The sequence below is a fragment of the Falco peregrinus genome, chromosome 4 (genome assembly GCF_023634155.1).
Source record: "Falco peregrinus isolate bFalPer1 chromosome 4, bFalPer1.pri, whole genome shotgun sequence".
Taxonomy (NCBI): domain Eukaryota; kingdom Metazoa; phylum Chordata; class Aves; order Falconiformes; family Falconidae; genus Falco; species Falco peregrinus.
The window spans coordinates 93,171,359-93,314,870 of NC_073724.1; the positions used below are offsets into that span (position 1 = coordinate 93,171,359).

The following is a 143,512-nucleotide window of genomic DNA, read 5'->3' on the forward strand; positions in this document are numbered from 1 at the left end:
ACAGGTGATAGTGATTTGGGTACTGATGTACTGCTGTCAACTGCAAGTGAGAGGACAGTGTTGGCCTTCCAAAGTAGGTTGCACTCAGTGAAGTGAAGGTTTTGGGGGACAGCTTTTAACCACATATTTCAGAAAGATGTTTGGCCCTAACCTAATGCAAGATAGCCTCCCTAAGTCAGAGATGAGGAGTCTCAGCACTAGACATTTCAGTCTGCTGGTCTGTTTCTGTTGTTGTAGATGGTCACATCACCTTGGGAATTCCAGAACTTCCTGGACTGTGGCATCTTCCGAGTAAGCATAGAGATTGAAGACCTTACTACAAATCTGTCTGGATGCATGGGGATGAGGGATAGTTCAAGTTGGAAAAAAAACAACAAAAGGTCATTCTGAGAGATAGAAGAGACTAGCTGCCACCATCACTTGGTATTTGTTTGTTGTGACTCTAAAACAGTGGAGAATGTGCAGGTAAATGGTGCAGCTGGGCAGTGCAGGATGCACTGTTGTTTGAAAAGGCAGCTGGAGAAAATAATTTGGAGCAGATCTGATGACACCACCATTACTGTGACTACTGATTCCAATAGGAGTGAAAACATCAGAGGTGTTCAAATGTGTTCAATGATTGCATTGACACGGTCTGATCTACAGCAGAGCAAACCACCTGCAGAGACAGGTCTTCGGAGGAATGTTTCTTTGCAGTGTAAGATTTGCACATCCAGGTTCTGTTTTCTATACTTCGACTGCACAATAAATCATTGTTCTTAGTTTGCTTAATAGTCTTGGTAACTACCAGTTGCTATGAAGTTACAGAATCATAGAAAAGGCTGGAAAAGACCTTTAAGATCATCAAGCACAACGGTTAACGCAGCACTGCCAGGTACCGGAACGCTGGTGCGCGGAACGCTTGGCGCAGCTTCCGGCCGCGCCGGCGGGACCAAGCGGGGGACGGACCGCTCTGCCGGACCGCGCCGCCTGCCGCGCCGCTCCCACGATGTGGAGCCGCGTCCGTGGCTGGGATGCGGCCGGCGGCCCCTGTCGCCTCGCCATGCGGCTGCTCGCCGGGCCAGCCAGCGGCCGGGAGGCGGCGGGGGCGGCGCGGCGGGAGGGGAGGCCTCACAGGTACCGTCGCCTCACGCAAATCCCTTCCCCGGTGGAGAGGGCGCGGCCTTTGGCGGGACGGGGCTCCCCGGGAAAGGCTGCTCCTGTGCGCCGCGGGTGGGGCCGGTCCAGGCCGGGGCGCCGCGGCCTGCGCCTCGGCAGCGGGTTGCCGCCATTTGCCTTCATGTTACACGGGGGGGGTTTTGTTTTAGCGACAGTCTCCCGTGACCGCGAGGCCTGCCCGGTGTCCGTGGTGCTGCGCTGTGCCCTGCCGCGGCCCGCCGCCCTGCCCGCCCCCGGGGTCTCGGGGTTTAAGCCCGCTTGGCGGCAGGCAGGCCAGGCCCGTCCTGCCGGGGCTGGGCCCTGGTGACACCCGCGGGCAGAGGGCATCGGGAGGGTGAGGCCAAGCCGAGGGGTGTGGGTTGTGTTTCTTGCGTGGCTCTCCTTGCAGTCCTTCTCATCTCTGGGCGCAGGGAAGGATGTGCAGCTGTGACCCGGGCGTCATTTTACCGCGTGTGTATCAGGAGAGCAGTACATGCCCAAAGCACTGGCTGAAAATAGCGTTTGGAAGTTCATTATTATTTTTACTATAAGCTTTTAACTACTTCTAATAAGTCTGTTGTACCTTTGCTTTTTTTATTTCAAAGCTCCTCGACGTTTTTGAACAAGTTCCAATACTGTGATAGCCTGATAAATAAAGCAGTTAGGTTTCTTTCGTGGATGTGTTTGCTTTCTAAGGATAGGCTTCTGAGCAGAAGAGAAACCTGATGGTAGGTGAGCTAACAGTAGTGCAAACTGCAGTGTGCCACTGGCTTTACATGTTTAGGACTTGCAGCCTTGCTGTGTTTTTCTGCAAGGAAAGATCTCTGAATGGATAAATAGTTTAAGGAGCATGCAGCTTGAATTAATGAAGAACGTGTTTGAAAAAGATCTGCTGTTTTACACTGAATGGTTCCCCACAGGATTCCTACCATCTTCTCAATAATGCAGATGAAGCTTTCCTTAAATTTTCCTGTTGCTTCTCAACATTGAAACTTAGGGTTAATGCTGACAATCTATTAAGTATGGAGTGACTGAGGCAGTAATGTGGTGCCTGCCTAGCAGATTTTTCTTTTTTAGCTGGAGGGGTGTGTGTGAGAGGGGAAAGTATATCAAGATTCCTTCAGATTTGTTGAAGTGTTTTAAGATCTACTGAAATGTTTTATTTTGAATCAAAACACATACTTAATTGTAAGGGTTTTTTCTTTATTTTAGTAACTTTAAGGTGATTTTTAAACAAAAAAAGTATTTGTGAATTTAAAGACTTAAACATTTCATTTTAGTATGTTAAAGAGTTTAGAATGTTTAAAATTCTTTGAATTTTACAGTAGTTTTTACAGAGTATTTGTTGTGTCTGTGTTGCAGTAATACCCTGAGCAGCTCCCTGCTGTCCCTGGCTTTGCATCCTCATTGGCACCATGGCAGTTTTAGCTTCGTTGTGTTAAACTAGTGATGTGTTAAACTAGGTAGAAGAGCTGTTCCAGAGGGAAGAATAACCAAAATAACTTTTTTGTTTGTTACTGGGTTGTCTTGCAGCAGGATCCATTTTCCCACATGGCTGCAGAAATGCTTGGGTGCTATATTGCAGGGCATAGGGTGGGGGAATGCGATCTGTAGTAGTGCTACAAGTGTAAAATGATGTGAAGCTGAATGTGTGGGTGCAGTCTTTTTTTCAGGCAGCTAGGAGTGATCTCTTTGCCTCATTTTAAGAGTTCTGTTGAGTTTTCTATAGTACTAATGAATTTAAGTATCAGCTACCAGTAGATTCAAACTCTGTCTGCTACCTAATGCAGAAATACTTGAGAAGTTTTAAGTTAGTAGATTAAACACTGTTTATTTACGGAGGAAATAAATTTATTTGATTTTTGTGATGACAAACCCATAAATGATAAGGCACCTAAATGCTGCCTTAGTCCTTCTCAAAAGTCAAAATGTGCATATTGGACATGTGCTTAACATACTCAGTTAGGCCTAGACAGTTGTAACTGATGGTGTTTTTGTAGACTTAAATAATAAAGCCTTGGACCCTATTTGTAGCTTCTGTTTTTTATTTATTTTTTTAAACTTCTAGCAAAATACAGAAACTCTTCAGCACAAGCAGCATACTTTCTACTGAGAAAGATAAATCTACTACTTCCAAAGACAGCAGCGCTGAAGTGCCATCAAAGAGTCAGGAAGGTACAGCAGAAACACCAAAGCAGAAGTTACTAGACATTATTGGTCATATGAAAGTAGAAGTGAGCTACAGGACAAAACTCCAACAGTTAAAAACACGTGAAATCAAAAAGCAAGCCACAAACAAGCTGGAAGGCCCGGACAGTGAAGGCGCTGTGCCTCGGAGAACTACAGAAGACATCCAGCGGTTAAGTATATATTTTTCTTAACTTGTTTTCTCCTTTCTTGCATATTTTTTTTTTTTTATGATCTGGGACAAAATAAAGCATCAAATGCTGTTTCCGAGTATGGAAAAGAATCTTGTAAGGATATATGGTGTACAGATATAGATTACAGTAAATCACAGGGGAGAATATGGACAAAAGATGTTGTAGGCTTTCTACTATGTGCGAACTTTCTGCACTGAGACTTTTGAAAGGTAACACTACCGTCTGCATGTATAAAGTGATTTGAATGTGAGGGGGGAAATACTGTTCAGGTAAAATACAATAAAACTGAGGAAAAAGGAAAAAAATAATGATTGTCAAGTCTTGCAAGTGGCTCTCCTCCATGGTGTGTTTATAATTTTTATAAACACGCAGATCTATACTGCCTGTGGTCTTCAAGCTTCATGTCTGAGGGGCTATGCAGTGGCATAGGGCTGCCATTTTCCCAGGTTTGAGAACACGAGCTTGTCAGTGTCAGTGAGATGGTTTGTGCAACATAGGGCAAACCTGGCCATCCCCTGGCCACCCCCATTTGGGATAATAGGTAACTGTAACTTCTGAGTTAAGACATAAAATGACAGTATAGAAATGACAACTGAAAAATATTAAGGCTTTTAATTTTTTCTATTTCCTTATCTGTTGTGTCTCTTACAGAGGCAAGCCTTTAAATCCAGAACTGGTGGAGGCTGTTTCTGCAGTTGCATCTTCCCTCCCACTCAACAAGAAACAGACGGAATCGGAACTACTTGCACAGCTAAGAAGACATGAAGAAACCACAGATAAACAGAAAAGGGGGGGAACTATTAACTTACGGTCTGTTTATTGAGTGTTATTTTCATTAGTGTTGAAATTCTGATTTTGCAATGTCATCATGAAGGTGACTGGGTTCTGTGTTGGAAAGATGGCCCTGAGAGATACATTTGGACAGCTTATCCTTGGAATTAGTGAATATTAGGAACATTATTAGTCTGGTTATACCAAACTCCCTAAATTTTGCCATCCTCATTATAAAATGGTTTTGCAGAAATGGAATTGTTTTCCTGCCCAGGATCATTACTTTTTTGGACAGGCTAGCATAATAACAGATACTTTTTTTTCCCCAAGCTTCCAAAATTCTCACATAATGGATGGATTTGTAGATGTTTCAGACGTTCTGTCTGGACTGGTGAATTTTCATGACAGCTCTGCAGAACTGAACAAGACTAGCTCTATTTATAGCCCCACCCTTCCTTTCAAAACTTTCCAGTCAACCCAAGAAACTCATCTCTTGGCTTAACTCAGTTTCCAATGTGGCTTTCAAAGAGATGAGAAACATTTGTGTGGAAACTGAAACAGTTGTGCATACTGCTTTTTGGATGATGGCTAGACACAGATTTTTTCATTCTCTTTGCTTATTTTCAGCTAGTATTTGGATAACTGCTCAGAAAATTAAGGCATTGAATCCAGGTGAAATGCTGAACTAAACAGAAAATTGGATCTTCAGCAAAATAGGAATGTGAAACCTTTATTTATGGCAGTTTGTGGTGTAAACTGCAAACTACTTATCTTAGTTTCAGTTTATTCTGTGAAACTGAATTTGTCCCAAACCAGGATTTAAGTTTGACCCATATGTTATTATTTGTAGATTGCTATGGGGATTGGTAAATGATCACCTTTATCAATGTACTGCAAACAGAACAGCCAGCAAGCTAATGATGTTTGTGGCTGATGTCTGCCTTTTAAGCAAGTGGAAACTTAAGAACGTGACAGATGCTTGCAAATAGGTTGAGTTGGGTGTTTGCAAAGATATACAGTGCTCAATGAATAACTGTTAAACAAAATGCATATTCTTCAGAGGTTGTGAAGGGAGGAGGAAGAAACTGCATTTCACTTTTGGCCTGTATTTGTCATTCTCTACTGAGAGTGCTAGTGGTGGTTGTGGAGGGCAGAATGACATGTGAGGTTTGTGCTATTTGAGGAGGAAGTATGGTTTTAGGTAGCATATGCAAGCATCTCCAAAGGCTGTATGTGCACTCTGTTTTCATGTCCTTTCAGCCTGAATATAGGAAATCTCAAGAACTTGACAGAAGCTTATCTCTCCACAGGCTCTTGGAGCTGAAATGAGTAGCCTTAAAGCTTAGAGGTCTGGCTGCTTTATGTAAAATTGATGTATTTCTGCATTTTGTGTGTGTGTGTGCAGTATTACCAAAAACTTAGAGATGCTTCCTAATGTAAGGAGAATAGATAAGGACTGTTTCATATAAAGCATGTGTTCATTAAGCTATTAATTTCCAGTGAGGTTGTTCCATCTCTGTCACTGGGGTTTTCAGAAGAGCAGAGTACACAAACATCTTGCAACTTAAACAAAATTAGAAGCTACTTAATAGCTGATAACATGTTGGATGACTGTACTGATACTGACTGAGCTAATATGTGCAGTGGCTAACCTCATATGCACCTGCATCTGTTCCTTAAGGTACGTCTGCTCTGAATATCGTTGGTCTGCCTACTGGCATTGAGGGCTCCCTGTCCTTGCCACCCATTGCATCTCCCCCTCCCCTGAAGCACTTACCCAGCTGTAACTGCTGTGGAAGAAAGAAGGTGTCTTAAGGAAGTTCTAGTCTAAGCAAAAAGGGTGTTTTTGTTGGGAGAGTTTAAATTCTTCAGACATTTAAAAGCACCTGCAGCTATATAGTGGCTCTCTATAGTTGATTGATGGGTTAAGATGTGCTATTACAATATTTTATAACATCTTTGTGGGTGAGTTACTATAGTTAGAAAAATGGTTAGAAACATCCATTTTCCTCAACCAAAATGAGCCTTTTTGGTTGGTTAGGAATGTCATGGCTGGCTTGCTATGCTTTGAGTTGGCAAGTTCTGTTCTCTGAGGCAGCTTTGTGAACTAGCTTGTTTCCCCTGGGAATATGCCTTCCCCAACACCCCCCCACCCCCCCCCCCCGCCCCCGCTCCATCTTTCCCCCACTATATGCTGAAAAGTTCTGTTTTCTTCCTTAATAGTTAGGAAACAGTTTGAAGCTCTTATCAGTAGATGAGTTTTCAGGAAAGATCAGCAGCTCCTGCTGATTTTCATGACTGAAAACTTGGTTAATAGTAACCTTTCACAGTCAGACTCTGAGATAAATGTGGTACTTTCAGCTTCTTGATAAGTGTTTAAAAATGTTGATTTTGAAGAGCCCAGCAGCCCTCAGACTTGCTTGGGCATGACTTTATATTCCAGAATTTCTCAGTCCACACAAGGCACTAAAATGCTTCTACTATATTAGAAACCAATTACTTTTATTCATACGTGATTATTTTGTATTGAATTTTTTTTGACAACAAGAGAATATGGGCAATTTAGCTTTAATTTTTTTCTATAAAGATTTTATATTCGATATACTGGCACATTTTAGAAGCCAGTATATATTCCTCCATTATTTAACACTATTTAAAAATGAGACCCCTTCACAAACAGTAGAGCCATATAATGCTCACCTGCAAAAGATTGGGATACTGCTATTGGGATTTATGATGTACAATACAATGTATGTTGTCCAGGTCTTTTGGTTTGTACCAATTTATTTTTTTCCCCAGGATTGTGGCATGACCTCCAGAGGTCACTGTTGTATGCAGTCGTCTCACTGCCTTGTTTTGTAGACAGTGCCAGGACAGTGTGTTCACTAGGAGAGGAAAATATTAACGATAGAGGAGTTTATTTTTCTCAGTGTGGGATGAAGTTTCACTCAGTGGAAATTACAACGGCACTGTACCAAAATAAAATCTGCAGCACTACAGGTTGAAATTTCAGCTCCTGTTTTGGGTAAAGAAGAAAAGTAATTCAGAGCTAAGGCTGAAGTACATCCAGAGCTCCTTGGGTGTCCATTTTTAGTATTATAATTATTAGTTACTAATCAGGAAAGAGAGAGAATATGTGGTTGTTACAAAAGCTCTACTGCTTCCCACCTCTGGAAGGCAGAAGTATCTAGGAACTTAGGTTTTTAACCTCGTGCTGGGACGTGAGGTAATGTCTAACCACTGTAGGTACACTGGGGTTGGAGAATGACTTCGTAATCTGATGTTTTTCATTACAAAAGGCATTTAAATCATCTTTGTAGTTTTATTTTTAGTTAATACAGGGGCACTTTCAATCTTGGGAGTGATGAATGTTGCTGCCAGAAATGTTCATATACCAATGACAGAGTGACATTAGGACTTCCCAGTGAGAAATAGGATACCATTGACTCTGTGTTCTGAGAGCTTGGTAGCATAGTCTGTCCAAATCTACTGTGTAAAACCACAAATAAATCAAGGTCAGCTGTGAGGAGAGCTTATCTGAGCAAGCCTGATCCCCCTGAAGCATGGGAACACTCCAGCCTTTTAGGTTGCAGCCAGGTCAAGCAGTTGGGCTGGGCTGTGTGTGGCTGACCTTAGGAATTATGTCCCCTTAACCCTCAGAAGTGTGTCAAGCCCAACACCAGCTCACTGATGCCAGTAGGCACTTCACAGGGTAAATTCTAGTGTAAGATACGCAACTAATCTGAGATTGTTTTTTCTTCAAGATTAAAATGAAATTATTTAAAACTTGTTCTCAGGTGCCTTTCTTTCAGAGTAGTACTTGAAGAGCTGTGCTATTCTTATTCTGCCATTTGAAACCACATCTAACACCAAAGATAAATCCTACTGTGTTGCTGTGGCAATTAAATTATAATTTTCCAGAAGTATTTCTTGTCAGTAAAATCTCTTTTGACTTAAATTGCCAAAACCATTGTTTGAATTTCATGCAGATTTTCATAAAATGGATATGCAGTGTTTTCAACCTGGCCTATTTGTATTTTTTGAGACGATATTCATGGTTAAAACTTGAGTGCTGCAATTTTGGAGGACTGCATGTTACTGGAAGCAGTTGGATGGAGAGGACAGCTGTGAGGAAGAACTACCAGCTTGGTCTTTAACAACCAACAGACTTATCGGTTAAGGGAGCTAACTGGCAGAGGCAGAAAAGCGGTGTGTTTTGCCCTTTGCATTCAGAATGAGTAGCATACAGTGCTGGAGGAGATCAGAGCGTTTGCTCTTTGCATATGATTTTGACTATAGAGTTACGAAGGAAGATTTGGCCTGTTAATGCTGTAATATGATTACACGATGCAACAGATTGCAGTGGATCAGGAAAGGTGACCTACTTATTAGGGTGGCATGATTGACCCATGTCAGCTGATATGTGAGGGCAAGCTTTCTTTTGGTCTGCAGCAGCACAGCTCTGTCCCTGGGCAGTGTTGGTCCGTGTCCAAAAAACTGGTGTGGTTTTTTTTTTTTACCTCCCTATTTCAGCATATTCCTTGTATCCAGAGAAATTCCTCATTTACTTAAGGGAAACATACCAGGTGCACTCAGTATTGGTATGCAGATATATGAAATTCTTTTAGTTGGGAACTAAATAATTTCAAAGACGACATCTACTGTTGATTTAGTAGGCTAGAATGGCACTTTTCATTCAATCTATATAGCATGTAACAGCTGAGGCATTTTAAATAAGACTTGAATGGTTGATGACTTAAAAGTTGAGTGTATGTTGTGGAGTAATATATAATTCTGATTCATACAAGCTTATGTAGCGTTTCTGGTTAAGACATATGACAAATGTCTTGATTTGTCAATTTTTAGCAAATTTTTTGAGTTTTTACATTCATGTTTTTAATTTCAGCAACGTTATTTCAGAAATGGCAATTAAAAGGCAGTCCCCAGCTCAGAGAGGTGTGACGCTATCTCGTCGCATTTCCTTGGAGTTCGATGAGGATGGTCAAGGAGTCAAGCCTGAAAGATTGTCACCTCAGTCTTCTGACTCTAGAAGGTACTTCTGTTACGTTCCCTTCCAATAGGAGTGTGCAATCAATTACTAATGGCTAATATTTTAAATGTAGTTGTACATTTTCATGTTACCGTGATACTTCAGAGCTTAAAGAAATTAGTTGTGTTTTTCAAGAAAAGTACTGCTCATGTTGAAATACGCTGTGAAAACACACTAATGTTAACTAGCTATTGAAATAATGTGCACTTTTTTAATATTAAATTTTAGATTATTAAAATACTAGGTGTTGAAACACAGTTGTATTTAAGTACTTAAATTATTCTGACTTACACAATACAATTTTATATCACAACTTTTTGGGAAATGGAGGTTTTGAAGGCTTACTTTCATGTAGTGGAAAACAGATAAATGCTCTACATTTAGAAAAGATTCATACATTCTGTTGGCGTTTTAAAGAGATTTTGAAGTTGTTTTGGTTTTTACCACCTTGTTGCAACTGATAAATCATTCTGTAATTGATTTTTCTATTGTCTGTGACTTTGTAATTGTCTATGGAATGAACGTAATTTACATGATTATTTCAGGGTACCTCTTAAATTTTATCTTGCTGCTGGTGTATGTGGCCATTCTACTACTTAATGAATTCAGGAGTGGTCTTAAATTTTTGGTTTACTCCTGTAAGTTATGCTTTCTTGCCTGCAGTCTTTTCATTTGCCCATGGCAACTCATCATCACATTTCTTCTCAGTATATCCTTTCTCTGGCAGTTCTGTTTTTAGTAGAATTATCTTCTCTAATCATTAATTTATTTTGCAAATAAATCCCCTTGTCTTTGTGTTTGTGGCTGGAATTTGAGGGATTCATTTGTGTTTAGATAGATAATACTGAAGACAAAATTTGGATAACTAAGAAAAAAAAAAGCATAAATTTATGGGTGAGTAGATGTACTATATTCTGCCCTCTTTGGCAGACACATCTATTTCGGTGTATCATAAACAGAACTGTGACTTCCCATAAGGAACAGGTTGGAACATATGCATTGAGCCATGTAGATAATGCAAAAACCTCAAAGCAGCAGTTTATAGCCAGTCATTAGAAGAATTTAACCAGCTTGCTGAAATGTTTCTGAGTAACTTCCTTGTTCTTGAGCTACCAAACTGTTAAGGTGTACTAGGGAAATATCTCTTGGGCATCTTCGATGTTATAAGGCCAGCGAGCAGTGTTTTCTTGATTCCTGATGCAGAGCTTGTAGAATGTGCAAGAGGGGCTTCCTGTGGTGGAAGTAGAAAGGAAGAAGTGGAACAAGGTTCTTGACCAAGCTGTCCTGACTTAGATGTTTCTGTCCCGGGGTTTTCATTCAGCTGGTTTGAGGAGTAAGGGAGCTGATGTCGTCATCAGCTGCTGAATAGCTCTATAGGTAGCTTTAATCTGGGGGTAATTGTCAGACAGAGTTGGTAGTCACATGAAAGTAATTTTGTTAATGCTGTGATTCTTGACTGACTGTGAGAAATACTTTATTTAAGATGTTGGATTAAAAGTTTTTCAAAGTTTGAGAGACTAGAAGTAATATGATGAAATCTGAACTGAAAACCTGAGGTATTACATGCTGGTACGGTGTATATTATTTTATATCTTTGCTGAAATTTTCATTTATTAACATACTGCAAAGTAAAGTGAATTTCACTTATGTTTGAGAACGTTTATTACATTTATGATATCTGTGAAGCTGTCTTGCCCTCTTTGTGTGATGAAAGTGCACTTGGGATATAACTTCAGGAACAGTACCTTAAAATATTTTTAAAAATCCCTTTAATGAGCAAACTGTCTCCAGTTTTAGTCCTGAGTTTCCTTCCACGTTCCTGAAAATCTAATGCATATACTTACCTATTGATAATATGAAAAGAATGGGTTAGGAAGAGTATCTAAGTTTAAATGGAGTTAGTAGATTTCAATGAAATGGGTGATGGTGCTTTATAGTAATTTGAACTAGTAATTTTAAAATAAATGTTCTTCCAAGTCATGCCTGTATCTGATGATATTGAGAGTTACACACAAATAGGAAAATATAATCCTAAACCAACATTTTTTTAGGGCTCTGTGCTGAAAGAGATCCAGGGTAGTTACATCAGTAAAATGTAATATGAAGAACAGGTATGCAGAAGTAGTTGTGGTTATCAGAAATCCACAGTAAACCCAGACAGGTGAAATTTTAAGGTCAGGAAGGGCAACTATTGCCAGAGTAGCAGTGAGTATGTAATATATAAAGTAGGAAATATTAGGATTTCAGTGGAAACCCAGAAGATTGTACGATTAAAAGAATCATTTGTTCTGAACTTCAATGTGTTGGAAAAACAATGCCTTTACTGTACTTTTTTCCTGTTTATAAGAAAATTTATTTTGATTACTTGTTGAACTCTTGGATTATTAAATTTTTTCGGTATACACTTACGCTGAAGATAAATATGATTAAGAATAGATGGTCAGAGTGAAATATTTTTATATTCAGAAGAGAGAGCATCAAGGTGATGCTGTTTAAAATATATCGTGCAGATATACTTTGAGTGTTTGCCATATGGCAGAGAAGGTAGCTGTGTACTCTTCCAAAAAGGCTATTTATGTCATAAAGCAGAAATTGTTTGATTTAGCTGGTGCCTTTTCTCTTCCTGAATTGTGCCATATTTTTAATGGGGGAAAAAATCTCCAAATCACCAGATTCACTTTTAAATTGCAACTTTGTAAAACTGTTCGAGTACTGTAGTTTGGTACTGTTTAGCTTTGTTCAGATTCCTAACTATTTCAGTTAAAAAATGACTGCAAACACAGTGTTTGATTTATGCTCATTCTTTCACATGGAAATGTTTTGGGAAGCTCTGTTACAGATGAATAATAAAGTCATGAACACTTTCTCTGGTTAAATGCCTGAGGATTTAGTGAGAGTCACTATCTCGTGTTTTTTTTTTTCTCCAGAGATGTGTTAGTTCATGAGAATATTTTGTGCTTTTGAATTTGTTATCTGGCAGTGTTGTGAAGCGTTGTGAAATGCTAAATATCATTTGTCTTTTTTGTTATAGAAGTCTCAAAGGAGGAAGAAGGCTTAATATATTCACTAAGGCTTCTACAGAACCAGAAAATGCACTGAAAACAGGTTAGTGGAAATTCAATAATGAAAAACCCAGTGAGGCCAAATTCTGAATTTTTAGAACATCAAGAGATTCATTTTTGTGGGTCAGACTTGTGACCTGTTAGCTTCCTGCTTTCAGACCTATGAAAAAGTGAATACTTTAATGTAACTCTGATTTTTACTAAGCAAAACTTCCATGTGGCATAGTAGATTTTCTGTACTAATCAGGACATTCTGTTACTGAACTTGAAGGGGTAAAACTGACTTTTTGTCACTGAGGCTTGTCTGTCTTCTGTGAGTGGAAAACTAGCCTGGAGAATGGGTATGTTGGCTCCAGTAGCTTATTTGGTCAAGTTGCAAACTTGCTGCATTCATCACAAGGCTGTGATCCCAGGGAAATGAGCTTGCTCTACAGGGGGCTAAGCATAAGCAAGGTAGAAAGAACCCAAGACTATGCATTCAGTTGCTTTGTAGCCTTCTCTTGTTTAGTGTTGTCTATGTAGCTTGAAAGATCCTGTAAGTGACTGACAAATGATGCCTTGTTTTACCTACTGTAAAGCTCTTCATGTATGTTTAGAAGCATAGAATGGTTTGACTTGGAAGGGACCTTTAAAGGACAGGTGGTCCAACGCTCCTGCAATAAGCAGGAACATCTTCAACTAGAACAGGTTGCTCAGAGCCCTGTCCAGCCTGACCTTAAATGTTTCCAGGGATGGGACATCTACAGCCTTTCTGGGCAGCCTGTTCCAGTGTTTCACCACCCTTGATCATAAAAAATTTCTTCCTTATCTAGTCTGAATCTGCCCTCTTTTAGTTTAAAACCATTACCCCTTGTCCTGTGACGACAGTCCCTACTAAAATGTCTGTTGTCATCTTTCTTATAAGCCCCTTTTAAGTATTGAAAGGCTGCAATAAGATCTCCCTTAAGCCTTCCGTTCTCCAGGCTGAACAACTCCAAATCTCTCAGCTTTTCCCCACAGGAGAGGTGTTCCATCCCTCTGATTATTTTTGTGGCCCTCCTCTGGACCTGATTCACAGGTCCATGTCTTTCCTGTGCTGAGGAACCCAGAGCTGGACACAGTACTGCAGGTGGGGGTCTCACCAGAGAGAGTGGAGGGGCAGAATTACCTCCCTTGACCTGCTGGCCACACTTCTTTCTATGAAGCCAGTTGGCCAGGGCTGCAAATTTACGTTGCTGGGCCATGTCCAGTTTTACATCCACCAACACCTGTAAGTCCCTCTCAGCAGGGCTGCTCTCAGTCCCTTCATCCCCCAGCCTGTATTGATACCAGGGGTTGCCCCAACCCATGTGCAGGATCTTGCACTTGACCTTGTTGAACCTCATGAGGTTCACACGGGCCCGCTTCTTGAGCTTGTCCGGATCCCTTTGGATGGCATCCTGTCCCTCAGGTGTGTCAACTGCACCATTCAGCTTGGTGTCATGTGCAAATATGTGAAGGATGCACTGAGTGCCACTGTCGGTGGTGTTGGTGAAGATACTAAACAGTACTGGTCCCAGTACAAACCCCTGAAGGATGCCACTCATCACTGATCTCCATCCAGATGTCGAGCTGTTGACCACTACTCTCTGGATGTGACCGTCCAGCCAATTCCTTATCCACCATGTACATATGCCGAAACCCATCTAAATTAAACCCCAAAAGCAACAGCAAAACATGTGTGATACCTGGCTATTCACTGAACGTCACAGCTCTGCAGGAGCAGTTGTAATGCCGTGTAAGGGGCATAGCTTTCGCACAGGAAGGCTTGGCTGTACTGCGAACGGGATTTTGGCTAAGAGCGTGTGAATATGGGCAAGTCATGTAAAAACTCCCTACTTCACTTTTCTTCCTGAACAATGAAATTGTGCATTCTTAGCACTGACCTTTAATATGCTGATTTCCCTAAGCTATTCTGAGGCCCTTTGGAGAAAAGACTTTATTTCAGTGTAGTGACTTAAAACTATGTATAAAACCAGCAGCTGCAGAAGAAATAGTATTCCTCTCTGATATCTCAGAAGATGACATGTATTTGTTTCCTTTTCAAGAGCAAGACTGTTAGTTTTTGCCAGTTTCTTGCTGAGTAGTTTTCTCCTTTTTTTACACTTGAAACTGCAGGGAGAAATTAGCGTGTTTACTGAGTTTCTTTAGTAAGATGTCAGTGCAATTTGCGTATTTTCAAGTATACTGCTGTGAGCTTTCTGGATGCAGCCACCTCTGTGGTGGACAATGAAGGTTGCTTATTAGAATGGAATTCAATTTACTGTTTTTAAGGTTGCCAGTTTCCTTAAAATTGGTCCATTTTACATAATGACTGATGAAGCATTTATTTTTAGCTATCTTGACAAATGTGATGTTCAAGTAACTGGCATTTGAGTTGAATCAGGTTTACTCAGGTAAGAGGGTGAGAATTTAACCTTTCTTTTTGGCACGAGCACAATACAGGCACAACGGCACTTAGTAGTCACCCTAGATAGAAAGTTGAGATACACTTTTTTTAATAAACGCAAAACTGTAATGTACACAAATTTTGTAAAAGAGCAAGTGGACTTACTGGATTTGTAATGAGATACTAAAAAGTAAGCTTCTTTCAGCTTTTTATGTGGTGTTTCCTTGTTTTATTCCAGGTAGCCTTGAGGAAATGCACAACATATTCTAAACCAGGAAGCTTCTTACTTGGCTTACTGACTAAGCCTGATGACAAAAAATTTTTTTGTGTTACTCTCAGGAAGTACCACTGTGATACTTGATTGATTTGCCTTCACTGTCTGGGCTTATATTAGTGGAGATAACGAGTTAAAGTATTGTTTATACATGACAGAAAATAAATTTCTGTGTTATGTATTGAGCATTTATTGTGAAATGTAAATGGGAAAGTAAACTGGCATCCTGAAAAAAATATTTTTAACTGTTAACATAAAAGATCAGTACCTGTTAAAAAACACCACTGTCATTTTATTTTGTTTCACAGAGGTGAAAATATAATGTTTATCACCTTTACTGTAAGCTTGAAAAATTAGTTTCTGCTCTGTTCTACTAGAAGATTTATTAGTAGCACATTATTAAAAGGTATTAAGATGTGGGTAATAATTTCATTCTGTTATGATTTCTTGTGTGGTCTTTTATCTGTATTTTATTCCTGCTTCCAGCCCTCAAATCAAGGTAGGCAGCTAGGGAATATAGTTTCAGCAATTTCCCTGCTAAGTAAGACCTAATTTGGAAAAGTGTCTTCTGATTTAACACAAAATGTGAAAATGCTTTTCAGTATGTAGAAATACTGTTTGCCCTTTCATTTTGGTTTTTTTCTTAAGGGAGGGAGGAGGTTTTTTCTTTATTTTTAATCCAGTGGAGTTGTAAGCCAGTGAGTTGAAGATGAAATTATAATATCTTGGTTTCAAATACTTAGACTTATTAGTAAAGTCTATTATTAGTAAAATAATAGCTGATTGGCCATGATCCACTTCAAATGGACTGTAGCATTTGTATTCAAGATCTCTGTTCCAAGGAGCTTAGGGTGAATTGGTAACAGGGGGAGACACGAAAATAAAGGGGAGCACAACTGTCATGAGGCAGCAGCCAAAGGCACTCCCAGTGGCTCCTCCCTGTCCTGTGGCAACAGCTTGTTCCCTTCACTTCAGCAGTGTGGTTCAGTCTGGGTTCATGACCAGTTCTCCTGGGTGGAGAGGCAAGAACTCCTTAAGAGTAACGCTGCTGCCAGATAAATCTTTTATTTTATTTTTTTTTTAATCAAAGTGTACTTACATGTATCAGGAAAGATGCGTCTTTAAAGGGACTGTTTGATTTTGGAAGAAGAATAGGAAATCAGGATTTCTCAAGCCCAAGAGACAAAAACTGGGACACTTATGAGTGGCGGGGAAGAAATTGCCATCATTTGGAGACTGAGTTGTTTCCCTGAAGGAGGAAAGTATAGTTTTGAAGTACCTGAAATCTCTTCTAGTAAGCAAGATTCCTTTGGCAGAGTGTACCAGTCAAGTTCAGAGTTTGTAGTATGTACGATTTGTGAAAGAGAAAAAGGAAAAAAAAGATTGTGGAAAAATTAAATTCCCGCTCTGTGTGAAAGGCTTAAAAATAAATTATCCCCTAGGAGTTCAGAATAGGTTTTCACCAGATATTTGAGAATTTAATGGACTTTCATGTCAACAAGAGGCTTCTCATTTGAGAAAGGTGATGCTGGCATCTAAGGCAGAAAAATTAGCACAGCTGAAAGTATTAGTCTCTGTAAAGGTTAAAGGACTTTGTTTTAGTTAGTGAGAAGTCTTTGGCATGCTGATAGATCTTTACAAAATTTCTTTTTTAGTATCTTCACCAACAATTTGGGATCTGGAATTTGCAAAGGAGATTGCAGCAGTAACTGCACAGCCTCCTCGAAATGGTTTTGAGGAGATGATCCAGTGGACAAAAGAAGGAATACTGTGGGAGTTCCCAATTGACAATGAAATTGGTACGTGCACTATTTTATTATTTGTCTCTTTGTATCTTTTCTGAGAATTAGAGCATATTATGACCTTTGACTCTCGTAACATCATGTTTCAGCTATGAGTCATGTATTTGATAGTAATAGCGTCCAAAATCAGAGATGCTTCAGATGAACTCATTCTGGCACTCTTCAGACAAGATTCTGCCAAAAAAGGGGAGAACTCCCTCCCCCCCCTCAGCCCTGATGCTTTCAGCACCAAAAGGCCATTCAGGTCTATTACATAATACCTTTTACTATGCAGCTTCTTTAAAGAAGCTTCTAGCAGAGGATAGGAAATCTTAAAACTGCCATGTGTGTTTTATAATGCTGATTCTGTTCTTTGGTGTGGCTCTCAGACCAAGCGGCTAGCAGGATCCTAATCAGCTATCTGCCAGTTCCATATCTGTGTTGGCTGAATGTTAAACAGTTGTTTGCTCCCTTTGTTCTATCTGTTTCATAAGAATAAGCAGTCAGTGTTCACTCACTCTGGGCATCTATCTTAACTAGACATCTTTGTGCATGCTATTTACTTTTATTACTGTTGGAAAAAAAAAAAAAGCAAGCATTTTGTGAAGTTAAGCCAGCAGAAAGGGAACGAATGTTAAGGAAGGGAAGAACAACTACACAAAGCAGGTGTACACTTTAGGGAAGGGAACTTCATAACTTCAGGGAGAGCTTGGCTGTGGGTTGGTGTGTTTTGGGGTTTTTTTTAAGACTTTAAAGACATCAAACAGGACTACTTTTAGAATGATTCAGTCAGTGAAAGCAGAACAGGTTAGTATCTGAAGCAGGGAGTCTTTGAAAATCTGTCCTATACCGAGCTGCAAATTGCATAATGTGGTTCATTGTTTCTTAATGTTTATTCTCATCCTGTATTGGCAGTTTTTTCACAGAATATAATCACTGCTCCCAGAATTGATCTGTTCTATCATGTAGAAATCCGAGTATACTCTAGTCATGTTTTTGCAAGCTGAAAACCATTGCGGCCAATGGTTTTTCTGTTGTTGTAATGTGGCTGGAATCTTGCTGTCTGGGGTTGTAAGTGGACCAGGCGTCTTTGGTGGCCAGTGGTTTTTCTGTTGAAGCAATGTAGCTGGAACAGTGCTGTCTGGGATGGGGTGGTGAATGGACAGCATTACATACATCTTTACATGTAATTAAACAAGAACCTTTATTGATTTGTCCACAAAGACTAGTCATGTGGAAAATTCCAGTGGAGTGTTCCAAAATCTATCACCTCTCAGGTTGAAATATCAAATCAGTAAATTCCATCCTGTCAAACTGCTGGCCACAGACTGTTAATCAGATCAGGTATGTCAAAGCACAGTTAAAAGCTTGCAAACCTCTCTCCAGTTATACCAACATAGTGTAATTGCAGTGGCTCTTCAAAAGAAAGATGCCCGTTCCTGCTATTAATTTGCAGTTTTGTAACAGTTGTCTCAATAGGAGGACATTACCTCAGCTTGTTCTGTATTAAGAAATGTGTGATTTTTCTTCTATGCCACAAGCACATGGCTTTAAAAACATAAGTGTAATGAAATTTACTGTTGAGGAAGGATGTATGCTCAACATTTAGTATTATGAAAGCCTTTAAAGTTTTAAATGAAATATGAAAAAGAAAGAAGACAGCTTGTAACTGTTTTCTTGTCTCCAGAGCATCTGCAGTGTTGTTGTTAGTGCTTTAACGAGGCACTGTGCTGTGCTTTGAGGCATCAGGGCAAGGTCATGATTTTTAAAACCTCTGGCCTTGGTGTGAACATCTGAAGGTGTGGCTGGAAGTGCTGGCTTGCTGCAGTGGCCAGTAGTGGTCTTGCCCCCCAACCCTGCTGTCCTGTTGTCTGCTCTTGCCTGCGTGTCCTTTCCCTTATCTGATGCAGTTGAAGTCACTGTTAGGCAGAAAACTACCTTTTTTTTTTCTCCGTCTCTCTGACCTCTGATTAATTTTTACCAGGTTAGCAAACCATCAGTATACCTTGCGTAACATCATTCTCACTCCTCCTTTCTGCTTGCCTCTTCTGCTTCTAGTAGCTTTAGTTTTGCTCCATGATTTGGCATGGCAAAAAGTTGGGAAAAACGTTGATTTTTTTCCCTTCTAAAAATTATTTCTGTGCATTTATATTTAAGACTCACATCCTGAGGAGCACAGTGGTTAGAAAGGACAGTGCAGATTCTTGATGATACATTGTTTTAGCACCTCATTCTGAGGAGTAAATGCTTCTGGTGGGCCAGAGACTGTTAGGGCAGAAGTGATAGGCTTAATGGAAGTCTCGGAAAAGTAATGCCTCAGTTGCCCCTTGTTGACTTTTGTAGGCAAACGTTCACCAAATCCTGTTTTGGCTGTTTTGCTAAGATGCTTTTCCCAACAGAGAAGCATTGAGTCGGTTTGCTAAGAGAGATGGCAAATGTTACACAGTCATTTTCGGGGGGGGATTGCTTTACTGTAAATTCTGGGTCTGTTCTAGGCACCTACTGTAAAAGCATTATTTATCTCATTCTAAAAATCCTAGAATCATATAATGGTTTGGGTTGGAAGGTACCTTTAAGAATCATCTAGTCCATGGGCGGGGACATCTTTCACTAGATCAGGATACTTGGTCATCTTTATAGCATGTCAGCAACACTCCCTACAGGAATGGACATCTGCGTTTGAGATGTCATCTTTAAGGCAACATTGGCCATGTCTTGGGAGGGTTAGTGTTTTAGCTAGAGAAATTCCCTAGACTTTCTGTTTTGCTGTATGTAGGGTATTGGAAATAGGATATTGAGAGTGGGTGACTTGGTGCTTTGAGGTCGATGAAGAAAATCCTCCCACCATGCATATTCTTTCAAACTAGGTTTCTGAGGACAGTGCAAGAGAGGCTAAGGGACAAGCTTGTTCTTCCCATGTAGGAAGTTACGGCTTGCTGGGGGTGAGGGGAATCATGCAAGCATATCTCATCTAATCAGTTCCCACCAGAAGTCCTGGCCTCTGATGCTTTGGGCAATTGTGGTCTCTTTTTGTGATGCATGCTTTACTTCTTTGAGGACTGAAATATGTGGTCTAACTGAAATGTTTGGGCTAACACTTCATCCCCAAACTATGTATGATAGTCTTTGACAAATGGGAGATCAAAATACACGGTGTAATATTTCCTTCTGACTTGTGTTTTTGTGAGGCTATAAATTTTTTCATTTCTCTTGGGTTAGAGATGAAATCGGTGAAATTATTAATTAGATGTAATCTCTCCTGATACCCTGTATCTGTCCCCAAAAGAAGAGCATCAAGAAGGCCAAATTTTACTGTCAGCATTATTCAGATTCTTTTGGTAGTGGGCTCATTTGGTATAGTTCTCCTGGATTTTTGTGACTAGCAAAAGTCTGGAAATCTGGAAAGGATGTTAGCTTGTGAAAGCAACCAGTAGCATCCAGGTACAGCAAGATTCCACCTTCCCTTGGTGGAGGAAAGTCAGTGTGGGTGACATGGTAATCTGTAAATGGACATTGGTCTCCAAGCACAGCAGAAATATACCTTCTGAAGCTGACGTGATTTTTTTTTTAAACTTTTAACATAAAGGAAAAAAGAGTTTCTGAAGAAGGAAACATGCTTGCTTTTTCAAGGACAAACATTTTCTCACATTTGTGGGAAAAATAAGCGTATTTCCCAGCCTGTTCAGATTTTGCAGTTCCTAAAGTTTAGAACAAGAAAGAAAGAACTTAGCGAATACAAGCTGAGAGACTTCTCCATCCCAGAGCTGTGCATCATTTCTTCTGAAACTGTAGAAGCTCTACACAGGAGGAAGCCTAGGACTGACATGGCTTAATTGCCTCGATTTTAATACTCCTGATTTAATGTTGTCAAATAATATACCCTAGCTCGTGTAGAGAAACATTTACACTTAGTCTACAGAGTAGACTTCCTGTTTTTGTTGTCTGGAAATACAATATACAGTATTGTTCTGTAATGATATATTTTTACTTAAAGGTGCAAATGTCATTTACAAAACTATAGCAGATCGGATAAATAAAATTTTTCACATATCCCTAACTGAAGAATAATCTTTCAATTGCAAATCCCAGCTTGCCTTGTTTTTTTTTATCTGAGAATTGGAAACTGCAAAAGCAGCCTCTTTTCTGCATGTAGGAATTTGTGTTCTGAGTCTCTTGCGTGCACTAGCATCATAACATGAACAGCAAAGAAAATCCACAGGGCAGAGATCAAAAACTTACCATAGGATCTGAGCTGTGCGTGATTATATGATCTATAATAATAATTCCTTGTCCCGTGTTCCTGTGGATGCTTTTAAATGCTTTTGAATCATCTTTTGTACTGGTTACAACTTAAAAGTAGCAACTGGTGAGATACACAACATTTTTATGTTGGCATACACTCCCAGATTCAGAAAGCATTGGAAAACTGCTTTTCTATGCCCATTTGATAGCAATAGGATGTTAAAACCATGACTTGGAATGAACATGCGAGTGTATGTTAGCTGTTCATATGACGTACTTTATGAGGTTGCCTCATTTGTTCAGGACTAGCTTGTGTTCTCTAATCCTCTGCAGAATTTAGGCAATCAAGTGTTTTCTTAAAGAATTTATGAAGAGAGTGTCCCCAGTCTAAAAGATGGTACCCATGGTAAATCAAAATTTTCACATACTTAACATTTTCTTTTTTTTTTAAGCAAGAATATTTATTTATTTTTTTTTATTACTCCCCCTGCTTCCACCCTGGCATCAGCTTTCAGCCAGGTTACCAGCCAGAAAGTTGATTTAAATATTAGATATTCTTATAAATGAGAGTACAAAACTGAAGTAATAGGGTAGTCAGGAGTATGATATGTGCTGACATTTTTTGTGTAGAGGGAGAAATTAATGTGTTAAAATTCTACAGTTTCTTCCACTTCTGTGTGGTTGGCTTAACTGTGCAAAAGAATTCAAGGGCACAGAACCATTAATTTCACAAATTTAAGATTATTTGCGAACTATATCCTTTTTTACTTTAAATTTGCTGTTATGATAATAACTGTCGTTTTCTTGGATCCCTTCTGTTAGGGATGGACGATGGTGCTGAATTTCATGAACATATCTTTCTGGAGAAACACCTCGAAGGTTTTCCTAAGCAAGGACCTATTCGTCACTTCATGGAGCTGGTCATTTGTGGGCTTTCAAAAAACCCATACCTCAGTGTTAAACAGAAGATTGAACATATTGAGTGGTTTCAGAAGTATTTTGAGGAAAAGAAGGAATTTCTTCAAGAGATTTGAGACTTGGGAAAGTGCTTAACCTTGAAATGAGGAATCATTGCATCAAAATTGATGATTTCTTACAATGGAAGTACTGTCAGTGCATAGTAATCATGTGACCTGAAAATTGTAGTTTAAATAATAAACTCAAAGGTCATACTTTCATGTGTGTATGTCCATGTATATGTGGATAATTTTTGACAACAAAAGAAGGAACTGAAAAGTATGGCTTCTGTAGAATGTACATTTAAAATTTAGTTTAACAAAATTGTCGTCTTTTAAATTTGAAACTAATCTTTTGACCATACAAAATACTAGGAGTAATGCCACTTCCTACACCCTTTACACTTGGTGTATATCTTGACAGGTTTGATCATCTTTCCCATTCTGGAAAACTTGAAATGCTTTTGTTTTTGAAAACTCCAGAAACAGCTGTAATGTTGAAGAGCTGTTACTGAGATATGAACAGTTCACTTTGCTAATTCATTAAATACAATGAATTTGGTATTGGTATTTGGATGGTGTTAATCCTTTCTTTCCTCCTTTCAGTAGTTATCTTCATTGGTTCATTTTAAAATATTTTGTAATGACTAAGTCCCTGGAATTGAATGCTTGTTTATCTGCTCAGTGAAGAGGTATTGTATTCATGAGATGTGTGCACAGCATAACACTGGTGAGTTACATAAAATAATATGGGAAGTCTCTCCTACCGTCCATACATCCATTCTGAAGCTTTTGACCAACTTCCCATTGGTATTTGTTGTTTGAAAATGGATCTCGTTGTCAAGTAATCCATGAAGTTGTGTGTTAGAGCAAGCAGTTTTATGATGAGGAAATGGCCTCAAATTGTGCTAGGGGAGGTTTAGATTGGATATTAGGAAAAATTTATTCACTGGAAGGGTGGTCAAGCATTGGAACAGGCTGCCCAGGGACACGGTGGAATTGCCATCCCTGGAAAGGTTCAAAAAATGTGTACATCTGGTGCTTAGGGACATGGTTTAGTGGTGGGCTTGGCAGTCCTGGGTTAACAGTTGAACTTGATATTAAAGGTCTTTTCCAACATAAATGATTCTATGATTACTGCAGTGTTTGGAGCTGAGGCCTTATCTCCTGCATCTGTAGGTCTAGACGGGGGTCTTGACATTGCTGGCAAGGAGAGTTGTCGGCTACAGATTGCTGTCGCATAATGCCATTGCTGTTTTGTGTTTGGTCCTCTGATGATGCTGGTGAAGTATCTATATTTTCTAGATGGTCCTTTATTCTAACTAAAGGCAAATGTTCTGTCGTATCTATTAAGCAATCGCAGTATATTTTACTTCAGTTACCTTTTGCTAAATTTTCATCCAGAGTTACTCACTCGTTCAGAATCCTGGATTAAGTCTCGCTGCCTAACTTTCCAGAGCATTTCCAGCCTCAGATTTTGTGTTCTTCCTTGTTCTCTCACATTTACTCCAACCTCTTTAACAGCTGTTGGCCCTATAAATATGATCCTATCTTTTTCTCTCATTTCCTCGTAACTGAGGCAGGAAGGGGAAAGTTACAGAATGAAGGTAAAACACTGGCTTCATATGCAAACTGATTTTTAAAATGAGAATTACAAGAAAGGAAAAGAAAATTAAAAGAGTTGGCTTTCTTCTGTGAGTTGGAATATTGTTGCTGTGTTCTGCTCATCTGCAGGATGTGGGTTTGCCTGTCTGGCAAAGGGCAGGACTCGGGCTGTGGAAAGGAAAAGCAGCTTTTTGACTTTCTAGCTGTAAGAACAGCAAGGTTCAAATGCAGAGATTTTCAGAGGCTTCCTGGCTTTGAAATGGCGCAAGTAAGAATTGTATCAAAGTATCTCCATTTAGTACTTGGATAGTTTTAATTTTTGGTTCAATGCCCAAATACGTTGTACTTCAAAGATACCATCTTCCCAAATTTCTACCAAACTATGATGCCTGCATTCTGCTGTATCTGAATGAGCCTTTTCTAAAACAAGGTACAGTGACTTTGAATTCACCACAGACTTTTAAGAAAAGTCTCCTCTGTGTATTTGCATCTGACCTCTGTTTCTATAAGAAAGGCAGGACACTCACAAGCTCGGCCCTTACTGGAGGAGGTTCGGGAGCATTAGCTGTGGATGACAGTACTGAATTTCCCAGCATTGGGAGAGAGGTGAATGTTATCATTTGAACAGATTCATTAGGAGGTCAGTACTTCGACAAGCTCTTAACAGAGTTGGTGCTTAGGATCTTTGGAAAGCTGTAGTAATTCCTACTTAGGTGCTTAAATATAGATTTGAGAGTTAATACTGGGCAACAAGATTTGATTGATCAGATGTAGCTGCACATATGTAAGGATGCTTACGGGGACTGCTCAAGGCACATTGAGAGCTGAAATGGCAGGGCTTTTGTGTGTGGGTTTTTGAGTTGTACACTTCCTGGCAGTCCAAAAGGAGGAGAGTTGCAGGAATGTAAAGCATTGCTTGCACGTTAGTCACTTAGAAGCATAAAAATTGCTCCTTTTCTTTTGCAGCTCAAAGGATAAAAGCTGTCAGCCATTGTTCAGGGAGGAGCTAGTGCTGCAGCTAGTGATTCCCATGTTGGAGTCATTCAGACTTTTCTTCTGAGGGTTGGTTTGTTCCCTCTTGTAACTGGTTGGGTGGTATTACATGTAACTTAATGGACTCAGCATTAGGATCTCTCCAAGGCAAAATAGTGTTTTTTATGCTCTGTGGTCTTGCATTTCCTTCTTCGTGCATAAAGCTGAGGTCTTGTTAAATGTGCTGCTAATGCTGTACCTCCATGACACCCGCTTTGGACAGTTGTCTGGCTTTGAGGGGGGCTGTTAATGCTGCCCTGAGAAGAGCAAAAAGATGGAGCTGACTGACCCGGGGCCATAACTGGGAGGGGGGGGTTGATGTTGTCCATGTGTGATTTTTTTTTTTTTTTTTTTTTATCTGGTGTGGATACAATGGGTACGTAGCAGGAGGAGAAGGTCTTGTTGAGTGGAGATGGCTGAGCTACTGCAAAGTTGCATGCAAAGGCATACAGACTCACTGTTGATGATGGTGGTAGCTGTTGGTAGCATTGTGAATGGTGGTCATGGCGTCCCCAGGTTGGCTGCTACACCATGAAGAAGTCCAGGCTCCTTTTTCCCTCCATTCCATCATAGCTGGGTAGTGTCTATTTCCACCCGCCTGGTGCTACCGCAGTGGTTCCAGAGGGTCTCTGGCCATCTCGGAGGAGACAGGCACTGGCACAGGTAGAAGACCTGGCAGAGGGCAGTGACAGAGTTGACAGAGCGAGGGAAGAAAGGGGAAAACGAAAGGGGCCCATATGGTTTCTAAAGGTGTAATGGAGAAGTTTAAGGCACAACATTGATTACCTGGCTGTCTGTGTCCCTGTAAATTCTTTATTTCTGTTTCCCAAGGGCTGGTCTTGCCCTGCCAATGGCCAAACTGATTATCACAGTTAAAAGCACTTGCCTACCACCTGGTTTGAACCCAGCTCCATGTCTCCCCTCTGCTAACTGGACAGGTCAGAAACTGGGCTGGAAAAAATCCAAACTTCTTGGGGGTGGTCCCTTGCCCAAGGGGAAGGATAGGAGCGAGTAGGGTGAAAACCCCATAAAGGACTGAATGATTTGTTGTGTTACACGCAGAGGACCTCAGTGAGGTGTAAATGCCAGCCTCTTGGGCTGGACATCTGATGGCACCCTTGGTCTTCTCAAACCTGTTTGATAGGAATGGTTTGCTAGAAATCAGCCTTGATGAAGCACTTTTTGCCCCGCTGTGGAGCAAGCGTGAGCATTTGCTCCCCAGTGTGGTATTAGGAAGAAGCTGGAGGAATGATTGTATGGTTTGGTTGCAAGATTATCTGTGCTGGGATTTCAACTCTTGGTTAACCCTACCAAGCAATTACACCGTGGCATTGATGTGGCCTGTGCCTAACAGAGGGGTGGTACTTGGAACATTTACCCGCGCACTGGAAGAAAGAGAACACTAGAAGAAAGACGGCAGCGGCTTAATTTAACCCTTCTGACCTGCAGAGGAGCTAAAACGAATGGGGTGAATAGGGAGGAAAATCTTGCATATTTCCGAACTGCAGGCAGTTTTTGCTTAAAGCATGTATTTTTAGATGAAGAGGAGCATTAAAGGAGTTCTGAAGTGCTACTCAAGTCCATTTTCTTTCAGTGCTTACAGAGACAGTAAAATTTCAGCATGAAAATAGCTTCTCATCGGAAGCTTGTGCTTTGATTAGAAGCCTGAAGCATCACGGCATTTATGCAAGAGGGGCCATGGTATTACTTTCAGTGAGGATTTAAAAGTAAATAGTCACATTTTAGTTGGGTTTGTGAAGATCACTTAGCAAAACGATCTTTGTGGACAGAGAATGATGGCTTCTGAGATTGCAGGACCTGGTTTTCACTGTGGACACACCTGAAGGTTCTGTGGCAAGTCTGGCTGCCACTGCAATGGTGTCTGGCAGGGCACAGTGAGGGTGTAAATCCCACCCCACCAAGTGGCTGCACCATTCTGGTCTCATGATCTCCACAAGATGTCAGTGTAGATTTATTTGATTAGATATAAAATCTTTATGCCATGTCCATCTGGTCCCGTCCCCCCTCCCCACCCCTACCGTTCCCCCTCTGGCTGATTAAATCCACAACTGTTCTAGAGCTGCACAATAGGTTTGATTGTGCTCTTGCGGTGTGTCACCCATGGAGGAGCCATGTGGTGGCCTGGGACCACCCCGCTGCTGTCCTGGGAGGTGTGCGAGTGACACCCTGAAATGGGAGCAGAGCTCCTGGTAAAAAAAGGCAATGCTTTGCTCATATCAAGGTGCCTTTACTCCCCTGGGGACAAGTTGTGTATGTGTATTATGCCATACTGCACTTGCGTAATAAAGTGCTCTATATTTTACTCGAAGAAAAGCTGGAAGCCTGAAGAAATACTGCAAGGGCCAGTCTAGGTGGCAGGAAAGATCTGAGGGCTATTGGGTCAAGTCATATACTGGAGAAGCTTAACGCTGGCACATGGCATCCACAGCTTGCTTTGTTTCTTTACGTACAAAGAGTAGTCTTGCAACGTGGAACAATGAGTTGTGACCCTGCAAAGAAACCAGGATGTAGCATCCAACCCAAGGGAGTTCCCCTTCACCTTTTAGCTCTTTTGCATAGCAGTCCCTGCCTGTCAGACAAACTTTTTAGTGCCTGTTGAGGTGAATTCAGATGGATGTCAGCAAGAGAGGAGTTTTTCCATGGAAGATTGTCTGAAGGGCTGGCAGTGGTGATGGGGAGGCTGGCCCAAACCCCCAGGTCTGGCCCCGTGAAGGAGGGAGCTTCCCCAGCCAGGCTGGGCTTCTCCGTGCCACTGAACTGCCCTGCCCTGGGCATTGCCGGGCTAGCTGATGCACCCCTGGGCTGCTAGCTCCTGTGGCTGCGGTGAGGAAAAGAGTCAGCGTGGCCAGCAGCAGTAGGGATGTTTCAGAGCCAGCTTCCCTCTCTCCTGCCTTGCATCTCCTGGTATTTATTCCTGTTTTCCCGATACAAGCCAAATGCAATGCAGACCCCCTGGCTCTCCGTGCGGCTGGGGCTGCACCGCCCCCCCCCCGACCCTGCGGTGCTGCTGGGCTGATGTGGGTGGCCCCACTCCCACCACCGTGCTCGAAAGCCACAGGAGCTGCAGCAGGATGATTCATTTATGGTCCCCGACGCTGCACCCTGTCACCCGCGAGGGAGGGGAGGGAGCGAAAGGTGACGGTATTTGTCAGCGGTGGCAGAAATAGCCACGTTTCACCGGGGAAGTGGGGAGGCAGGGAGGGAGGTCAAGACAAATGCAGTGCTCAGCCCCGTTTCCGGGCCTGCCTCAGCTGGGAGGGAAAAGCAGTGCCCAGTTTTCCTTATGGGCAAGGATTCGCCCACTGAAGTTTGTCTGAGAGGATCCTAGCAGTTCCCCAGTGTTTGCGTTGTGCCCGTCAGCTAGAGACAAGGATGGAAACTCTCTCTTCCCTTTGTGCGTTATGTACCAGCTCACCTGGGGGACAGCTGAGATGACTTCCAGCGGTCCAGGGGTTCCCGAGGAGGTATTTGTGTTTTCCTGCCCTCCATGCCACAGCAGCCACAGGGTTCCACTTGACTGGCAGCCACAGTGGAGAGTTATTCTTGGTTTTCTGCTGGCAGAGGGGTTTTGCCTGTTGAAGGGCCAGGACTCTGCCCCCATGCTTGCCACTGGCACAAGCCAGTGGCTGGAATGTGCTCCCGGGCTGCCTGGGACAGGGGATGCTCTGCAAAGCTGGGCAGTTTTCAAAGATAAGGAATAATCTTATCTTTAGAGCTGATTTTAAATAGAACAAATCCTGATGCTCAGCACGCTGCAGCCACGTTGGATAAGAGAAAAGGTGCAAACAAAACAGCTGCCCGGATTGAAGAGCAAAGCTGTGAGCTTGTTCCTCAGGTTAGTGATTACCCACTGAAATCAATGGGGTTGCTCAAGCAAATTACCATTTTGGATATAAGAAAACTTTATGGTGAACTCGCCCTAAGCCTCCCCGGTGAGGGGATGTTTGCTTAGTGCTTTCTGAGGGGAGAAATGGAACGGGAGGCGCATACCAACAGCTGCTCGTAAAAACCTCCCAGTCCCTTAGATCAGGGTTTATTCCATTACGTACATGTAGGATACAATATCTGTAACATAGCAGCAAATGTAAAATGGTTTTGTAAACCTGGATTTATAAGCCCACAAGCTATAAGACAGAAGGGGAAAGGAAAGGAAAAGAGGGAAAATAATACAAATAATACTTCAAGTTTAGCCACATTTTAAGCTGAAAATGAACATTTCAGCAGTGTTGCTCTCAATGTGATCAGTGGCTGTGTTTTGCTCAAAAAGGCTCTGTGATCACCGATTGTAAAACCCTGGGAAACATTGCTCTAATGAAATTATTGGAATTTACTTTCCCCCCCCTCCCCCCCCTTTTAAAAAGTGTCGTTTTAGGACAGCCACGAGATACACAGGCCTCAGTGTGGCAGTGCTCTATCGGGTTGTCAGTGATGCTGAGCGGCGGTATCCAGGCCCAGGTTGTGCCGGTATCCTGAGGGTGTAAATTTGAGTTTCCAATTGCCCCCAAATCGGAAGCAGCTGCCAGGCACGGGAAAGGTTGGTTGCCTGAATTCAGGGCTGCAGTCCCATTGATTCCTCTGTCATTGCAAGCCGTGTGATTTACTAACCAGAGTGGTGGAGAGGGATGAAGGCTGCCTAAAGCCACTCAAGGCACCCCTGCAGCCAGCATGGCTGCCCTGGGTCCTGTTGGGATGCAGCAGGGAGGAGAGGGGCTTCCTGGTGCTTTGCAGAGGCCAGCCATCCCACCTGCTAATAATTCTGCACTTCCCTCTCTCCCAGACCTGAAGCACCTCCTGCTCCTTTGTAGGCGCTTTCTGCAGATGTTTTAAAAGAGACTGACAAGCTTCCCTGCTGCGGGGGCCGCTCGGTTTCTGTCTTCCCCCTCCACAGAGAAAAAGACTCTCATCTGAGGGGTGTTTGCAAGCGTGAAAAATGTAGCTAAGGTTCTTTTTGCTATCTAACAATTATTAAAGATACGGTGAAGCAAGCTTGGCGGTCTTCCCAGGTGCCTGCCATGCCTCTCCTGCTTGCCCAGTGCTGCTGGTTGTCACTCACTTATGGGAGCCGTGGGGGCCTGACCCTGCGTGTTGGCTTCCACAGGAGCTTTGTTGTTACTGTTATTGCTCCCAGCATCAATCCCCCATGCGAGACAAGACCGGTGCCCTCATCTGGGATGTCAGGCTGGGGCCCCTCGCTGTTGGGTTCCTGCTGGAGGAGACTTTGTGGTTGTGCATCTGCCAAGGAGAGATGTTGGAGGGGATGTTCCTTCTTCCAGGCTGCATCGACTCCCCGGGTACATGCATTCCATATAGTATGTAGGTTTGGTTCGAGCCTAACTGCCACCCGAGGCAGTTTTTCTGCAGCGTGATGATAATAGGACTGACAAAAACTGTAGCTAAAACACCCAACCTAACATTTTGCTGCTGCGAACCAAGGAGCTGGGAATGGCCGCCTTTCCAAAGCTTCACCCTGTGCTAGTTGCGTGGTAGTTCATTTTCTGCATGGAAAAGTGATGGTAAAGAGGGGAGGAAAGCAGGCCTTGCACTTTTGAAGGGTCACATTTCAGTTTGGCAATAGGGAGCAAGTGAGGTGGGCTTGGGTCGGCCGATGCCTGGCCCGCAGCCCTGCTGTCCCCAAGCCACAGCATACCTGGCTACATGCCCACTGGCTCAGGGCTGTAGCTCCCGGGGTGCCTTGAGCCCCAGTTTTCTGAACATTTTTAAAAAAACACCTGGCTTTCTGTCTTGGCAGTGGCATTGTTTGGTGGTTGGAACGGGCTGTGCAAGGCTCGTTCTTCATTCTCCACAGTCACTGGCATAACTTGTCCTTTGTCTCTTCTTCTGCAGCACATCCCCCAAATGGGCGTTTAACCAGATGCCAGTGTAGGAAGCAGGCAGCTTTCACCTGCCTTATCACCACTGCTGAAGTATTTCAGCTGTACTGCAGTGTGGAGGGGATTCTGCATCCTTCTCTGAGCTGTCCCTGGGTCTCCTTCTGTTGCCAAAGCGCTGTGTCCTTAACAGGAGCAGGCTTGGGCATGGCCAAGGAGGCCAAAGCTGGAGCTAGTGCCTGGTCAGGGGGCTATGGGGGATGTCCCTGCTCCTCTCCAGGATCTCCAGTGCCTTGAGATCCAGCAGCATTGCTTCTGGACATCAGCCAGAGCTGAGGGGTAAGTGCTGCAGTTTTGCCTTTCACCCAGCCCCGGGAAAAGCACTGAGACCTGTTAATCAGACCTTCTCCTTCCTCCCACCACGTGGAAATGGGGAAGGAAAAACCGGCTCCCCTCCTCTCCTGGCCGGGATGGGAGAGAGAAGCTGTTATTTTACTTTCCATTGCCTCGTAGCTGGAAGGAGGAGGAGAAAAGAGGATGTGGAAAGGGAGAAAGGAGAGGTTTGAGGCATGGGGATCCCCATCAATGACCACACTGGGGTCTGCCGAAACCTGAAATGGGCATACAAGGTGAGCAGTCCGCGGTGTGGCACCCTCACCCTCAGAGCAAACCTTTACCGAGTTGTATGGTAACAGCATGGAGCAAACTGGGAAGGCAACCCAGAGAAAAATCTGTCACATCTGCGGTTGTGTCAGGGGCGTTGCTGGATGTTATTTGTAATATTTAATCATTATTTTTAGTTGTTCCAGTTCTTCCCAGACAGAGAAGGTCATTCAAGCCATTGCTCAGCAAAGAAAATGATGTTAAGCTGGTAAAAAAAGTGAACTCCTGTGGGTTTGGTTTTTTCTCCTTTTCATAATTTTGCCATTTTCACTTTGGCGGGTGCTGAGATTTCCTGCACGCCTCACCTGAATGAGGGCTGAGCGTGGCAGTTACAAAGATAAGGGCAGAGCAGCACAGAGATATGGAGGTGTCTGGGTTAAGGCTTGCCGAAAAAACCCAAAAAAACCCAAACCGACCAAAAAAAAAAAATGTCTTGGCCACAAGCACAAGGGGTATGTGCCAGTGTGGTGGGCGCTGGGCGAGGGGGAAGCTGGCAGAGGGAGTGCAGCCCCTGCCTGGCCCTGGCTGTTTCTGTGTGATGCCTGGAGTGGGTGGGAGCCTCTTGGAGAAGGGCAAACAGGCCTTCCACGCAGATGGGATGGGTCTATGCACCGGACAGCACATGCTGGTCCTGGAGAAGGTCACTGTGGCAGCAGGTCTGGAAGCAGCTCCGGGGTTATGGCTGTGGGTTGCCTTTGTGGTGTGTGGCAATGGTCAGGGGTGCTGAAAGAGCACCCCACGTGTCCAGCTGGTGTGTGGCTTGACGTTGCTGGCATCATGTACCTCAGTCAGAAGGAGCTGTTACTGCTGCAAGAGGAGGCAGAATCAGGTGTAAAATGTGATACATGGGAAGAACTTATAATCCTGTGGCAAGTTTCTCTTACTTTTTCTGCTCTTTATATACTTAAAAAAGAGAAGCTGAGAGGTTTGGGGCCTTCCACAAGCATTTATCTTGGGCTGCCAGCTCCAAACCTACCCTTCCTTGAGCACAAACTTCCTACTTTGCTGTGGGCTGGTGTAACAGTGTCGTGTGGGACGAGCAGTGCCTTCTCTGCCTCGGCAGTGTGATGCTACCCAGAAGTAAATGACTGCAGCAGCTGTCAAGTAACGAAAATTAAATGTGTGTGTTAACACACCTCTCCTCACTCAGATTCTCATAATTAGGCCAGATAGAGCAGCTACTAATTTGAATAGTTTCTGTGGCTCCCCTCAGACAGTCTTTGCAGCAGCAGTCCCTGATTTAATTGGGCTATGGAAAGACATTACCCTTTTCTGAACCATTTGCTAGACCTGCTCACCCCCACAAATACTGACACATGATTTTACTGCACAGAAGCCAAACATAACAAATCAACAAATAACTCATGGTATCTGATAATCCAGGTGACGTAGGTGAATAATTGCCTAGAAACTTACAGGAAGATGCTTGAGTGCTGGGTTTTTTTGGTGGTGTCAAACAAACTGTGAGTATCAGCTTGCATGGTTTGGCTTTTTGCAGGAATGGAGATAAAGATTTGAGTCCAGGACATCTAGGGCTAAGTCAGTTCAAAGGTTCCTGACAAGGGTTTGTCTCTGGGAAGAATGTGCTTCACACCCCATTAAAGTGGTCCTACGTGGAGATAGCTGTGGTGCACCAGGGTGCTTTTGCTGGTGTGTAAGGCTGTCCACACCATCCCATGCCACCCTAGAGCTCCTGAATCCCCTGTGTGAACAAGACCCATCATTCATGGATCATGAAGTCAAAGTGAGGCAATGTAACCTTCAAATCCGATATCATGTGCAGTGCAAGCCAGGCAGCTTATTAATTTCAACTAAGGCGTCTTTTTTTCAGAAAAACCAAGCAAACAAACATTTGGGACTTAATAATTTCCAGCAATAGAGAGTCCACAGCATCACTGGGTAAGTTGTTGCAGCGGTTAATTATGCAATGGAGTTACTGTAAACTCAAGTTATACCAGTGTGACTGAATACAAAATTTGGCCTAGTTACCCAAAAGGAGCAGCACTTTGAAGTCGCTGTATGTCTTTAAATAAAATTATTCTCCAGCAGAGGATGCAGAAATGCAAGACTTTTCCTCTAAAGCGTGCTCAGCAGTCAGTCGGTCTCCAGTGTACTACTGGAATATTAATACCAAATCCAAATTGCACCCATGTTTAAGACAGTTAATTGGACTTACTTACACATAAGTCTGTCTGTCATCGTTAGGGCTATATTGCTGCTGGCTCTGATAACATTTTTATCTGTTAACTTCCAAGCTGCTACGACTAACACCAGCTACTCATGAAATGAGTCAGCTAACTTTCCTTTTAACCGTTTGTTCTGCTCCCTGAAGGTGTTACAAATGTTGTGGTATGACAAGCTGGTCGACACTCATTCCTTTAGAGCTTATGTAGCAATTTTATTGTCACAATAGGCTTTCTAAAAAATGGGGTCAGAGTTTTGCAGCAGCTGGGAAGAAACATTTCCCACTTCAGTGCAAAGACCTGAGTGAAAACAGTCGTTTTGATTTATTAAAAAAAGCATCTTATGATGAAAATTGGCATTACAATATCCAGGTTTTTGCTCCCACAGGAACAATTCTTACAGGCTGTCTGAATTATCTAGAAATGGCCAAGGCAGACTTAAACTGGATTATAAGGAAATACCCTGCAAACCACTGCAACAAATCATTACTAATCACAATCAATTGGAGTGATTAAAGCTCTGAAATCTGTCCTGAAGTTGCATTAATGAATGAGAAACTGCACACAAGTGGCACTGCGTTTCTTCTTCCCAGCCAGCCGTTGTGCCTATCATCTCCCCTCTCACCCAGCAGGTCGGAAGATTTTTCCCTTGAGCTGATGTCCCGATAAATGGCTTTTTCATGCTGGGTGAAATTTTCATGGGAGGACTGGGGACATTTATCCCAGAGAAAGAAGCAACGCTGTAGCTTGTTACACCCTAGAAAGATGTTAACTCCTATAGACTAGTCACACCCTCACTCAGGTAAAACATTTTCAGACTAGCTAACTTATCTCTTCACGTGTAAAATGTCTGTGGTATTCGTCTTAACTTCCTGTGCCTAACTGCTGGTGCTATGGTTGCTATAGTATATGGCCAAGAAGCTACGCTTTCCCACCCCAGATGTGAACAGAGAGCTCCAGCATATATTTATCTTTTTTTGCATACTTCACAGAAAGATTTTGAAGCTTAAGAAGTCTCTGGGATTATGTTTGTTCAGTGTTTCAATAACCTCCTGTGAAAATACTCACAAAGGATTATTCTTCTTTCTGGTCCGCGATGATTTACGTACTCCTCCAACTCAATGTTTGTTTCATGCCGATTATAAGGGCCATAAAAACATTGCACTGAAGTGCATCATTTCCAGAGGCCACTTGCTCTCTTTGCTGGGAGAAAATGAGGAATCACACCCCAGAGGATGCTTTCTGGACAGAGGATGGAGCTTGCACTCCTCAGGCTGCACAACAAGGTGACAAAATGCAGCTGTGCCAGAAGTCCACTGTCACCAGCGCTGGCTGGGAGCAGAGTGCAATGGGTGCCCCCGGGTATGTTTGTGGCTGACAGCATCTGAGGAAGGCCCCATAAAGTCTAGTTCTCCTTAATCCATCTCCTCAGCAGCCCAGAAAGGCTGTTGTAGTTGGTGGGATGTGCGTGAATCTGAGCCTTAGAAAGATGGAACAGGATGATCCTTCCTCCGTGCTTACTGTACTGGTGTGAACTTGGTCTGCGTTACAGAAACCTTTTATAATGTCCCTGTGTTTTATCCTCATCCAAATCACCCAGAAGAAAAAAAAAAGTCCGAGATTATCCAGCGCCCACGTTTCCATGCCCCCTGGGAGACAGACGTGAATGTCCACCACCTGCTTCAGCTGGGAGCTAGAAGGTATGTCTACAGACATCAGTGCACGCGCCTGGGAGAGCAGCAGTGTAATTGCTGAGTGGTGAACAACATTTATCGTGTCCTGGGATCCTTCCCCATGTACACCCACTTTATGTACTGCTTTCCTGTTTAGAGGGGAGATTATCTCAGCCTGCAAACACTCCTGTAGCGAGTTAGCTTTGTGCAGCTCTCCTCCGTGTGGCAGAAGTGGTGGTGAGGATGCCCGATGTAAGGAAACCTGTGCACCACAGGACCTGTCCTCCGGGCTGCCCTGCTGCTGACTGCCCTTTTGAGGCCATCTCCTCCAGCTGCTGTGCTGCAGTAACCCATGTCCACACCGCGCCTGCGGCACTGAGAGCGCCGTCAGCTCTCGGTGGGTTTCGCAGCCACTGGAAGAGGCACTGCTGGGAAGAGATGTCAACTCCTGCTTTAGGGTGCTCCCATATCCCAGGACAGCACAGATATCCCTCAAAGGCTGGGAGAGGTGACCCAGATCCAGCGCATTGTATCTCCCCAAAGGGTGTTGCTGCGAAGCGGTGCTTGTTGATGCAAGTGCTTCTTAGTGACAGGAATGACGTAGGCGTGTTTTAATGAAGAGTGGCTTTAGCTTCACCACAAGTCCCTGTGTGGGAGGATTGCTTTGCCGTGGGGGGGCTCACCCCACTTCTCTGCACGGCCGCTGGCCCCAGGCGCTGGGGGATCACCCCTCTGGCTCTGGGCAAAAGTCACCTGAAATCTCTCCTTGCTGGTGGTGCTGGTTTTGGTGAAGGAGGTGATGAGCTGGGCTGATAATTGTGTCTTCACAGCAACAACAGATAAGCAAACATTTGAGGAGGAAGAACCTAGTGAGGGGAGAAAAAGAACCTGTATTTCTCATGGTATCAGGACACCAGTGCTTGGCTCACAGTTGGATGTGAGCTGTGGCTGTTTCAAGCCAAAATGTTCTAACACGGCAAAAGGGCCAACTGGTCTTGGGGGCTGATCACCTTCCCCCTTCTGTAGAAGCTAAAGGGCTGTTTCTCCAGTGTGTCTGCTCTGATTTAATACTCACCTGAAAGGAATCAGGAGTGCCTCTGCAAGCACCTAGTGCTTCTGTGAGCCTACGGTTCATCCCTACGCACATGGACGTGGTTCTGCATGAGCCAGTAACAGAGCATTTTCTGCTTCATTTTTTTTTCCATAGTCTTTGTAAGAATTCCCTGTTTTTACCTTCAGCCGTTACTTACTGAGTAAACGGATGCACTTGCAGGGATATTCATCCCTGGCGTTCATCCAGGTTACCTGGACAGCTGCCAGAGATCCTTCACGTTTGTTCTTACCTTTGTGAGCCCTTCTCCCGCAGCATAGCTTCTCTTGGAGAAACCTGGCATCTGACCCTAGCATTGCTCCTCCGTTTCTGTGAACAGTTTTGTGGTTTGCATGTTCGAGGCTGTGTTCTGCTTTTCTGTCTATCTAGTTCACAAATACTCACTGCTGAAATGATCCTCTAGCAGACCTGACTGCACGGTGCTGTGTCCAGCAAAAGCAGGTTTTTTGCTCTTCAAAACCTTTCCTGCTGCCTCTTAGTGCAGCATCACTTTGTGAATCAGTGTCTCACTTCTAATGGTGAAGAGCCCTATTCATAGTCAAGATGATATTTCTGGCACTGGACATAGCCATCTTATGAAAAGTCTCTCCTGCTCCTGTCTAATCTTTCACTTTTTAATTGTGCGGGTTGTGCATCAAAAACCTGCTTCAGTAGGTACTAGAAACCTTTGTCTGAAGACTCTTGCAAAAGTTTTGCTTCTTTTAAGTGAAACAAATCTTTGGAGAGCCACCACTGCTAGTGTGTGGTTCTTCCCATGCTTTAGATGGTCTTCAGTGCTGTTTTCTGTAAGTTCATTCTCAGTGCTTCTTGCCGGTGTCTCTGTGGACCCTCAGTTTTTATCCCCTTTCTGCACGCATTGCTTTAAAGTAGTTCTTTCTACCTTCATGAAAGGACAAAAACCCCCTCTTGCCGTGGTCAGTGCATTCCCGGGATGCTTTGATGGCCTGGAATCCCAGGTTGCTGCAGTGAGGTTCCTGCTCCGCTGGTCGCCCTGCCTCCCCATCGCTCTTTGCCCTGCCTCCACTTCTGATACGAAATCAGCGTTCTCTGCTGGTAGATAAGGTGAGCCCCGCGGCAAAGCAGCTAACGAAGATGAGTCTTTGTTATAATAACAGGTTAACAGACGAAGGGAGCGATTTGAGAGGGAGAAATCTACTTTACCCCACAGTAACAGTACTGGCTGACTGCATCTGCAGCTCTTCCAAACAAGAATATTCTGGTCTCCTAAAGGCCATTGGTAATTCTGACTATAATCCATGCAGGGGAATCAGACTTGAAGTCCTTGTCAATCTTCTCTCCCTTTCCACTGACACCAGCCCATTTTCAGGTCAACATATTCATTTATAAGTTGCTTTTAAGTCTACAACACTGACATGGCATTTCAAAGTAAATTCAATAGCAGAGGTTGAACAATGCTCACAGATTATTAATTTATGTAACTTCTATCAAAACAAAGGACAAAGATGCTTTTAAAGAATAGTCTTTTATTAATACCATCAATACTATTATTACGCAGTACTAGCAAACATATAATTTTACATTTAGCTGTGAATTTATTTTACAGAAAAGAAGATGGTTTGCACTTCCAGCTGAAGATCTGTTGTATATAGCATGGCTGCTGCCTTTGATTTCTTGTCTGGAGTGATGTGATTCACCTTTGTATAAATAAAATGTGCGCACTCTCAGTCTTCACTGCTGTTGGACACCTGTAAGTCATCTCCAAACTTAGCAATATGTGAAGGCTTTCCATGCAGAATTGGAGCGACGGCGCTAGCCAACACATTGTCTTCAAACACAGAATTTGCCTCAAAAGTATCAGCTGATATTTGATGTAAATTGGCTCAAGCATTTGACAGGCCTTAAAAAAAAAAAAAAAAAAAAAACCACAACAAAAAGGCAGCTGATTGACAACTGTGAAAGCAGATGCTTTTTTTTAATACTGCTTTGAGGGAGGGCTTGCTTGGTCAATGTCCTGTCAGTGGTGTGACTGTAAAGTTTGAGCCAGAGCCAAAGCTTACCAACTCTTTCGCTTGTTGGCATGCTTTGATGTCTAATTTTGCGAGGGCTGGGATTACCCTCAGAGATTGAGCACAGGCTGTTGAAGCAGCTCGCCTACCTCTAGCAGCCTGCAGGAAGGATGGGATTTGCACCCAGCTGTAGAGGTGCGAAGGTCTCCAGGTCAGCACCAGCTCCTCTGCGCTGTTCCCATCAAGTCAGAACAGAGGATGGCTCAGCTCTCCTGGCTTTCAGGCCAGGCTTTGGATAAATGAATTTTCTCTGCCTGGTTTTCTTCCTCAACTACAAATGGAGCTGAAGATGGTTGGCAGGGACCTAAACATTACGTTCTAGATGCCCAAGTCGTGGCAGGTGAATCTAACCCACACGCTGAACTGCTAAAGGAAGCCACACAGGCTCTCAAACGCCTGTCTCCCCAGAAGCCTTGGCCAGCACAAAAACGGTTCGAAAGCCGCTCTTCCAGCTTATGACTGGGAAGATTGCAGGTACTTTCCCCTTTGCCTGGAGATATTGTTAGAAGGCAGCAGAGGCCCGTTTTACCGCCATAACAAGTTAATTAACTCCATTTTCCCCCAACTAAGCTGAGCAAAGGTTTTGTGCAAGCCACATGTGCTATAGTGAGAAACAGGGCTTTTCTCCCTCGTTCTTGCTGTGCCCACAGTGATATGGCTAACAAATGCTGTTGTCTTCTCAAAAGGAAAATCATGCTTCTGAATTGTTTCCAACGGCCTGGGTTGCTCTTTTGGTTTCTAACTAAACTCGCTGCATTAGAAGAAATCCCTGTTGCGAATTGCCTGCTTCCCTCACCAAGCCCTTGTGAATCATCCACCAGGGAACAACACGGTGCCGCTACCGTGCTGAGCGCAGCAGCTGCCAGGCTGCTCTCCTCGTCTGCTGCAAGACGATGCCCAACATGAGCATTCAACAGCTTTCACAAGTTGTTCATGCGACTTTCAAAATTTTTGGCCTTTTTTCCCCCCTCCCTGTTGATTAAAACAAGTTATGCCACCAAGGTTTTGCAAAAGAGGTTTCCAGATACTTTTTGATAGCAGGGTTGCCGATGACAAGAAGTGTTAAAACCCTCTGCAAATCAGGAAACTTATTCTGCGGTGCAATCTGTGTAGGGAAAAGTTCACTTGCCACTTTTTGTGCTTGGCTCTGCCAGTGCAGATTCAACATCTCCCAGCTTCGATTCCCGTGAAGCACTCTCAAAATATTTGTCACAGACTGCTTTTGCTCAAAACTTACAGGAGCAGAGCAAGCTGTGCAACACAGCATGCCAGCATGCTTGTGAAAAATCCCTTCTGGATGCCTGTCACTGCTCTGCTTAGCATTTACCTTTGCACTTGCTATAGCCATTTTCTTGACCTTGCATTTGCCTCCATGGCACTTACCCACTTCCTTGCTCAGCTGCAGATCTCGTTGGCTGGCTCAGACATTGCTGCACACGCAGCAATCTGTCAGCTAGACAGTAACTCCACTGAGGAAGAGATGTGCTGATTTCATCTGACATTGGCACGTGAATTTGATGAAAATATCAGAGAAAGAATCCATTGACGCAGGTGTTTTTGTAGACCCATTTGCACGATTTCACAGACATTGCTCAAATAGATGGTTTTTCTGACCACCATAAGGAAACCTTGGGTTTGATCATGGAGGAAGAGTCACCACCCATGCTGTAACAGCGGTGTTTGGGATGAAGAGTTGTGTAATCCATGTGCCAGTGACCCACAGCTAATGTTTTGCATACCCTCCATCTGGCTGCTGAGCTACCCTGGCTGCTACTTTCACAGCACCAGCAACCGTTGAGTCTCCTTTGTCACCTGCAGCTGGATCAAGCTGAAAACCAAAGAGGGGATGAAAGAGATCTGGGTGACAGCTTCTGCAGGGACCTTCTGGGCTGTGTTGGGCCACAGGGTACTGTCATGTCCCTGGAGAAACAAGGATCGAGGGGAAGGATTATAATGCATGTTTGTAATGCTGCAAAACTGCAGGAGGACAAAGAGATATTCGTGAAGACCTGTCAGAAAAACAAATAAAACTGAGAGCTGTTCTGGTGAGTCAGAAATATTTGGCACTTTGCAAACTACAACACTTGATAACCACTCAGCTGCTGAGAAATTCAGTGTACTCAAGGGTAAGGTTTACAATCTCCCCTCTTAGCTACCAGATTTTGATAGCTTTTTAGGAAATTATGACATCTCTTTGGGCTTCTTTGCCCTTGTCGTCTCTCTTTGTTGTCTTCTCCTTTTCTTATCTTTCCCACCCTTCACAAAGACCTCCACAAGATGACAAAATACTGCCCTTTTAACTCTTTCTTCCTCTCCTCAAGCTGCCAGATGTTCAGCACTGGTTAAAATTGGTGCCCTGGAGGGATCTGAATAAGACAAGAAGTGTGAAACACAGTTGTTGTCCATCAGTCAGCCTCCAGGGTGACAAACCTGCAGGCTGCTGGTGACAAACCAAGTCATCTCCCAGCCTTGGGCTCCTGCCTCTGTAGCTTCCTTCTCCACAGCCTTGGGGCTCTGGAGAGGGTAAGCCATGCCCTTGCCTCTGTGCTTTTCAGCAGGCTGAGGCATAGAGCCTGCCTGCTTTGGGGAACTGACTTTGGATGGGTCACACGCTGCTGTGCTGCGTTTTGGGTGTTGCCCTGGAGGAGGCTGTACATCTGCTTCATGCCATAAGTGCCCCTCTGCTAACAGCGGGGAGTGTCACACAGGGTCAAACCGGTGCTGTATTTGCACTCCTGATGTAGTTCCAATATTGAAAACACCCAACTCATTAGATTCACATGATGGAGCAGCAAAGAAAGTGCCTATTTATGGAGGCTGAGGAGAAATCCACAGAGATGTGGGTTGCTGTTATTTGTCTGGATGGCACCTCCTGACATCACAAGTGGCTGGAAAGGCTTGTTCAGGAACAACGGAGAAGGCAGCTCTGCCTGGATGCCTTAAAGCCCTCATGCAATGCTTTCAGCATCTAGAATTGCATTTCTTGGGGTTTTTTTTACAGAAATCTTTTGCAGGAAGTTTGATGTACAGGGAGGGTAATGCTTTCTGAGTCTTGTTTGCAAAGTGATTTTTCAAGCACACCATAGAGATTTTACAAGAAGTAAAATGAGGTGTTTAAGTAGAAAATAGAAAAAAGCCATAAGAAAAGATTTCACTAAAAAAGAGTTATAGGTAGATATCAGCTGAAAGGAAACTCTGGCAGGTCTGGAAAAGGAACAAGCAGTCCTGCTTTTCTGCACTGAATTTCCCGTAATGTGAAAATGCAGTTTTGTAACAAAACTATAAAAGGCTCAAGTTTTTAACAAAGTCATATATGTTAGGGTTTTCTTTAAAATTTATTTTTGGCCCTGGTCCATTTTATTTTGACTGCCAAGTTCTTCTTCAAGAGTGTATCCAAACACTCAGTGGCCATCAGTGCTGGATCCTCCTGGCCAGAACGCTAGCAAGAAATGTTGAGGATACCTTGGCATTTATTCAGGTGGGTCAAGAAGAGAGCAGGTGGCTGCCTGGGACACCATTTCATCAAGAGCTGTCAGTCCCTGGCATCCCTGAGCCAGGGACTGAGTCGATGTGTTGTGCCCGGCTATTTGGAACGGAGCACCACTGGGTGAGGGCTCCTTTGCCAACTCCAGATCTCGTGTCTTTTTGCAGCACTGCCTGGCTTTGCTGGAAACACCTCAGGGAAGCACAGCCCAGGGGTGCTTGCTCTAGACTTGTGGTGCTGCAGGGCAACGTCAGCTGTGCACCAGGAAAAGAAATGCTGAATGGCTGATGCACGCAGAAAGTGAGGTGCAGGACCAGCTCTGCAGCACACGCTTGACCAGGTGAACTTTGCTGCGGTGTAGACTTTGGAAATGCAAAATTACTTCTGACTGCAACAGGGGCAGGAGCTCTGGATCTGTTCGCCCATTAAATCTCTGCAAGGTGCACTGTGGCGGGGATGTGAATGTGGCTGGAGTGAGCTCTCTGGGAGACACCCATGCAGACCTGCCCTGGACACCTGCGGAGGTCGCCTGTTGTCCCTTGAAGGCACAACTCTGGGATGACAGCCTTTCAGGTATTCGTGTGGATTCTTTGTTTTGCAAAAGCTCTGATTTAGGGTGCTTTGATACATGACCTCTTTCTTCATATAATGGACAAGTCTCATTTCTCGTTTCACGCTCGTTTTCCTCCTTTCTACTTTTTGCTTTCCTTTCTTGTTGTTTTTTCCCTTGTTGTGACTTCTTTTTGTGATTTTCTTATTTCCCCGCACCTTTTCTTCCTTTTTTTTTCTCTCCACTCACTCTTTCCCTTCTGCCCCTTCGTTGTGTTTCCCATTCCCCAGCAGCTCTGGCACCCATCAGAGAGGACAAGGCATCCCTGTGAGTCTGTGTCTCAATGAACCGATCCTCACCCCAGCAAAGTGGGGGTACCAGAGAGTCCAGCTGCTGGCTAAGATTCTGCTTTGGTTTTTGTTTGCTTGGGATTTTTTGTGTTTTGTTTTTTTTTTTTGTTGCAAGATGCTTCATCAGCCCGTGAGGTTGGTAGCCACAACTGGAGCAAAGAGTGAAAGTGGGTGGCTTTCGGGGAGCCACTGCTGATTTCTTTGCAGCAGCAGCATTTCTGTAACGTGTGGGTGGACAGATCCGACAGCCCCACCATTTACCCCTTCGCACCCAGGGCTTTTCTCTGCCTCGAGCCCCCTCCTGAATCTCGCCATTCCCCATCTCCTTCTTGGATACAAAGAGAAGCCACCAAGCTGCTGCCCGCCATGTGCCTTCCTATTACTGATCATGTGGCACAAGCTCGTCTGATCCTGGTTGGGGTTTGCTATTCGGGGCTTGGCAGATACGAATGTAAAATTGAAACTACTCGTTGCTCATTTTATCTGTTTTCAGGCCGGTACGTGGTGTGCCTCTGCCTTGAGGCAGAACCTGATGCTGGGACCTGGCTGGTTTCAGTTTCATCAGTATATTCTCCTCGCAGGCCAGGTGTAAGAAGGTTTGCATTTGCAGTGCTGGATCTCAAAGCATTTAAACTGTTAACTAACAGGGTTGCAGACACTTTTTATACCTATTTTACAGAAAGGTAAAAAAAAAAAAAAAAGCATGGAATTACTACTGTGTTTCGTGAGAAGAAGGAGAGTGTAGCTGCCTGGGGTGGTTGTCCTGCTGTGGACGTTTATACCGTGGAACAGTATTTGTATGCTACAGACCTTACCTGTTGAGCATCCGGCTTGAACACTGACTTCTGTAATGGATCAGTCACCAGCAGCACAGGAATATATGCATATATGTCAAAATACTGTGTTACTATTGTTGTCTAACCACGTTTGCATCTATATAAATCGAGCGTAAAATGCATATAATGATACCATGCATACGCATTTGTGCAGCATATACATAATGCACTCATTTGTATGCAAATACAGTTGTATATGTATATAAATATGCTTTTCAAGCATGACTTTAACAATGGAAAAAACCACTTTTTCTTAAAAGTAAGCTTCTGTTATGGCACAGCCTCCATGCTGATTCTGGCTATAAATTATTTTTCTCGTTGATGACAGGTAGCTATCAGTTTTCCAGTGAAACAAAGGAAAAGAAGATGAAATAGTTTTCAAGCATTGCATTGTACCATGCCATGAATTTTCCTTCCTACAGGCTGAAGAGAAACCACTGAATTATACTGTAACTGTCAAGCGTCCTGTTTTTAGTTTGTTGCTCAAACACAATAAAATTATTTAATATACAAAAGCTATCATGCGAAGCCAGTCAGTTTTTCCTCCAGCAATATATCAAGGAAAACAAGAAATGAGAAACGCACCTGAAAATGTTGAAACATTGACAGTAGGATGTGGGAGAATATTGTAATAGATCATATTTACGACAAAACAGAAACTCAACACCCTGAAAAACATACACACCACTTGAACTGTGTTTACTTCGAGGCACGTTGGCCTTTGCATAGGGGTGGGCCGGGTGATTCAGCTGAATCTGAAACCTGATAAACTCTTGCCTTCTGTTTTTACATCACAGCCAGTGATTGCACATGACACACTAAAAACAGATATCGCTACGTGGACACTACCTTTGGTATTTATCATATCAATCCTGGTAAGGATCATTTCTTGTGCATATTGTACTTCAGTCTTTCACTTACGGATGTCTATACGTGGGTGATGGGGGATGTATGTTTAAATGGGAGATCTTGAGCCTAGATTGTAAGAGTTGAGAGATGAGTTTGTGTCAAGTATTTTCTTCAGTTTGCCTTCTTTTTCTTTTTACAAAATGTGGCAGCAGACTGTTGTTCCCAGTAACACGGGATGCCTCATTTGAGCTTGTTCAGTGAATATGGTTTTGTCCAAATGCTAAGTAAGAGCCAGACTGAGCAGGAATTTGAGCTGCATTAATCGCACCAACCAGTGAAGTTGTATTATTATTTTTCTTGGCCTGGAAAAAACTTATGAATGCTTCTGACGTGAGCTCTTGCACAAGGAAATTTAAAATTAAATTCTGATTCCTTCAAATAGTGCAACTTGGAAATGGTTTCCATGAAACCTTGTTCTCAAATCTTAATTGTTTACATTTTTGCAGATGCTGAGAACAAATGAGGTATGAACAACATCAAGGGAAATTGTCCAAAAATACATAGTAAAAATTTTTACTAGCTATTTTTAATAAAAAAATATGTTTTAATATTAAATTCTTTCTTCATTTACGTAACTAAATATTTGTTGTGGTACTTCTTTCAAGCCAGGGTGGTCCAGCTTCAGCAGCCGCTAAGTCTGCAGTGACATCTTGGCAGCCCAACGCCCAGCAGCTCCATCTCCCAGTCTGGGGAGCACAACCCCACCGTCGCCCCTCTTGATGTCTCCCTTTTAACCTTTCTCCTGGCAGCAGCACCCACTGAGCCCTCCGGCTGCTCTCTGCCACCAAAGCTGCTGTAGACAAATTGGGGAAGGAGGAGGGCGTTGGCTGCAGGCTGTGGTTGTCCAGTTTGAAGACTTACTGCTGATTGCTGATGGTGAAGAAGAGGAGGAGGAGGAGGAGAAGGAGGAGGATGCAGCAGCTGCTGTGAGAGCCCCGGTCGCAGCAGCCCAGCTCCCTACAGCATGCAGTGAGGAGGTGAAGGAAACGGCACTTGGCTGCATTTGGGCAGCTCTCCCACCAGCATCCAAGGTTCTCCATCTCCTCTGAGAAGAAGGGGTGGGCTGCCTGGAGGCTTTCTGGAGGCCGGAGCTGCACCACTTTGTGCGAGGATCTGGCAGTTCTCGACTCTAAAAGATGTCCAGTGAGGTGGGCAGCCAGCATGGACACATGTGGCCCTGATTTCAGCTGTCCAGGTGTAAGTCCAGAAGGGCCTTCCTGCCTCTACGGGGAATGTTCAGGACTTTGTACTGTGTGTAGCGGGAGACAGACCTGAGACAAGGTAACTTCAAATCCCTCACCAGCAAGTACCCTGACAACACTTTGATGGCATGAATTTTGGTAAACCGAAGGACTGGGTCTTGGTAGGCTTGGCTTCTCTGCCCAGGCATCCTCTGTGAGGTCCTCTGCACATTATGTGGGTTCACGGTGGTCCAGTTCCCCCCCTGCAAAGCAGGACTGATCATTTTGCCTTTCTTTTGCCATCTCTCCACAGTGCCTGGCCAGCCTGTTAGCCTTGTGGTATGGCCTGTTTCTTACTGTTGAGCTCCGGAGGGCTGCAGCCCTGCTGGGGTGTATAGGTGCTAGCATACAGCGGGTAACAAGAAATATTATAAAAGTTTGTGCCAGGCAAGGCTGAGTGCCGCGTGTTTTGCTCAAGGAAGTGATCCCTTGAGATTATCGGCGTCCTGACTGTTACTTCTGGCTTGCACAGAGCCAGCGGACACTTCTGGAGCCCTGAAAATCCTGGGGATGCTATGGCATGGGAATTGGAGATTACACATTTTCCATGCGCTATAAAACAAGATGGGTGGGATCTGCTGGCCAGAAGGCAGCTGGCTGAAGGTAAGTGTGAATACTGGGAGCAAGAGCCTGGCATCCCCGTGGCTGGTCAGCTCCACCACCTGGGGTGGTAAATCACCCGTGGGAGGGATTTGATTCCCTCCATTAACCATGGAGTGACCGTAAATGTGACACCGGCCTCTCCCCGAGCCAGCCAGACCCTGACCTGCCAGGCGGGAGGCGAAGGGCGAGATGGAAGGAGAGCAGGGGAGCGGGGGCATTAGCACCACCTAATTGTGGTGAGGGATTAGCAGATCCTTAAATTCCCTCTGTGGTTCTGTGGTTGCTGGGGAGAGATGCGCACTCCCAGGAGTGAAGTTAAGCTCCTGCTCTGAAACGTGCTGTGGAGGGACTGCCTTTCTCCAGCGGCTGTGTAGAAGTCCCCAGCTGTTTGGGAGAGCTTCAGACACCCTGAACTCTCTTAGCTAGGCAGTGCCAATGCCCTGTGCACCCGGGACATGTTCAAACCCTGCCGTGTAGGGAAGCCCTCAGTTACCCTCGGCTGGGAGGGGATGTGACTGAGGTGCCATGCCACCGTTCTGAGACCCAGGCTCCTTGGAAACGTGGACTGCAGACAAAGTCAATGCCTTCTGAGGGATGTGGGAGAAAACTGAAGGTGCTGAACTCCCTCATCCTTCCTCAGAAAATAAGGTTTGCCCCAGCTCTTAATGATACCAGGTGCAAATTGGTATTTTATCGTTGCTTTTTGTTCTGTTAAAACCTTTGTACTCTCTCACCATGCACATATCTGTAAAAAAAAAAAGAGCTGTACATATACTACAAATGCTTTCAACTTCATGTAATCTCCTGCTTGATTTGATCAAAACCTCAGAAAGTGAATTATACAGACAGTAGTAAAAAGACAGTGCAGATCCTTTATTTTGGCTGCCTCAAACCCAGAATATGAATAGAAGCTCTGCTTTATTCCAGTGATGATAAAAGGCAATCTTCAGGTCTTTAATTTGAAAAAAAAAATAAAATAAAAATACAAGTCGATGCTAAGGATGATAGGAGATACTGCATTGTAGAGGAGTGGAAAATGGGAGCAGGAGTAGGAGTAGAGAAATAAAAAGGTGGAGTGTAGGAGGAGGGCCGTGGGAGTAGAAAATGAATTGTGGTGCATCCATCAGCATTTTGGCATCGTGGGAGATGAGATAAACTTAATGCTGTCATTTGTAGATGCAGTAAAATTTCTTGTACGGAGCCATTGCTGTGCTGAGCTGTTTTAGGAGGAGGAAGCCCCCCTCCAACAGCCAAATGGATGGTTTGTTCACTGCAGTGTGTCCTAAGCGTGGTCGACGGCGTTTGGGGTGCACTGGGAGAGCGGTGCAGGCGGGTTAGAGCCTGCAGCTCGTGTGACCCTCATACTGTGTATGGCATGCATGCCACTTCGTCGCTTTGACTCTAAAATTGGTTGATGTGAAAGGATTCCGCCCCCAAATACTTGATGGAGAGAGATCCTATGAGGAAAGCAGAGGATGATGTACATGTGGACTGGGACATTGCAGAAGGACTCACTCACTCAGGCGGTTCTGCCAAAGTCGGAGCAGACTGCCTGGATTACTCATCCCAGGAAAGTGCACGGCATCATCTCATCGGCCTTCATCCTTCCTCCAGGCCTCAGCAGACCTGGGCCCAGCCGAGAGCCTGCAATAGTCAAAATCCCCATGGCAGAGATAAGCGCTGCCTGTTGCGTTGTGAGTCACGGGGCCCCACTTGCCAAGCAAATGCAGCGTTTTGAAGGCTCTGGTTTAATCAGTCTCTACTTCCACGTCCTCACTCCTCCTGCAAACTGCTGTCTGTACCCACTGCTAAGTTTTAAGCTGCAAGAACATCAGTAACGCGGGGCATAAATGTGGCAGAGCCCTGCCAAGAAGGTGAGGTAAGCAACGGCAACACCACGTAGGGCCAAGAAAGGGCACTACAACCCTTATCCTGCAGAAAGAGCCGGGCTGAGTGATGAACACACCGGGGCTTCCTAAAATTCCCCAGCAGTTACTTTCTTTGAGGTCAGGGAATAACATCTCTACTTTTGACAAAATAAAAAAGCAAGGAGTGCAAGATTTTAAAAAAATCCTTAGAAGAAAGCCTGGGTAATAAATCCATTTCATTTAGCAGGATGGGTGCCAGTCTGGCTCTTAGGTTTTTTGTTGGTTTTTTCCCCCCCAGACACCAAGGAAAGAAAAAGAAAATGTTTCAGTGTTCTTGGGCATTTCTTTTGTTCTGGCTCCCATTTAAACACGTCAATTCGCTGTGCGTCCCTGGCTGCTTCTCACCATTATATAATCTCTGCTTCTTCAAGACGGGGCTCTTTCCCTTATTGCAGGGCAACTACTACCGAGTTGTGTAATGCTGCTGGATAAAGCTGTTCCAAGCTGAAATGTGGCATGCAAGTTATTAGGCTGGACTTGGACTATTTGCCTTTTTTTTTTTTTTTAAACTGGAAAAAAAAGGGGGTTTTCTAAAATGCATAGGCTAAACAATATAAATTTGTGGGTTAAATCTTTTAAAGAATTTAGAAAACATAGAAATGACTTAAAGGCAAAGCGACTCCGAAATCTGACAAGCAGCCAACCTATAATAAAGTATAATCACCTTTGGTGTTTGGGAAAATAAACATGACAAAACCAGTGCTTTAAAATTTGATCAGTTACTATGCACTTATGCATATGTTGGACTAACTATATGGTTAGGTGTCATCACATGTCTTAAAAAGTGTTTTCATAATAGACGTTATGTATATGTAGATGTATGATCTGTCACTAAATTATATGCTGTGGGCCTAAATCCAGTTTTATACTCTCTCTCCTTCATTATTGTTACTCATTTTCAGGAAATATTTTTATAGGAACAATGAACGTCATTTAAATAACATTACCGCTCTGTGCCTGGGTACAGAGGAGGGAAAAGTAACAGGTTTGCTGGCTCAAGGGTGACAGTTACCCAGCTCCAGCGGTTCTTTGATGGGCAACATCAAATGCCGTGGATGGCTGTGAATTCTGTGACTTACGAAGGCACGTCTAAAGAATGTTTTTTAAAAGCACTCCTCCTACTGAAAACAAAACAGATTTTCTAAGAAGTTGGGCTTGCCAGTTTGAACAAGGTGTCGAGTCGTGCCTCATCCCTGGGATCGTTTCCCTAGCTTAAGCAAACGTCTCCCTTGTAATTTTAAACGGAGTAACACTCCTGTGTTGCCTCGAACATACATCTCTTTGTATGTTTATGCGCTCGGGTGGCAGAGGTGGCGTGTTCTTTAACTGCCGCCTCTTTGGAAGGGGGGAATACAAGCCTTACTAAATTGTGTGGCCTTGGGGTTTGCCTGGAAAAATATAAGGTTTGTTTACTAGTCGACTTAAAATGAAATTATCCCGAGCTCCCGTGCCTGCCCACGGAATAAAGCACCAGCTCACGGTATGAAAACACGCTCAGCCAAAGGGGAGGTTTATCACTTCGGGAGGCGCAGCCACTTTCTGGCGAGGAGCCGGCTTGGGAGGCAGGGATGGAGGCAGGGAGGCTGTCGCAGCCGCCGGTGCCGTCCCCCCGGGCGCGGGGGCTGCCCGGTCCCCCCCGCGGCGGGCAGGCGGGCGGCAGCGCACAGAGCCGCCGCCGCCGGGCTCTGCTGGGAGCGGGGAGCCGCCCGCAGCCCCACCGTGCACGCTCTCCTAGCCGCCCCCTAACCCCAACCCAGGCGCCCGACGCCCCCCGGGTCGGCAGGCAGCGACCGGGGCGGAGATCCTCCTGGGGGCACGTTCCGTGGCGGTGCCCCGCAGCTCCCCTGCCCCGGCTGCTCCCCGCGCAGCCCGCGGCCGACGGGCGCTCACCCCCCGGCGAGGCGGGGGAGCTCCGGCCCCGCCCAGCCCCTCGGCGGCGCCGGGCCCGGGGCGGCGGGGGGCACGGCCGCCCGCCCGCCGCTGCTCGCCCTCCTCCGCCGCCGGAAAACAAAACCACCCAGAAACAGCACGGGGGCACCGGCACCCTCCTGCCAAACCGGCCCCGCGGCGGGAGGCGGGCGGGCGGCGCGGCGCTACCATTGGCGCGGCGCGGGCCGTCCCTCCCCGCCGGGAGGAGGAGGAGGAGGAGGAGGAGGAAGGCTGGAGGCGGGCCCGCGCGGGGCGGTCGCTCCAGTCGGTGCGCGCCGGGCGGCCGGGTCGCTGCCGTTGCTGCCGCCGCGGAGGGCAGGGAGCCGCCAGCCGGGTAGGGGCAGGGCGGCGGGGCCGGAGCCGCCAGGGGAGTTGGCGGCCGCGCCGTCGAGGCCGCGCCGGTCAGCGGCCGGAGCCTGCATGGGGCGGCGGCGCTGAGCCCAGCCGCCCCGCCGCCGCCGCCGCCGCGCTCCCGCCCCGGCCCCGCCATGGCCGAGGCACCTCAGCTGGTGGACATCGACCCCGACTTCGAGCCGCTGCCGCGGCCCCGCTCCTGCACCTGGCCCCTGCCGCGGCCGGAGTTCAACCCCCCCAGCTCGGCCACCTCCAGCCCGGCGCCGTCGTGCGGCGGGCAGCCCGAGGGGGCGGCCGGTGCCGCGGCCGGTGCCGGTGCCGCCGCCTCGGGAGCGCTCAGCGCCGACTTCATCAGCAACCTCAGCCTGCTGGAGGAGAGCGAGGACTTCGCGCCGCTGCCCCCCGCCGCCGCCCCCCCAGAGGCGGCCGCCTGCCGCTGCGGGGATTTCCCGGCGCCCGAGGCCGGCTGCCGCCTCCACCCGCCGGGACCGCCGCCGGTGCCGCCGGTGCCGCCGCCAGTGGCCGGTCTGTCGCCGGGCCCCGTGGCCGGGCAGCCCCGTAAGAGCAGCTCGTCGCGCCGCAACGCCTGGGGCAACCTGTCCTACGCGGACCTCATCACCAAGGCCATCGAGAGCTCCCCCGAGAAGCGGCTCACCCTCTCCCAGATCTACGAGTGGATGGTCAAGAGCGTCCCCTACTTCAAGGATAAGGGCGACAGCAACAGCTCGGCCGGTTGGAAGGTGAGGGGGGGGTGGCGGGGTCCCCCCGTCGGCCGGGGGTCCTGGGAGGCTCGGCTGCGGGCGCCGCACACGCTGCCGTCCGGGCCGGGAGCCGCGGTGCTGCGGGCGGCCGGGCCCGCTCCGTCCCCCGGGCTGCTCGCTGCCCGCCGCGCCGTCTGCAGCGCTCCAGCTCCCTGCCTTGTTTTCTTTTTTTTTTTTTTCTTCCTGGAAATTGTACTTTTTTTCACCCTTCCTCGGGGAAAAATCCTAAGGGAAAAAAGCGTTTTCGCCCTCCCCCCGGTGGGGCGCAGGAGGGGCCAGGGCGGCTCTCCGCCTCCCCCCCCCCCCCCCCCCCGCCCCGCCGAAAGGAAAAGTTCACGCCGTGTCACGGCGCCGTCCCCGGGAAAACGCGGCGAGAGCGCCGCCGCCTCCTGCGCCCCCCGGGGCGGCCGGCCGGGATCGGGGTCCAACACCCGCGTCGTGAGGGTGGCTGTCGGGCGCTGGTCCCCGAGGGCTTCCCAGCCCCGGGGCGGGTTGGGGCGGGGGCGTGCCGGCAGCCGGCGCGGCGGGGTTTGCCGTCGGGCGGCGGAGAGGGGACAGAAGCAAACAGGGATGGGGAAAGAGCGGGGGCAGGACAAGGGTTGCAGAAACGGCGTGTGTTTAATGAGTAAGCCGCTGTACTTGGCTCGATGGCTTGGTTAAACTTGGGTTGCGGGAGCGCCTTTCTGCTGCAAAGTGCTGGGACAGCGCTCCCTCCCGCAGCCGCAGCGGGGGCAGCGGCAGCCCGCAGGCGGCGGGGGCAGCGCCCAGCCCCGCGCAGGCTGGAGCCGAGCGCCCGGTGCCGCTCACAGCCGGAGCCAGGCCGTGGGGCCAGCTGCCGCGCCCCGCCCGGGGGGGGCTGCTCGCCGGCTCCCGGGGGGCCCCGTGGGCACCGGGTGGCCCTGGGCCCGGCGTCGCTTGGCGCGGGGCCGGGCGGCCGCGCTGGCTGTCGCCCAGCGTGGTGGGGACAGCGCGGGGCCCGTGGCCCCGTCGCCTCCGTGGCCCCGTCGGGTGGCGAACGCTTCGCTGTGCTGGGATCAAACGCTCCTCCTCGGCCTCCGGGAAGGTGTCACCCACCTGTGCCCCTGCTTGCGGCGGAGGCAGGGCGCCTGGCGCCGTGGCACTGTTGCGTGACAGCGTCGGCGGAATGAGCTTCGGCCGCCTGCGTGAGGCAGAGCCTGGCCGCCCCGCCGGGGGTCGGCGGTGGTAGGGGACTGTCACCCTGTCTGCGCTGCGTCTGACCGCGGTTCAGCGCCGGCCGACTGGGCTCCTCGCTTCGCTTTCTAATATCGGTGTTATTTGCCTTTCCCAAACAAGAAAGCGTCGTCAAACCCTGTGTTTATGTATTTTTAATCGCATCTAGTTAGGAATGTTTGTTACCTTTAAATGTTTGTAAATCTACTTCATTTATTTTTTGGAGGTAAGCGATGTCCTGGTAAGGAAATGCAGATCAATCTTGAACTCATTTTTAACCAAAGGCTTTTGAGGTTTTTTAAAGTAATTTGTTAGTTTTTATCATTGTGTTGGTCTGAAAAATTTAAAGGGTATTTGCCTGAAGACATCTTTCATTAAAACCTTTAATAGTGAAATAATTGATAGCTGACAACTTTTAAATACGGTAACTTGTCACTTGAAGATGCTGGTTCTTTTTTTTTTCCTCCAGTGATATGTTAGTCTCCTTGAAAAAAGCAAGATACATCAAGTGCTTTTTTCAGAATGAGTAGAAGTGACCTAAAAAACACAAACCAACCAAAGTAAAATCAAAGACCTCCCAAATTCAAGCAAGCAAAGAAGCTTTGCTAGCCGTGTGACTTACTAGGTGCTTCCTATTTTATTGCTGCTCTTCCTGTGGTGCTTCAGCAAATACAGAAGCCTCGCACACCTCCCTCTGACAGGCTGAGCTCTTCTGTGCCCACATACCTCCGTTATGACGGGGACAGCAGTTACCAATATGTTTTTTGGCTGTAGTACCCTCTGGTAGGGTGCAGTATGTACCCTGCCACTGCTGGCGGGTAAATACACGTGCTGTCCTACCATAGTTAATAGTTGCTGTGTTCTGCATCAGGCACATGTTGCCCAAATCCCTTCCTTTGGCTGCGTCACTGCCAGGCTGCTCAGAAAGTTACACGCTTACAGGTTTTACCGATTTAGCCAGGTAAGTGCAGTGTTCCTTAAACACACAAGTTTAGTTACTGGCAGCCACAGGGTGTCGATGCTATAACTGATCTGGTTGAGGCACGCAGCCCGTTTGCTCGCTCGTCAGCATTTCTCCATGGGTCGGCTTGAGCAGGGATCGTTTTTATTTTTCGATTTGGGAGCTGTTGGTTTGCTTGTGGTCTGGGGGCCGGGAAGCTGTCGTGGGTGCAGGTGGAGGGCTGGGAGCGCAGCCTGGAGTCAGCCACGGGCCCTGGCACAGGAGAAGCATCACTCCAGCGATGAGCACAGATGAGTGGTGGACTTTCCTGCCGACAGAGAGGGAGCGTGGGTTTGCCTTAGAGCCTGGTACCGACTTAGGGCTGGGAGCACATCGTGCGTGTGTGTTCTGCAGGCTGAGGAAGGAGGGGGTGTTGTTTTTTCCGCCCCCCCCCCCCCCCATCCCCTACCCCCCCCCCCACATCCACCCCCCCTTTAAACAGAGCTTCGAGACACTTCATCTTGGTGGAGTTTGCATGTTTGTAAGTGCAGCAAGGCACCTTTTTGAAACGATACACAAAATCTATGAAGTACACAAGGAATTAAAAAGAACGTGCACTTTCCGCATAGCGGCAAGGCTGTGTTTCTCACCCAGAAGATGAGGGCTGACTGCTCTAATGCTTGTGGGTATGTACTGCCTGGATCTAGTGTCTGATGCTGAGCTGCTTTTTAGTTTTTCACTGAATAAAGAAGTTCAGCGGTGTCAGCGTTATCTGTTAGGGGCTCAAAATAGCATCCAGGTTCTTCTGAATAAAAACATTCACATAAAAGAGGCTTTTTAAATAAGGGTAGAAGCCAAAGGTAGTAGCATGAAATTGTCAGTGGTGGCTTATTAAAGGAGGTAAAATTGTGCTCAGTTCTACATACAAAGTTTATTCCAGACTTTCTTAGCCCAAACTCTGCTTTATGAACAAAAGCCCTGTTGAACTCTAGGGGAGCAAAGTCCACATGACCCCCCAGGATGCAGCGGCTATCTTGAATGAGGCACTCGAGATACGCTTTGCCAGACCGGTCATGGTGTTGGTTGTGAACGGGTGCCGAGCGGCCAGCAGAGAAACTCAGCGAAAATGGAGTGACTCAGAGAAAGCTGAAGCAAGAACAAGATCTGTTTCAGAGATAACAAAGAAATCGTTGTGGAAGCTGCATGGAAGAACAAAACCTTTCTCCTAGTAGTAGTCAAGTGAAAGCAACATTTTCCCTTACCTGTGCTAGTGCGGGACATAGGGCTTAAGACAGTCTACAGTCCTCCAAGAGCTCTGCCACAGCTGTAGGTAACTCTTCCTTTACTCAAATCTGATAGCTTTTTGGCTAATCATCATGGATAAAATATAAAACATCTCCTGCAGTGCGCGTATTTCATGATGCCTCTGCTTTATGGCAAGATTGTTGAGATTTATCGTAAAGGAGCTACCAGTTAAGCTTCCTTGAATGGTCTCATCCCTTTAGCCTGCTTTTGAAAATGGGTCCAAATCAAACCCTGTGATTTTTCTTAAACAGAAAACAAAGAGTTTTGGTGGCACTTCTCTCGGGGTGGATGTGGTGTTTATTTTTCACAGTGGCAGGTGTTAAGGTCACAAGGGTATTTACACCTCCTCAGCTTCCAGTCTCAAGGAAACCTGATCCCTTGAATTTATTTGTTACCGTTGCCAAAGGAATGAGAATAGGTGATACCTAACTGCAGAAGGATGAATGGGTGTAAGCCTGAAGGCCTGAGGATGAAACGGGTGTGGGCAGGGTGCTTTGGGTGGCCTTCCCATAGGAATACTCTCTGGTCATGACTCTTACTCTGTAGTGGGTTGGTCTTCATGCAAAATAAATTCTGGGTTGTGGTGTCTTTGATTCAAAAGCTACATGTAGTATGACGTGTTTGAAAGACTGAGAAATTAAGATTAATCTTCACATAAGTTGTCCAAATTTTTTGATTTTACATCAGTGACCAGTTTAAATTGTGACAATTTATACAATTTATTTGAAGTGAAGTGAGTACATCTTTTGAGGTTTTTAGTGCACATTTTTTTCCTACATGGACACAGCACAGCTGAAGATTGCATTGAAGAATTGCTTTGTATTCCCTCAGTGCTGGTAACATACCTGTAGGCATTTACCTCTGTCGTTTTAGATGCTTCCCTAGGTGATTTGTGGACCCCCTAGCATCATGCATCGTGTCATACATACATACATCACACACGTGCATATGCATATGTAAGTATGTATGTTTGGTTTCCTATTTATGGATTATACCAAGTTAAATGCTATTGCAGTCATACCTTTTTATGTGTGACATTAGTAATAGACTCAACAGCTGGAAGCTCTGCTCTGCAGAGATGCCTGCTTTCAGCTGGGGCACACTTGGAGAAACAGCCGGAGCAGTTCCAGCCTCTGCCCACCCTGTGGTGAGCTTTGCTGTTTCATGGCTTGCGTACCTGCTTGCTGCCACTAGAAAGTCATTCGTAGCAGCCTTCGTTGTCTGTCTGTGATTTTTACCAGCTTGCGTTTTGCTTAGTTTCGGGCACGAAAGTTCAGTTGAACCTTTGCAGGTGCAAGGTGCTCTCCTCGCCTGTGCCCGAGTAACTCACAGCAAAGCTGTATCGCAATGCCAGCCCTTAATTCTTTGTTCCTTTTAAACTTATTTTTGCTTCTCCTTTTATGTTTGCCCTTTTGCCCTCAGCCCTTGCTTGAAGGAAAAAGCCCATTCTGACCTCAAACCTGTGCGTTGCTGCCCTGTTTTTGGGGTGGTGTGTGGGCTTCCCTGGCCCCGTCCGACAGGCAGGCTGTGGCCAGGAGGGATGCTCAAGATGCACCTGCTGCCAGTACCTTGTGCTGTCTGGTGCAACGTGTCCCAGCATTCATCAGTGGGTTCGAGCTTCCCACCAGGGCCTTGAAGTATGTGTTGGAAATACTCTTCATTTTCTTTGCCCGTTTCCTATTCGCTGTGACGTCTATTCAGTTACTCCTATGATTATAGGTAAGATTAAACACTGAAACTAAACACCTGAGTGGCTTTGTATGCTGATGTAATGAACTAAATTTTCCTGAAGTGGCTGACTTTAAAGAACTTCAATACAAAACTGAGGTAACTGCTGTCTTTGCCACCATATTCCTTATGACGGCCTCAGCCACTTCCTTAACATCTTGATTTTTGTATCACACAGTTTCACAAGTAGCCAGTGAAATTAGTGGTTTAGGGAATTGGGGCTTTTGCTGCCTGGGATGGAAGGGGGAAGCAGTGTGGTACAAGGCAATAAAGGTGTTTAGGTAAGGTATGTGAAGGGTTTGGGTTTTTTTTAGTACAATGATCAACAGTAAAATAGGCACAGTTTTTGGTGTTTTAGGTTTTTTGTAAGACTCCAGAAATTATGTACTTCTGAGATGTCTGTTTAGACTTTTTTTCTGTTTCCAAAGCATACTACTACCTAAATATATGCTCCTCTGTTTACACAACTGGTGAGTATTTTGTGAAATGAGTGCTTGGCTTTTGGAACAAAAATGCTGATACATTTTGTAGCCACAGATTTGTGAAATATGTAGGGCTGCGGCTACAGAGATTCAGCATTCAGCCCTTTCTGTTTTGGGAGAAAGTTTGCGTATGAAGCAAAGATTTCAAATGGCACGGGTTTTATAACCTTGAGTAATGAATACTGAAGTAAGACATAGTGAAGGCACTTGGTTAATAGTTTATTGTTTTCCTCTTTCAGAAATACATGAAAGATGGAGATATTTACTTAATTGTCAATTACCATGAAGAAGGAACTTCAGATTCACTGACACTGTCTGCAGATAGTCGTAGTTAAGCATATGGTAGTGCATACTAATATTTTAATGAATTTTGTAGCATTTTGTTTGTAAGTCTGGTTGCCAAGAAGGGTTTTAAATATTGGGGAAACATTTCTGTTCGCGGTGATGGGCTGTATTTCAGAAATGAAGTGCACTGGGAAGAGTCACGTTTTGAAGAGCAGCATCTCTGCTGCTCCATAAAGAGCTTCAGCATGAATTAAATCAATCTCCTGAGGACAAGCGCTATTCACATTTAGGTATTATTTCTAAATATACTTAGTAAAAGTTATTCACGTGTGTTCATCAGACAAAGGTACTTCTTTCCTGTACTGTAGTTTGTGATATGCAGATGTCTTAAGTTAGTTGTGCAGCAGCTGTATCGTGGGGTTTCTTGGTAGGTCTCCACTCCTAATGGAGGAGGTGGAGGAGTAAAAAGAACAAAGCCAGCTGCTTTTGCTGGATTGATGATTATCTGTTAAGAACTTCTTTAGACCTCGTGCTGGATTTCGATAGTGGATACTGATCTTTACCAGATCACTTAAAATAATACTTCAGGAGGCAAATGTATTTAGTTTTGAAGCACTTCTGCAGGAAATGCTAAAGGTTTAGCAATGCTTTGTTTTGTAGTACATGGGACCAGAAGTGGCTAGGTTTAAAAATGTAGCCACTGAAAACCTCCTGTGACTCTGCAAGCTGCTGCATCAGTCAGAGATGTGAAGTTTGCTGGAGGAGCAGAGGGCAGTGCTCCATTTGCTCAGACAACTTTCTGTTGTTAAAGGCATCTTGCATCGCTGCACGGTATCAATGACGCTATAGTTCTGTTTGAAAATACGTCTTATTCTAGAGCTAATTAAACTTAAAGGTACAAGTCTTCTCTTGTTCTAGTCTTAGAAACCTAATTTTTGGGAATGCTAGGAATCTATGCAGCTGGAAGCTCATTCAGTCCTGTCGCTGCTTCAAGCCAGTGCGCCAGGGATGGCTGTGATTGCATTTCTGAGCAGCCCATGTTTCCCCATGTGCTTCGCTGCTGTGTGCAGCCCAGGCTCGTGTTGGTGTGAGTGTGTGGGGCTCCTTTTTAATTTTGTCAAGGCTGTTCTTGTTGCCTAAGTCTAAGGGGTGTAAATTCTGGGGCCTGGCACGTACGTACTGGGTATGCGTGGGGCATGGTCTCTAAATAGTACATATTCAGATTTAAGTTTGGAGTGATAGCCAAAAAAAACGCTTGCAAACAGAGGTGCCCTTAACCCATAGTATTTGCTGAGTAAATTATATCTCCTAACCATGCTTTGTAATATGTAAGACCTCTTATTTAATTAACTTTTTTTTTTTAATATTTATTACTCAGAGGCCACTTCCTACCTGGTGTCCATGTTCTCCTGCACCAGGATGTGAAATGATGAAATATGCTGCTCTCTGCTTCTTGCATGTGGGTGCCTCCCTCTAAAAATGTTAGAGACACCCCTCTTTTAATTTAGTTAGTGCCAGAACGAAATTTTTACCATGCGCAGAAATCAGGAAATTAAAAACTTCTAACGAAACGAACAGTGTGTATACATGAAGGAGCCATACGTGTGAGCAGCCTTTGTGCTGTCCTTGGAAACTGTAGTTTTGGGGAAAGTTGAAGGTCCATAAAGGCAGAAGATGCGGGGCAAAAGGGGGGCCACTTGCTGGTGAGGCTGATCTGTGGCTGGGTACCTGAGCAGCTGGGGCAGTGCTGCCTTGCTCTGCTGTCCGTGTTGCAGAGCAGAAGGGTAGCAAGCGAGCAAAACCGCTGTATCTGGGAGGGCCCTACACCACTGATGGCCACCTGGAGCTGGTCTTGGCTCCCCGCGCTGGAGCTGGCGGTGTGTAGATGGGCAGCGGCTGCGATGAGCAGGCTGTGTCCCTGGCTGCCCTGCTGCCCTTCTTGCTGGCAGGTCCACCTGGGGAATCCCTGTTGTTGCTGATGGTCTCTGCTTTAATGCTGCAGTGATATGTGCCTCCTGGCATAGGCAGAACTTGTGGCTCTTTTGTCTATATGCTGACCTATTTAAATCTATACAATTTATCTCAAGTTTTATTTGTTTTCCTGTTTTGTTTTGGTTTTCCTCCTCTTATTTTTCTTTTTTGGCAGTTACCGCGAGCAGGCAGCAGAGGGTCTTTGATTTTGCTTTTATTGGGAAGGGGAGCTCCAGGGCGTTGGAATATGGACATATACTTTGCAGGAGAAAAACAAAGTGCAAAGTGCATGCTTTTTTCTCTTTCCTGAGTAAGTGCTATACGCATAGTTCAGAATATGGACCCAGTTGTCAGAATACTGTTGGCAGTGTCACTTGCAATGAGAAGGTAGCAACTTCTTCAGTTTTCTTATGCTTAACTCCAGAAACTGTGACGTGGGTGGAGTTTCACTTACCCGTCACTGACTTTTCAAACTACGCAGTTAGATAAGACTGAGGCAACTTGCTGTAAATGTGGTGACTTGTTAGACCGCATTTATTGTGCAAATGAGCTTACATCCTGCAAGATCAGCAGAAATGCTTAATGTTTGCCTCGATGGAAATTAATTAAAATTTGGCGACTGAAATTAAAGGAATGGGTTTGTTGTCCGTTGTGTTATATGAAGCAGCCTTTTGGTTCCCACAGTGGGAATTAGTGCAATTGCAAATGTGTTTTGGCATATGTGAGTTTCAAGTCCGAGCCATTGCTAAGTTCTGGCATCTGTAGCCTTCTCAGATTCAGACTAAACTTGTTTCACTTCTGCTGCTGCCCTTTAATACATGTTAAATGTATTTGAAGCTGCTAACAGGAGTAAGGATACCAACAATCCAAAAATACACTGTGGTGGTGGAGGCTGATTTGCTTGTAGCTTGCATTTGCTTAAAACTGATTCAAGTTAATATGCTAATTTGAATGTAGTTGTTAGAATAATAATAATAAAAAAGTACCTGTGCCATACGTATCTTGGATATATATCTGGATTTAAATTTTGATTGCCAAAAGCATACTTACAGACTGAGAGATCTTTAGTGTTTGCCCACTAAATTATATCTTACAGTGATGCTTTGCGGTACATAAAACCTCCTAATTAGATATTCAAAAAATGAAGATGCTGTTATTCAGAGATGCTTCATAGGAGGCCTCCGCAGTTCTCCCCTGTCAGGATGTGAAAGGATTATGGGCTCTGTGCTCCCGCTTGCTGTTAACGTGTTGATTTTTCTTTCCAAAAATACTCTCTTTTAAATGTGAAACTTCAAATTAAATGTAATTATTTGCAACCCCCACAACACCTTCTCCCAGAAAACCTGGCTCTTGAAGGCACTCTGGTGGTGCACTGAGGGAAGAGGGATTATTCCTGATGTTGTCCCCCCTCTGGAAATACGGAATTAGTAGGTATCATTTGTAATCGTTTGGTTAGTCCCCCTCTTCTTTCCTTGCCCCTTTGCACCGTCCCCAGCAGGACTGCCCTGTGCGGCTCCAGAGTGCCGCCAGGCCAGGTCCAGGGGCGGCTCCTGGCTGCCCTTCACAGCAGTCCCCTCAGATGCAAACATGGGAAGGCACGAAGAAGAGGTGGGGAGGTGTGAGCAGAAGGGTTTTGGGGGAAGCCTGGAGCCTGGCTTCTGCCCCTGCACTGGCAAGGTGCTGCTGTGCAGAGGTCCCTGGGTGTTAGAGCCGTGACCCGGCGCTGAGCCCGCTGAAGTGCCGCGGTCTGTTGGGCTGCTCTTGGGTACCTCTCTGTTTTCTGCTCGGGTGTGAAGAGGAGGTCAGGGAAGGGAATCGCATTTCCTCTCAGCAGTTACAGGGAGAAGTCTGTAGTGATTCACCACACAGGTTCCTCACGACTTACGGTACATCCCTTGGCCTCTCCGGAGGATGCCGTGCTGTGCTGTTACTCCTCAGTAAGGTCTTCCAATGTCTCTGGAGGTTCAGGTGAGGAAAGCAATGCTTGTGCTAAAATGAAAGATTCGTGATGTAAGTGTTCTAAGAGAAATGTTTATTGATTAGGTTCATTACTACTACTACTACTATTCTTTTTGTTTTTTAAATGAGCTTTGTGGTGATGTTAAGGTAGGTTAAGTTGACAGAGCCAGCTCTGGCCCAGGGTTTGCAGTTGCTGTTTGCCTGTCGCCGCTGCTCCGCTTGTCCTACTTCAGCCCTGCCTCTCTGAGCTGAGTTCTGCGCAGCTGACGGATCTGCAGCTCAAACCAGAAGCTGCTTGAAATTAAGGGTGAGGATACAGCCACACGTGTGATCTGATCAAATTATGTTACATAATGCAAACGTAAAGGAAAATGCACTACATATTTTTATCTAGCTAGATATATTTGGATCTTGATTAATATTTAGAAATCCATAGTGGAGGAAGCAAAACCAGAAGATGGTGTATTATTTTTTTTTAAGATGTGAAAACCCAGAGTGTGACTGCATGTTTAACTCAGAGCAGCTTCACTTTTTCATACTTGTTACAGTATCTTGGCCCTGCCATCCTTGGGATGGCATTAAATAGGCAGAGCTGGAAGGCACTTCTGCATTTTAAATGCAGGTGGCACCATGCTTGGAAACCTCAGAGACGGGTGGAGTGGGCTGAACCAGGAGCCTTCTCTTTCAGCTCAAGTTGAGGGATTAATTTTTTTTGCCTTACTTTCCCTTTTTCCTTGACAAATATACACAGCCTCCAAGTAAAACTGCGTGTCAGATCTTTACGGCTGAGGGTTTGCCTTTGCTACAAGAGCTGAGAGTCTCTCCCAACATTGTGTGAGCATATATATTCTAGCCGGTGGGGTACTGATGCTGGTCTAGGGTCTGGTCCCTGGTGGTGTTGGTTTATTGGGCCCTTATCCACAAATGTAGTAAGTCCAGTAAATGCCTTCTTGAAATAAAAAGGAGGACGGGAGTTTAAAGCAGTGTTTTAAAATGCAGCCTGTTGCAATTGATTTTGGGAAAATAAAAAGATGCTATCTTGATGCAGAGTTTTCCATGCTCGTTAGGAAACTTGAGTCACTCTTGAATAATCCAGTTTGTTCAGTCTTTGAAAACCTGATACTGCACTCTTGCCTATTTCTTCTTTACAGTTCTGTGGCAATGACATAGTAGTAGGTATTAAAAGGAGCAACCATAATCTTCTCTGCTTGCAGTCCAAGCCAACACTAGTCATTCCCTGATGCTATGAAGTCATCCGTTGCTTTGAGGTTTCTAACTAAGACTTTGCTCCAAATGTCTGCTCTGGGTGAGCAGTAGTGGCATTAGTGGGGGATTCCTGGTGCCCTCCCGCTGCCGCTGACCCCTCTTCAGACCATCGTCTTGTTGCTGAGGGGACCGGTTCTGCAAAGTCCACCCCATTCTTTGACAGTGATCCCTCCTTCCCCCTTCTGGAGCTCTGGAACAAAAATGAAGATGTAAATGGATTTGCAATGATTGCACAACCTGATTATGCAACGAGGCTGACGTGGTAGCGTATACATATGTAGAAGACGCCTTTTTGAAGAGGTGACATTAAGCGGAGTTTCACCACCTTCTCCCCAAAGATGAGGGCAACTGCATTTCTGGCTTCACCCCCTGGATGGTTAAGCTGCATATTAAAGTGCACCAAATACTCGGCTTCTGTTGACTGAGGATTATTGTCGATGGAGCAAAAAAATAAATTGGTTCCTGTGGACTGTTTATTTAGGAAGGAGTTTTTTAGCTTGAGGCCCAGAGTCCAGGTAATTAACATTACAGTAGTCAGTCTTGGGGCAGTGTCCCACACTGTAGTGAGTTTTTGTACTGTCAGCATCATCTGAGCCTTCTAAATGTGTGTTTTGTTTCTTTTTTTCAAATGAGTGGTGGAGTTTCAGTTAGAGGCAGTTCCTTGCAGCGGGGAGCCCCATTTTTTACTTCCTGCGGGTTTTAATTTCTCTAGAAGAAGATGCGCAGCACTGCCAACTCCTGTCTTTTGTGTGAAGGGGGATACTGATGGCATGGTGCTCTAACTGTGTTTTTGGAGTGGGCTGGTTTGCAAGGCTGCCTTGACACCGAATGAGACGGAGGCATTTGTTCCATTGCTTCGCTGGCGAGTTACCCTGTGTGTCACACGGGCTGGTGGGCAGCTCTGCCCTGGGAGCCTGGAGCAGGACCGCAGCTGAGCAGAGGTGGGATACCCCTCACCACATTCATTCACCCCCTCAGGGGTGTCTGCTGGCTACCTGTGTCCTCCGTGGAGCTGTGAGGGAGCTGTGGGGCTGCAGCTGGGGCTGGGGTTGGCTCCCACAGTGGGCGGTAGCAAGTAGCTTCTTGCAGATGTCTTGGAGGTAATTGCTGATGCCTTGGGGCAGAGAATAGGCTTCCTGAGGTCCCTTCTGTGTCTTCGACTCAGCGGATTCACATTCAGCTACTGGCCTTGTGGGAAGTTGTTCTCCCAGCTAAGATGTGCAGTGTCTAGAAACTTGACTCTATCCCATCTTGCCAGAAATGGCAGGTGGCGGTGTTAGTGTGATGTGCTGCGGCTCTTGGCCTGGCTTTGGCTGGTACTTTTTCACTTCTGTGTGGGAAAATAAACCTTTTTGTCCCTCAGTTGCTTCCCTTCTTGCTTCTGTATTAATTCCTGGTAGGTAGAACAAAGAAACTATGGTACCTTCACACATAATGCTTACTGCCGATTGAAAGAAGGATTCTGCAAACTAAGCAAGTAGACTGACCTGACAACTCCTCATGACAACTGCCTCGTTTAAGTTAACGTTCAGAATATTTTTATCCTAGTCTTCTCCTTAGAGGCTAATAGAGTGCTGCTAGAGTAATTTTCAGATGAATCATGCCATCTGCCATGCGTGCTTTGCTGTTTCAGCAGTAGGGGAGGAGAGGGAATATATATACATACAGTGGTCTGAAACAGTATGTTTGCATTCACTGTAATACTAATTTAAGTTTCAGAGCTGCTGCCTCCCCCTCCCCAGCAAGCATTTTATGTTTCTTGCTTTGGTTATTAGTTTAACATGCGGCTCCAGCACTGATACTGCTCCGTTGGATGATCAGTGCCAAACTTTGCAGAGACTCACAAGGCACAGGGCACGCTTGATCTGGCCCGCTAGTGAGTGGAAGCGGACCACTGCAAAGTCCTTTTTTGAAAACACAGTTCAAATGTTGACCTTTGGGACTGCCAAACTGAGCCAGCTGTTATTTGCACCCCCCCCCCCCCCCCCCCCTAAAAATATATATAAAAAAGTAATTAAAAAGTTGTAGACAAATGAAACTGGAGCAGGCAGTCTGGCAGTATAGAGGGAAAGGTCACTTGTGGAATGGGTTCTGTAGGGCTGATGTTCAAGACTTGCTCTTCCAGGAGCTTTCCTGAGCCAGGGGAGGAGTGTCCTCCAGCTGTCTTACGTATGGGAAAGAGCAAACTGGCATTTGAAACCAAAAATGCATAATCACAGTGGAGCGTTGGATGTGTCGTTTCCCATCTCGTGTTTTGTCCAGAAGCAATTATTTGGGAGGCCAGCCAATCTGTTAGTAAGGTTCATGGGTTTGGAGAGGGCTGGAATCATAATTTCAAGGAGTTTGTACTTCAACCCTATCCCATCTTTGAGAACAGGCTATGATATTAGATAGTGCTTTAATTATTACCAGGCAGAGTGAATTCTTCTGTTCTAATATATTAAAAATCTTCCCTTGCTGCCTGTCCAAAGGATCTAATTTTCTTATAAACTGATTTGGCTGGTGAACTGTTGTACGAGAAAGTACTAATAGATTTTGTGCTTTGTTCATGTCTTTAAGCTTTTTACAAGAATTTTATCTCACGTGCTTGGTTTTAGTGCCCTGACAAATCATATTTGAAGAAATTGAGAGCAGAATATTGAAGTGCGGAGCAATGAAAGTGTTTGCCTCCCTGTGCGTGCATTTCACCCGCGCCCCTCAAGGGAATGATATATTTGGTAAACTCCAGAATTACATGAGGTCAGTTGAAGGCCTGAGCAATAGCATGCTCTCTTTTTCACACAAGACAGATGATTTTTAAATGCCAGGAATTAAAAACAAAGATTGCTTGCCTATGGAGAGGAGTTGTTGCACCAGATATCGAGCTGACATGCAGGCAGATTTCTGCTACCCTTAGACGAGGGTTAGTTTATGCCCTGAAGCAAATGGGTTATTAACTCTTGTAATTTTATTTTAGCATGTTTAACAACAGATACTGTTGTTTATAAACCCCATTTAATCCCTTTTTAATCACTGCAAGTTATTTTCCAGTAGTTATCCTGCAGCCATGGGTTCCAATGGTTAGTTATTTACTGAGTAATACATAGCATTTGTCTGTCTGTGTATTTTTTTTAAGTCATTCTTTAATGCTTTGGATTGGAGTTTAGAAGCTAAAAGAAAAGGAGGAAAAAACCCAGACTTGCGCCTCTTCCTCCGTTGCTGCCTTCTCCTCCCTTTTCATTCCCCAACTCTTCAAATACCTGTCGCAGCCCCTTCTTTTTGCTGTTTACTCTTTGGGCTCCATCTGCTGCATCTTCATTTCTCTTCACTTTTTGCTGGCTGCTGCCGTTGCTGATGTGAAGCACCAGCGGGGTAATCCTAGTGGATATTTATTAGCTTGGGCTTTGCTCTGCACCTCAAGGCATTTATTGATAAATAAGGGCCTTGTATTATGGGATGTATAACGGGCCTTGTATTATGGGATGTATAACCACGAGCATGTGATTGCCCTCTGTGTTGGATTTGAGGATGTAGGAAACAGTGGTGGCATCAGTGGCGTCATGATGCTCTTAAAGGAGGCAGTGCTTTCTTAGAGCCAAGGGTACTGTGGGGGGAAGGCTGGCAAGCAGGAGGTTCTTTGTGCGTGAAATCAAAGCTGTCAACTTCAAAACTATATAGCTGAGAAGAAATACTTGAACTTTTAAAGAAGATTTTTAAATTTTAAAGAATCTTTTAAAGAAGAACTTTTAAAGAAGTATCTACTGGCTATCTGTGTCCTCCGTGGACCTGTGAGTGAGCTGGGGGGCTGGGGCTGGCTCCCTCGGCGGGTGGTATTACCAAGTAGCTTTGTGTTAGAACTCACTGCCTGTAATATAGCTCTGTGGTCACTTCTGCACTCCTTTCCATTTAGCATTCCTATGTGAAATCTGAGGTAAAAAACCCCCAAGAATCTAAATCTAACAGCAGTGTCTCGCTAAGTCATCTAGTTGGGGATGGAAATTAAATTTTGCTCTTTCCATCTCTATAATGGCTTCCCCTTTCAATCTTTTTTGAATGCAAGAGCATCATTGGCGGGTGTAGAGAATGGGCACCAGGGGAGGTGGAGGGCTGAGTAGCTCTCCCAAGTGAGAGGGAGATGGAAGCTGTTGGAGCTGGAGAGGTCAGTGGGAGGGGAGGAAAAGAATAATCCACCATAGTTTTTGGCATCATTGCTTGATCTTTTCCCCGTGTTTCCTATCTGCTCCTGGGGCGAGAGCTGGTATTTGCTGTTTTTTTCACTGCCAGCCAACTGCTGCACCACGCAGCACAGATACCCAAGAGACAAACTGGTGCTGTAGCCTGTCCTTTGGAAACCAGGCTAAAGCAAAAATGCACCAAATACCTTAATTTTCAAGTTACAATCCAAGTTGAGACAGAGATAAGAAATGTTTGTGCCAAAAATCACTTGCCAGGTTAGGTGTCTTTAGTGAGGCACATTGTGCAAAGGTAGGAGCAAATGATGCATGCACAAAATACTGCTCACACCAAGGTCTTCAAGCTTTTTACGTTAGCCCATCTGTGACCCAGGGGAGTGCTGTGGCTGTGGAGATTTCTTCTGAGGTAGAAGTTTCCAAGCTGCTCCAGTTGTTCTGCTGAACAACAGGGTTTAGTAACACACCAGCTGAATGTGCAGCTGTGGCTCAGGGAGGCGTTTCATTTTCGCGAGCCAGTTCTCGGGGCGGCATTGCTGCGGTGGCCCAGCAGCCGATGTCCCTGCCCGATAGCAGTGTGCAAGGCTGGGGATGCGGGCATGATGGGGGACTTTGCTGTGCTGTCCTCTAAACTTTTGGGATGACTAACTGTCTCTTTTCCTCGCTGGAGGTCAAGGAAACTGGGAATCAGAATTTTGCTCTTCCGGCCTGTGTATGTTTGGATACGTGTGGATGTCCCACCTGCTCAGAAAGAGGGGTGGAGAGCCTCAAGCCTTTGCAGGTTTGTTGCTCAGTTCTGACCACTGTGCTGGGACCTTTCAGCATCTTTCGAATATCTGCCCTCTCCATGCCAGCCGCTGGGATGCAATGCTGCCTTGCATGTGGGGTTAATTTTGTGCTGTCAAGTGTGTGTCTGAAATGGAGGTGCATATATATGGATATAAGCTGCTTTCTAACACAGCGTGAAAGATGAAGAACGAGAATGAGACAGCTATAACATTTATGTCTTTCTGAGTGTAGGAGCTTTGCCTCTTGGCTCTGATTAAGCCAGTGTTTAGGCCATGAACTTTTTTTTTCTTTTAACGCTGGGAGATGTGCTATTACAAGAGATTTTGCCATCGGGGCCGGATGGCAAAAAGCAAATACCTGACTGACTTGAAATAATTTGATTAGTCTGTCTTTTGCTGGGAGAATCCCTTGCTCAGGCCTATCCCAGGGATAAATGAATCATGCGGAGGAGAAATTGAAATTGCCAACCAAGGCTTTAAGTTTGTTGCTGTTAAGTGACTGTTAAATGAGCTTTGCTGTAGGAAATGTGCCTTTTCCTAGAAACATCTTTAACACAGTCTGAATTATACTGAAATATGAATTTCCCTTCCAAATTTAAGGGAAAAAGATAATCAGAGGGCAGAATACGCTTTTATTGTCAGAAGCTTCAGACTGGGTTTCCTGCTTGTGCTGCTGATTTGCTAAAGTACCGCTTAACACCGAGTTTTATTGCATGAGGAATAGAGATAGAGCAGCAAAACCTATCAGTACTGCCCTGCATATTCCCTCTCCCCATTAACACCTTTTTCCCTCTGCAGTGTAAATCTTGGGTTAATGTTCACATAGGTAGCACCAGTAAGAAAAGTTGACCTTGATTACCATTTAAAATTGGAGTTTTCATCTTGTGCTGGCAACCTAAAGATCATGTGTTTAACTGCTGATGGGAACCGGTCCCAGTGAGGTTCTGAGGTTCCTCTGTAGCGTCGAAGCTTCAAAGAAGGAAATAGAGGTTTCTTCTTTGTCCCTGACCAATTAGCTGGTGTGTAGACCACAGTCCTCTTCTGAACTCTGTATGACAGTTGCCTGAAGTTAGAAAGCCTAATAGTTGCCTTTAGTTAAGCCTAGTGGTTCATTCCTCTCTGTGCTTTGACTTTTGTGATTCAAAGTGCCTCTTGGTGTTGCAAGGAAAGCCCTTGGGTAACAGGAGAAGGGAAAGAAGACTGCTAGATATGAAGAGAGTTACGTAGTCCACTTTTAGCTTGGGAGGCTGGTCTGTTTGGGATTGGTAGTCAGTAAAGGACAGTAGGTTCCTGCCCTAACTGTTTGCAAGCAGAAACTTCATCAAGCATGGTGAATGACTCCCTAGAAAGGAGGCAGCCCTTGTGAACATCCCCAGAGGTCTTTTTTTTGGCTCAAATTGGTGCACCCATCAGTTTAGGGAAAAGGCCAAGGGACTGTTTCAAATGTTGACAAAATAACCTCATCAAATTCAAGGTTGTAGTGCTGAGTGTGTGAGGCTAAGATGGTATCTCAGACCACGTTGTTTCCAGCTCAAGTGAAGACTGTGTATTTTGGCTCCTTGGGGAACTGGCCGGATTTACCCTGTTGTGCTGATCTTGAGAGTTCAGGAACTTCCAGGTTTTTCTCTGTATTGGCTGTATTTTGGCAAACTGATTTGGAAACCAGGCTCTGGGCATCTTCTTGTCCATACCACAGTGGCCACTGAAGGACTAGGAAGAAGGTTCTCTAAGAAGGCTAAAAAAAGAAAGAATCTCCTAGTCTGTAGAGAAGTCACAGGCGTCACACGCAGTAGCAACAGTCTGTTCCTCCAAGGAGGTGGAAGGGTGACGGTCCTAACATGGGGTTTAACCAGTGCCTGACTGGGAATTCTTAACTCTGGTCTCTTGAAAGTCTGAGCAGAACCACACAATTCATGCATAGTATAGGTGTTTTTTTTCAGTCAAATAGTGTAACTTCCATCCATATGCAGTCGGAGAGGGTTCTCTCCCTTTTCCATTTTGTAAGCAGGAGCAGGGACACAGGGCAGTATGCTGCGCGTCCTGCTTGCGTATGATGAAATATGGTCTTGGAGCCAGAGGTGGCTGTGACGCCCGTCAGTCCTCAGGCTTGCCCACTCTCAGGACAGACCTAAGAAATATCTGAATTGCAAGTTGTTTTGTGCTTCCTAGAAAGTCTGCAAAGGCTGGATGATTTAGATACAGGGACAAAGGCTATAACATGCCGGTAACCTCAGCGGGTTGCAGAGAAATTTCCTCATATCTGGGAGCAGTAGGGTTTTGAAAATCAAAGCAAACAAATGTGTTTTGGTTGTGGTGTTTATAAGAAAAGGTGAGAGAGGAAATGAGAAGACTTTGAAATGTGAGTTAAATTGTGAGTGCCATGAGTTGTGTTTTTCTCTGTTTTTGCTTTGTAAATTACTGCTTTCTCTTGCTGAGGCTTAGTAAGGAAAGTTTTACTTTCTAAAGAGAAGATAAATTGTGTCATAAAAGAGAAGGAATGTCTTAAAGGTATGTAATCTGCTATGTAACGGAAGGATTTGTTATGGAGAAAACCTGCAAAAGTAAGACTGTATAGGTTTTTCCTATTTAAAAAAAGTCTTCACCTGGAAGCATGAACTCTTCAACAGCATTGTTAATACGGGTGAGAATTAAAGAAAAAGATACAGAATTAAATGAGTGTTGTAAACAAGCTGCAATTAATAAGGAAGGTAACTTGCTATGAATTGTATTTAAGAAAATGGCTATTCCCATGCAGAAAATTAAAATAATAAAGAGATTTAAAAGAAGGCCTTGTGCAATTCAAAGCTTGTGTGCTTTTTCCAAATTTGTTGTCCAGTATGAGGTATAATGTCTGTCTGCAAGTCTTGTCTTCAGACACATGTATGATTTTCCATGATCTTTGGGTCAGAGGGAAGAGCTTTTTTTGCTCTTACTGGTGTACGACAGGAAAGAGCAGACTTTTGCTTTCTGAAGCAGTGTTGTGCAATGTCATTGAACAGATCTGTTTGCATCACAAGCCAAAATGGAAATAAATAATAATTAAAAAAACAATCCATAAGCTTAAAATAACAATCCAGAAGCTTAAAATGAACTATTCTTCCTGCATTTTTAAGGGTTGAAATCCAGAGTGTGAAAGGGATTAAAAAATTCTGAATGTTTCTGTGGGATATTTATAAATCCCATTTTTTTACCATTCCAAATGCTGGGTGCTTGTGCTTCCCTGTAGTGTTGTCATCAAAATTGTTTTGATTTGTAATGCTTTTTGAAGTGTAGCCCTGATGTGAAATGTGGCCCCCAAATTATGGAAACTTTACTCAGTTTAGAAAAAACCTTTAATGAGTCACAAGGCAGTAATGAATCCAGCTTCTGTGCTCATCACTGTAATACTCATTATTATGGCTAACTGTCGTAAAACAACACCAAAAAAAAAAGAAAAAAAAGAAAAAAAAAAGAGAAGGTTCAGTTCAAGAGTTAAGTAGCCCTGCTTGGGATCTCCTGTTTTGCTCCTGGTGGGTAGCAACTTGCTGACAGGTCTAAGGTCTGTTGCGGACCTGGTGGTCTCCCTGAAGGACGTTGCTTAGGAGGGGCTGAAGGGTGCTGTGGAGTTTGGGGGCTGTGTACTGGGGGCTTGCAGTATTTGGGGGCTGCGAAATACAAAGGACTGAAGGTAGCTAAGTTGAAAAGGGGGTGCAGATCGTGGCGTTGGGGTTATGCCAATGGGAAGCTGTGTGGGACACAGCAGGTGTGGGGTGGGTAAATCTGCAGGAAGCCATGGCAAGGCTTGTTGTGCTTGCGTAGCTTTAGTGTGTCAACCTTCCACATGCCAGTATTTTCACTTATTTTGACATGTATTTTTATTGAGGACAGCTGACAGGAGCAACTGCAAGTAAAGGCAACCCTGACTGTATCAGGAAACTCCACAGAAGGTGGTTCCTTCTATAGCCTAGTTCCAGCCTATAGCCTAGGGCGGCCCCAGAGGAGCAGGGTTTCAGTGTCCTCGCTGGCGGTGGTGGGACAGCTGAGAAGGAGCATGGGGCAAAGGAGAGGACTGGCGCTGCGTGGGGGCTGGTGGTGGAACCTGGAGCTGAATCTGGGACCATGAGTCAAAGTCCCATGACTCCATTGCAAGACCATTAGTCCTTTCAAGTAGCTGCCAAGAATTAGGGCTGATGGATAGCACCAGAACAGAACTCAAATTATTTGGGGTTTTTCAGCTAGAAAGCAGCATGGGGTGGAAACCAACACTGCAGTGTGTTTCACAGGCAAACTTTGGCACCGTCAAACATGCACGGGAAGAAAAAATCTGGCTGGCTGCAATTGTAGCTCTTGAGTCCTGGCCACTGTTACCGAAAGGATCTTGAGGCTTTAAAGGTCATGATGAATATGAGTTACCAAAGCGTGCGTAAGAAGCTGCAGAAAGGATATGCAAGAAATAGAAATTGTTCATTTGTACATTTAAACTGTGGGTTTAAAAAGCTTGCAGTCAAGAGACACCACTTTAAAACACAACTTAGTACTTTTATCTGCATGTTTGGTACAGTATTAGACTTTTGGTCACAAATGACTTGGTAGTTATTGATTGCCGGTTTATTAGGAGTAGAACCTTGGGAATTAGCATTTGCTTTTCATACTCCAGTCTAAAGTACTAGTTTACAGTTTGTTATTCTACATACAATGCAGAAAAATGTCTGGGTTTTTTACTACAGCGAAATATTGGAGAAATTTCCTATTCTCAGTACGTGTTATTTTAATTCAAATAATTCTGCATTCTTTGTATGTCTATGTCAATTACTGTATGTGTCAAATATGCGGAGTCATGGAGCTTGCAATTCTTTCAGACAGATACTTCCCCTGGAAACACTCAGGGCTGTCTTTGTGATGTTCACCCCAGATTTTTCCTTTTGCAGTTTGGTCAAATACAGTCTATTTGTGTTTTCTGCTATTTCAGGTATTTTTATTTCTTTTTAAAAAATATATGCTACTTAGGACTTTTATATAAAATTTTCTTATGCGTTTCTCTATTCTACTTTTTTGCTTTATTATTCTGTTGTTTTAAGTGTTCTAGGTATGTAGGCCACTCAGTGTGTGCTTATAAAAATATATGCGCTCCAAATCTGAGCTTGAAATAGCCATCTTAATTGGTCTGTGCTTTTATTCTAAGTCCGTAAAATAATGGTGCTTATTTTCTTCTACTTGTTACAGTTCTTTTAGCTTGCAAATTGTGTAAGGACTGATTGCACCTTGCTTGCAATGCTCCTGCTATTATGTATTTCTGTGTTAGGTAAAGGATGAGTATTTTGGGGATGCTGGGGTTTCATCTGTCTCCTAATACTTTTCAGTGGGACATCTTGTGTGGTTTGTATGTAGCGTTTGGGTAGGCCTGCCAGAAGTAGGTCACTGTTTTCTTAGTGCAATGCATAAAGCAAGAGATAGCACCTTTACTCTAGAGTTCACAGCCAGAGGTCCCGAGTGTGCAAACGCACGACTGAGCGGTTGTGAGCATGTTGTGAGCACTGGAACCTGGTTAAAGACAGCTCCTGGGGAGCAAAAGTGCAGGGGAGGTGAGAGCCTAGACCTTTACCTCAGCTCAGGCAACCCGTTGTTTACAGGAGCAGAGTGGTGGAATCACTTTGGCAAAGAGGCTATTTGTCACAAATTTCATATTCTTTGGCAGTTTCTGCAGTATTTTTTCTTCTGTATTTTTTCCTAAGGTATTGTTTTTGCAGACCATATTGAAAACATGCTTCTTTTTCTTTTCTAATTTGATTGTAATAAGGGCTTTGTTAATCAAAAATAAGTGCACTAAGGCAGAATGACTTGGTTATTTTTACATTTTCCTGTTTAAAAAAAAAAAAAAGCCTCAGTAAGTGAGCCACAATGAGCCGTGATGTATTTCCTCCATCAGGATGGAAAATAAGCCATTTATTATTTCAGCTCTGACTCACAGTGAACCTGCTGACACTGAGACATTTTTATAATCATAAGGAACAGGTTAGGGCAGTAACTTGGACGCCAGGCTGGGGATTACCTACTTATTACAGTGTTTTACAACCTGGATGCTTTAGGTTTTCTGGCAGAATGTCCTAAACCTCACACCAAACACCATGTTGTTATTGTACAATTACTGCTTGCAGGTTTTGCTGTAGGTGGTGCCAGCTAGACAGATGCCTTCATTATAATTACTGTTTTTACTATATATAAAGATTTAATCCCTTTAATCCATGTAAATTTTACTGCTCTTGAAAGTGACACTAATAGTTATACTTCTTGCCCTTCCTCTTTTGTCTTACGTTGTTCCCAAACCGATCGGGGCTGGGCTGGCTCCATCCAGAAATGGGAGATTTCCGAGGAGAACCTGGGGTTCTGCAGGAAGCGGCGCTGATGACTCAGTAGACAGCGCTGGTGGTCATTGTACAGTCCCCTGACACAGTCTGCAAGAACAGCAGCTCTAACTCCAGTGTCCTGGCCAAACTCCAGCTGAATAATTACTTTCTGCCTGCCTCGAATTCCTCAGCAGCTTCAGCTGGAGCAGTTGAGCTTCGTTTTCCTTCTTATAAACAATCCCGTAGTGTTCAAGTGGAGTGGCTGCTTCATCACACCTTGGAGGTAACTGTGCTTTGATGTCAGGTGGGTGACTTCACCCTCGCACTTGTGTGTAGCCCGAGAAATGCTCTGGTGGATTTTTGGCTAAGTCCTGGCTTTCATTCTTTGCATTCGTGAAAGCATCTGTCCCATCATGTTTGGTGCTTGTATAAATAGCTTTAAAATATATGGCCCGGGAATAAAAATAACCAAAATTTGAGTGTTTGACTGGCTAAGCCAACTCCTAAAATGCTCCTTTTACTATGACATGTGTGATATCATCTTGCATTCTACTTTTTCAGTAACAGCCTGTGGATACTATCACATTTACTGATATATGAGGGCATCTTTGAAATTCATGGCCTATTGATAGATAATGTTGGAAGACGGCTGGGAAAGGAATACAGAGATCCTTATTAGTGAATGAGCTTAGACTCTTTCCACGTAGCTATTTAAGCATAGTAGGTGATGTCTTACTCTTTGATAAGCATCACAGTGGGCAACCTGTAACTGGATGTCTCTAGTCTACTCGAACCCACAGCTCTACATATGTAGTGAATCAGAGAAGTAGGAAGGTATGTCAGAAAGTTACGTCTACTTTGAGAGTGTCTTCAAAAATAAAGAGTGTAGCCAGTGCTCTGCTCTGGGCCATGGTGTTCAGACAGCCCCATTCCACCACGGTGGGAGGAAGGCTGGCTTGCTCGATGGGAGGGACCAGTCCTGCATGTGGATGGGTACTGTACCTCCTTCCACGCATGGGGGCTCTGCCAGTATTTTATGGCTTTTTCCTCTAACAGCAGAGACTTGATGTCTCTGAGAGAGGAGGTGGCTGGTGATTCAAGAGATTGGTGTTGTGGTTTAACCCCAGCCAGCAAATTAAGTACCACACAGCCGCTTGCTCACCCCCACCCCTGCCCCAGTGGGTTGGGGTGGAGAATTAGGAAAAAAGGTAATACTTGTGGGTTGAGATAAGAAAAAAATAATAATTGACATAAAAATGAATGTTATACAACGATGATGACGATGTAATGAGGAGGAGAGAGGAATAAAACCCAAAGAAAAAACTCAAGTGATGCACAACAGCGTTGCTCACCACCTGTTGACCGATGCCCAGCCAGTCCCCGAGCAGTGATCGGCAGCCCCCGGTCAACTCCCCCAGGTTATATACTGGGCATGCTGTTCTATGGTATGGACTGTCCCTTTGGCTAGTTCGGGTCAGCTGTCCTGGCTCTGCTCCCTCCCGGCTCCTGTGCACCTGCTCATGGGCAGAGCATGGGAAACTGAAAAGTCCTTCATTTAGGGTAAGCGCTACTTAGCAACAACTAAAACATCAGTTTGTTATCAACATTATTTTCATACTATATCCAAAACACAGCACTGTACCAGCTACTAGGAAGAAAATTAACTCTATCCCAGCTGAAACCAGGACAGTTGCTCTTTGCTTGTCAGTTGGTTTAATCTGGTATCTGGCTGATGTGTTCCCTGAGCTGCACAGCTGAAAGACTCTCGTGTCAACTTGATTTTTGTCAGTGTGTGACAAATGGAGTGTGATTCATATGTGCCCTTACACATTTAACACATGCAAAAGTTACTTGCAAGAGACAAACTGTGCATGGAAGAACTGGTTGACATGGCTGAAGATCTTAGTTGCTTGATTTTGTGTGTGGGCTCACACGCACAGAAACTTGAATTGCTTTCTTAAGAGGAAGATGGAGAAGTTAACCCCAGAGTTAGGCTTATGCTGTGATTTGCTGTTGAGTTCATCCGATGGAGACTGTATAATCTTTTGCTTGCCAGATATGGAGTACGTGTTTGAGTGCAAATACTAAATCAAGATTCAGTGAGATTTTCTGTGCATTTAAGAGCTACCTTTTTGTCATTTATTCTCCTGAAGAAGTTAGGCTTTGTATAATCTTTTCTTAAACTGCCCTTTAATTGCTTCATCCTGTCTCTTCTTGATGAGGAGACTACTCATGTCTTCTCGAAGACTGATACTTAACAGTGTTCTGTAGTTAATCATCAAATCCTATATTCAATACATACTTTACTGTTTTGTCTCTTCCCTCCCTGGGTGCTCAGAAAGTACACTAGTGTTGCAGCATTTCTGTCATCTCGCAATATTGGATATAGGCACTCTTGGATTTGATGGGAGTCAAAATAATTCGTTGCTTAACCAATGCAGATTGCCCACTTCACTGTGCATCAAAATTTGAGCACCGAAAAGACTGCTTGGTAGGTTTCCATAGTGAGTTCTGCTTGGTGTTTTGTTTTTAAATCATCTTTAGGGAGTATGTGGTAGTGAATATGTTGTCAAAATCTGGATGCAAGAAGGTATATGGATTAAAACTTAAGCAGGAAGGGTCTGATAGCTTCAGGCTGTTTGGAAATGGCAAACTTGAAGGTTCATCATAGCAGCCCAGGAACTTTCACTAGCTCTGTTGAAGCTCTGGTGTGTGTTAAGGGTGTGTGACAGCTGACTTTCTGAGAAAAAAAAAAATCTAATGGTGAACATGCAGTTTTCTTAATAAGTAAATGTTAATGTCAGGTTTCATAACTGGTATGTTAAGAGGCAGACAAAGTTACTGGTTGCCTTGCTTTCCTTTTTTTTTTTTTTTTTTTTCTTCTTTTTGGAGGCAGGGCAGCTTGGTGTATGAAGTCTGTCTTTTAAGATGCTTCTTCGTAATGCATAATTTCTGCATGTTTGCACGTAGGAGAAACTAAAGTATGTAACCAGTGTAGTTCTCCTTAAATTGTCCAAAGGTCCAAAATTTTACCTGGTTTTCTGTAGGCTTGTCAGCTCCCAGTGCTATGGATCTTCCAAGATGAAGGGGAGATACTGGATTCTAGGCTAAAAACCATATCTAATCTGAAAAATCTCAGTATAGGAAGAGATTGTACAAAATATGCAAGTTGAAAGGCAGTGTGGGCACAAGTGAGAATTTCTGTTATGAACCCTTCATTATTTATCATATGAATCTTGCTGGTAATCTGACGTTTACTTTAATGATTGAATCATTTGTTCATTTATTTATTTATTACCTGAACATGTCTTGAAGGGAAAACTGGAAGGCACAGGTTTTGAATGGACTTTGTGGTGCTTGCAGAACCAGAGTGAGCTTCTGGTAGCAGATTTGGAGCTAGAGTTGTAGTTAGTAGGTGCTTTCTTTGGGGTCATGTGGATGTGTAAGTAGGAAGAGCTGTCTGATTTAAATTTAGAGTAAGAAATTATCCTTGTGTGTGTATTAACAAAGAATGTATAAGTAGGTGTTCCTTGGGAGTTAACAAAGTGGCTTTTTAGTAAGGTGGTTGTGTTGTCAAATACTTTGGATTTTATCTGCTGTTGCTACTTAAGCTGTAGGACTGCATTGCTGGCTTGTCACCACAAATCCCTTCCTAGGCAAGCCACCTATCCAGCTAAGAGAATATTCTGCTTGATACGTTCCTTTAAACTTCAAAAGACTGATGCAAATAATTATTTATGCAATAGCAAAGATGTTACTGTACATGTTTTGGGAGAAAAAGTGTTGTGACAAAAATGAGAGTTGCAGGACTAAACTCTAGGTACTTAAATCCAGGTTAGTAAAGAAATGTGTAGGTGTTACATCTTCCCTTAGATGCACAGTGCTGGATAATGAGCAGATTAATAATCATAAAGCAGGAATGTGCTGACGATGTAACTCTACATGTGCTAAGCATCTTTCTACTACAGTTATTTCATATTATTAGCTTTAGACTTACTACGAAAGACTGGTTTAAGGCTAGGAATGAATTAAATTCTACCAGCCTCATATTCACTCAATTTGTCAAGCTAAATCTGTATTAAGCTCAAGTATGTGGGCCTTTCTCAAGCCATTTGCTTTATGATAAGAATTTTTGTTGAGAAACTGTAGCTGAGTATATGTGGTGGACTTGGCAGTGCTAGGTTATCAGTTGGACTTGATATGATCTTAAAGGTGCTTGCCAGCCTAAATGATTCTGTGATTCTGTATTTTACCATACATTTCTGGGGAAAACTTGGGAGCATTCATTAATAAAAATTTGAATTTTTTCTCTTAAGAACAAGTATATATAATTGGACCACTTCTGGATTTGTCCTACAGGGAGACTGAAAAAGTTCTGTGAGCAGTATTTTGGTAGAGTCTAATTATGGTAGTCATTCCAAATATTTAATAGGAAGGGTCTTTCTAAGAAGCATATTATTACATTAAAAAGACTAGAGTGAGAGCACAGAGCTCATAGTGCAGAGGAAACCCAAACTATAATGTGTCAGTAATGATAGTGTGATCTTTATTGCCCCTGGGTCACCACTCACCTCATTCCTTTGAGCCATTGCTTGCTCTGTGAACCCACCACTAAATATATCCAGCTAAGAAGCCTCTGCCCCGCAAGGTGATATCCATGGAAAAGCAGAGAAGGCAGGAAACAAGTCTTAAGCAGTTGTACTGTAGGAAGTATTTAGGTGTGGTTTTGAGTCTTCTTTCTTTCTGGGGCATGGAAAAAAATCCTTTTTTTAAAGTGTATCACCTGCACACAGTTCTTTTCTTGGGATGGAGAACATAGTTGCTTTGTGCAACTGTGCCCCATCCCCTTTTTTGATTTTAATCTTAAAAATGTTTTGTTCTTACTTGCTACAGCATTCCTGTTACCTTCCCTCTGTTATATAATACACACCCTGCAAAAGTTGCTCCCAGAAGGAGGTTCTGCATTGCAGCTAGTGGCTTTTTCTTTACATATATCGAGAAGTGGACCTTCTAATGATGTTTTCTACAGAGCTGGGGTGAAAACACCTCCCTGTGGCCTTGAACACTGGCCTTTGTGCAAGTCATGTGGGGACATAGGGGCATGCTGTGGCATGGGTGAAGCTGCGATGGCTGTGAGCGTTGTTTGAACCAGAGGCTGTGAGGACTGACCTGGTGCCCAGAGGGCTTATTTTGCTTCTCCTCCATACAGCCCTCTGCCGCATTGGGAGGAGCAGCCTGCATTTTCGTGGGAGGAAAGCCCTCTTCAGCAGCATCAGTCATCACTCCAGCTTTGTAAGACTGCAGTAAAAGGAGAAAGCCCTGCTCTCCTAGTGCTTTTGCCTCATCCCACTGCCTCCTTTCCCCAAGGCAAGGGAATCCCAGCATGGCGCTTCCTTCGCTGCCACAGTAGCCTGAAAGCTGCCTGACCATGATTAAGGATCACAGCAGGAAAAGGTGGAGGATCAATAGCTTTTGTAGAAGGAATGAGGCTTGGACAGGTGTGGTTAGTTGAGTCTGGGTTTGAGAAGATAGAGGATGGGCAAGCTGTGGTTGGAATGTGTATGAGGTAGCTGGATGGAGGATGTCATGCTGCAGGGAATGGAAAACACCTTGTCGGGGCTGTTTTCAGCTTCCCACTTACCAACCTGGTAATGCCACCAGATTCAATTTTGCCTGCGTTGTTGAGAAACCTTAAGCTGGTCCTAGGCAAGTATCAGTCACACGTACTTTGTCTTTGATGCCAGAACTGCTAATCGGATCAGGAAGTCTGGGTATGCTTTTTTCTACAGCAGTGTGTGGGCAGAATGCTGTGACTCCTGCTCCTGCGGGTGATTGAACTTGCCGGGTTTTAAGGCTTTGAGACTTTGACCTCTATCACATGCATCAGCATGAAAGTGGTGCCAGGCTAGAGCTTCTCAAAGAGGCATTTATGTGAGGAGGCCAAGTTCAAAACCACGCTTGGAGTCACTGGCTGCAGTAACATGCTAGAGGGGCTGTAAAATATAAGGGAAGCTGTTAGCAGAAGTATGAGAACATGCATGGCCAAAGCCCAGTGTTTCTGCTGTGAATGGCCTGGGCAAGTGGGAGTTTCCACTGAAATGGGTAGAGAAACAGAAGTGAAACTTGTATTTTTATTCGATTATATATAGGTAAAACAAATCAGAAACTCTGCTATGGCCAGCATGACAGCTTTTAGAGGGTTTTAAACTCATGTTTATCTTGGAATTTCAAAATGTATAAATAAATGGCATGAAGTTAGAAATGTGGAAAACAGGATAGACACATGACCAAGTGTTTATAAACATCTATCCTGTCCCACACAGCACAGTGTGTGATGTTGTTGTTTCTCCTCCAGCAGAAGGTAAGGGGGGAGAGAGCGCGGTCACCAGAAAGGAGTGAGCATAACTTGCTTTAGCACAATCTGAAATCCTTTCACAAGGATGTTTTTAATTTAGAGCACAGAGTACTCTGAATCATCTAAAATAAAAGTATTTATTTTTCAAAGATCCTTTTTAGTTCATTACTTATTGCACGATTTCAGTTGTAGTCGGTGTTTAATGGTTGGAGACTGCAGCAGCTCTCAAATGCACCCTGGTCCCTTGGAAGCTGCGCATCTGTGTTTTGACTTGGCAGATGCTTTTCTTTAAAGGACTAACTTGTTGCCACTGTTGGAAATAATCTTGGGAGCCAGAGAAGTCCTTCCTCTGCAGGAGGAGGTGGTGCTGAAATTTTTCCTGACTCCAGCGAGAGAGACACTCTAATTCCTTGCATGGTGCTAAAACGCAGCAGAGCAGAGCCTGCTGTGAGCTCTGCAGCAGCGCAGCGCCCAGCGGAGTGGACTTCTCTGAGTGCGAATCCTTGAGATCTTTTGTAAATGCAAATGTCCTGCAGCCCGTGCTGTACAGCAGCTTTACGTCACCGTGTACTTTGATTCCTTTGAAGTGGTGAAGAGCAAAATACACTTCTTCCAACTCTTCCCCCTGCCTCCTGAAACTTGTAGCCCCGAGAGGCTGATTGCCAGCCAGGGCAGGGTTCTGGTCTCAGCATGGTTTCCTGCGTGAACCTCTGCCCTCCCATCTCGGGGCACCATAACTCTGTGGCCAGGCTGTCAGAAGCTCTCTTCCTGCAATTGTTATCCCGACATCTCCCCTCCAGTTTGTTTTACAGCACAATGATAGCGAACACAAGGAGGAAGGAGTGGGGAGGAGCTCCGGTTGTAAAAGGATTTCTCCCCCCGAGTATTGCTGTCTGTCTGGGGAAAGCTGTGCCTGGCGTTCTCACCCCCTGGGGAAGGACTGATGTAGGGGGAGGAGGCAGGCGGTACCCCATGGCAGGGCATCTGTGAGGTGAAGCTGGTGAGACCTGGAGACATTTGACCCATCAGGTCTCATGTCAGATTTAAAACCAATTCATCTGGGTGTGCACTTATCACTGCCTGCCTGCAGGCTCTGTTTGCTACCAGGCCATTGCCAAATGATGTTTTAAAAGTGAATTTCAGAATATAAACGTGACCTTTGGTGGATTAGGCCTAAGATCCTTCTGCTCGAGTCTTTTCTCTGCCTGGGACCTGTTGTATTTGGAGTTCCAGATCAAGGCATGTATCTGTCCTGTGAAACACCTTCACATTCAAGCAAAGGCTTTGAATTTATTTTGTGGAAAGCATGTAATTGTAATTTAAAGTAGATGGAAAGCTGGAACACTGAATTTTCAAGTTAAACGTATCTTTATACATACTATGTTTTGATTTTCTTAGTTTGTCCTGTTAGGTTAAGTGAGTAGCAAATAATGCTGACGGTGTCATATTGGGCTCCTAAAGTATGATGTAGTATTACTGTCATTGTGCATAAAGTACTTGTTAAATTTTACAAGCTGAGAGTCTTTATCAAGAAGGCACTTGCTGCTGTTGAAGCTTTCAGTCATATTTCTTGTTAAGAAGAAGAAATGATGAAAATACTGAATAAAAAAGTTAATCCCATTGGCTATCTTAAAAAAAAAAAAAAAGCAGTAAAGGTCTCCAGTCTTTTAAAGTAACTTTTATTAGGACCATTATATTTTTCTTAGAAATGATGGCTTGTATATACTACCCCAAGTCCTAGAAGCAAGAAGGCAGAACAAGGCTGACTTGCATGTGCAGACATGTCTGCAAATAGCAGCGAGGACAGAGTTCACTCATCAGCTGTGAACAGGGCTTGTAAAGGCAAATTAAAATACTGTGGGTTACTTAAGTTAAAACTTCAGTTAAAGACAAAGCTGCAACAAATGTGATACACAAAAAGCAATTGAAAACACGTGTCAGGCAAAAATATTCTAGAATTTGTGTGTTGGTGTGAACCTTAAATGAAAGTAAGTTACCTGAGCCTGCCCCTTTGAAGGGAAAGACTTAGCTGTGCTGTATAGGGGTTGTTTTCTGCTCCTAGATTTAATGCACAGCCTGGGAGATCTGCTTTGAGTAATGCCTACGTAACTAACTTGGCTTTAGCAGTGTGGATGGAACAAAGATATCCCAAGACCCGATTTCATGCTTAATCCATTTCCTCTATTCACTTTTCACTTGGTTGTTAAGGATATAAGATATTCTGGAAACAAAAAAAAAAAATCATATTCATGGAATTGTAGGGAGGAAGAGGGATTTTCACTGGATCATGGGCTGTAAATAGGGGTACACTGTAAGTTTTGGAAGTAGAACTACCTGCAGTGCCAGAGCAATGTTCACATGCAGTGTTTTAAGAAAACTGTAGGAAACAAAGCTTCAGTGTGTGGTGCTGCTAATGAAGCTGCTAGCTGTTACGTCCAGAAAATGAATGCCCACTTTGATTTTTGCCTTTGAATTGTGGTTTTCTGATGCATAAAGAGGAAAACATCTTGAAGATAAACCAGTCCTCCATGAAAGTCACAATTCTTTCTCCGCACGGTGGGCAGTTGGTGCAGAGTAGATCCAATTTCTGTCTCCAGACCAATTATGGCTTGTAGGAAAAGGCTTAATGGGTAGGTAGGTGTAAGTGTATTTGGGAGGAAGACTGGTTCCCAGTGTAGTACATGTGTTACGTACCCTCCTCAGTCTCTTTTTGTAGCCTGGGCTGGTAGCTCTTTGGGTCACTGACTTGGTGAGCTTCTGTGCCTGGCACAGTGAGGCCCTTTCTGCTCAAGGTCTCTGGGTGCTACTGCAGTACAAATATTTAATGATAAAACATGCTTATCTCCCGCCAAAAATCTGGCAACATCCTTATCGAGATATTATTAAATTGTCAGTTCAACCATATGCCGAGCATTTTAGGCGAACAAATGTTCACGCTGGCTCTTGTGCAATACATGAAGACTTGGAGAGAGACAGGTGGCCGTGTTTACACCATTGAGTACTGCCCGGTTCCTTACAAACAAAAAGTTGCATTAAGTGACTCTTGCTTTATAGCAGATTAAAAATTTATGGGCTTGATACGCTTGAGACAATGTTAATTTGATTACACTTAAAATGTTAATTGTAGGTTGGTGGAACTTACATAGTTTGTGTATTAAAGATGTCTCTGCATTGCCCATGAAAAAGAAATAGGAGAAGTAGGTTTATCAGAACCTCCCCACAAAAAAAACCACCACCCTTGGCAATGTAAGTATGGTTTGAAGTTTAATAGTATTTTTTCTTTCAGAGTAATTAACAGAAGAAACCTTCATCTATAAATGTCATTAGTTCTAGTACTTGCCATTGATAAATGCTCAGGAAAATCCTGGTGCCTTTTTAGACACTGTTCCCTTTTTGTCTGCTCTCGCCAGATGACATCACTTATTATCACACCTTGGTTCTTGGAATACATGAGCTTTAAAATCCACCAAATAATTGTCAGCTCTTTCATTCTATCTTCACTTTGTCTCTTTTTTTAGGAGTGAGAAGTGGGGATGTTGTTCTGTCACTGTACTAGCATTTTTTCCCACACTTTTGTTCTTGGAAGGTAGCCTGTCTGGCAAAAAATCAAAATAGTCTGATTTTTGTGAAAATGCTTGGAATTTTCTTTCAGAAATCTGTAGTAATACTGCGCAGTCTTAGCTATGGTTAATCAAAATGATATATTTATTCATTTAAGTGTTGATTTTTGTTTTCTCTCCTATGGTCTTGCTTTAAAAATAAATTAATAAATTAGTCCTTGTGGAAGCTATCTACTATGACAGCGATTTGCGTTCCTTTCATTAAGAAATTTATTCTATTCTGGGGACCTGCTACAGCTTGTGGGATTTGATTCCCCTTCCCCTTTTTTTTTTTTCTTTCTTTTTTTTTTTTCTTCTCCCCAAGGATAGACTGCACCAAACTTCCGTAATGGTGAAGAGAGAAGATGGAGATGATATTCCTTCTTTCTTGTCTTTATTTATTGGTGGCATTTAAATACACTGGGAGATAATAAACTGAAAATGAATTACAATTTATACTGAACATTTTCTTCAGAAACAGAAATGCTTTCAGAATGCTTACTGCAAATTAATTTGAAGGTAGTTGCTGATCTGTCTTTATTGATGGATATTACTTTGTAATAATTCTACTTTTTCTACCTGTGTCATTTCTTTGGGAGAGAGAAGTTCACATGCAACCCCCCCCCCCCCTTTTGTAAGTATAAACATCAAGAACATTAATACTTGCAATCTTTCATGCTGTTTTAGGTGAACTTCCCTTACTCAAAGCACTATTGCTTTGCCAGTGTCTACATTATCTTTTTGACCTGTGTGTTACTGTCTCTGCAGTCGTTCTTTTGCTGGGATGAGAGCCCGTGACATAAAGCTGTCCTGCAGCTCCAAAGTACCAGGAACAATGTCCCCCAGCCCCCAGATGCCTGCTAACACCTTCCTTGCAAGCTGAAGCTAGAAGAGCTGGACACCCCCACCGGCAATGCAACTCTCCTCTCAGAGGAGCCTTGTGGCTGATGGGTGTCCCTTAGGACATAGAGGGAGCAAGGAGAGGCTTGCTGCTGTTTGGAGCAGAACTTCTCAGACACATGCCCATAGCTGTCTGGGCCTGTTAAGGGTGATCTAAACTTTATCCATGCACTAGCTGAAATACAGCTTGCAGTGACTGTGTCTGAATGCTGTTTTCTGAAGTAGAGAGATGGTAACATCTCCTCAACCCGTCTGCTTGTCAATTCATCCTGTGCTTTATGGAGAAGTAGTTGTTTGGTAACTGTATTCTACAGGGAAAGTCCATGGTCTCCCCGAAACCTGCTCCGGAGCAGCGTAAACCAAAGCTGTGCTGGGCCAGCTCTGTTTCAAGGGGTGGATAGAGTACATTGGAGTTGCAGTGACATAGTTTTGAAAGGCTCAAACAGTGATGAGTCAGTGTCCAAGATGGTTTGGGAACATGAGGCCCCTTGTAATTTTCCATTTAAGTATCTGAAAGACTTTAGGCTTTTCATAAAATACAGAGAGTCCGATTCCTTTGGAATTGCCATGGGCCAAGCTGTCAAAAGAGCACAGAGGCAGCATGGATCAAAGTGCTGTTTAAGATGGGATATGTGGCCATCCCTCCCATGGCAGTGCTAGAGTCTGCAGGGTGTCCAAGAACACCATCAGTGGAGACAGGCTAAGGGAGCGATCACAGAATCACAGGGCAGTTGCGGCAGGGAGGTACCTCTGGGAGATTGTCTAGTCCAGCCCCTTGCTCACAGCTGGATCTGCTAGGGCTGTGCTTGGGAGCAGGTCCAGTTGGGTTTTGAGTATCTCCAAGGGCACAGACTCCACAGCCTGCCTGGGCAACTTCTGCCGCTGTTTGACCACTGTCACAGTGTTGTGGTTTAACCCAGCAGGCAGCTAAACACCACACAGCTGGTCACTGGCTCTCCTCCCTTAGTGGGATGGGAAGAGTGTTGGGAAAGAAAAAGTAAAATTCATAGGTTGAGTAAAGGCAGTTTTAGTAGGACGCAAACGGAAGTGAAAATGATGATGATGATAATAATGATAATAATGAAGGAATTAGAAGGTACAAAACAAGCAATGTGCAATGCAATTGCTCACCACTTGCTGACCGATGCCCAGCCAGTTCCCGAGCAGCAGCCCCCGGGCAGCTCTGCCCCTGGTTTATATGCTGAGCATGGCACCGTATGGTATGGAATAGCCCTGGGGTCAGCTGGGGCCAGCTGTCCTGGCTGTGTCCCCTCCCAGCTTCTTGTGCCCCCCAGCTTACTTGCTGGTAGGGTGGGGTGAGGTGAGAAGCTGAAAAGTCTTTGACTTGTTGCTAAGTAGTGTTTGTACTAACTAAAACATCTAGTGCATTATTAAAATTATTCTCATCCTAAATCCAAGGCACAGCACTGTACCAGCTACTAGGAAGAAAAATAACTCTGTCTCAGCTGAAACCAAGACGTCTAAGGTGTTTTTTCTTAAAACAGGGAAATAGTGATCTACTAGGGAAAAGGGTAGATAGTGCCAGGGACCTGATGAGATGGTATTATGAAAGCAAATGACTGCTTTCAATTTTGCTAAAGGATCTGAAATACATTTCAAACAGATTTGAGATCATTGTTGAGAAGCCAGAAGCTGCTCTGTGTTTGCACGGCAGCTCTAATCATGGGGACAACACCATGCTCATGTCCATTCACAGTGTGGTTGCAAAGATGTCACCTCATATCCCTTACTGGGCCATGCTGCATCCTGCCTAACCACCTCCGCCCCCGTCCCCTCTCTATCTCATCAGATCTGAATGTCTCGTCTTCACTTTCAGGGCCTCATTTAACCTACTGTTTTTTTCCTTTCCACTTTTACTCACTCCTGTGATGTTCACGCCAGCTTCTAGTTTGCCTGCATTATCTGTCTCTACGGCCTACTTAATGCATCTGTACAAAACCTGTTTTGGTGGGCTCTTGTTGGAGAGAAACCTTCCACAAAACCGCTTCATTATCCTCATTCTAAAGCCTGTTTCAAGTCTTTGTAGTGTTTTAAAGACCTTGCTAGTAGGCTGGGCTTCTGGTTTGCTCCTGCTCCTCCCTTGCAGATGTATGTTCCCTCATCGATTCAGTGTTATGCTGCTCCTGTATCACTGGTTGTCTTGCTGTATTCTCCAACCTGAGGTGGTAACCCCCTGCCTGAGAAGCCACTGTTTTTCCCCCTCTGCAGAAGGCCCTGTGGAATGGGATGCAATCCCTGTGTTGACGGGATAATACATAACACAAGAAAATGATGGTAGGTCTCTATGAGGTAGAGACCTGACGTGTTACCCAGGTGGACCTGGATGAACAGCTCCCTTGTGTAGAAAGCCCTGTGGTCCAAAGGGTACAACCAGGTTTAAGAATTAAAGTGAAAACATGTAAAAGGGGACAATGGGAAAATGTTAAGAAGTCTTGTAAGGTGACCTCTGTTAGATGAAGAGGTCTGAACTCTTAAAAATGCTACAGCCTGACCTTGGTTTGGGTAGGAGGGGAACAGCTGTGAGGTGATGTGATCTCTGCAAAGCTGGTCTGCATCAGTTTGGGCAGGATTATTGAGGGAGATCAGCTGGGTGAAGGCCACAGAAAATAAAATAGAGCAAGGCTGGTTGCTGGGATTTTTAAAGTAACTCCACATGTCTGTACTCCAGCGTACTCTGTCCCTGGCTTTTGGGCAGTATGCTGCCCAAATCATCCTTGTGCTTGTGGTGGCATGGAGTTGCCTGTGGTTGGGCTGGAGGCAGGGAAGAGTAATGAAGTTGCTGATGGGTTGATGCAGTCCTGTTGGCCTTGGTGTCATGACCAGCTGAATTTGGGGACCATTGGTGTACCCTGTCTTGTCTGTGGTTGTGTTTGTAATGCAAAGCACCCACCACTTGGCAAGATTAGGTGGCTGTGAGTCCAGTGACTGCTGTAATAAAGTTTCTAGAAGATACTTCTCCCCCTTTCAAGAGGTGTAATATAGGTAACATCACCATATAAAGTGAGTGATCTTGTTGCATTAATATAAAAAAAGAAAATTTTCTTTCTTTGTTCTTGTAACGTGCCATCTATCTGTGGCCTAAAGCAGAACTTTGTTCTTGCTGTGATTGAGGTACTACAGAAGTAAATGACACTGAAGTCAAGAGAATCAATTTAAAAGTAAGGTCACCTTTATAGTTGGATGCAAAAAGATGTCTCATCGCAGTAAATCAGACTTTGGGATATGTTAGTAGTCATACACACAGAGCAACACTTACGTGTTGGCTTTGAATATCTGAGTTCTTTTTAAGGATTGCTCTGCATTACGAAGTAACTTCGTGCTTTATCATTAAGTGTAGTGTTACACTGGTGGCTCTAAAATGCTAATTTTAATGTACTTAGTATTATTAAAAGGTTGGAATTTCTGAGAAATATATTTGTTCTTGTTATTTTTTGTTCTTATTGCAGCGCCCAGATGCAAAATTAAGAAACTTGGTAGAAGGTGATTCTTTTGTTCTTACAAGTTAGATATGCAGGAGCTCACTTGCTCGTTTTTAGCTGCTCCATGGACAGGGGGTTTCAGGATGAGCATGAAGCTGCTGGTGTGCTCCTGCAGGTGGTAGTTGCATGCACGTGCATGTTTCAGGGATCTGTCCTCTGTCCCTGTCCCAAATAAAGTCATCTTCTGTTTACCAGTTTTTAACCTCATCCAGTTTTGCTGAACTTTGGCCCCAGTGGAGATAGGAAAGGGAGCAGTATGCAGTAAGGTCTTACCTGATCATGTTCCCATCTCTCCTGTTCAGCAGGAAACCTTATTCCCACTTCACTTGAAACCCAGAGCTTCTGAAACAGAGTTTGCGTTTCTATGGGGTCCAGCAGGACTGCAGACTTGAAATTTCATATTAGTTTGTCACTGAATGGCCCTTCCCATGCTTGTCTTCTGAAGAAAAAAATATTGGGTGGAGTTGAGCTGTTTGTTCATCGCTTGCCTTTGAGTCCCTGCGAGTTTTCTTGTGCTCATGTAGGTAGTTCCCTTATTCCTTATTTGAACTGTGCAAAGCTGCAGGTTTTGTTTTTCTCATTTAGCCTAAGTTTTCAAGAAAGAAAAGAGATCTTCAAAGAAAAAATATTTTTTTAACTGTGATAGAAAAAATGTGTTTGAAAAAAATTTGAATTGACATATAATACACCTTGTTGTGAGTAAGCAGGTGATGTAGTAGATCCAATGAACACTTAAGATACAGTAAGTATTTGTGGCAAAGAGCCAGTAATTTGTACGGTCATCTGCAGATTCTGTCTGGTGATTTGACCTGCTCAAAACAAAGTTACATTGGATGAACGTTAATTCATGCCTTTGTGTATGTGTGTGTGTGTGTGTATTTTTTTGAGAGAAATTTACTTATATGTGTTGAAGCAACAAAAAATTGCACATGACTATCCAAGGCGAATAGATGTATTTGGTCAAAATAAGATGAATATGATGGAGAACCAGTAAAGTGCTGGAAAGTGGTTGAGTTACTGGAGTCATCAGCTTGATGCATTATTGTTGACTGTTTGGGGGGCAGAAACTAAGTTTTTGTCTAATTGCTATTTAAATTAATTATATGTTGAGAATAGTGTATACTCTAGATGACTACTGTGGTAACATCAACAGCTTTGTGTTTTCTTGAAAACTCAGGATCGTAAGCTGGAAGTTTACACTATGCCAGAGAATGAATAAACTTCAGTGTGGCTTTGTAATTATTATAACAAAAAATACAGGTGTGTACTGTATCTTCTGCTGTTACAAGGTGTCGAGTTTGTTGTCTGTTCCTCTTTTCACATTCCTTTGGACTCTATTATGACCAAGCTTTTAGTTTGAGCCCTGATTTTTATGTCCTCTCTTAAGCTTAAAAAAATTAAATAATTTATTAACTTCATATATAGAGGGAAAAGTGGAGGGAAAGAAAGGAAAGGGGGGGCACTGTTTGCTTATGTGCACCAGACTGTAATGCTCTCTGACCATTAAATGTCATTATCCCATTCTTGTTTCACTTCTCCTTCCCCCATATCCATATTACATTTTTAAGTCTTTTATGCAAAATATGTCAAGCCAGTTATTTAATCATCTCAACGGAAAAGTTTGGTCTCGGTTGAGTGCTGAATTTCAAAAAATGTGTATTAGCTTTTTCATCTCAGGCTAGAACTGTTAATGAGTGCCTGTCTCCTACCAAACATCACCAGCTTTGCATAGCCTTTGTGAACAGTATTTAAATATATATATATATATGTGTGAAGCTGTCCATTGCCAAGGAAGGCAAGCTAACAGTGAAAGTGTTGTTGAAGGCTCTAGATTTTAGGGATTGGAAACATATTGACTAAATATGTCTTTTAAAACATTGTTTTGTTTCAAACTTGTTTCAAAATACCCTGGAATTCCCTATCAGGTCAGTAGCTGTTGACAGTAAAAACAAAGTAACACAGTAAACATGGTTGTCTGGCTGAGTAAGATTCTCAAAACCGAACAGAGCTGTGAAATTAGTGCATCCCAAACCCCAGGAATTAAGAACAAGGTCAGTACTGTCCAATGAACTTTGCTTCTGATTTCCCTTAAAAAGGGGGAGGAAGAGAAATAGCCAGTAGGTTTTAAATTTCTCCATCCCTGTTTATAAGTCTCAGACATCTGTTTCTGCCATGGTGCAGTCATGCTCCGGTGCTCCCCCCGCTAAAGCGTGACATGTCCCTGTGCCTCAGTTCGCGTGACACCTGCCCCGGTGCTTTGGGGAGGGTGAGTGTCTTTGAGGTTGTCCCAGTTGTGCCTCGGCAGGCTGAGAGACCTGACCAGCATCCCCACATCCCCAACGACAGGCAGAGATGTCCCTGGCCCTGCTTGATAGGATGGTCCCTCTCTTGCTGCAGCTCAGAGTCCCTGTAGATAGTGGCCATGCAGTTTTGGGGGTGCGCTGATGCTCAGGTTTGAGTCCATTGGCAGTAAAATGGCTGGTCACTCTGCAGTGTGCCATTTTCTGGGTTACACGGCCAGGACGTTGGACTTGGTGTGTTTCCCCAGTCTTGTGTATTTAGCTGAAGCTTAGACTTCAGAGGCTTGTGGTTAGCAAGTGTCTCATGTGTGGCGAGGGTGGGACCCTGGGGAAGGACTGCAGTGCCCTGCTAAGTGAGCATCCAGGTTTTGTTTGAATTTACCTCTTATTTTTGGAACCATGGGTGACTCATTCTTGGAACCCCGTTTTTCAGAAACCCATCTGCATGCAACGTTGCCAGGATTTCTGCTACAAATATTTTGTCATTTGCTCTTGAGACAATCTGTTGTTTCAGTCCTGGATGAAGTTCTGTAGTATGTTGCTTGAGACATCATGCAAAATATCTAAGTGGTGGTGTAATCTAGGTGAAAACACAAGGTTATACATATTTTTTTAAATAGAAAATTACTTGGTTTTATCAATGAACAAAACCTATAAAATATTTTATAGAAAACCCCCAAGATTCTAGTGTGCCTATTCCTTCCATATCTGATTGCATCAGTTGAGTTAAAAGTCAGCCACCTTTTCTTTTCCAAGGAATATTGTGGACTTCTCACATTTGGTGCTCATTTTGCTCCATCCTTTCTCACCAATTTCACATGCTCAGAGCATTCGTTGTGCCTGGAAGCCCATTTGTTTCAATTTTATTTTTTTTCCTCTGGAGACAGGTCATTCTTTTCACTAGTACCTCCCTTGGTGGTACAAAATCCTGCCTTTGCTAGACAGTGATATAGCAGAAGAGTTGCTGAGAACTTTTAGAAGTTGGAGGTTTGAAAACAAGGCTCAATCTTTACTTCTGAATGACAATTCTTACTCTTTATCAGACTTGTGTGATGCTCGACAAATCTTTGTTTCCCCTGTATGTGTGCGTACAGAGACGGATGGTAGTTCAGTGTGTTGTTTTAATAACAAATGGCAGTATGCTACAAATAAATTTATTAGGGAAATACTGAATACTCAGAGTCTTACAACCAACAGTGTTGGGTTGTTAGTGTTGGCCTTTCCAGTGTTGCCAACAGTGTTACCTTCTCTTGTGTGATCACTTAAGGGGCACAGGAAGATGCTGTAGGGTGGTTGCTCATGATAACACTGTGAGTAGCAAGGGGTAACTGCTGAAATTCTGTTTACTGGGATGATTATTTTTTTTAAAAAAAAACTTCTCAGTCTTCAGGTGTTTGTATTATCCTTGTCTTTTTCTTCCAGCCCCAAAGAATAAAATGAAAAAGTCCGCTGATAAGGAAGATGTCAGGAAAACTGTTTTTTGTCACCAAGTGGGAAAGGGGAATAAATGCACTTGCCATGGTTGATACTGGAGTGTATATGTTTACCTGTTCTCGTGGCTCTCCTATTTAATTGGCAGTCTCTGAAAAGTTAATTGCCCAACCTAGCAAATGGCTTAAGATTTCAAATGAATGGAAAAAAATTCTCAGTCTTCCAAAATAGCCTCCTGGAGGTGAATCTCATGGAACCTGCAGACAGAAAGGTCCAAAACCTCAGGAAGCAGCTCCAAGACGCTATGGAAGAAAACTTAATTAAGAGTTAGGTCAGCTTTATGTGTTTGGGAAAGCTGTTACAGATGAGGTTTCTAACCGTAAAGAGAACTCCAAAACTGGAGCATGAGTCGAGTGGTTGCCAGGTTTATTTTGGCAGAAGCAGCATTGGAGGTGGTAGCTGATGCTCAAGGTGTGCTAAGAAAAGCTCCTTTCTGCAGTGAGTGGCTTTGAGTTTGAGGAAGCTTCGCGTACTCACAAAATTCACGTAAGGTCCTTACGAATACTGCTCATTTTGCACTTGCCCCTCTTCCCGTTCCTATAGCTGGGCCTAGGAGCAGGCAAGCAGTGCTCTTTCCTTGGCCACTGCCAGGCAGTTCTTTCTCTTGGTGCTTCACTAATGCTTGTTTTGCTCTCTGGATACCATGCGCCTGGCAAGCTTTCAAGCGCTGGTAGCTCCTCTGTGCAAGAGAGGTGGGCAGGTCTGACAGCACGTAGCTTTGCTGGCGTACTTAACTTTCACTTGTCTTCTCCCTGCAAAATAAATAAATAATTGACGCGTGAAGGGGAAAAGCGTGGGAGGAAAAATGTCAGGAAATTCAAAGGTGAAGCTATTTCCTCCCTCAGTAATATTTTTCTTCTGTGTGTTGTTTCTTCTCTTCAAACAATGGGGTGAGTTTAATCCATTCTTGACCATCAGCCTTGCCATTGTTTATTCATAAATCCTTTCATGTGTGTGACGGACCTCAGGAAAAACCCACACTTCCATTATGAGCCCTCTGGGCAGGCTCTGTGTAGTACGGTGCCAGTACAGCAGGGCTCCAGTCCTTTTTTGGGGTCCCTGAGTGCCAGTGAGTTAGTATTAATGGTGAAGCATATGATGTGCATGATTTAAAGGTGTAGGCTGTGAAATTTGATAAATCTGGTAAAGCTTATTTAAAAAAAACAAACAGATAAATATTCCAGATACTCAGAACAAAGATTTCTGATGTTAATTACTTTAGCGTAATGGTGTTTAACTTTTTCTGTGTGTTCATGTGTATGCACACACTTGCATTTGGGGAAGGGGTGTTTTGCTGAAACAGGTGAAAGTTAGTTCTGTAGTATAAAACAGGAAGCAGATGGGTGCTAATTAAAGCCCTGTTGATGATAAAAGGGTGACTGAGCTTTTGAAGCAGCTGCTTTCCTAATTTTATATATAGCTGGTATGTACTTTATATAAGAGCCGGCCTCCCCACACTTCATTGTTTTCACGAAGCCGGAGGAAATGCGTGTGCATGTGCGTGCGTGCTGCCACGGCTGAGGGATGGCACTTGCAACACTTGCTGTTTGCTTCCTTCTGTGCGCTAGAGAAAATGGTGTTTTCTGAGTGTCTGACAAAGGTGCCAGGCACCTTTTCCTCTCCCTTCTCTTCTCCCTCTGTCTTTCCATGTGCCAGTAGGCACAGGGGCTGGCGGGAGCGCCTGTTGGCAGTAGTGCTGTAGATAAGGCAGGGCAGCTTACTGCCTGTTGCAGGTCTTTATGTCTTGACTCACTGGGGAGAGCAGCATCTGGGAGAGAAAGTTAACTCTTTGCAGCTATTTGTTTTTTCTCTGCTAGATTTCCGCAAAGTGCTTAACAACCACTTTGTTGACCAAACCTTTTGGTCAACAACCAAAATACCGGTGAGGGTGTCAGCCTTCTCTGTGTTTGACCTGTGATCATCATTATGGTCTTTAATCTTCACAAGTGCTCTTTATATGTCCTTTACTATCTTTTCTCTTATCTTGGGGCTCATAGGATGGATAATAAATTAATCTTCAAAAAAAAACCCCAAAACCCCAAAAAACCCCAAAAAGATTCAAGCATATTGTATCAAAATGCAGGCAAAGGAAAAATAGCACCAGGTCTTCATACAGCAGAAGTAGCAAAGTTAATTGTAGTATTTTGATGCCCTCCATAGAAAATGAGTGTTTGACAGAGAAGTGATAAGTTTCTGTTGACCTGAGTAGCCTAAGTTTTATCCATGTATTGAATTCTTGTAACCTGCTTACTGGCAGCTTTTGCTGCTGGGAATTGGTGTGGGTGAATTGGTTTCTTCATTGGGGAAAGTGCCAGTGTTCAGTCCCGGTGTTGGGGATGTCATCATTCCAGAAGAAGTAAACTTGGTGTGGGCAGGAGGAGAAAGAGGAGGAGGAAAATTTTGTCAGCAATGAGCACGAGTCCAGTTACATGCAGATTCAGGGGATGGCAGCTGTGGTGTGGAAGAGTAGCTTCTCTATGGGGAAACTCTGGCATTGGCCACATTTCTTAATGAGCAGTGCTTGGAAATCAGGATTGTATTCAGCTGAAGCTCTCGTAGGGATGCTCTCTGGGTGTCTATTTGAAGAAGCAGCCTTTCTATTTTGAAGCTGCTGCTGAGGCTGCAGGTTCCTGAATTCATTTGAAGCAGAAACTGCTTGAGTGGCAGCCTCTGCTGCTACCACCCTGTAAGCCCACGACTCCCTCCGAGGAGCCAGAAAACCCAAAATGTTCAGGGAAGCGTTGCCTGGTTTAGTGGCTGACATTCCTTCCCTCAGTGTCGCCGAGTGACTGGTATCTACTGTGGCTTATCAAGCAGCTATGATGAAACTGCTGTACAGTATGAGCCATGGTCTTTAAATATTTCTCTGTTAATACTGTTAGTGGGGGTTATTCCCCCATGTCTTTTCACTCTTGTGGGAAGATGACCACAAACTGGCAGAGCTTCCTAACCTGGACTTTGCTTTTCTTTGTTCCCTTCATGTGAGGGGCTGACCAGTCTTTCTGTAAGGATGATCTCAAAAGCCTCTTGCCCCTCATAGCAGGAATGAGAGGAGGCAGCTGACAAGTCCACCTCTTTCCCTGTCCCTTGCTAACATTGCTGATGTTTTGTGGATGTCCCCTTTGAAACTGTGCACTTCGCTACTGCATCTCTCCCTGGCTTCTGGCATCTGAAAGGAGAACCACCAGGTCCCAAAATGCATGGAAGAATGGCAATGTTGTCTTCTCCATTGGACAGTATGTCTCTTGGAGGCTTTTCTTACTCTGAAGTCATCTGGGTTGTCTGCATTTCTGGTTGCGGGCTCAGGGAGTTGTGCTGTATCACTACAACCAAAGCTATTTGCTGGAGTCTACCAGGTGCCAGAACCTGGTCTGGGAGAGCTTTCCTTCATGCACAGACTGCAGGGTTATGAATTCTCCTCTGCAGTATCGGTGTCTCAAATGTTCTTGGCTTTATGGCCCTGCGGTGTTTGTCAAGAAGCTGTTGCTGTTTGAGTGTACTTTGACATCGTACTTGAGTTAATCTCCTTTGGCCTTATCCTTTAAATCAGCCTTTTAACAAAGTCTGGGGGCTGGGTTTAATCTTAGGTGGTTCTTGCTCTTTTTCTAGAGTCAGCAACTTAAAACTGTCTATTTTCTTCTTGTGATGCAGGTGTATTTAAGCCAGGATTACAGGAAAGCCTGTGCAATCAGAGGGAGGACATTTGACTGCCACTACCTTCCCTAGCTGCCTTCTGAAGGATTTTAAAAGTATTTTTAAGGCCCCAAGAGTTTATGGGCTTTAAGCTGAGAAGAGCTACAGTAGAAAGGATCTTAACTTGCGAATAGACTTGATTAAAAAAAATAAAAATCTATGTGGTTAAGGCTATTTGAGAAGTGGGCAGCCTCTGCGGCAATGTAGAGGAGTCGTGCAAGCTGCTGCAAAAGTTGCAGCGGGCCCTTAGCTGTGCCAGGAAACAATTGCCTTGTCACTGCTGCTGTCTGGCAAGTTCTTTCTTAGGGTAAAAGGCCTTTAAGCCTGCTTTAAATGTGTTTCTGTGGCTTTTATTAGCCAGCTATACTGCGTAGAAATCACTGCAGCTGTGGGATTGTACAAATCACAGACTCCTCTATGGTTCTCCAGTGTGTATCTTAATGCTTTGATTGGTCACACTCAGTCTTGAATGTTTTCACATTTGAATACTTAACAGAAACATAGATGGAAATAGGTGAGAATTGCTAAAAAAATCTTTTTCCTGTTTAAAATACCAATTAATTTATTTTTAAGAGCTGTAGAGCATAGCGATTTGTATTTTTGTTGTCAAAATTGCTCAGCTGCTACTCTCCCTGGAAAGTCAGTCAAATGTGTTGGATGTATATGTGTGTGGGGGATGGCTGCTGTTCTTAGGCAAATGAGCAAGATAATTTTGAGCTTCCTTATCAGATGCCCTAGAGATGGCTGGTGTTGAAGGAAGTAGGCAGCAGTGGAGGAGTGAATGAGGGGTCCTTGAATAATTGACGGAAGAGGAAGAAGGAGGATTGAGCCCATGGTAGTTTTGCCAGTTTCCATTATTTGATCCTGATGTGTGCAATGTGTTAAGTGGTAGGTCCTGAACTCAGCTGATACCTTGAGAATTTCATTAAAAGGTGTGTCTAAGGGCGTACTAGACTTTGTTAAAACAGTAATTGGTGCCTAGATACCTTCAAGGTATGAGGTCCAGATCCTTCAGTCATTGCTTCAAAGCTGAGTTTTGGAAGTACCTTTTTTACAAAGCCAGTCTTGGAAGAAATGTTCTTCTTTCCTTCAGCTCTTTCCTAGGTAAATGAGAAAGATGTAGTTAAATCAGAGCAGTTGTTAATTGTAGTCCTTTTAAGAGATACAGACTTGATCTTGCGGCAAACAACAACTAGCTTGTAAATGTTGAGGTCAAGACTCTGCCCTCTGAGCAGATAATTATTGTGTTGTTATCTTCTCTAATTTTATTACTTTTATTATGGGGGGAAATAGGGAGTAAGGGAAGAGGAAAGGATGGAGAAAGGGTAGGTAGGTAAGCTTTCCTATTTTTATTTAAGGCCAAGCACTGTGAAGTAGACATATTCAATAGGCTTCAGTGTAAAAGCAGATAAACTGGAATTATTTATGTTTACTCTCAACTTCTACCACTGCTTTCTTCAAGCTTCAGATACCAACTTTATCAGACAGAGGCTCCATTACAATATTGCTCTGTTGGAGAGGGTCCTTTGTTGCTTTGTCAAGCTGGCATACTTTGATTTAAAATAAAGTAGATAATGGTGATGCCTGTGTCAAGCCTGGCATACATACAACTGGTGGTGGGAGATAAAGGGAAGAAGCATTAATGCACACAGTCTTATCTTTAGGAAAACTGTTTTTTCCCCAAACTATTATTGCCCAGTTGCCAATAATTTGGCTTAGCCCAATCCCCAATTGTTATGTTTTAGGGGCTGACATAGCAACTTGGGAAGTTTACAGCTTGAAAAGTTCCATGAGCTCTTCTGATTTACAGACGATCTTCTCTTTCATGCATGTCTCCTTGTACTTCTATTTAGTTACACACTTGAAATTTGGGGATGGGGGAGGGAGTTCTGTTGTTGCTGTTTTGCCAGAAACGTTCTGCAGGTAAGTTGGTAAGTGTGTTCTGCCTCCAAAAGAAGGTTATTTTTGGATGGCTGTAGCACACTGAGGTTTGCTTGGGTAGACTGTAGATGTCTGTGGGGAGAGAGAGTTACCTTGCCAAGCAAGATAACTTTATTTTTGGGTCAGAAGTCTGTATTTTCCTAGAAAATGAGATCTTTCAAAGTTCATTTTAGGGGGATCCAAAATAAGACTTCTTCAGCTGTGGTCATTCATTCTATCTTTTGCCTTTTTTGAGTTGTTTTTTGGAGGCTGTGCGCTTGGAGGACTTGAGGCATGAATATGACGTTATGTCAAAGCTCAAACTTTTAGATTTTGAAGAAGTATTTTTCACAAAGGTGGCCAAAGGAAACACGTAGTTGAACAGTCATGTTTCTTCCCTCTTATTTATTGGGATTCCTAAGACTTCTCTAACAGAGGAAAGGCGGAAATCCTGCTGCAAGAGAATTGGGTGCTTGAAAGATAATGTCCAACTTTAACCCTATAGAAAACATCCTTGAGAAATTCCTGAAATGTAGTTCTGTAATTTCTGCTTTGGCACGTAGACAGTTTTGTATGAATTGTGTGACTTTTGGAACGATGTCTCTGTTTTGTCTAATCCACAGGGCATACTCTTAGGAGTCACAATGGGTTAGTAATCATGTCCACAGCAGATCGTGATCCTGATCAGCAGCAGGGATGGCATATAGTTCAAAGGCTCTTTGTTAACTCTCTGCCTTAGTGTCAGGGTGAGCGTAGGCTAACAGTGCCTTACTGGGGCTCTGCCTCTTCCAGCTGTGTTACCTGCAGTAGCTGGGTGCATGTGAGCTGACTCCAGAAGAGCTGCTTTGGTTTTCCTATGATTTCAAAACAAACCTTCAGCAAATACGGTTACTTTATGTTCTGCTCTTTTTTTTTTCCGTGTCCTGTTTCTTGCTCCTTTTTGTTTGTGTTTTGTTCTGAGCATGCTTGTGAGCCAAACCATAGCTGTGTTTACAGGTTGCAAGGCTGTGTAAAATGATGAATTATCTTCTTGCTGTTGTAAGTCAGCAGCGGACAGGAAGAAAGTTGGAAATACTGACTAGGCAGCATATTGCTGCGTAGGCACTTAATGTTGTTACAGTGTGATATAAGTTAAAATATCGCTTATTTCCTCTTTGCTGTTCAAAACAAGCTGAAGCATGTTATGACCAGGATCTAAACAATAACTGAAAAAGTAAAAACAAATGGTTTAACAGGGAAAGGCATGGCCTGCCAAATACTCTGTGTAATTTATGACTACATGAATAATCAACAAAGAAAATACTTGAAAACACCTGACTTTCCAGGAGAATACTTCAGTTTCTTTTTACAACAAAATGAAAATGTGAAAACATTCCCTGTAATATCTTCAAAACTGAAAATAATAAAAAAATTAAACAAGAGTAGCAAGGGCTACGGTGTCTGCTGGAGTTTGTCAGCAGTTTAATGAATCTGTGGACGTAAACCCATAGATGTATCAATGACAATTATTATAAAACTTCATAAACAAACTTGGCTAGGTAAATAATATTGGAAAACATACCTCAGTAAACACACTTGCTTTTTTCTGTTTCATCCTTGTTTTTAGAGACCCTTATGTGATCCACAGAATAAATAACTTCTTGTGTCTTGACAGCTATTGCAAATTACAACCCCTACTGCTGACATTACTGCTGGTTTTAGTCTGCTGTAAGTTTGTGTCCTGTAAATTATTTTTTAAAATTATTTTTTGAAATGAGCATTCTGACCTAGCAAGCCAGTTCACTCAGGAAAAGAGCTTGTGCATCTTCGGAGTTGCACAGGGAGCTGTGTTGTTTCTCTCTGAACATCTGCAAGAGGGAAAACTAAACTGCGGTACTTAAAAGAAGCAAAAGCTGTCAGGAGGAGACAAATACTGAGCAAGTCCCTGTAGAGTGTCTTAAGACTTCCTTGTTGCAGCCCTTTGAATTGATTAGGGCATTTTAGCTCCCTGTCCCAGCTGTGCTTTTGCCATAGCACTTTAGTGGACCTCTGGGGAAAGCTGGAGGAGAGCTCCTCCTCCTCCTTCATCTTTGGGCAAAGGCATGGGAGGGATGGGAGGCTCATGGCAGCCCTTGTGATTGCGAGGTTGGATGTTGCAGTCCTTAAATCTAAATAATTAGCCAGGCAGGCTTAGGCTGCCTGGGTACCCATGGGCTTCTCATTGCAGGGGAGTGGGAGCAATGACGGTGAAGTTTGCACCAAGTGAAGATTGTGACCTCCAGGAGAAGGGAGCCTAACTGGAAAGTTGATAAGAGCTTTTTGAGTTTGTGGGATTAGTGAAGGGGAGTGGAAGACTTTAGACTTTTCAGAAACAGTGTTTTCTTCTCTGAACTGATGAGGGTGATGGCAGTGTCCCTCCTGGGACACCTCCTGTTGCACCTGGCAGTCCCCAGTGTGCCCAGAGCCTCCTTGTGTGAGGCTTTGTCCAGGGGAATGGGAGAATGAGCGAGGTCTTCTCTGAGCAGCTACAGTGAGGCCAGCCTCCTTGCTTATAGCAAATGGAGAGAAATAGGAATGGGGAAAGATTAATCAGGACTAGTTAGCAGGAGAAAAATAATATCAAAAATGCCTAGCAAAGCTCATTTTTGCATAACAGCATCCCAGTCTGGGAGCTGTCTTCGTTTTTGTCCAGTGTGGTCCTGTACCTGTTTAGCAGCAGGTGTGTATGTAAAAGGTCTTAAGCCACAATGGTGTGGTTTATCTTCCTTTTTATTGTCCTCATTGTAATATTTTACTGTTTTTTAAAAAAAACGGATGTTTGGGTATTGTGATGAATGCTGATGCACTGGAGCTCTGGCATTTTACTCCGTTAATTCCATTCTTGTCATTAAAATCATGACTTTTTCTTGTCCTTTTTACTTTTCTTGTTTGGGGAGGAAGAAAGCAAGTAAATAAAAGGCTGACGGTTTAAGTCACTGTTGCCAGATGATATTCTATGGGAATGTGGACTTGCCAGTATGTAGATTGTAAATAGTCCTTTGATTTAATAAGGGTCTGTTAAGTGCAGAGTACAGCCTACAGTGGTGAGGGAATAGGAATGCTTCCAAAATGGGTGTGAGGGAAGAAATTACCCTTTAGTTTCCCTCCTCTGTGTGCCCAGCTTGCTCCGAGAAGTAGGACTCTGCCTCTCGTAGCCTACTGAAAGTTGTAAGCAATGTCTGGGGGTAACTTGGTTCAGAGCTGGTGCTAAACGTTTTGCAAGATTGGGTGACTGTGGCTTTATAATGCTGAACAGATGTTATAAAAACCAGCGATGAGCACCAGCATTTCTTGAAACTGCAGCCTGGAGAATGTCACGGAAAGCAGTGTTCAAGAGGGAGATGCTGGCATCAACAGTGCAACCACCCGTTAGGAGTCCTCCAGGTCCTGAGACCCTCTTGTGAGAAAATCAACTAAAAACCCTTTAAGTACAAATGCCACCTTATATGAAAGAGGCTGGTTGCAACTGGCCGGACAGTTGAGAGGGGCATTGCATACTGGAATATAGCTCAAGGGTACAATGAAGTTTGGAGGATTTTTTTTTTTGTGGGCATTGTAGTACTAAATCATGTTATATAAAATCTACTAGGCTGTGGGAGCAAGCTTGAGTTGGAAAGAGCTCTCCCAAAGAGAGTATGCTGGTGGTCTGCCATGCTTCTGTGGTGGGGGAAAAAAGTACCAAGGCAAACTGTGTTCAGAGAAGCTGAGTAGAAACACAATACCTAGTGTACTGCCTCTTTAGGATGTACGAAGAGGAGTAACTGGAAATCACTGCTTGCTTCTGCAAAATTTGAGGTAAAGAACAAGAATGAAAAACAGGACACAAAGAAAAAACGAACAAATACTGAACTGCATAAGGCAGTATCCTTCATCTACATATTTGCAGATGATGCAGTAGTTTGAAGAGAACTTAAATCTGATCCCATTCAAAGTATTTTAATAAAAACTGAGGAAGTCTGTTTTTTCTGCTAATATTTTGTTAACAAGAAAATTGTATTTTATTTTCTTTTAATATATGAGACAGCTAAAGGGAGAATTGGCTAGAGGAAAAAGAAATAGTAAAACCAGTGGCTTTATACACTGGAGAATACTCACATACAAAAAAAACTAACGCAAAGAGAGATGTCCCTGTCTTCTTTCCTCAGTTTCTCTTGGTTACTACAGCAGCACCAGATGTTTACAACATTAGGTGAAATCCAGAGGGTGGTTGTTACTTTTTAAGCTGACACTGCTCCCTTAAAAACGTGAAACCTTCAGCATCTTTATCACTAGATGCAGTAAAGAGTCTCCAAAGATGCACTAAACAACAAAATTTGGCTCAACTCTGCTTTATTTTCCTTTGTGTAGCTTTGGGTACTATACTAAAATTTTGCTAGCCTATCCTTGCACTTGCTGTAGTCAAAATAAGGATCAAATGCATAGTGAGATGTAGCATAAGATATCATTCAGCCTGTAAATGGAAGGCTTTGCCCTTCTTTTTACAAGACTTGCTGTTTCCTTCAGCCAGGGATTTCCTGTGGGGCACAGCTAACCCTGCTGCAAAGGAAGCTTGCTGCTTTCATTGACTCTTTGTTTCTGAAAAACTAGTATTCAGTGACACCCATGTCCGGAGAATTTGAGTCCTTTGCTTGCTAAAGGAAAAGACTCCCTTTGCTATGCTAGTACAAGTGTAATAAGGAGATGTATTTTTTTATTATTATTATTCCCGCCCCCCCCCCCCCCCCCCAATCTAGACAAAGACTCAGCCAACCCAACTTTTTTCTATTATTGCATCTGTATACCCCACTTGGTATGTTGGTTCCCAAAGTAAGAAATACAGACAAGCTTGGTGCCTTTCCTGCAAACAAGCAAACATCTCTCTGCTGTCCTCGTCACATCAGTTTGTGCATCGTAGGTGCAGTGCTGCAGGTATGCTTGGCTCCATCTGTAGATCCACGGGTACAAACTGACAGCTGCTCCTTCTCCGTGTCCCCAGGGATAGGTCTGTGGTCAGCCAATGGACACTGTTGCAGGTTAAATAAGTCCTCAAGCCTCTCCAGCCACAGCTAGCCCATGGGCAGCACAGCAAATGGGGCAAGTGTCCAGTGCATCCTGTTTTGCTTCACCAGCCTCAGTTTTAACTTAGTTTCCACCATTGTTTATTTTCCACTGTTGAGGGTAGCCCATTGGGTCCTGACAATCTTTCCAACCCTTTGGGTTATCAGTGATTTTGTGAAAGCCAAGAGTCTTGATACATGAGGATGAAGAGGTGTGGCTCCCTAGTAAAGGATCCATCTGAAACCAAACATTTAGGGTTAGTTCTGCTTGTGCCTTCTGCTTCGGTCATAATGCAGGGCTTTTAGCATTTAACACTTACGTTGACTTCTCGGGCAGGGATCTTTCCAGTTGTTTCACTTATCCTGTTAAAGCTTTTGGAGTAATCATATCTGTTTGTGGCCCCCCCCCCCCCCCGCCCCCCCCCCCCCGCTTTTTTTTTTTTTTTTAAATACATTCTTGGAAGTTCTGTGCATGTCCTCAAAGGCCAATGGAAAAAAAAATGAGACCTATTTTTGGACTGTGATGTTTCTCACCCCTGTGGTTTACACAGAGGCTTTGGCCTATTTCTCACCTTACTGCTGCTTATTGGTGAGAAAGTGTTTCTAGTGCTCCTTTTAAGAAGATCTGCTGGTCTAATTAGTATTGATATATTTAGCATGCATACACATTTGTACCTCTTCATTAGATCTCACAAATGTCAATAAAGGGCAGCTTAGTTTTGGAAAGAAAAAAAGGGGGAAGCTTTCTATAAACAGTGCTGTACTCTTTGTGATGAATTGGGTGTAACCGTGGAGAGTGGCAGAGGTGAAATAGGCTGTCTGTTAAACAGGAAACGAGTGATTAACATTTTTTGTCTTACTGATCATAATTATTCCCACTGGCTGAAAAAAAATAAACACCCCTGAGTCTCTCTTTAGCTGCAGAATAAAACTTTAAACTATTAGTCATTCTGGCATTGTATGGATGAACTGCTACTTGATTACTCCAAAACTGTATTTATTTATTTTAAGAAACTTTGCTTATAATTGTAATTCTTGTTTCCTTTGCAATAACCTGCTTGTCCTCTGCATTCAGCTGTCACCTCTGCTGCGGTGCCTGCGTCCCCTATTCAGTTGCATTCCTGGTTGCTGTGTTAGAGCCTGCGGTGAATGTTCTAAGAGGGCTGCCTGCCTGTCACAAATCGCAGCAACCTTCCCCACAGCTTATTGCCCTGCAGATAACTTTAGTGGTTTTGATCCGTGTGATGAGCGCATATTAGCAGTGGTGCTGATCTTGGCTGTGCTGTCATTCAGTGTGGCATGGGAGTATCTGCAAGTGTTCTCTCACTTACCTTTCTTGAACAAAAGATATGTACGTGTGATGGCCTATATTCTGCGGGACTGTTTTGAAAGACATTAATTGCATCACTGACATCTGTTTGTTTATTAATTGAATCTTTTACCAGCTTTTGTATGCTAGCACCTGGGACTGATGTCAGGGCACCCAGGTTATGCATGCGTCCTCCTGCTTTGCTGTTTCTGGTTACTGATGTAATTGCAGCACAGGCTGTGTGTGAAGGCCAGAGGTCTGAGAGCACTTAAAGGGTGAGAAGGGGCCCCACTTATAACTGGATCTTGTTGAAATGTTCCTCTTCAGTGAGGCCTTAGTATTGGCCTCCTGTGTCGGTAGTGGTCTTGGGAAATGCTTCTTCATCATAAGCGATATATGTACATATGCACACATATATATACACACACATATATATATGTTCGATAGTGTGGAAAAAAAATGCTTATTTACAAATAAGGAGCCATTATACTTGTCAAACACTTGTTTTCCATATGCTGGAATAGAAAGCTTACAGCATCAGTTTTGTAAAAGCAGTATTAGGATTGTCTGGATCACCAAATACATAGTAATCCCTGCTAGCTTTGATTTTTTTTCCACCTGATGTTTATTTAGTCCCTTATTTTCTACACTCCACAACTTCTGTTCTATCCTGATGGCTATTTGCTGCTTTTTTAATTTTTTCTTTAGTTCTTGTTGTTTTCTTTCTTTCACTTCTGAAAACTAATAGATTTTAGACAAACCTGTTGGCTGTCTTGGCTTTCCAGATGATTTTACCGGGGAGGGATGAAGTTCCATTTTACAAATCCCTTTTAAAAATCTCACGGTTTTCATATGCATCTTCGTCTGTTGTTTTTCCTAATCAGTGTCACTTAGTTTCCTTGGCTTTGAAACGCTAGCAAATGTTTATATATTTGGTGTATGCTGTGTTGATATTCTATCATGCCTGTATTGTGGTTATAGGAATAAGTGTGGTTGTAAAACAGAATGTTGGCACTGATGCAGGTGATTGTTAACCTGGTTGTGGCTCTGCCTCTCTTTTGGAGGTACAGAAAGTGTAAGGGTGGTCATAAGAAGCTTTGGTTGGAGTTACCATGTGTGGAACAATATCCAGGTGTGTGCTTGCCCTGTGTGTATACTTCTCATACTATGCTTTACCTTGTTGATGGTTTTTACACTCATTCTTTCTAAATGCCTATGTAGGGATAGTAGGCAGGTGTTACCATCTCATTAGAAATGTCCAAACTGTCATTAAGGAAAAGTACTTCAAAGGACTCCACCTAGAATAAAGAGGAGGGTATCTGGGGATAGTGATTGGGAATTACTCAGATACGTGCCAGTAGAGTTGCCAGTTCTGACATGTAAGTATGCGTAGCCAAGTCCCTTAAATATCAATGTCTGGAGCTGTGCGTGTGTTTTTGGTTACTACATACCATGTTCCAGAGGAGAAAGCTCCAGTGGTTGTGAAATTCCATCCAGTCCCTAGTGCCATGTGTGGCAGCAGGATGCAACCTGGAGGATGGCCAAGCCCCTTTGGTGTCCAAAGTTTTTTTAGTCTTCTACAGCTATGAGAAGGAAGCGTAGGAAAGTATAAATCTGCGGACTTAACTGCAGAATGTGCAGGACTTAAATTAATACCACTGACATGTGGTCACAGTAGACCCCCCTCTGTGCAGGAGAGACGTGTACAGTGTTGTATTGTGATAATATACGGTCTGTCCCATTCTTGTACATTTGCTCAAATTTTATCAAATGGAACAGCCTATGAAAGAATCTCCATGTTTAGAGATGGTGTTTCATGGGTGGTGCTCCGGGATAGACTCTTGTTATGCCACCATCTGTAATGAAAAGCACAGCGAAACAGTGCAGGGTCCCTCTAGTAAGACTGAATTGTTTCTGCACTTCTCCCAGCCAAACTTCTTAACCGTATAACAGTGCAGGACAAAAACGAAGTCAAAAAAGAGCACCCCCCCCAAGAACAAAGAACCCAAAAAAGCATGAGGGAGGAAATCCTGCCCTTCCACCTTCATGCAGCTGCTGGTGGCAAATTGCCAGCATCTTCTAAATACAACTCTTCGACCTGAGGCTAAATGACATACTTTCTGTCCATGCTCTTATCCGACAATGGAGAAGGTTTCTGAGCTGTAACCAAAGAATGCTACAACTGGGTCACAAAAATAGCTATTTCATTAGCATTTGGACCTTCTGACACTGCAGATAGATGTGTGGTTGTATTGGTGAACATTTGTGGTATCAGGAACCACATGCTTTTGAATGCAGCTAAGGCTGTTTTATGAACAAGCATGCTATCTGCTAATCAAATACTTTTGAGTGTCCAACAGTAGTTCTGAGGCAAACCCAAGCTCCATGTGCAGCATCTGCATCTGAACTTCCTGTATCTCATAGTCATTAGATGAGACAAACAGGACTGCCTTACACCAGACTGTTGTACCAATGGCAATTTTGGTACATCTGGAGTTAACAATGTTCTCTTTCCTCCTTAGCCTCCTCACCCTGCCTCTGCCAACTTGGCAGGATGGTTGGAAACCACAGCAAAGCTGGTGCAGGCAGTGTGAGTATTCCAAGGAGACCTGCCTGTTTCACAAAGTATGGTCTGCTTGGTCTTGGATAGGTGCTATGTGGTGTCCCTTGCCATGGTTAGCCCATGCTGCTGCTGTCTGGCTGTTAATGCTGAAGGAGCCCTGAGCAACTGTGCGGGTGAACTTCCTGGCCTTTGCATACTTCCCTAGGAGTGTTTTTAATGACTTCTTTTTAAAGTGGTGCTTGCCACGGAGGCTCCAAGAGAAGGGTGATTTGAACATCTGAACCTGCTGTAGAGTCCCCCTACACAGACCCTGAGAGACAGGTCTGATGTCCTCTGTAACAACATATGGAAATCCTGGGGTCTTCCTTTCTCTGCTGCAAAGCTTTTTCTTTGGTGGTGTCTCCACAGAGGGACTGTGCTGGTTCTGAATCCTGCTGTAATCTGTCAGTAACAGGACATGCTAACACAGCTGGCTTGTGTGCCAGCCACCACTGATCACAGCAGACACCTCTCAACAGCGATGATGTTAGCAGATGAACTTCTCTCCTATGAGCCCTCAACCCTGACTTTTTTGCCAAGCACGTTCCTATTGCAATATTCTCCAACTATGAGTCCAAATAAATAAATAAGCAATCAGCCCCCTTTCTCTCTTTTTTTTTTTTTTTTAAATTATTTTCTTTGTTTGAGTTGTGATTATCTTAGAGGGTTATGGCAGAAGAAGTCTTGAGTGTTGTATTCCCTGAAGGTTTCTCTCCAGCTTCCAAATGAGTTTCAGATACTGTTTGGAGAGACCTGAGAACTACAGTCAGATACTGTGGCCCAATCTGTGTTTGCAGCCATTTCAGCTGATGGTAGTGCAAGCTGAATAGCCACGTGCAGCCCATGCGGTTGAATTAGGTGTAGGAAGCAGTGGACTGCTGAGATGTCTTCTGAATGAAAAATTGATGGGCAGTCATTAAGCTGTTAAGAGAAATGCTTGATCTGTGTATTATGGAAGCAGTCTTGCTCTTAGGGCCTCCCACATTGTTACAGCTGCATCTGCCTCTAGGGGCCAACTCCTTCTGCCTTTGTTACTAGTTACTGGTGAATTTCTTTCCCAAGATGCCATGGTGTCTTGTATTGCAGTACACTCTGTGTGTGCACCTTGATAGCAAATCCACACATTTTTATAAAATGTATCAGCTGTTGCATCCATTCCTTGCTCTCCCTTTCAGTGGCTAACGCAGCACTGTGGCTGAATGGGTGCTGCCTGTGCCTGCCTGTGAGGGTATGAAGGGTGGGAGATATCGTGGGCACTCACAGGTGCTTTTACAAAGTTTTGGTCTTGCAGCTCCCCAGATACTCACAGATTCACAGTTAAATCCTGCTTGAGGAGGTTTGCTGCGGAGTTACACAGGAGCTCTGCAATAGGAGCTCTGCTCTGCTTCCCTCTCCCTTGCATACACCAAGGCACTGGGGGGGAGGAAGGGTGGCCAGCTGCATGGTCTTGCTTCAGGAAGTACAGGCCTACAACGTTCTCAAGTTTGACGAATCAACTGTGGTTTTGGGTGCTTTTCTTCAGTAAAACACCAAAACAATGTACTGAAAAAATAATTATATACCTCAACTTTAATTGTAATAGGGGCATGAGTTTTTTCAGCTATGAGGTTAAAATTAAGTTGCATGTTTTAGTATGAATGTCTGGGCTTTAAGTGCAGTATTAGATATTAGCAGAGGTACTCACACCCAGGGATTAAATGGCTGAGCCATTTATTTCTGTAATTGTTTTAAAACATAAAACAGTTTGAGGGGTTTTTTTGTTGCTTAGAAGAGCAGCAAGCAGGGTGCTGTCGCAGCAGTGTGATTCGGCTGTAGGAAATGTTGGAAATGCAGCTGAATGATATAAATGTGTAGATTGACAGGAATAATTTTCTTGGCTTCACGGGTTTTATTAGCTGGTATGTGTTCATCATGTTGTGCTTAGGAGACACTGAGTTTGCGTATTTTGGCTCTTAAATCAGCAAGCAGCGATAAGCGTATCCACAGGTCCTGGTCCACACACCGAAGTATGACATGAAGTCGGCTTGCAGACCAACAGGAGCGGAGGCTCCCAGCACTTTATCTCAAAGGCGGAAACTCAATCCCAGGAAACACCCCACAGGTGGCAGCAGCCCTGCTGCCGTCCTGGCCAGGTTTTGATAAAATTCCAGAGCGATCTGGCATGCATCGCCGCTGCATGGAAACTTGCCTCAAAAGTCAGACACTCGCTTTTCACATCATTCGGGCCAGGTTTTGGGAAGCTTTGCTTTGAAGTCTTGCTGAAAGCTGTGGCCAACGGTGTCTTGCAGCGTGCCGGTGCCGGCGGTGCCACTGAGCACTCCGGCCGCTGACAGCCGCGCTGCTCCTCCGGCTGCCAAGATCCACTGCTGAAACTATACTTTTTTATCAGGTCATGTTTGCGTCTGGCAAAGATTTGTAGACACAACATCATTAACAGCAGTGCATATTTTCACAAGATTTACCTCTTCAACACTTTTTCCAAGTTAGTAAATCATAGCTTCTTTAATGTCCTGCTGGCTGCGTGAAAAACAGGAATTTATGTAACAAGCTCTGGGCCACAAACCTTTTCCTGTTAGGAAAATTTTTTTTTCATTACTGGCAGAGTTAGGAGACAGCTCTGTTACTCAAAGAGCGACCTCAGATGTCCTCAGTACAAAAATACCAGATTATAACATTTTTGATGACTAAGGAATAGCAGCATTTTCTTAAATATTTAACACTTCTGTTGCAGAGAAGAGGGAACTGAGCCTTAGCACGATATTTTCCTTGCCTGATGTTTTTGTGTGTCTGATATGCCTATTTTGATAGTAAGCAGTAAGCCCGAGCCAGCTGGGTATGTTTACAAAATACAGTAAAGAAATGGACTGGCGCAGGAGGTTTTCTAATCAACAGAGGCGCAGAATGATTTTCTTGCGACATTTCTGGAGCTGGACTTGTGTCAGCCGGGGGGTCCAGTGGTGGCCCCGGGGTGACAACAGGGGGCTGGGCCCAGCCAGCCTGGTGGGACTTCTCAGCCAGCCCCAGTGGCTGTGGGCCACTCCGGAGGTGGATCCCAGGCTTGCCCGTCTGTCATGCTGCCTGCACCCGGTGAAAATAAAATGTCAGGGCCTTCCCCAGCACCCTATAGATAGAGGCTGAGATTTTGTTTGCAGGGTTACCTGCAGTGAAGAGATACAGTCCTGCGTTACTGAGTTAGTATGAGAATGGCTTTCTTTCAAAATTGAGTAAGGAAATGCTCAAGTTGTTGCTGGTGTTTTGTTTAACTGGGATAATTTGTTAGATGGTTCTTTGGAGGGGAAGGAGAGGTTGGAAAGGCTTCTGAGGTGAGGCACATGGTTTGGCTCCTCGCTGTGCTGCCTGAGCAGCGAGCTGCTGTGAGGCCATGTCCCGCCATCTTCTGCTGCTGAAGCTGGACCCCCGTGGGGGTAGTCTCAGGACGCTGCTGCCTGCGAGTTGTTACAGTCCTGTCACACCTCCTTGCTGCCCTCATCTGCTGGAGGTCTCTGCAGCCCCAGAATAGCTATCCCTGTTGAGCTCTGCCGGTGGCTGGGCCTGCTTTGGCTGGTTGGCTTGCTGTGGTCCACAACGTGTCATGGCCCTTGCACGGAATTTGAGACCATTGTCTCAGGTTTGAGTCAGGCCCTGTGAGATGACTGTTTTCACCTGACAGGCCCTCCTTATGGTCTTGGCTCCTTTTCTTCCGTCAGCTGAATGTATAGGCAGTGGGGAAAGACGTGCATCTTTGAGAAAGCCGGTCTGCGCAGGAGGATGGGTAGGGTAGAGGAGTGAAGGAAGACATTTCTGGAGATGTTGCTGTCACAGGCAGCACCCTAGGTTAGGAAATACAGCAAAAGCAGCCAGAGACCAGAGCAGTGGCTGTGTCCCTCGTCCTGTGGTTTGCCTCGCAAGGCAAGCGAAGCTCCACAACCTGTATCATCCTCATGGTTTGGTGCTGTAGTGGGTCTTGGGTGTCAGGTTAAAAACTCAAGGTAGATTAGGGGAAAAGGTAGGAAGACAGGAAAGACAGACAGGGTTTTTGTAGGTCTGGCAGCCATTTAGTGTTTTGAGATAATTGGCGTACTGACCTGCTGGTCAAGATCAGCCTTACCTACTGCTTTCTGGAAACAGTCTTTCCATTTTTGCTCCCCCGATTTTTTGTTTTTTAGAAAAACAACTTGCTAAAAACAACTAGGAATGGAAGGCAGCTACTGGTTTGCTGGTTTCTCTGTTACTGAGGTCTAATTTCTGGTTTACCCATTTCATGTGTTGCTTTGGGGTTCCCTCCCACTCGTTCTGCATGAATTGCTGTCCTAGCACAGACCGTGGGTCCCCATGTAGACTATGCTACTGTCCCACTCTCCTACTACCACCTATGGCTGCCAATTTCAGTGTTCTTTGAACTTGTGGCCTTTTGTTAGCAATTACGTCAAAATATAGGACAGCTCTTCTGTTGATACAAAGTTCTTTACATGTGCTCAGCAGAAAATTACATGAGGAAAAAAACGTTTATCTACAGCTTCGTAATGCAAAGGGTAGTCTCTTGTGAACAGGTCAGCCTGTGGGCTTGGATTTTGGATTTTTGGAATTTTTTTTCTTCTTCTTTTTTATTTTTTGTAGTTAAGAACTGAGTGGCTGAGGAGATAATGAAAAGCTTCAGTACCTCTGGTCAGTCTTGGCACAAGTTATCTTGTGCCCTCGGGTATTAGAAGACTCATTTTTGCATATTAAAATGTTGATTTTGAAAGAGAAAGATGGTTTTATGACTGAGGTTTTAAATGCAATTTTGTCTGTGCTGTTTGCATTACTTTCTCCCTTATGATTTCTTAGGCAATTTGTGATGTTTATTTATAAAAATTAGAACTTAATCCTCAACTGGTTTTCCATATGTGTTTTCTCAGATAACAAGTAATACAAACCTCACTGATGCTCAGTGGCAATACTCACAGGTTGGCATGTTTGCGGGGTTTAGGGATGTGCAGGATGAGAAACCATTACAAGGACCATTGAACAGGATCTAGTATTCCTGAGGTTTGCATAAAATAATAAGAATAAAAAATCCCTGCATGTAATCAGGTTCAACTCATTAGAGTGAAGCTGATAATGAGATCTTCAGTCATCTTCTTGGTCTTCTAGTATATTTTGTCTCCTTTATGAGGGATTTGTATTTTGGAACAGCTCCTTCGGTATTCTATTTAACTTTTTAAGTCAGATGTGATCGGGCCACATGACAGACAAATTGACGTGGCAGCTCCTTGTAAGCTCATTTCAGCCAATTTTGAGCGGTGAGCTGATAAAAGATGTTTCCATGCTGGCATGTTTTCCCATATCACGATTACCTTTATGTTTTGTAACAAAAGGAGAGTGTGTTTGGAAACACAAATATTAGTATGCCATAAAAGATGGCGTGTTTTCTCCATTTCTTACACCTTATTTTGTTTTTCAGAATTCAATCCGTCACAACCTGTCTCTGCACAGCAAGTTCATCAGAGTGCAGAATGAGGGAACAGGGAAGAGTTCCTGGTGGATGCTCAATCCTGAAGGAGGAAAGAGTGGCAAATCTCCTAGGAGGCGAGCAGCATCCATGGATAACAACAGCAAGTTTGCTAAAAGCAGAGGCAGAGCTGCCAAGAAAAAAGCATCCCTTCAGTCTGGTCAAGAGGGAAATGGTGACAGCCCCGGTTCGCAGTTCTCGAAGTGGCCTGCAAGCCCCAGCTCTCACAGTAATGATGACTTTGATAACTGGAGTACATTTCGACCTAGAACTAGCTCTAATGCTAGTACAATTAGCGGAAGACTTTCTCCTATTTTGCCAGAGCAAGATGATCTTGGAGATGGGGACGTGCACTCCATGGTATACCCATCATCAGCCACCAAAATGACGTCTACTCTACCTAGCCTTTCAGAGATGAGTAATTCTGAGAACATGGAAAATCTTTTGGATAACCTTAATCTCTTGTCACCTAATACGTCAATGACTGTGTCAACCCAGTCTTCATCTGCTACCCTGATGCAGCAAACACCAGGTTACTCGTTCGCATCCTCGACCACAAGTATAGGTTCACCAAGTCCAGACTACAGGAAATTTACGTATGCTCAGGCTAGCATGAACTCTTTGCCACAGATTCCTATGCAGACTCTTCAAGACAATAAATCAAGCTATGGATCGATGAGCCAATATAACTGTCCTGCAGGACTTCTGAAGGAATTACTGACTTCTGATTCTCCGCCGCACAATGACATCTTGGCATCAGTAGACGGTGGTGTTTCCCAGGCTGGTGGCAGGGCACTGGGCCAAAGTGTGCTGATGGTTGCTAACTCGGTGATGCCAACTTATGGCAGTCAACCGTCCCACAACAAAATGATGAACCCTAACACCCGCTCTCACCAAGGACATAACCAGCCAACACCTGCAGTTAATGGTCGTGCCTTGTCACACACAGTGAACACCATGTCACATACATCAGGTCTAAATCGCTTGTCGACAGTGAAGACTTCTTTACAAGTGCCTATGAGTCACCCGATGCAGATGAATGCTATGAATCCGTACGGCCCTGTTAACAGTTGCAATGGCTACGGAAGGGTGGGAATTGTTTCCCTCCACCAGGAGAAGCTTCCAAGTGACTTAGATGACATGTTAATTGAACGGTTGGACTGTGACATGGAGTCGATTATCCGTAATGACCTTATGGATGGAGAAACATTAGATTTTAACTTTGACAGTGTATTACCTAACCAAAGTTTTCAGCACAGCGTAAAGACAACCACACACAGTTGGGTGTCAGGCTAGGATGTAGTAGGAGGTAAGCTGTGCTTTTTATGATAAATCTGAGAAACAGCTAAATGGAAAAGAGATGTCGAGATGCTTAAAATCTGGGTGGTCTTCTGTGTTGGCATGTGAAGTGCCTCTATTACACTCAGTCACTTTCCAGTCCTTAGTTAGTCTGAAAATCAGGTTTGCACCAGTGCATTAGGATTGCCACGTACCAACTTCTGTTACTTCATGTGGAGCACTGATGTTTTGCCATTGTTATTTTAAACAAAAAACTTGCTGGTAACTAGCAATTAATGAATACATTTTTTTTCCTCATTTAAGGTATCTTAAAGCTAGTTTGAGCATATTTTAATAGGTTTAATCTTTTGGTGTGAATGTTAATTTGTTCTTTTTGTTGTTTTTTCTTCCCTTCCTAGGCTACGGTTATATTCTCCAGACTTGTCTGACAGCAGGAACTGAGAAAAGCAGTACAAAGATGTCCTTCACCTTCCTTTTTAATTTTCTTGACAAAGCTATGCGCATGCACTAGCTTTTTTTTGGGTCTTTTTTTTTTTTTTTTTCTTTTTTCTTCCTTTCGTCAGAGTTGGCAGCAGACAGAGTATTTTCCTGTACAGGATGTTTGCCCAAGGTTTGCAGGTTATGTGCTGCTGTAGATAAGAACTGTGCCATTGGAAATTTCATTACTCTGAAGTGCCAAATTCACTACACCATATAATCACAGCAAAGACTCTTACTTACATCATATTGTGCTTTTGGTTTTGTACAGTATGATCTGTAGAAGAATAATTGTTTTTTAAGACTATCTGTTTTGGTCCAAGAAAAGTTTATAAACTTTTGTAAGAATACTGTGATGATCTCATGCCCTAAGTAAGTTTAACCTTTGTTGATGTTACCTGTGTTTTGATGAATTGAGATAACTGTGGACTTGCCTTGCAGCAGTACGAACTGCATTATTTTACTCAAAATTGCCACACATTTCATATGGGAACAGAATAGCCTGTTAAATACGATCCTACTAAACTCACTGACTATTCAAAGCAAACAGTAGATTAAATGTCATTTGATAAGTTACCTGTATTCCTGTAAATTTATGCAAGAATATATCTGGATTTCATTGTCAGACTAATGACTTTATTGTTGGACTTAAGAAAATTTTTGGAATACTTTCCAAGCTATTTTTCTTATAATTAAAGTCTACTTTTGTTACATAGTCAACTTTAAAAAAAAAAAAAAATCTGAGATCTGGCAGCATTCATAAACTCTTCATTTTGTACAGTATTTTAACTGGATTAAGTACATGTTTTTATAAATTTCCCTAGCACTTGGGAGTGCTAATAAAGAAAAAGCTTAATAAGGATCTTGAATACAAAACATTTCTGTCCCTTTTTTTGTTGTGTGATGTATAAATATAGACAACTTTATGTTTAGGAAATATTTAATCAGTTTTATATATGCATTTTTAGAAATGTCATCTGCTTCTACTATCATTTTAACTCTGACTACCACAAAGTGTTAAGTATTCATTGTTAGATGCTTGTACAATGCTTCACATTTATATTTATTTCATGGAGGTCTCATAATGTTTGTGCACTCAAGAGCAAGACCTTTGGAGGATGTTGATAATCTTACTAAAATTAATGAAAAAATTGCCATTTGTCCTAAGTAGCACTAGTTCTGGGGTTTGTCAGTGTTTCTTTTGTAATGCAGTACGTTTGACGAGGCAGAAGTGCTTCTTCTAGGGTGGGTGGCTAAAACTTCTGTGACACCTTATTGCAGGACAAAACATTACTTTTTTTTTTTTTAATTAAGAAAGATAAAGTAAGTGACAAAGTTATACAAATACATCAGCTTTACAGTAGGGGAGAACATTATCAACAGAGGGCTTGTTCCTGTGGAAAAACTTGCTGTTGTTGGAGTAAGTACACTGACAACTAATGCCATGACTGAGCATTTTCAGATTGGGTCTTGGATAAATGATTTCTGATTTTTCATAATCGCACGATGCAGTTTTCATGGATGTATGGATAACAGGTCCCACCTGTCTTTTCACTTTCACACATCATTTGTGCTATAGAAATCCGTGGAGCTCTTTTATGCACTGACAGGATGAACAGCTTTTGTGCTAGGGCTGGTGTTGTGAAGAAGGGGAGAAATAAGTATTTTTCCACTGAATTTTCTTTTGTCTACATAGCCCACAACTGGAAAACGTTCTAATTGAAAATTATCTTCCCTGTAGTGATGGCATGTGGTGGAGAAAGAAATGGGATGTGCCAAGAAAACGAAGTTTAGTAACAAGCCATATATTTAATGATCCTGTTGTGACTTTCTTAAGGCTCTGCAACATATTTATTGGTGTGCTAGCATGTAGCTCCCTGTTGGGCTTAAATCACTACTAATTGCAGCTGGTCCTACTTTTGTCCTGTTATGGTTGTCAGCAGTTCCAGAGGCTGATGTTAAGCTATCCTGTGATATGGAATCTCCTCCAGCGTAAAATCAGTCTTTGAAATTCTGTTGAGTAAAATGAAATGTTCTTAGTGCTGAAATCTCAGTGAAGCCACCTGCTTTTACAGGCAAATCTCTCTAGTAGAATCTTTACCATCAAATTCATAGTCTCTGGAACGTGATGGTAAATCCTGGCAGTGGAGCAAGTGGAGGGCTCACATACAGTTTTTTTTTCTTTCTGTTGCATGTGCAAAAATGTTTGCTCCCAAACAAGCACTTATATGCATAGACCAAAGCAGTTGTAAAATTCACCTCTGCATGCAAAGAAAACAGTACTTAATGCTATACTCCACGGGGTTGCAGCTGAACATGCTACATTTAATAATATACCTCCTGTTTATTATTTACTGCTACTGTATAACTTCCGGTATACAGATATTTTCTTCATTTCCTTTTATAACTATGAATGACATAAATGTAGCCGTTCCTTAATTACAACAGTCTGTAGGAAGCCCCTTATAATTATTATGAGAAGGCAGTTGTAGATAATCAGAGGTTTGGGCTGTGTGGTCACATTCATTTTCTTCTTTTTTTGGTTTTTTTTTTTTTTGTTTTTGTTTTTGTGGTGCCATTCTAATATTTTGAAATTGTAATTCTGGAATACTGTGAAGTCCGGTGAAGGGGAATGCTGTCTGCCTTGAAAGCAAACATTATGTGACCTCTAGTAATAAATCCTTTTTCAGTAAAAGTACCAAGTTTCTGGAGTAACTTAGTTTGTCAGAATTGTTGTAAATGATTGGTTTGTGAATTGTGCAGATGATCTTACCTATGCAGCCTTGTTTTTGACCTTTCTCTGGTTTGTACTGTTATTAAAAGTTTATTGTATTATAGAGCTGTTCAGATATTTTAAATATAAAGATGTATTGTTTCCATAATATAGCTATATGATATATGTTTAGGTAGTAGATGCATTAATTGGAAAGCTCTGCTTTGATAAACTGACAATTTGCCTACACCTATAAGCAAAAGTCATATTGCTTATTATTGGCTTAAGTCAACAGAGCATCCCTAAGAAGAGAAGTTAAAATTGGACCAATTATAAAACAGTCTAAAATTTGCACTTGTTAAACCACTGGATATATGTTAGTACTTTTTTATTTTTTTACTGATTTGAAATTCCTATTTTCATTATGAAATTGCTAGGATCCTTAATTTATGACTGATTTTAAATAAGGTATTCTCATTATTATTTTGGTAATCATAATGTAAAATGCATCATGGTTTATGCAAGCAAAAAGCAAATTACTCTGCATTAAAACTGGCCTCCTTTTTGAGAGTGTTCCACAAACCAGCAATATCGTGAGAGATTGGCATGTACATACTGCTAGTTCTATTTGCGAGTGGTGTGACAGCTCTTCAACGCTTCACTGCTCTGACTTAGTCACATTGCAGAATTAAAATTCATACGTGGATATTTTCAGAAAAAGTGCCTGATGTACTTCTACAGACACACGAGAACAATCCCTGACAGTTTGTTGTATAAAGCCATAAATGTATATAAATAATGTTTAAAAGGTTTTGTGTCCTTTCTTGTATACAGAAAATGAGATTTGTACCAGGATTCTACTTGTGATTAGTAATCCTTCTACTCAGACGTTGTCGTAATCACTTTCCTTACCGCATAATCTTTTTAATGATGATGATCCCATTTGGACAATCCTGATGGCATTAGCAATTTTATACAGAAAAATACCTCATGGTACCAAGTCTTGCCTGGCAAGATGATACCATATGAATGAGCAAACACTAACTGCAGAATACTCAACAAATTTTCCATTACTGGGTATAAAGGGATTTCTCTCTCTTGGCATTGCTTCTGGAATTGGAACTGTGGCAGGTACAGGAACCTAATAGGGCTGTGTTACCAGTGTTTTGTCACAACAGTGTGTGCTAAAAGTAACTTGTTTACAAGTCTTTGGGACTAAACGCAAGAAGAATCCATGCCTGACTCTTAGGGCTCATGAGAGATCTTTGTGTAGAGACGCTTTGTTACTGGAAGCTGCATTAGGCAGCATCGGACCGTGTTGCCAGTGCTTCAAACAAGCCTAGTTCAGAGAAAATTACAAAAAAAAAAGTCCTGAAATCCATTCAGAATGGGGATTTGTAAGTATAAGCTCTTAATAAAATTGCTATGACATGAGATGGTAATTAGTGTATCAGAATGTTATGTAATGCATTGTTAAAGAAGGAAAAAAAAAAAAAGGACGTTAACATCCATCAAACCGCAGGAAAGAATTAGTCTTTTAGTCCAAATTACATGTTAGCTCCTAATGCTATTAAATGTGGGAGAGAGCCGGCTCTGGAAGGACATTTTTCTCTTCCTTCCGCTCCCCCTGTCGAAATGACAAAATCCTCTTGGCCCTTTTTACCTTCATTTTTGCCTCTTGCCTGCCTCTGCCCCTCCTGCCTTCCTGAAGTACATACTTTTTCCTCAGGGTAAGAGTTTTTTCGTTGCCCAACGTTTAGGTGCTATAGGCCAACCTGCATGGTGCTGCTCCTCTCGCAGCCGTGCTTTGCACCGTGGCGGCAGGAGTGCTGATGGGAGTAGAGAGAGCCGGAATGTCTTAAGGGTTGTTTCTTTTTAAATTTAGATTGTGTTTCAAAACAGAGCTGGAAGAAAGAAGGAGAGGCTGCCAAAGCAGACAGCCAATAACACCCACGCCACAGTAGTTTGTGAGGCCCGGATCCCTGCTTGCCTGCAGGTGGGGAGGGAGGGGGGTGGCAGAGTGCAGGCTTTAAATGAATTGCTGGCAAAATTGCCAGTTTGATTTTAAAGTGATCAGAGGTAGAACTAAAGAGCATGGAAGAACGCGTTGCACATAAACCCAGAAACATTTACAGATATTTAAAAATTAATTTCCCCTTGTCCTTTGCACTTGCATCTTTATTTTAGCTTTACCCTTTTCTCTACAGTGTACATTTTGGAAGGGGTTTTGCACATTAGGGGAAGCTGAGGATATCTTCACTGGCATTTTGAAAAGCCTGACTTCTGGAATGGGAGGGTTGTAAGATCAAAAGATACTCCTTTTGGGTGTTCGTGAAGCCATTGTTGGAAAGGTTGTACATCAAACTGGTACATGGCTAGTTACTGCTGTCAGGAGAGGTAGTCAAAGCTTGTCTCTTGGGAAGGGGCCGGCTAGCAATTTATGCCAATCTGGCAACAAGGGATTTGAATCTGCTGATCAAGCACAGAAACCTCAAAGCATCCTTGTGCTCTGACTCAGTTCTGCATCAATGTAATAAACATGTTTTTGTGCAGAAATAGCATCAGGTATTATGTCATGTCAGTTGATAATCCAATTAAAAATACAAATAGTGTTAGATGTTGCGACCATTTATTGTGCAGCTGGTGTGCAAAGATGGGTTTTGTGAAGATCCTGAGAAGGAATAACTTGCACTGATCGGTGCCTGTGGTCATGCCCGCTGCTGGAACTGTATGCAAATCCCTGTTCATTACCTGGTGATGTTTTCCTTGGGGTAATGTTCTGGCATGTGCCAAAATGATAGCCAAAATGAGGAGGCAGGGACAGCGCCCCATCTTATTTTATTTTATGTTTTCCTGCTTGCCGTCGGACCCTCGGGCAATCAGACATTTTGCATGTATTTTTTGCAAGTAAACTTCTTGCGTGGGTGTTTATCACTGAGTTGGTGGGAAAAGGGATGAGGTCTTCATGCACTACAGCTGGAGGAGCACTGCAGGAAACTTCTGGTGGGTATAATAGGGCTTTGGAGTGGAGAACTGGACAAAGAACTCATTCATAACTTAGAGCCTCAACATTTTATATCCTTGATAGGTACTCATCTATAGTTGCTCATGCCATCTTTAAATGAAGAGGCCTTTCTAAGTGGTTACATTTCCTCTTCAGTGCCCTATGATGATACCACCTGAGCAGACAACTTGCACAAGAGCTTTGCTGGGTCTCCAGGGACGTGGGGAACTGTGGCAAGAATGTCTAAATAGTTTCTGAAATATTCAGTCGACCTGAATTTTGCTGAAGTCAGGCGCTAATGGAAAAGGCCATTATAGAAGTGCATGTATATGCATTGGAAAGGGAGGGGGGGATGAGAAATTCTGCAGGTATAACAAGCTGATTTCTGCGATGATGAAGCAGGGCAAGTCGTTGTTTTGAGGGGTAAAGGAGGCTGGATTTCTCTGGGGTAAGGGCTCAATGTAGCAAAAAAAGATTTACTGCTGGATTTTGAAGTTGTGTCCAGTAGCAGCTAAGACAGCACAGTATCCTGGCCTGATCTGTTGCTTGGGACTTTCTGACCAGGTGAAAACAAGTGATGAGCTGTGAAACCTTGTGGCAACTGGAGTTTCATCTCAGGAGCCCAAATAAGTTACCACTTCCTGCTCCTCCCTTTCTTTCCCCTTCACCCCATCGATATACAGCACTTGACAGGAGCGTTACTGTTGGGGTTGTTTTTTTAAATCTGTCCACCCTGCTCAGAGCAGTCGGGCTAGGCAAGGCTCTGTGTCCTTTCAGCCCCAACATTGGTGGCTGAGCTGTGCTAAGTTAGCTCTTTGCCTCCTCTGAGCTGTGCCAAGTTAAGTTTTTTGCCTCCTCCTCCCTTAGCCCATACAACGGGCCTCTCAAATTAACACCCAAATGAGCCTGAAAGCCAAAGGTGATTCACTCCAGGAGATGACTCCAGGAGCCCTTTGAGGTGGGAAGTTTCATCAGCCTGTGGCTCTCCTGCTAGGGGGATTCTAAACTGAAAATAGCCTGGGGGTGGCAGGTGAAGTCCTGGGAAAGAGGTTTGTCTTGGAGCCATGCAGCTGCTCCACCACTCGCCCTCTCCCACCCTGCCCTGGTGTCCTTTAACCCTCGCACTGAGCCTTGTTGGTCTGCAAGGCAAGGCTTTCACAGGGCTTTCTGAGCAGGGTTTCTGCAGGCCAGATTTCTCATTCTGCTACAGGAAAACTCTGCTGGTGTAAGCTCATGTGTCAGGAAGTTTATTTTCAGCATAAAGTAAGAAGTGCGGCCCTCCTGCCTACAGACTTCTTGCACAGCTGGCTGTCTTCATCCCAGTGGTCCTGGTGAGGTAGGTGCAGAAAGCCAAGAGCCTGCTGGTGACTGAGCAGCGTGCCAGGCGGATGGGGCTATACTGACTCCAAAAAGAATATTGAATAATAATGTTTGATGTAATTATATTGAATATGCTGGACTCCAATGTGACTGCTGGGAAACCCATTGCTTAAGTAGGACTTAGTGCCAGATAAATTAAGTTAAAAAAAGGGCGATGCTGATCTTTGCAAGAGGTGCTAGTACAATCATAGGAACATCATAGGAACCAGGCTTGACTTCCATGTGGGGTAACTTCACAGAACGTGTAACACAGGCTCAGTGACATGAGGGAGACAGCAGCCATGTTCCTGCTGGAGGGAGGGACCTGTGCTTCACAGGTATGGTGAAGTCAGTGAGCATGGGGACACAAGTGATCAGTGGTTTGAGAAATTTCCTCATCTAAGTTCCTGAGCCAACTGGGATGTAATGGAAGTCCTCTCAGTGCCTACATTGCTCTAAAGGGTTGGCCATCCGAGTGCGAGTAGTACTTGGCTTTTCCAGACTAGGGAAGCTGCCATTGCCTTCCCTCAAGGACCTGTGCTGTTCAACGAGTTTGAACAACAACCAGCAGAAGCAGCCAATGACTGAATTGCTGAGTGCACCGTTATACATGGTAGTAAAATGTCAGGCTGTGCCAAGAGCTGCAGACGGGGTTCAGCTTATTTTGTGACTAGCTGATAAACCAGCAGATACGATAAAGTGTTGATGAATGTGGAACTGAACAGTGGAGAAGGGAAAAATGAGTCTAGTGCGCATGGTTGCATAATGAACTCTGGATAAGGTCCTACCACCATGAGAAAGATCTTAGAGTCATTGGAAGGATTTCTTACAAGTCTCGACTCACAATTAGCTGAGGACAGAAAGACACAGCAGGAATAAGAGTAGGAAAAGAGAAAGAGAAACATCTGTTGTGCCACTGTTTACATGCAAAATACACCTATATTGTAAATATTGCATGCTGCTTGGTTTTCAAAGGCTGTATTGCAGGGCTACAAAGAGCCAGGAGCAGAGGCTAAAAAGAAGGGATGAGTGAGGATGGCTGTAGCTGAGTGAGGTGATAGAGGTTTGTAAAATTGTGAATACTGTGGAGAAGACAAATAGGAAATGATTAATCAGTATTTCTCGTGACACAGCTGGGGGCACCCAATGAAATGATCAGGCAACAGGTTTAAAACAAGAGGAAGTACTTCTTCACACAGTACATAATTAAAATTTGGAACTTAATGCCACAGGATGTTGTGGAGGCCAAAAGTATAAATGGATTCAAAAAAGGTTTATACAAATTAATAGAAAATAGGTCCATCAGTGGCTATTAAGTACAATGGCCCGGATGTGGCGTCTAGCTCAGGAAGTCTCTAAATGGCCAGTTGCTGGAAGCTTGGAGCATGTACCAGGGAAAGGATTACTCAGTCCATGACCCACTCCTTATGGTCTTTCCTCCTGCACATCCGCTGCTGACCACTATCGGGCACTGGACATTGGCATAAGTGGACCTTTGATCTGACCTTACAAGGGTTATCTTCAGATTCTTAGTTGTGCTGGGAATAGGTACAGCCAGAAAGAGCTGCCCAACACCCTTCTGTGAGGAGGTTCCAAACATCTGTGTGTCCCTTTCCAGTTGTCTCTCTGTGGTCATGGACTGGTTGGCTCTGTGTTGGGACTCTTGATATCTTTTACTGGGAGGTGTCAGCTGCGTTCTCACCATAATAAACTGTGATGTAACAAGTGCAAAGTACCTGGATTACCTAGATTTGTAAGCTTTTAGGGCAGAAAAAAATGCACAAGGAAAACACAGCAGGGAGAAAAAAAACCCCTCGCTTCTTCCCAAGTAGCTTTTCCCTAGCAGCTCTGTGGAGGCTGTGCTTAGAGCAGGGATTAGATAATGTGCTACAAATCCCAGCCTCCCTTCTACACCACCCATGACTAAAGCACTACTTTTTTTTTTTACTTTTTTTTTTTTTCTTTTTTTTTGGCAGATAAAGGGTTAAAGTAATTCATGTAGGCATGTGCAAGCCTTTCAAAGACAGTCAACATTGGTACTGGACAGTGAGCCTAGCAGAACTGGTCTAGTAGTAGTAATGTGTCAGTGGTACCAACTTCTCCAGTGCTGACAGATAAGGTCAGCCAGAAGAGAAATGTGTGTGAAATATGCAGTTTTATCTCTTTCTAAATATTTTAATGATGTAGAATGGAGCTCTAGTGGTGGACAGAACAGCATTTTCTTGCTTCATCTAGTTTGAGCTCTTTCCTTTGTATGTTAACAGAATGACACCAGGCTTGTTAACTCATCATAACTGATCAAGAAATGCTGACCTAAACATGAAGGAAAGGTAAGGCTTGTTATCCTGCCTATAGCTGTGACAGCCCATTATAGGACTTCATGTGAAGAGACACTGAGTAGACATCACAACCCAGTCTTGAATGCCAGCAGCTATAAATACTGGGTGAGAGTGAATTTATGCTGTAGCTCTCCAGTCAACATGCAGGAAATCACAGACTTCACTCGAGTGTTGAAAATATAATGCTAATGGACTACCATATGCATTGCAAACGTAGCTGCCTTTCCTTAGATCTGTGTCCAAAGCTGCTTCCTTTGCAAAGCTTTGAAATGTGAAGTCTGATCTATGCTGACTCTTCTCAAAACATTCAAAAAGAATTTTTAAGAAAACTGTCACCTCTGTATGTTCCCCTTCAAAAGCGAGTGGTTATTTTCTCTAAATTGCCACTATTAAAAGAAAATGGAGATATCTAAACCTCCATAAATGCAACCTATAAGTTTTTTAAATTAACATAATGTTTGGCACTTCAACTGACTGAAACCTGGGCTTTTTAATGTATTTCAAATTGAATAATAGAGAACCACGTGTTTTATAAAGCACTGGTTAGGCATTATTATCAAGCAGATCGATTCCCTCTTTGTCTTTTCTCACCCACCTTCTCCTTGCCAATAGGTTTGGCAATGGCTTAGTGACCCCCAAATCATGGGTGCAATGTTAAAGACGGGGCACCCAGAGCTCTTTCCTGTTTATATCATCATCTGTAATTATTTAGCAGCTTCTCTTTTGCTCACTTTCATTAGTAGTGTTCACAAGGTGTGAAAGCACTTCCCAAACATGATGAAAAGATTCCTGTTTCTGAAAAAGCTTGCAGCTGATGATTTATAGTAAGCAATGGTTTTGTATAACTGGTTTTGAAGGCTGCTATGTCTCTCCTCAAAGTTTCCTAGTTTGTCCTGAACTAGACTTTGATTGCATTAGCCATTAGCAACGTTAAGGTATGTTGAGGTCATTGTGAGAGCTTCAGGAAGCTCTCTGCCACCCAGGAAGCTTTCTCCCACCCATTCCCAAAGCTGTGCAGACACTCTGAGCCTATAGCAAATGCAAAGCAAAACATGTGAGCCTACTCCCTCTGAATCAACTTTATTTGGAGGTGATTTTTATCAACTTTTTTTCTTTTTTTTTTTTTCCTCTTGTGAAATGGTTTGCTGGTATTTACACAGTCAGTTACTGCGGCTCTGTGGAGAAGTGGTAACTTCTATCAAGCAGAAGTTACGACTTCTTGAACCTTTGGCCATGTAAAGGGAACCCACAACCTAGTTGGCCGTGACAGCTCCCATATTCACTGCATTTCTGTGCATCCTCCTAATTTGACTGAGGAAGGCCTCATAATTCCCTAATTTAAGACGCAATTGCATACCACCATTACAGTTGCCTTTTGCGCATTAGTTAACTGAGTGATGATACAAAGCTGTTTCTGGCAGCCAAGGGGATGAAATCCAGCTGGCAGAGCTGCTGGCGTGGGGTCTCAGGCAGGCAGCCCTGCTCTCTCTGTGTTTCTGGTGCTGCTGTGCTAATTGCTGGAATGTGACTCCTACCCACGGTGCAAGGGGAGAGCATGAGCCCTGGCAAAAGAAGGCTCGCCTAGCCCACTGCCAAATCCCTGGCTGCCCCCAGCTGTTCAGGCTGCTCAGCTTGGGTAAGTCGCTTCTGCAATGCAAGTGCTTGGGAGCTGCCCACCAGCAGCCCCGAGCCCTCCATGCTGATGGCTGCGTGAAGGGAGTGGTCCTTGCAGGGCACACGATGGTGTTGATTTTCTGGTTTCGTTTTAAGGATTTAGTTTATCCAGTTGGAAAAACACTCATCAAAGGCAGTAGGTAGGATGGTCTCCGATTCTGTGTGGTCGGGTTCTTAGAGGCTTTAGTGGTGCAGGCATAATAAATTGTCCTCAGCAGTTGCGAAAGCAGCCTCTAACTTCAGCAGCGCTGGAAACCATGGGAAGACAGCATTTGTGTTTACTTTGGGTGAGCGCTATCTGTTGAAAAGGGGACTCTAGGGGACTTTTATTTTTTTTTAGGGGAGTACTGTTTTAAAGATTCAAAAGTGTGACTTTTAAGGTCCTGATGCATTCATGATGTTTGAAAATTACTTGCTTATTGCTCAGATAAGCATGGATTCTGATATATTGATAAGAACAGGTTTAATGAGAAGGGAGGGGATTTTGGACTTATTTTTCTCAAGACAAAAGAAAAACGCAGCTCTGATCAGTAAATTTAAATTAAAAAAGAAATAATCTTTATTCCTTCATGCTCTTTTGGGTTATAGACAATTCTGAAACATGTTTAACTATACATGTGAACAAGGCACATCTTAGTTATTAGGTTATTAGGCTTGTGTGGAGATATAGTTGACTTTTAGTATGACACAGTCAAAAATCCAATAATGTGGAGCACAGATATAAACATAGTCCTTGACAGATGATGGAAATCAAGGGGTGCTAGGCTTCTGGGTCCCCTATTTTTAATCCTGTTCCTATGGTCCTCCCTTCTTTGGAGAGATTTGTACTGCTACTTATCAGCATAGTATATGGACGAATGGGGCCCCACTGGGCTGGGTGCTGGAAAAACCTGCTCCAGGAAATCATCTCTGATTTGCAGCCTTTATGGTCTTTGTTGAGAAAAGGGAAGCAGGGTGGGAAAAGGGAAAACAAAGAAATGGATTGAGTGGCATGCTGGCAAACAGTGTTATGATCCAAACCTTTCATTTTTGATTTTGTTGTGGTTAGCAAGAGAGAAGCTGAGTGGAAAGAAAAGCAGAAGGGCATGAGTTGAAGAAAGCTATGGAGGTAAATGAAATGGGATTGGAGAGGAGAGGTAGGGGCCAGGTGGAGAAAGTAATGGGAAAGAGCAGACTCAGTTACTGGTCAGTGCAGGACAGGGCAAGCTGGGGAGAGTTACCAGGCATTCAAACCAGTGGCTTGGCAAGATAGACCTTGTCTGAGAGTTACTGTCTTGAAAAGAGCCAGCAAAAATTGCTTGGGGAGCAACCTCACGTGTCCAGGCAAAACAGCTTCTCAGCCAGTATGTCCTGTGTGGCATTGTACGCTCTTTATGCCAAAGCTGATAAAGTAACCCAAAACAATGAGCTTAATGGAGGTATTCATAGCTGAATGAGTAACTGTATAATATTACGGAGTTTATTGACAGTCCTTTATAACATGAATAGTTTAGACTACATATGGAGAGTGTTTGGCCACCAGGCTGCTGGGAACCATGGGCTCCCAGCTCCTGGAGGAGTCATTAATGGTATCTGTATGGCTGATCAGCTGTGAGCCATGAAAATGAGCACATTGGCAGTCGCTGGGAGAGCCTGACACCAGGTAGAGCCATTCTTAGTGCAAGTGTGGTACCAGCTGAACTGAAACGAGGCAGATGGCAATGGAAACTGAGATTATTCAGAAATGAAACTGTCTTTGAAAGACAAAATGTTACCTGAATCCCTAGGGCTACAAGTGGAGATGTATCTTGGGTTTTGTTTCCAAGACATCAAATCTGTTTTCAGATTTTCCTAAATACATCTTTGATTGCTGTATCAGCTTCTAAGCTATCATCTATTTGCTCACAGGATCAAGGTGAATCAGATGAATTTGCGGTGTCTAGGTAGACAGTCTCAAGAAAATGGTGGACACATGCACTCCTCAAAGACCTGTTGTCAAGGCTGTGGAGGGGGCTGGTTTTCTGCCCATCTTTAGGGAAACTGGAAATGGGATTCATGTAGCTAAGTGCTGAGTTTTGGGATGGGACTATTAGTGTTCTGTGCAAACTGGCACTCACCTGCAAAAAGAAACAGCTGACACACCTTTCAGCTCCAGCCAAATCCAACACTGTCTGTGGCTCCACATGTTAGTGACTGTAGAGCGTTAGAGACTCCAGCTACTTGTCCTGGCCCTTTTGCTGACCATGCAAGGCAGCTGCTCAGGGAACCGGCTCAGGGAGCTGATTCAGCCAAAAAATAAATTGCCATAAAAGAGGCCTTAGGAATTACAAAGTTGGAGAAGAGCAGCTGTGGCTAAGAGATGGAGCTATACTAGGTCAGCATTTGCTCCAAAGCAAGGCACACACAAACCCAGGCATTATTGTCCGGCCTAAAAGCTAAAGAACTGCTTAAACCTTAAAACTGGAAGACAGTTGTGGATTTAACAGCTTAAATTTTCCAGTGAATGCAGTAAGCCCTGCCTGACTTGGGGTCTAAGCTTACCTCTGGCATGGAAACTCCCCAGTGCTTCTTCTTCCAATGCTGGTCTGAGAAGTCTAGCCCCATTTATGGTGCTAGCCACCCCATTCCCCGTTGTTTGAGAGAATTTATGACAATTGACATGCTCTCTCCACCCCTTCTCCCACGCTCTGGCAGCTCTGGTCCACAGTTTAACCCCCTAGAGAAACTAGTAGAAACCAACATATGCGTACTCCACAGTACAGAAGGATTTATAGGTGGCCCTTTACTTGTAAATGTGGATGAATCTGTGCAAGATAAGACAATCCATACATAGTCCAATGCTTGAAATTACTCCCAGCTCCTCATAATTCTTTTGGAGAAAAAACGTCTCTTTGGAGGAGAAGACAGGGTTTTTGTTCCTGCTACTCCTTCTCCATCCCATCTTTAGACTGTGCAGTGAAAAAAATTGTTATTTTTTTGGAGCCTGTGTTGGATGTGCAGTGCATTTCACTTTCAGAGCATTCAGCTTCTCGTTGCAATGGGCAAGTGCTCCATAACCAGGTGTAGCAAGCTGCTGTTTCCAATCTAACAACCTGTTCAAACGTGACTTTGTGATAAGGCATGAACATGTCCACAACACATGATACTTGGAATAGGTCACTGTTGAGATATTTTGCTGTGCTTTTATTAAACTGGCTGATGTCCTCAGTTTGAACTGTCTGGTTCTAGCAATAAAACTCAGCAGCTGTGAAGTCTATCAGGTGCTGAGGGACCTTTAAGCATAGGTTAAGCCCAATGTCTTTAGGTCTGAGATGTTCAGCTTCGGAAACTTCATGCTATAAAACTGCATTTGTTGGAAAATTTAAGCTGCTAAATCCACAAGTGTGTTCCAGTTTTAAGGTCTCAGCTTCAGCATTCGTTCAGCTTCTAGCCATCACACTCAACTAATATGGGCTGGTAAAAGTTAAAAAAAAAAAAGAACAAATGACTCCAGAGCTTCTGTACCATACCCCAAAGCCATGTGGCTACCTACCTATTCCACAGGAGACTTCAGGAGCTTAGTTAATGACAGCCTTTAAATATTTTGAGTTCTTCAGATGAAAATACTTACGTATGCCTGTATGTTGTTCCTACTGAGGCTGCTTCCTTGGTTAGGCTAGGGCTTCCCTCTCACCTTCATGCGCACAGTAGGGAAGAGGGTTATGTGTACAAAAGCCATGCACAGGAGAATGGAAGGAGCCCTTTGGCCACTCCCAGGCATTTCCAAGGACCTGAGCTGATAAACAGAGCAGGTGTTTGAGCTAACTTGGAGTTTTGGGCTCAGAGCAAACATAGGAGGGAAAAAAGTGCCTGAAAAACTCCTCAGCTTACATTAAACTACTTTTTTTTCCTGGTCACCTGGTACTACAGAAAATGACCAGATGTCCTCTGTTCTGAGCAACCTTTCTTAGTAACACTATCCTCTCTCCCTGTGGCAGCTCAAGCATTTGTCAGTGGATTGGATTCTTGCTGGGCAGCTGTTCTTGTTTGGTGTAACGGCGACCCAACAAATCTGACCTATGTGCTGCACTGAAGAACATATTTCACTGGATAGTTTGAAAATAACTTTCTATTTCTTTTCCCATTGCTTTATTATCGTTGTTCCTAGGGCTGCCAGGACAGTGAGAGTCCCAGACCCAAGCTAGCATGGACAGGTTAAGCTGATTGTTTGCTTCTCGGTCACACTTGGTCACACATGGAACTGTAATAGCCCTTGGCTGGGTTTCAGAAAGCAAAGGTGTGCAATTCTGTGGCGGCTCCACCCCAGCCAGAGATGAGGGAATTATTCTCCCTGATTTACAGTAGCGAGAAAAAATGTTCCCTCCTGCAAAGTTGCAACATAAGACATGAACTGGCTGAGCTAACTCCTGCTTTTCATTTGGCCTCTGCCTTGCACCAAAGTGGGACCTGAAGAGCAGAAAAACAAGCAACTGGTGTGAACGTTGTTATTGGAGATGCTAGGCTGGCCTTTGTAGGTATCTTCTTTAAAAATACCAGTTTTTATCAGAGCATGGACAAACAAGGAAGGAATGCTGGCAAGACCTTATGTCTAATTACTGAACCTAAACTGACAGTGCTTGCAAAACAATTTAAATGGTCGTCTTTGATATGCTTCTACTGATGCTCCTGCCTCTCTGGGTTGAGGGAAATGATTGCTGCTTCACAGGGGATCAACAAACAGTATCAACAAACCTTTCCTTTTTTTCTCATACTGTATGTGGGCAAACTGGTGACCCTTTACCACCACAAGTGTCTGGGTGGAGACTGCTACTGTTCTAAAGCAAGGGGCTGCTTGGGGCACCAACAGCCTCAATTCAAGTGCACTGGAGTGAACAGGTATCTCTGGCTTGCTCATTGCTGATTGAGATCCAGGCATACATGTAAAAACTGTGTGTGTGTATACATACACTCGTGTTATACACATTTTTTTCTGTGTGTGTACACAAGCACACATACAACTTTTATTTAAGCCTGCATAGCATAGCCATTGTTGCATGACAATAGGCGTTGAACAAAGACTGATGGTGTAATTAAATGGAATTCGTTGCTCGGGTGAAGAATTCAAGCTGCCTTGCAAGAAATTTAGCCAAGTGTAGATTGATGGAAGGGCAGAAGGAAGCACTGCAACAGTGCTGCCTGACCATCTGCATAACGCAGGTCACAGGACTTGTCACAACAGCAGTGCACCTTTTGACCCTGATTAAGATGCCATTGCTGAAGGAAAACCTACTCTGCCTCTTGGTATGTCATAACAGTGCTGTCAAAAGTAAATCTGACTCCCAGTTAGGCTAGGTAGGTTATCTCACTCCCAACTTCAGTTTTCTACAAAAGAGAAACCTACATTCAAGCTTGTTTCCCTCCACGCTGGATTCTCCCTCTGGTCCTTGGAGAGATATAGGTGCTTTTGGGGTCTGATGTATCTGATCCAAAGTTAGACATCTAAAATGAGTTAAGGTGAACTGCATCCTCTAACACCCTATTTTTGTCTGTTGGCTGTAAAGGGAGTGCAAAGTAACCAACCCTGCTGAAGATGCTGCACCAGTTGCCTAACCTCTGCCTTCAGCCTTTGGATCTCATCCTTGTATTTTCTGATAAAGCGGGTGAATTTCTGTTCCCTGGTAACGTGCTGTGGTTTTATCTCTTAATCTTAGTCGAGGAATGGATTGGAATGATTGGCTGGAATGTTCATAAGGCACATTTTAAAACGCTTTGGTCATTCTTTGAGTGCCTCTCTGATTTCCAGTGTTCCCCTTCACATCAGAGCTGGGTACGCTGTACCAGTAGTAGTCATATGCTTCCCACAATAGATTTAGCACAGTTCTGTTCAAACAGCCAAAGTCTATGTCTGTGTTTTGGCCAAAGTGCCACACTGCAAGTTTGCTATCAAATCATGACCCATGATCTGTCAGTCATGGATGCCTGAGGGGATTCTCTGCCTATGGAGCATCCCTTAAGACAGTTGCTTGATGATTATTGTGGCTGACATTTTGACAATACTGATTTTGATTACACTTCTCATGCATTTTATTGATTTCTTCATCTTCTGTCTTCCTGGTCCAAATGTTAGTGCCCACCAAAATATTTCATATATTGTTAAGCAGTTTTACAACCCCTGTTACTGCTATGAAAAACTGTGTCATGTTAGGCTATCATTTTAATTTGATATAATTTATTTTCCATAAATCCATATTGATTATCATTATCTATATATAATTGTACATCATTATCAATCTTTCTTTCAGCCACTTTGTTATTTTACTAGGGTCAGTATCAGACTGATAGAATGGGGTTGACCTATTTATTTACCATTTAGCCTGGGGTACTAATATGACATTACAATTTGGCCATGCTCTTCCTCTTTTTCCAGTTTTCTTCCACCCTTGAGTTTTGAGGGGTTTTGAAGTCCTGATGCACCTCTGTCTTCAGCTTGCTTAGTATCTTGCCTAGTACAGTGCTGAGTGGAGTCACACAGATGTTATGGCATGAAGGTGTCAGAAATGTAAGGGTTTGGACTGTCTTGAGTGTCTTACTCCACTAACATCGTTGTTGCTTAAGAGAGTTGTAGTGTTACAAGTTTTTTTCCTCTGGTAACATGAAAATGTTTGGTGGGAAGCTTGGAAACTAGCCTTTAGAATGGGAGCAGTGATTTCAAGAAACGTTGTTTGTCTGCAGATCCATAAAGGCGAATAGTAAAGACAAAACTTCAAGCCATGTATGGACTGTCTGTATTATTAAAGTGTAAGTTAGTGCTTCCTGAATTGTAGTTTGTGGATCCTAATGATCTCTGAGGCCATGGTAAATACCCTTTGCATTTCACTGGCACATCAGATTTGCCAGTTGCAATGTGGTGTCTTGTCTTACATGGGGAAGATGCTGTGATGCTGACGTGCATACTAGGAGTAGCCCACCTTCTTCAGCCTCTATGAACACTCACCCTTCACCCCATGGCACAATCTGCCATTGTGCAAAGGATCACAGCACACTAATGGGCTCTGCTACTACATTCCTCGTGGCTCTGAAATGGTCCATATAAACTAAATGCCCAGGGAACAGGTGTGTGGAAGAGCTGCTTGGTGGTTGTCCCTGACCTGGGGATCTGTTCTTGAGAGGAATGAGTTCAGTGTCCTTAGCTGTTTGCAGCCCAGACACTTCTGCAAAACAGGCCTAATTATGACAGAACAGTCACTGGGAGGCACTGAAAGGCATTGCTGTTTGCTGTAAAAAAAACCCAGGTGTGGACCAAGGCACACTGCTGGATTTTTGGAGACGTAATTAAGAGGCCATCTACAATATAAACAGTACCAATAAAGTTGGCAGAGTCACTGCCAGAAGCTAGCTAGTGAAAGGCATCCTAGCTTATGCTAGCCCACTGACTGTATCAGTTTATTGAAGTTTATTCAACCCTTTGCAAAGGATTTGATGATGTTGCGGATATTGGCTTGTTAGTTGTGCCTTTGGGTTATAAGGGTGTTTCAGGCTAAAGAGATTTTGGAGACAAAGGAATAAACCTATAGATGTGTCTGACTGGTTGATCTTGGAGGCAGCACAACTATCTAAAAGAAAAATACCCTTCTAAGGATATTTTATGATGGAAATAGAGTTGTTTAGTTGGAGGAAATGAATATTATCCGGTGGAAGCTATTGCCAAGGTCCTGCCATTATTCACAGAATCAACATATTCCTAGCTCTAGGGAGAGGTACTCCACCAAGCAGGGTTATAGTTCAGGAGTTATTTCTCTGGGAACAATAGGAAGGTCAGAAATGCTGAGAAACCTGTAAAGGGAAAGGAATATTTGCTCTCCAGGTTGTTTGTGAACAGCTTGGGTGCTCTCTGTGGGAGGCTCCAGGCATGTCTCTGCCGGCAGGATCCAAAGCTCATGTCACCCTGAACACCTACACAGCAGGGTGCTCTTGCCAGCTGGGGAGCCCAAGTCTGGAGGGAAGCCACTGAAGTTTGACCTGTGTTGCGTGCGTGAATGAGGTGGACCATTCCCATGGTTTGGCAGAAAGACAGAGAGCTAGCAGTGAGAGCCTACTGGTTTGGGATAAGGACTTGTACCACTTGGATTACTTCTAGCTCGTGGTGTATGCTGTTGTTATTGCCACATTGACATCTCAAAGCAGCAGATTTTAGCTCTGATGGAGAGATGATGGAATAAGCAAATCAGGCAACGGAAAGGGTCATTCAGGAGCTCCAAGAATCTGTGCTGAAGAGTGTGTCAGTGTCTGGCTGCTAATACTGTGAAAGTCTACCTTCACTCGAAGAGGAGCTTAAGACCACCTTGATGCTGATTTTCAGAGTGGCAGCTAATGGTGCATGTTGAGCAAGGCAAAATGGAAAAAACCCATAAAACACACAAACCCTTTAGAAACTGAGGGCTTGCCGGTGCACACACTGCTCTGCTGTGAATTTTACATCTGCCTGTAGATCAGAACAGGAAGCAAAGCTTTGAGAGCTTTTGTCAGAAAACCTCAAAGCTTTTGATGGTATTATAAATGTCAAGTATATTTTAAAGAGGAGGAAAGTACCAGTCTCTGTTATGTACAAGACAATAGGGACTCTATAATATTATAGGAAGCTGCATGTGAGAATTACAGAGAAGTTAACGTCTGTGATATTAATGCACTGTAATAACTGAGCTCTCAACATATTCAGTTTAAGGCCTCTCTCAGTATATTCCCAGGCACATGCATATCACACTGGTTGAAATGTGGAGTGTAGGCTTGTCATTTGAAAAGCACTTACAGAGAATTTTTCCCCAAGTTCCAGTCCTCCTAAGTGAAAAGGTTAAAATAAAACAATCAAAACCAAGCTCTTATGCTTGATTTTATGTCAGATAAGTTGGTCAGTAAAGAGAATTTTCTTTAGCTGCTGGTCTTGAAAAAATGAGAGAAATGGCAATGTTAGGAGGATGGGGAGTGGGAAGGCAGGCTATTTCTGGACCCTGCACAAGAGGTGAACTGGTAATTGTTCGTATCTCAAAGATGTTTGAAATAAGCAAGGAAGTAAAAACTTCTGCCTCAGACCTGGATATGCGGTGAACATGAAAAGCTACGATTACTATATGCTTGGACACGCTGTAGGAAGCTCAGAATAAAAAGTGACCCTGAAAATGCTTCAGTAATCTGCCACTCCTTTGCTGCTGGCCTCGTCCCAACCATCTACGATTCTCTCTTGGCTGAACTGAAGCAGAACCTATTATAATCCACCCAAGACTAAATTGTCTGTAGATAATTGGACAGTAGAGAAAGTGAATTAGAAAGTACAAATGTATCCATGGGAGAATATAAAAAACACATTAAGGAGACCTGAACGTCTGTTCTATCTACCTTATTCAGCAGCATTTTAAAACTGTTTTTTTGTTCTTCATTTCATATCATAGATTGTTGTGGGGAATATTTCTGAGCTGATAATATACATGGCCTGAAAGCACTATATCAAACCTTTCAGATTTATTTTTTTCTATTTCATACCAGTAGGCCAATGTTGACTGTGTAGAAAGATGGATATGTGAAATTAAAAAAAAAAATCTAGTTGTCTTTATAAGCTGAGAGAGAGAATAACAAGTGGTATGGACTACCAGAGCCCACTGGGGCTATTTCTAGGCTTTGTTTTGTTCATGTGAAATGTTTAGCCAGTCTGATGAGTAGTAGGGGGAGAAGGTATCCTGTAAACTCAAGGAACGTCTTCCCATTCTATAAACATTCACTTATGAGCTCAAGAAGAAACCCTCCTTTGTCACCTTTTTCAAGTATTATCCTTTCCCACTAGCCTTGCTACAACATGCCAACCCCATTCTATAAACATTCACTTATGAGCTCAAGAAGAAACCCTCCTTTGTCACCTTTTTCAAGTATTATCCTTTCCCACTAGCCTTGCTACAACATGCCAACTCTCCCAGACCAATAAATGTGAGAACAGTAGATGTGGTGAGGATAAAATTTCCTGAATTACTGGTGAGCACAAGGCTGAGCTGTTGCTTACAGCTGCCTTGTGTTCTCACCACAGGAGTAAATGCCAGACTGCAGGGCAGGCTGCAGCATGGCTCAAGGCTCCCAGTGCTGCTTCTTCTTGTATACAGTTTGTTTCTGACTGTTGACATTTTTCTGATCACACCCCTCTTTGGAAAAGAGTCATAGGGGATGTCTCCTTGGTGGACTTGTTTACCTGCTCTGCCCTGCTGCTGGGCACCTGTCTGTCCCTTTTGCTATTCCCTGAGTGACTGAAGCAATGCCCAGAAGGGGACTTGCCAGACTTTTCTGACAACTCTCTGAAAGCTTGCTTGTCTGTGCGTGCCTTTGTGGTAATTTATAGTGGCAATCTTTCGAGGTCTAACCCAAAGCCTACTGCAGCCAGTAGCAAGCCTGTGGGTCTATTCCTGCGGTTAAACTGAAGCATGTGCATGATGGGTCAGGGCCCAGATGTACCAGAGGGAGATGCCTGCAGGTCAGTAAGGATGGGATGCTGCGAGAGAAACAGTCAATGGGGAAGTTTAGATTGGTGTGAATTTGAATTCACTTCCCAGCTGATGGCAGTGGGACTTGATGGTGCGCTCATTGTACGTGCATGTGTAAGTGCTTCTCTGAACTGTGTCTTTTGTTGGTAGGGAAGGAAAAGCAGAGAGTAGAAAAAAGAGCATAATTTCCAGAAACTATTCTGAAGCATTTTAAAACTAGCCTCCTTTTAAGCCCAAGAAGTTAAACTTCACAGACATATTTTGATGATTTACACTTGCGGATTGAGATTTATCATGTCAGCGACTTGCACTTCCTTAGTATTACTTTCCTAACTGTGCTGAATCTCTATATCTTTAGGTTTTATTAGTCAGATCAAATTCCTGGTGCCTGGAGTAGGATTTGTGTAGGCAAAGAATGAGGAAGATTGAAGTCTGGATAATCATTATTATTTCAGCTCTGCTTTCATGCCTTCAGAGGTCATAAAAATCATCCCTTGCTGCAGATATTATTTTTCACACACTAAAAGGAAAGATTAAAGTAGGTTTTCTTTTTTTGTCCTGGACTTAGTGAAAGACTTCCAGGAAGTATATTTCCCTTTCTCAAGACAAAAACATGGGGTGATTGAAATGCAGGGAATCATTTTCATATTGTTCATTTCCCACTGCAGCTCAAATGATTGCACTTTGGAGCTCCCCAGATCATAGAGGTTTTGATAACGTTCAAGATATGCTCAAGATCCAGTCACCCTTGAGTTAAAAGGATGCAAACTGTCTAGCAAACATGGCATTTCCATAGGAGATTTAAATTGGTTTGCTTTTGTAGTGTTGTTGCAAAACAGGCACACAGAGCCACCTCACAAGCAAAACAGAGGCATCAAAAAGACAATATACCTTCCTTCCTGAGGCAGATATTTCAGGAGTTGGGGAAACACAGCTTCCTGTGTTCTCACACGGATTTAGATAATGAAACTCTTGACTGATTCAGAAAGAAGAGAGCATTACACAGTTGCTTGAAAATATTACTACATTATCGTACAATGTGCTGTAGCATTTAACTGCCAGATGTAGTGAAATCTTCTGCGTACATGTCCTAGAAAACAATCATAACCCCCAGGCTGCAACTGGTCTTTCCACAATGTACTTAGGCTGGGATGGGAGGAACCGAAGAAGAGTGGTAGATGGGGGGGAGGGTGGAGGGGTGGGGAAGCGTAGCAATAATGAACTTAAAGAGGTTAGAAATGGCTGGTTCATTTCTGTTCTTTTAAAGATGTGATTATAGGTGGGGCTGGTAGCTTTGATTATCATTACAGTCATGTGATACCTGGCAGCTCAAATATTCTGTTTTTAATTATTACTCACGTTCTCAGAGCTCGTGTGGGCTGAATTTTTCAATGTGGTGTGCTCCCATAAGGTAGGCAGATGAGACCAGAATGACTTCCCCCCCCCCCCCGTCCCCCCCGTCCCCCCGTCCCCCCAAAAGGATAGCTCAGGATAAAGTGTTTGGTTGTTTTTTTTTTTTAAATTACTATCACTTTGGTGATTTTTCCTTTTTTTCTCCTTTTATTTTTTTTAAATGCTGTCATTTCCATGCTTCCCTCTGTAGCACAGATTTAAAATACATAGGAAGTGGTTGTTTTTCTATCAAAGATGGCTCTTTTCCATCCCCCTGAAAATCTCTCCAGGCTTGATCAAGTTATAAGCCACGTGAAATCTGCATTTTGCACAGATTTGAGGTAGAAACTTGCAGATCTTTTTAGATTTCAAATCTCCTGAAGATATCTTTCTCACCGGCCATCTTCCAGCCCTGGCAATGTCCTCATGTGCATGCTCCATCCCTGCAGAGCAGGGTGTATGGTGCACTGGAAAGCATCTCCTGTGGCTGTGTCTTGAACTGCTGTGGACTGAGCTGGGAAGAGCTGCTGGAAGTGAGATCAAGACAGAGAACAGCTCTCCTGTTCATGATATTTTCCTGGTGCCCCAGTAGTACGGAGGAGAAAGCTGTCTTACCCCAATATGGGGGAGTGGAATAAAGACCTCAGCAGGTAAAGGTGACAAGAAGGGAGAGGAACAATGTTGGGAGGTTGAATGGGGGCAAATTCAGTTTTGGTGGACGAAGAATTTAGCAAAGAGGGTGGTGGATGGGAAGGCAGCTGGCGTCAGATATATAGCTGAATAAAAGGGGAGGCTGGGACGGACAGAACAAGGAAAACTGGAAACAGTGAAGGAAGGGAAATGGTCTGGAATATAGACTAGGATCATCGGGATGCAGAGTCATGAAATGGCTAGATGAGCATGATGTAGCTTGAGCTGGGGGTAAGGAAGTTGGCCAGGGACAGAGGCATTTTGGAAAGGTTTGGAGGAAATACTGGCCAATATATTCACACTCACTTTCAAATCCAGAATTCCTGAATTTGATCAGCTTTCATGCTATTGGTAGGTCATTTCTGTGCTATCCAGTCTGCATCGTTTCCACCCTGTCACAGTTCTTTTAAACAAGGCTTATACTGTTCAAAAGGAAGAAAAGTTCTACAAAATTTTAGACTTCAGATATCTTGAATTCCAAATGACGATGATGTTATCTGAAAGCTTCTCTACCCAGCATATGTTATGCTGTACAGATGGATGAGTCCATCTCCAAATTTCTTTCAGTCCAAAAGCAAGATGAAGTGAGAGGCTAATGCAATGAAACAGCTTAGGAAGGTACATGGCAGGAGTGGCTACACACATGGTGATGGCAGTGGTTGCACAGGCCAAGTCTGTTTTCTATTCATAAAGAGACAAGCAGATATCTTTTCATTTCTCTCCCTCCTGAGTTTCTGCAAACCTTTTTATCCCTGTGAGGCAGAGCTGGAAGCAGCAAAGAGCACTCACAGGATGGCCATGACTCTTTGAGTTTGAGCAGAACTTAAAACTTCATATTTGAAGGCCATTTGGCCTGGTGCAATAGAAATATTCAGTGTCAGAGGCTGGATGCGTTCTTTCCCACATGAATGAAGAGAAACACAAGAGACTTGTCTATTCAGACAGGACCCTGAGTTGGGAGATGTTAGCTCCTGCTCAGGGTCCGGGTGAAAAAGATCCACTAAACAGGTATGCTGTACTGCTTCTACTATGAAATAACCACTTTTTTTTCAAAGCATGTGAGAACATGGAGAACCATAACCACTCATGCTAATGTGGATTTGGCAGTATGATCTCTGAACACCTCAGGGTTTCTCAGTGCAAGATGGCAATATTGCAGTACTTTGGGAAAACAGCAGAAAAGGCAGGCTCTGACTGGAAATGAATTCCTAGACCTTCTGAAATACTTCTATTACTGCTGATACATGTATGTAAGAGAAATGTGAACTTTTGCTTCATGTCAGAGCCTTGCTGGAAAGTGGAACACAACACAGCTGTTATCAAGAGACTTGAGTTCATATTCAGTTGAAACATTTGATATCCATGGTGGTGAGTGGTGCTGAGCAAGCATTGCATCAGTGACACTGCTTGTTGAGCTTGTTCGTTGCCTCTCAGCATCAGGCCTGAGACAGCTTTTGGATAAACAATTTGTCCTGTCTTTGAGGGCATTACCATGTTGTGTTTCTACCTGAACAGAAACAAGACCTTGCTGAAAAACAACTGTTGAACTTGGGTTAATGGCAAAATCATGGCACTTTAAAGCGATTGCAATTGAAAGATTGCCTCTGAACAAGCCATCCAAGGTAAGGTAAGACAACATCGGTAGTTTGCTGGTGGGAATGTGAGTTTAAGGAGGATGGGGTACCTCTAATTTTAATGGGGGTTTCTGCTAGCTAATTCTGCTGTAGAATGAGGATCCCTGTTTAAATTTTCTTCTCCCATTTCCTTTTTCTCAGTTCAACAGAATTAGAACTGATGTGTAAAGTGCTTATATTACTAGGAACAACAGTAGGAAACCCTTTGTTAACCTTAATTTCCCATCTAATATTTCTCTGCAGCGTCAGCCAGTCTCCAAGGAGATAGGGTTGTTGACAATAACTCCAAATTGGTATGTAACTGTCAGGTTGTGCAGCTTCTAAAGAGCAATTTGTTAATTTTGCCCCTGCTCATTTGTTGGTGGTTGGTGCTTTTTTTTTGTTTCCCCAGAGGTTATGCAATATCCAGAACTCACATCTCTTGAATGTTAAGTAAATGACAGACCTGAGTTTCCTACCTAAGAAAGAGTATATTTCTATAAGGCTAAATCCAGCAGGTTGCCGAGATCCTCCTGTAAAGGAGGAGTCTGCATTTTTTGAAGCCAAGAGAAGGTGAGAGTACTCAGTACCATAGGAGTTACACAGTTAGTTGCAGGATCTAGAATTTTTCTTTTAAGATTAAATTCTAAGATATGGAGAAACCCTACTTGCCAGCAAAAAACCCTGAAGATGTCTGGTATGATACACGGTCCTATTTCTGGACAGCATGGACATGGGTTTGAGAGTCCACTTAGCTCCATGGAATGCACCCAGAAGAAATGCATATATTCTGTGTCTGTGAAACACTCTTGGTAATTACAACACCCCAAAGTTTGTTCAGTTTTGCTGTTTTACACAGTTGTGTTGATGAAAGAACCTCAGCAGTTCATGAAGGAAATTTTCAACTCAGTGAAACGTTGACTTTTCTAAACATATTTAGTTGAACAATTGTAATCTTCCAACAGAGCCTGTGTCATTTTCTTCACCACCTTTCCCTCCTTCCTGTGGTGCCTGCTCTCCAGGGCTGTTGGTGTGACTTGCATTCTCCTGGCAGGAGAGAGTGTTAAGACTTCGAAACTATCATATATATTTTTCATTCAAGAATGGTTATGGAGGTGGTCTGCTTAAGATGTTTCACCCATTGCTGAGGTATGAAAGCAAAGCAGAGGCCCAAAATAAGAAGAGGTCTTATCTCTGTGGCAGAAGAGCTTTTCCACCGCCTGGAAAGTTGAAAGGTGAAAGAGGAGTAAAACATGGGTCTAAATTATCATTCAAGCTCCATCTAACTCCTTGAAAATAATGTAACTTCCCAGGAGACACATTTCATGTGAATGAAAATGCAGTCAGGTTTAGCATTTTGGTATTTGGTCTACTCTTAACCATTAAACAGATTTCTGAAAGCTGAGAAATTCAGACATAGGTTTTGGAACATCAACATACTCTTGACAAGGAGGAAATAAAATACATCAGAATGTGAAAAGAAGAAGTTGCAAGGTAAGGAAAAAACCAAGGTTGAAATATTCCTTTGCTTCACTCCTGAAGGAAAAAAGTGAGGCGATTCATAGAAACAGTGACTCAGAGCAGTAACGATTAGTGAAAGAAGTAATTAGTTTATGATTAGCCTTTTTTTCCTGTGTGTTCTCATGCTTGGGTAAAGCATATTGTTCTTGCAAATGTTGAGCGGACATTTATCACATCCTCTGTCATAATTATTAGTGACAAGTCAAATCTGAATGAAAACAAATGGAAGAAGTAAGTGTTTATCTCACTGTGAATTCTTTCTGATAATGTCTCATGAAATTCTTTCCATCTTGTACTTGCAGGAACTGAAAGAGTATTTTGGCCCTGGGACATACTGGGTGTATTCTCATTAACTAAAAAGATCATCCCCTTTAACTCCTCTAACAGTAGAAGAAAGAGGACAATCTCATTCTTGGGAACTTTGCACTTCTATTGTTTTCACACATTTTTACCATTTGAATTGCACTTAGATGAATTGTACAAGGTACCCATTTAGTCCCTTTGACCTGCTCATAGAACATCCAAAAGTGTCGCCTAGTTTTAGAATGGCAGAGTTAAGCCTGGATGAGTTTCCTCCCAGTATGAACTGATTTTCCAGAGAGAAAATTTTCCAGAGGAGCTAGGTTTCCCTCTGATGGATACTCAGTCTGGGAGGTGTGGGACCATGTTCTGAGGTGACCTAAAGGTGAAAAGAGATGAAGCCTCTGGCACTACTGCTCATTCACAACCTTTCCTAGTAGTGGTGCATTGCTGTTAGGAATTGTACTGGGTATCAGCAGAGGAAGGAAACAAACCTGTTCAACAGAGAACAGGATTAATGCTATTACCATGTGTTTGCTCCTAGAGACTAGACTGGACTAAGACAAAAAGTGCTCAGAGGGGGAGACCTTCAGAAGGACCTTGTAATGGTCACTCCTTTTGACCATTGAGGTAAAATGCCTGTGGATTTCAGAGACAGTTTTATTCTAAGGATCCTGAAGTGATTCCTTAATTTCTGAAGCCAGCTGGCCCTGCGGCAACCTGAATCTCACAGAAAATGGCTCCAAAATTATCTGAAAGAGAACTGCTTGTTTTTCTTAATGTTTAGAAAACATGCTTGTGGATTTTATTTAACTTTTTTTTTTTTTTAAATACTCTAAGAAGTTTTACTTTAGGTGCAGGCTGAATCAACTTTTTCCATGGGTTGAAGAAATGCAGTACATGAGCACTAGTAGTGTGTCTGACAATGAGGTGTGGGCTTGGTTGCTCTCCATGCTGTTTTGTGAGAACCACTGGAGATCACTGTCTGGAGCACTGGGACATTGTAGGTGTTCAACTGTGGGGAGATTAGGTGAGTTCAAGGTGATCACGTGAGTTCTCCGGGGCTTTCATTACCTCTTTGTTGCAAGGCTTCTCTCCAGAACACGCATGTTGGACTGGGGGGATACAGAGACAGGGGGAGATGAAGTAATTTCAGAGGAACAGCTCATGGTTTGGGCAACGAACCGCAGTGACTGGCTGTTAAAGGCAGCCTGCTTTGAAGGGGGAAGGACAATTTCATAGGCAGGCCCAAGAAAGGTGCTTTTCACCTGCAAAATGTGCCAAGGACATGAACTATCTTTATCTGCTTTGAAACCTACCGATCAACATGAAACATATCACAAAATCAACATATTTCTGTGGCAATTGCTCTAAAGCCAAGTCCCTTAAACTCTCTGCAGTTTTAAAAGTCTCAGGAGCTTGTTTTGGGATCCTAAAAGTTGAACACACCAATGGTGAAGAAAGGTCTTTTCTCTCCTTAGCATGTTAAGAGACATCCTTGATGTCCTTTTAGACGCTAGTAAAGCTGACTTCTAGATGCCTTGTTATGGGGTGGAGTTGCTGAGATGTGGGGATGGGAGAGCTGAGACCCTGAGTGTAAAGTCTGAAACTTCAGGGAAATCAAGCCTACACTGCAAACCTGTGATTAGATGACAGTTTGAGCATGTTAGGTAGAGATTATGTACTCATAATGTGAACACAAAATCTGAATCCTGTCCAGCACAGTGGGCTGTTGTGTAGCAGTGAGATCGTGTATGTCAGATAGTCTGTGGGTGATTATGGTTGGACCCCATCAACATGTCTGTGGTAAAAAGGAGCCAACTCTGGGACTTGGTTGCTTGTCTTGCTGCCTTGGGGCTTCTATATAACCCTATCCATAACATCGTTGTCTGATTTGGAGGGTACGCTGGTTTGCGGAAATCTGGTGCCAGCATTATGCAAAGGCATACTGACTTTGCTGGAGAGCAGCTCGGAGATTTCTCTCCCTGCATTTATTTACTCCCATATTCAGCATCTTGAAGGTGTATTTGTGTGACTGGTCATGCAGCTTTGCCAAGCCAAGGCCAAGGCTTGTCTCAGGGGGAAATGTATGGATGCGCCCCTGGATGCTACTGTGGAAAGGGGCCCTTAAGGCTGGCAGCCAGCAGTTAGACAGAGGTGCCAACCAAACTCCCAAATGGTCATGTGTGTTTGGGGATGAACAGAGGCCGAGAGGGAACCTTTCATTTGTAAAAGCCAGCTGCTATTTAGTTTGCTTGCTTTTGGAGAGGCTTCCTTAGCAGATGAACTGAATTGGGAAAAGAAAGCAAAGTCTTCTGGTTTTAGGTCACAACCACTCAGGAAAAAATAGGGGAGATAAAACTATTTGATGGTGAACTATGTGAGGCTGAAATCAAAGGAATTTGAGGAGCAATGACTTTGGCTGTAGCAGCAAGTGATCCTTCGTGAGTTTGTGGGATTGCACCAGTTTGAGATGGACAGATCCATATTTCAGATAATATATCACATAACGGCCCTTAATCAAACAACTTTCCAGAGGTGAAGGAACTGAGATTGCTTTCAGGTCACACCGCTTTCTCTTTAATTTTGCAGTCCTTGCTGAGCTGAAAATACAGTAAAAAGTTTTTTCTCCCAGTAGTTCAGTATTTCCCTCCTAGTCTGAGCAGAGGAAGCAGAGAAGAATGGGAAAATAAACAAAATGAACTAAGTTTTTCTGGAGGATCAAAAGAGTTTAATTTGAGTTTTGGGGCAGAAGTTTGAATTGCTTTTTATTTTCTATGAGTTTATTTTCCTTTCACCCTGGCTGTGAACACTGTGTACTTTCAAGATAACATTGTTCAAAATCATATAAAATTTACACATAAACTGTCTTAAACGGAATATTTA

The 143,512-nt window shown here is 43.6% G+C and overlaps 2 protein-coding genes across 2 annotated transcripts; both read left to right on the forward strand.

The window, feature by feature from the left end:
- Positions 1 to 931: 931 nt before the first annotated feature.
- On the forward strand, positions 932 to 22,631 carry MRPS31 (mitochondrial ribosomal protein S31). Its single transcript, XM_055802948.1, has 7 exons — positions 932 to 1,116; positions 3,206 to 3,496; positions 4,170 to 4,328; positions 9,196 to 9,342; positions 12,371 to 12,444; positions 16,738 to 16,881; positions 21,928 to 22,631. Exons 1-7 carry the CDS (start codon positions 989 to 991, stop codon positions 22,137 to 22,139), a joined length of 1,155 nt encoding a protein of 384 aa, XP_055658923.1. The 5' UTR covers positions 932 to 988; the 3' UTR covers positions 22,140 to 22,631.
- A 27,649-nt stretch (positions 22,632 to 50,280) lies between these two features.
- Positions 50,281 to 117,114, forward strand: FOXO1 (forkhead box O1). The gene is made up of 3 exons (XM_005240264.4): positions 50,281 to 51,128; positions 111,723 to 113,079; positions 113,468 to 117,114. The coding sequence occupies exons 1-2, from the start codon at positions 50,523 to 50,525 to the stop codon at positions 113,064 to 113,066; spliced, it is 1,950 nt and encodes a 649-aa protein (XP_005240321.3). The 5' UTR covers positions 50,281 to 50,522; the 3' UTR covers positions 113,067 to 113,079; positions 113,468 to 117,114.
- The last annotated feature ends 26,398 nt before the right edge of the window (positions 117,115 to 143,512 follow it).

Bases quoted from the DNA above. Each gene is read 5' to 3' on its own strand.
- MRPS31 (XM_055802948.1), top strand. From the start codon at position 989: ATGTGGAGCCGCGTCCGTGGCTGGGATGCGGCCGGCGGCCCCTGTCGC. The intron at 12,445-16,737 runs GTTAGTGGAAAT...TTTCTTTTTTAG, and splicing joins AGAAAATGCACTGAAAACAG to TATCTTCACCAACAATTTGG. The intron at 16,882-21,927 runs GTACGTGCACTA...CCCTTCTGTTAG, and splicing joins CCCAATTGACAATGAAATTG to GGATGGACGATGGTGCTGAA.
- FOXO1 (XM_005240264.4), top strand. From the start codon at position 50,523: ATGGCCGAGGCACCTCAGCTGGTGGACATCGACCCCGACTTCGAGCCG. The intron at 51,129-111,722 runs GTGAGGGGGGGG...TTTGTTTTTCAG, and splicing joins ACAGCTCGGCCGGTTGGAAG to AATTCAATCCGTCACAACCT.